Raw genomic sequence first — 132,414 nt, forward strand, 5'->3', positions numbered from 1 at the left:
CACACTCACACTCACACACTCTCTCACACACACACACTCACTCACACACACTCTCACACACACACACTCACACACACACTCACACTCACACACACACTCACACACACACACACTCACACACACACACACTCACACACACACTCACACTCACACACACACTCACACACACACTCTCACACTCACACACACACTCACTCACACACACTCTCACACACACACACACACTCACACACACACTCACACTCACACACACACTCACACACACACTCTCACACTCACACACACACACTCACACACACACTCACACACACACACTCACACACACACTCACACACACTCTCACACACACACACTCACACACACACACACACACTCACACACACACTCACACACACACACACACTCACACACACACACTCACACACACACACACTCACACACACACACACTCACACACTCACACACACACTCACACACACACACTCACACACACACACTCTCACACTCACACACTCTCTCACACACACTCTCACACACACACACACACTCTCACACTCACTCACACTCACTCCCCCCCCCCGCCCCGCTGCCGCCGGCGGTCCCGCGGTCCCCCGCGCGGGGGCGCCCTCCGCCCGCTGCCGCCCCGCCCCTTGGCCCCGCCCCTCGGCAACGCCCCCTTGGCCCCGCCCCGCCCCGCCCCGCCCCGCCCGCCCGGCGCGGCCCGGCCCGGCCCGGCCCGGCGCGGGCGCTGCATGCGGGCGGGCGGGCGGTACGCCCCGCTCCGCTCCGCTCCGCTCCGCTCCGCGCTGCTCCGCGCTCGCCGGGGCCCCCGGGGCCGCCGAGGCCGCGCCGCGCCCGGGACATGCGGCCGCCCCCGCCGGCGAGGAGGCGATGAGGCTCCGCAGCGGCACGGCGCTCACGCTGCTGCTCGGCTGCCTGTGCGCCCTGCTCTCGCTCTCCTGGTACGGCGCCTTCGGCGGGCACAAAGGTAAGGGGAGGCGGGGTGGCGGGGGGCTCGGCCCCCTCCGCCGGGGGGGGGGCCCCGGGGTCCGGCCGCGGCCCCGAGGCCGGCGAGGGGGGCGTGCTCCGGGAGCCGGGCCCGCCTGGACCCCGGGGTGGGGGGATCCCGGGGGATCCTGACCGGCAGGATCCTGCAGGAGTCTTTGGGAACCCCTGGCCCCGCCGTACCCCCCCCGCCAGTCCCCGCGGGACCGTGACCCGTGGGAACAACCCTCGGTGCGGGCGTGCCCGTGCCCGTGCCCGGCAGGGCGGGGGGGTGCCAGGGCCGGGGGTCGCTGCTCGTCCCCGGGGTGCGCTGCGGGCAGGGGCGCCCACGGAGGATCGGGGCCGGGGGGGGGGGGGGGGGGGCTGCGGGGTGACGGGTGGGCTGTCGTTCAGGTTGGGGTGCCTTGGGCTTCGCTTCGGTGATGCGCGTCTTTGCGCCCCCACGTTTATGGCGAAAACCTTCGTGGGCGGTGGGAAACCGCAGGGGTTAAATCCTCGTGGTGATGGCAGCAACTGGGGGGAGCCCTCGGATGGTTGGGGGGGGTGTCTCTGGGCAAACTGGAGGTGAGGGGAGATCTGAGCAGCCCTGCCCTCCCCGCGCCACGCACGGCTCTTGCGGCTGGATGTTGAGTCCGGTAACTTAAATGCGTGTGGGACGGGTGCGAGGGCTGCCGGCTTCGGCGCTTAAATATCGGCGCTGGTTTTGCACCGAGTAGGCAGCTGCAAAGCAGGGGTGCAGGGCCCCATCCCGTCGAGGCTGCGGGGGGAATCCCGCAGGGGTATCGCAGGGATGCTCTCGCCGCTGGTTTTTCCTGACAACATAATAGTTGCTTTTCCATGTCCTGTCACTCACTGAAGCAGCACACCGGATTTATCCTGGCCTGGAGGACGATTCCAGGAGTTGCTCCTGAATTGTGTATCTGTCTTGCGTATGGGTGTCCAAGCTCTCACACCCGTGCTAGTCACTCAGCTCTTCCAGTTCCTGCAATTTAAAGGTCATTAAAGGTGGGTGGTCCGGCCGTCCAGCCCTTGGCCCTCTCTTTCCACTCACCATATAAGCGTCTCTCCCCGCTACAGGTGAAAAGCAGCTTTTGCTGAGCGTAAGACGCGACTTGATGGCTTTGCAATCCCATGGCACACCGTGCGCAATCGCAAGGCGCTGCTTGCGCATGGTGCAAGGCTGGCATCGGGACTGGCGCCTCTGGGGACAGGGGAGGTTATTTTGGCTCTGATGGGCGGGATGACACGAGCCCACGTAGGTGCCCAGCGAGCCCGACCCCTTCCCTGGCAGCCGCTGGCATCCGATGGGCAGCTGCTTGGGCTCCTCTGCCTCGTTCGTCAGCTGAAGGGCTCTCCTGTCATGCTGCTAACGTGGTTTAAATCCCACCAGAGCTGCCTCCCCACAGAGGTTTGGGTGACGGGCGTTTGTAATGCAAGGGTACCGCCGGTGGATCGATTAGCTTCTGCTGGGGGGATTTTCAATGGGACAAAATGTTTGCACAACCAGGTGGTGTTGTATGCACATTCCAGCCAGAAATGCCAGACCGTGGTAAGTTGTGCAGGGGCAGAGGAGCGCTCTGAGAACTGCTTTCTTGTGGTTACTGCTGAGAGTTGCTTTGCTTGTGGCTCCCTCCCATAAATGAAGTGAAGTCAGCGTGCAGTGCCGCACGGGTTCCGAGCGGTCACTGCTGGTTTCTGAAGCAGGGTGGCCATCCCTGCTAGGTAGTCTGTGCCGTCTGGACTGTGTCATCCTTTGACTCACTTTTATTTTCTAACAAGTAGCTTTTCCCCATTGCTCATTCAACTGCCAAAATAATAACCTTTGGAACCACTGTCCCTGTCCCTCTTGGTAGGACCCTCCCTGGGATACGCATTTTCCTCTGACAGCAACAGATTGTTGCTTGCAAACAGCGATCCCTACAAGAGGTCACAAATAACATGGGTCAGGCTGTGTCAGCACAGCAGGTTTCCGGCTATTATGGTCATTTACGTATCAGGCCATTATTCAATACAGAGCTGGAGAAGACCTTGAGAGGTCATTCAGTCCATCCCCTGCCCCTACGCAGGATCCGTGATAACCAACCCCTTCCTGACAGATGTTTATCGTGTTCATTCTTAAAAACCTCTGGTGACAGAGATGCCTAAGCTCCCTGGACAATCTGTTTGACATTTAGCAGCCCTGCCATTAGATTTTTCTTACGAGCTGAACAGAAATGTCTTTTCCTTCAGCTGGTTTCATGATTGCTCTTCTTTTTCCATTTATTGGGCACAGGCAGAAAAGTTCCTTCCTTCCTTCTTAGCAGGAGCCTGTTAGATATTTGGATGTTGCTACCGTGTCTCCCCTTAGTCCCTGCTAATATAGATTAAACCGCGCTGGCTCCTTTGACCATTCTTTTCAGGTCATGTATTCTTGGTCTGCTGTTGTTCTTGCTACTCTTTTGTGGACCGTCATCCTTCGTGAAGAGTGATGCTTAACCTGCGATAAAGGACTGAAGTTCTGCCTTATTTTTGCTCAGAAGAATAAGGGATTCCTTCAGGTCTTTTACATACAATGATCCTGTTTATACATCCCAGTGTGTTTGCTTTTTACTTTTGCCACAGATTACTTGTGTTTAATTTTTTTTTATCTCATTGACCTTTCAGCCATTCTTCTCCAGAACTTTTCCTGCTTTTCATTCCTCATCTTGTATTTGCCTGGTTAATTATTCTTACCAAATCGCATTACCTCACGCTTGTCCTTGTTGAACTGTGTCCTTTTTTTTTCAGACTGCTTCTTCTAAAGTGTCAGCATTGTTTTGAATTCTGATCTTGTCCTCCCGCGAGCTTGCAGTCCCTCTCAGCTTGGTGTAGCCTTCAAAGGCAATCAGCATGTTTTCTCTGCCATCAGCCACGTCGTGGATGAAAACACCAAGTGGTATCAGAACTCGGATGGGTTCCCCTGGAACCCACTTCAGTAAGGTCCTCCCAGTCTGTGCTCAAAGACCAACGACCAGTTCACCGGTGGTCTTCCCAGCAGTGGTGCACGCACCTTCAGGTGGCTCAGTCCAGCCCCTCTGTCCCTAGCTGTGTTATGGAGATGTCCCGTGAGACACTATCAGAGGTGTCTCTGAAATCTTTCTTTCTTCTCCCCTTCCTACAAGTCCTGGTACCCTGTTGCAGAAAGCAATAGGATAGATTTGATGTGATTTGTTCTTGATTAAACAGAGGTTAGCTCTTGCTCAAGTCCTCCTCGTCTTCTAAGTACTTCAACTGAAGTTAAGCTGATTATTCCATAATTTCCTGGATCCTCTTTATCCCCATCCCCTTATTTTTCAAAGACAGGCTTTGTGCTCGCCAGTCCTCTGTAACATCAGCCATCCCCTGTGAGTAGCTGGAGACAATTCCCAGTGATCCTGAGCTCCTCATATCATGGCATTCTGGGGAAGACACCTGGCAAGGTGTCCACGTCGCCTCCGATAGGGAATAAAATGATATTAAAACACACGTAAAGCATTCCAGAGCCTGCCTGTCTTTCCGCTCTGTGTTGGGAGGACAAAACACTTAGTTGAAAGAAAATAAACCAGGTCAAACCAGCTCTAGAGCTGCTTTTCTGTGACCGATGCAAGGTTTGTTTACCCGCTAAGGGTGTTTTGCCATGCTGTGGTTATTAGTAAAGTTTTGACCTTGTGGTCTGCAAAAACAGATGCTGCCTCTTTCCAATTATAAACGAGGTTTGAAATAGTCTGCTGGAGTAGGAAGAGAAGGGCAGCCTCAAATAGCACAACCAGTCAGCCAGGCAGCTGATGTCCAGCATCACGGGGTGGTTCGGAGCTGGACTGCGTGCTGTGCATCATGGTGGTGGGTGTCTTGGCCAAAGTTTAATATTCTCTTTTTGCTGATTTTAGGTTTAAGTACAGTTTAACTTTCAAAAACCAACAGCTGCCTTGGAAGAAGCTCTTCTGTAACCTGCTGTCACGAGGTGGACCTGTAGGGTTTAACTGTGGAGGGTGACGTGCAGTCAGAGGATCAAGATTTCGGGAAGGCACGGGCAGGCTCGGGCATTAGCGTGCCCAATGTGGGGATTACAAGGGGTGTTTTACCGAGGATTCAGTAAAAACAAGAAGCTTTCATGACTTTGGATAAGTCACAGGTGCAGATGGGATGAAGGCAAACAATTTAACCTACCTGCAATTAAATTGTTGTGGTTTTTTTCTTTCCAATGATGAAAACTGTTCAGTTCTTATCCATCATCTTTATTCTCGAGTGACCGACCAGCCATGTACTGTCTTTCCAGCCCTTCTCTTTGCCCCTTGCAGCCCCCCCCCAGAGCCATAAATGCTGCACAATATTTGGTTTTGAAGTGTTTGGGTTTTTTTTATTTTATTGAATAGGAAATTCTAAACCTTGTGTGAACCTTTTAGGAGACTCCCGACATGTTGCCCCTTGGAAATGCTGCGTTTTGAGGTTGGGATTGCACCTCCAGGGTACAGCTGCATAGCTCAGGGTGGGCTCTGTACCCACCCTGCCTGTGCAGGCTTCCCCCGGCAGGTTTTTTCCCCCTCAAATTTTAATGATTTATAGCTACCCAGTACCAGCCAGCTCCAGGTTTCCGTTGCAAAACCACAACTGCAGGCACCTCCGAACCTGTAGATTTGCTTGCGATGTGGGTGATCGCTCTTTGCATGGTGGCTTCACACCTCTAAGATCAGTTTTGATTGTGCAGCATTTTGGATGCTCACCCCGTGGGAACTGTTCTTCCCGTGGGCGTTGTGAAAGCGCTTCGGAATAGATGTGCACGGCTTCGGGAGGGACTCGCCACTCGCATCCCGGGTGGGTATCTCGATGCACGTCTGAGCGCGGGGTCTCTCCCTTGACTTGCGAACGTGGTGGGGAGCGGGATGCTGGCGTGTTGGTGATGGCGGGGCACCGGCTGCAGCGTGGACGTTGCTCCGGTGCCCGTTGCAGCGGGGCAGGCTCAGGCAGCATCTCTGTAAAGGAATATTGCCTGTTCAGTGCTGTGCACGGCGGGATGCTCTGCTCGCTTGGGGTGTTCTTCGTGGGAAGCAGACTTTGTCCCGGAGGGATGTTCCTCTGAGCGTGTTTACAAAGTCGTCTTATATAATGCATAAAAGCCGTGAACGCTAATCCGCTCTGGAAGCAGGAGAGTCAAAGCTCGTGATACTGCTAAATACGAACCGTATCTTGCGGCATGCGGGGGTTCCCGCTGCTTTTTCATTTCTGTTACCTGCACCGGCTTCGCTTCAGGTTTTTGTAGTTTCTTTGAGGTCACAGGCTGCAGCTGGACCGGTGCGAATGAAAGCTCTGGTCTGAGCTGGGCTCGTTTCACTGCAACCCTTGGAAACATTTGCCGGGAGGAGAGACGCCGGCAGCAGACCCGGCGTGTGCTTCTCATGGCTGAGGAGGTGCAGGCGGGGACCTGGCTGAGGAACCGTAGAGTTTAGCAGTCTATCGTTAAAATGCATGGCAAATAAAAAGAGAATTTCTGAGAGCCTTTACTCGGCCTGCGTGGTGCTCGGCAGATGTTGTGTGGAATTGGTGGCCGGAATGCAGCAGCATTTGTCAAATTATCCTGCATGTGATTTGACCAAATTCATCCCAAGTGCAAGGGACACGGTACAATCTGTTGATATGCATTCATCAGAATAAATCTTCCATTGTCTGGAGTCACCTGTATTTCTGTTTTTATTTCTTTGCTGGTTTTGCTAGGTCTTTAAGCTGGGGTTTTGACTTGTGCTACATGTGTGCTTGTCCGTGTCCCATTGCGGCTCCAGCGATAAGAGTTGCAGTTGTGTGATGGAATTGAAGTGTCTGGAAGCGGAGGCTTGGATTCGGGTCCCTGCCGTGCCGTATCCCTCCCAGTCTTGGGAAAGTCAGTCGGCTGGTTTCGTGCCTCAGTTCCCATCTGCTCTCTGGGGACAGTGACATCTCTTGTCACAGGGGTTTGGAGGACACAGCCGCGCTTCTGTGGCAGCGGGGTCTGTGTCAGTGCGTAGGAGAGGAGCAGGCAGAGCAGGTTAACACCCACCCACCCAATTACATCAAGTACTTCTCTTGGTTTACTTCTGTTACAGAACAAAACCCTGTCTCATTTGTGGTTCCCTTTGATTCATCTAAAACAAATCATTGATTTGTGCTTATATCCTGAATGTTCATTGATTATTCACTTAGTGTTTAATGTAAAACACATCTATAGCTGGCTAGTTTAAGTGAAGCTGCCAGTCATCTCTAGAAAGCTTTGAAGCCTGCTAAGTGATGGAGAAATTGCTTTAGCGATAAATTGGGCAAGCCTGCTAGCAGGCTACTGCAGGTAGGCTTGTGTTATCCGTGGTTCTCCCTGCTCACAAAACCCAAACCAGTCACCGAAGTACCAATCTCTCAGTTCCTGGTATAAAGAAACACCAAAAAATAGCCGTCCTGCTCAGCACGGGCATCCACAGCCACCCGGTGCTTTGCAGGAGACCTTTGCAGAGGTGGGGCTGAGCCACCTGCCTAAAAGTATTTGGAGACGAAGCTTTGTTTCACGTGAAGATTTTCCATGTCATTATCATGCCGATTCTAATGTTGACGTTTTGTTTTTCACGAGACAAAGCCCAAGAGATCGGCGGGGCTCGGTGGGTGGAGAGGGCTGCCGCGGCGGCAGAAGTCACTGGTCAAATTAAAGGATTATGGAAACTATTAAACAAAGGGCTTCAGCAGGGGCTGGGGCTGGGGCTGGCAGGTTAACGCTGTTAGGAGGAGAGGCTTTTCGGGGAGTGCTGATCAAGCGTCTGCTTAACAGCTTCCTGATTCAGGGAGAGGATTGTTGTCTTTGATGGAAGGGAATGCATTTTTTTCTGCCTTTTTTATTTGAATTGAAGTGTAGGGGGCTTTTTAATCAGCACGCCCTTCTTGGGTTTGTTTTTGAGCTCACATGAGGCTTCTCTTGCAAAGCAAGAAAACCTGGGAGGGGCAGATTTCTGTTTTAAATCATCTCTTTCTGCCTTAATTGTGGCACTGGCCGCTTCTCCTTCTGTTTTTGTCCCAGTGTCAAGTCACATTCGAGTCTCCAGGATCCGTGCATTAGCATGGACGCATCTCTGATGCACAGACACAGCTCTGTAACTCCATCTTCCCTCCTGCCTGCCCCTGCCTTGGAGCGACTCCCCTAATATTTAAATATTCCTGCCCTCTTGCACTACATACAGGATAAATACTCACCTAAAGGTTAATCTGTATTTTGAAGTGACTAGACATGTTTGTGCAAGATGTTTTCATTCCTGCTTATATTAAAGTGGACAGCAGTAGCATTAAAATGTAAATCGTTAGGCTTTAAAGAAGCTTCTGTGCAAAAGTTAATCTCCACCTGTCTTTTATTTTCACTATGAGTTTTGTTGCATTGCGCTGTCCATTTACCTGTAGCTGTAATTGTTGCACCGGTGGTTAGGACTTGGTGGTAGCGGGACGGATGCTGAACTGGGGGAAGAGCGCGGTGTTGGCCTGTGTCAGTGCCGCTACCCTGGTCCACACCTATTCCTCAATGAGCTTTTAGACCATCCTGACCACATTTTCAAGACTACCTTAGAGCACATAGGTTTTTCTTCTCTCCCTGTGATGCCGAGAGCTTTCTGGAAATAAGGTTTAACCTGGAGACCCCTTTTTGTCACTTGCTACTTGTACGTACGCTGCAATAAATCCTCTATGTATTGTCACTGCTCCAAGGAATTTCATGGCTTAGATAGGAGGCCTGTGGTAGCAAAAAAGTTGTGTAGCCTTCAGAAGCCCTTGTGACTAATCAAAGAAACACTTCCAATACTGAGATATGAGCTACCTAAGATATGCGTAATAGCACTACATGTTTGTTTAGCCTGTTTTAGTAAAAGCATCGTAGCAAGACTAACCCTGCCCGTACCAAGAGCTTCATACAGAAGAAGCTGGTGAAGTTTTCTGAGTGAGAACTAAATTGCTATATTCCTCCCCAAAAGACGGGCCCTCAGGGAAGCAGAGCTGCTCTGCAGTGTCCCCATGGCGTGTCCCCGTGCTGGATGTGAAAAGCAAGAACAGTATGTGACCATAGGGGTTGCCGGGTGGATGGATGGACCCGGACGGCGTTGGACTCTCTCAGACTCGACTACTGCCACAGACAAGTACCTGTCAAACGAATTATTCAGTTAATCCTGGCGAAAGTGGTGTGGTGGTCTCGCCTCCCTCCTCTCTGTGCCCAGACTGTGATCTTGTGCTTTTATTTGATCTTGCCTTTCGTGTTTTAGCTATTCCTTTTTCGTGCCATCTCTCGTTGCGCTCTCTCCGGAGCTGGCTTTGATATCTCTTCTCTTTGTCTTCCATTTCCCTCGGTTTTCTCCCTTCCGTCTTCCTTTGATGTTGCAGAAAATGACCGGGATGGACATCTTCCCACACGTCTCTCCCTCTCTTAATCTTGTCCAGTTCAAGTTATCCACCGTGTGAGGAACTTTACCAGATGCTCACCTAACAGAGTGGCTTCGTTAACTCCAAGCAATGATTTTGGGGTAGAAGCCGGTAAAGATCGGGCTGCCCGGGGAGGAGGTGATGCTGGTCCTTGCACCGGGTGTCAGGGGTCTCTCTGAGACCCTCTGGGTCCCAGGAGGGATGGCGAGGCAGGGTGCAGCCCCCCCAGGACAAACCGTCCCGGTTCCAGAGTGGGGACGTGCCATGGGGATGCTTGCACGGGCATCGTGCGTGGGCGGCTGGTGGTGCTGGGCGGCGAGAGCTCAGCCCGCACCTCGCGGATGGAGCTTAAACTAAATCGAAGGCGAAGCAAGAATCGTGTTTAAAAGCAGATTAATTTGCTGACTTTGAGGAGCGAGAGGTATTTAGAAAAAAAATTGGAAATGCAAATTCTAGCTGAGCCCAAACTTCGTCATTTGATGGCTGAAATTCTCTGCTTTGTCGTGCCAGGGAAGCTGCGTGAAACATGTATTTTCCCCGAGCTAAAGAGCTGACCTGGGTGGGGGAGGTAAGTACCCAGAATGGTGGATGAGCATAATTAGGACATGGATTGTGGGTTGGCTCCGTATAGATCAGTTTGTGTTTCGTTAATGTCTGGTTCCACCCTGTCTGTCTGTTTTATTAGATTAATTTATTACTTTCTGAAAGTGCTTCTCCAGTGAGCTAAAATATCTATTTACTGGAAGTATTTGGTTACCATGAAAAAGTGTATTTGGCATGTGTTTGGCAAATATTAACTCCTTTCTTCTGGTCTTTTGCAATTTAATTGTCTATTTATCTTGGGTATTGATTGCTGAAGGCCTTGGTAATTATTTGCTGATTTTGGAAATAATGATTTTAAAGGCTCGGATTACTTTTGTAATATTATTCATTACCTTGGTGTGCTTGCCTCAAAGGATGGGATCTCTCCGACGGCTCCATTTGCAATGTGAACATTTACTATCTGAAACTACGCTGCCATTTTAAAATAACAAAATCGTTACTGGCGTTTTGTTCCTGAAACTAAGCAGATATTTGCAGAGAGGCAAACCTGGCAGTCGCAATTAGCTCGCAAATTTGCTGTTCCTGTTGGTGGGTGTGGCCAGATTCTGGAGTCAAATAAAAAGATAATTTTATTTACTTTCTGCTGTTTCACTCTTTCCAAATTAATTTCATGCCGTATTGGTCTCAGCTCTGGTGCAGGGTTGGTGGGGAAATGGGCTGCCCCTCTCCAGTGGCGGCACAGCAGCAATTGCAGCTTTGCTTTGTGGGAGAGAACCAATACTCCGAAAGGGTGTTACACTTGCAAGTAAATGTGCTGCTGTACAGCGGCACATCTTGCTTTGGGGGAAGGTGAGAAATTGGAAAGTCTCTGCCGGGAGCTGAGTAATTGGCACCTGCTATTATTGTGTCCCTCCTCCCCCTTTTAATAACTTGTTTATAAAGATAACTCTCCTACAGATCTCATTACACAGCCGTAAAGCATGTTTTTTTAAAAAATACATGCATTCCTATTCATGTCAGGTCTGAATACTTACTTTCTTATGTTTCTATAAGGAGGAGGGATAGTTTTTGTGTCGTCCGGGCATCTTTACTCACTGCTGGGCAGACTCGCGGATGCCATGGGGAGATGAGCTGTGTCCTCGCCATACCTGGAAGGAGATGTAATTCTTCCATTAATACAAAACCTGGCAGGTGGTTAGAGTGGCTGGGAGGGGAATTTTGTCTTCTTGTTGTTTTAGGCCTTGAAGCAAGGGATTGTGTTGGCTGTTTGAATGATGTTGGCTTTATCTCCATCGGAGCTTGCATAGTGACATATATTAGTAGAGAGCACGAAACGCAACATTTAGCATACGCCCCTGGGATCTCTAGTGCAGTGAATTCCACTTCTTTCTCTTGCATCAAGTGATTTGTTTAATTGGTTTTAACAGTTTTATCCTCGTTCTTTTATTAGTGGATCGTAGCGCAGACGCAAGCTGGGAGCATTTTTGGATCCTGTCCTGGGTAATTTGATGACTAAGTCTCGTTGAGCTTCATCTCTGTGCAGGTGCAGTGGTGCATCTCCTGCAGGGGATGCGGTGGGAGGAGCATCTCCTCCTCCTCCCAAACGCACGCATGGGGAAGGAAGAGGAGGAGAGGGCAAAATCATGTCCGTGACGATTGTTTTCTGATTCTTTTTATCACCTTATAGAATGAAAATGATAAAAGGAGCCTCAGAAAAGAGGGCATTGCAGCAAGCCCTGGCAGGGATGTAATCTCTTTTCTTCGTACCGAGGTATAAAGATAATTCCAATCGGGATTGAAACAGCGGATGGCAAATAATTCTTGAACAATCCGCTTATGGTGTTCCAGGATGCGAATGAAAACCACTAATGGGATAAAGAAGGATCTAGATAATTATCTCGGGTGCATTAAATCTTGTCCTTTCAGGAGAGTACTCTTGTGTGGACACTAATTTCATGTGTATGAAATGCTAGAGCTGACTAGACATTTTCAGAAGTTAGCTGATTCCAAAATAGCCGTCATCGCTTGGTGATCATCTATCTTTTATCTACCTGGTTGGTCCTAATAAATCTGATTTCTGGTCTCTGCTATCCTGTTTCCTTTTTTCCCCCTCCCTGCAGCAGGTTAAAGCTGCGACACACATTCTCTCCAGGGCGGATTTGAAACCTCCTTCATCCTTCTCTTTTTTCATTTGGTCTGCTGTTTTGGGAGACTTCCCGGGTTTTTTTTTTCCCTTTTACAGCTGGTAATGCTGTTGTTTTAAGTCTGATGGAAGAGCTGCTTGCAATATTAAGGTATGCAAGATATTTTTTAATTTGATCCGGTTTTTTCCCCTAGCAAGAGCTCTGCCTTGCAGTGCGGGGGATGGCACTGTGCTCCAAAACAAATCCAGTTGTACAGTCAGTTAATGAGGCTCTTGTTGTAGGCTCTTTGCTGCCTTTGTGTTTGAACCTAATGGATGCCCCCTGGATGAAGTGGAGGATGGCAGGAAGAGAAAGGAACAGTTTTGTATTGACAGCAACCGTGCCATTTGGATGGGGTTGGATCAGTTAACAGCGTTCAAAGATCTGCGTTACAGGACCTCTGTTCTCGATGACCCCGTGTCAGAGGAAATCTGCTGTTCGGAGGTACGGGCGGCAGAAATGCACTTCTAGGAAGGTGGGTGACAGAAAGGCACTTCTAAGGAGCGGCTGGTTCTTCGTTATCCCCCCATCAGCTGCAGGCAGCTGCATTTGCCAGCTGTCAGAGAGTCGTTTCTCTCCGGCCTCACGCTAAGCTTGGTGCATGCCTGAACCGGCTGCGGCATCCTTCAGTGAGCCAGGCTCTGCATCCGACAACGGGAGCCGGGTCTGGGGACTTCAGCTGAGACGGCTGCCCACGAGCCGTCCTCCAGCTGGAAGAGGAGGATGGGAGGTCGGTGTCATCCCTTTGCTCACTGGAGGACAGATGCTGTGCCTGGCTGTCTTGTTGGGGAAAGACTCCATCATTCACCGCGCGGAGAGTGCCCAAATGTAGTTTCTCAGCAGTAGTCCGTCTCAAATCACAAGGTTCCCATCTCTTCTTGCTGGCATGGCAGTATTGTTCAGGTTCAGAAGTCTTTTGGAAGTACGGAAGGGCTTCCTTGCTTTTCAAGAGAAGTCAGACAAGAAATGCTGTCCTGTCCAAGGTGGACTTGGGTTTCCAATCTCCTTCACGTGGCACAGAGAGGTTACAAGGGCCAATCTCGCGCTGAAATCCAAGGAGTTGGTATGTCTATTTTTCCTGTGGACTGGAAGTTGCTCTTGACACCACATTTGCCATTCACACCACCATGAGCTGTCACTTGCCTGTCCCAACCAGAGGATGTCCTTAGAGGCACATGAAGCGCAGCCCTCCCGTACCAGGCTTGGATTTGGGACAGGCAGCCTGCAAGAGGGTCTGATTGATATGCAATTAGGCACATCCACTTGCCTAGTAGGGCCGTGTGTCGAGAAGAGGGTACGTGGGATCCTTGCTACCTCTGGAAGGCTCTTTAAGAAACGAATTACATTTGAGAACTGTGGTCATCTTTCATCTTGGTGACATGCTTCTCAAACAGCAGCTCTTAAACTGAATTCCTCACACAGAAGAGTCAGTGTCAAGGTTTCTTCGCCTCCTGGTCACAGTTACTAACCCTGTGGCTCTAGGAGCAGGGCTGAACTTTAACAGTGGTGCCTGGTGCAGGCTTTTGCCCTAAAACTGCCAACATTCTGCAAGAGGAGTCTTCTGAGGTCTGGCAGTTGAGTCCTAAAAATTGATCGATTGCTGTGTAAGGCAAGATATCCATCTTATCTCTGAGAACACCAGCCCTCCTACATGCTCTTGACTTCCACAGAGATTTTAATGGGGATTTTTACTTGGTTCTTGATATCAGTGCATGCCCTTTGAATGAACCGCTCGCTAAAAAATCTCATTACTTGCTTCTCATTAAAGGTGTCCGGTTAGCTGAGTTGCTAGTTGAAGTTTGCCTTCCTCAACCCTGTGCTGTGATGAAGTGGTACCCAGAGCTGTTGTACCAAGTGTTACCTCCATAGAGCATAATAAATTATCTCCTGCCATCTCCTGCTTGGGTGAGTTGTACCCAGAGAGAAAGGGTGTTTTTCTGGATGTCTGCAGAGCTCTCGGTATGTGCATCGTTCAAGTCACTTGAGAAAGGCAGATATTTCACATCTCTTTGGAAATCTGTCAAGACAGTAGCAGATTGCTTAGCCTGAGTGCTGTTGTCTGGGGTGTGGTTCATAACTTCGAAAATGCAGGTCAAGAAGTATTCCTGCAATAGTTGAAGGTCAGGCAAAATGACAACCTTTAGCCCTTCATAACAGCTGTGGACATCAAAGGAGGTGTTTTACTGCTGGGATTGAAACTTCAAGCACTCACCTGTTGTTCCAGAGTGCTGGTTAATTATTCTTAAAGCCTTCAAACCAAAGGTGGTCATTTCTGCAGCTACCACTGATGGTGACCCCGTGGTGCTCAGAAGCCCCAGTTGGGAACAGGATCCTCTCTGGTGTGCCCTGAATGTGCTGGGTGCGTGGGGAAGCCTTCCACATAGCTTCGCCACGAAAGGCTGGGCTAGGAGAAGTGGGTCTGTGTAGGTGGGGCAGTCATCAATGGCAGAATTGGCCATTTAAAATCCACATCTACTCATCAGCATCATTTGGTGACCAAGATTGCTGCAGTGCCAGGGATGAGCATGGGGGTCGTTTGCATCAGACTTATGGATTCGGCGGAAAGGAGGGAAGGGGAAGATGTTGGCAAGAGAGGGCTCATAGGTGGATAAAATTTGGGTTGCCAAACAGTGCAGAAAAGGTCAAGAACTTCTTTTGCCTGCCAGTGTAGGTGAGAAGGTGTGGATTTATTTGTACGTGCACACTTGTTTAGTTTGGCTTCCAGGAGAAGTCCTTATCTCTTCTCCTGCTGCCAGCTTCCTCTGAGTTGCCTTCTTTCCCTCTGCTCTGCCTCCATTTCTTGCTGTGATTTCAATTATTTATAGTATATCTTTTCCACTTAAACTACTCTGCTGTGTGTGCGCTGTTTAAGCAGCTGTCACTTCCCAAGCCCATTCCGCTGATAGGTGAAGAGACGATCCCTGTGCATACAACTCGTTAAGAGCTTTTCAGGGCTCTTCAGTGTGGGCAACTATGTGAATGTAAAATTGCAATTGTCTCTTATCTTATGGAAGGTTTTGATTGCGGCTGGTGAAATAATGATCTGCTTATTAACGTAGAGCAACAGGAGGAAGCTGCCGAGGGTAACAAAGGGAAAGGAGCAAGAGTTTTGCAGAGGAGCATGCCCCCTTTTTTGGTGAAACTTAAGCAGCCTAAAACAAGAGGCATATTCTCCTCTCAGTTACATCAGTGTGCGTCCGGAAGAACCTTGTTAAAATAATTTAATTTCTTTTTGACACAGGCTGGTGTCACAGAGAGGGGAGTCCTGGGTGACAGGGAAGCGCAGGCTGGTCTGAATTCAGAGCCGAGGCTGGGAGAGGCAAGTTTAGCTGTTCAATTTAGTACTCCCTCATTTTTATGTCTGCAATATTAAGCTTGGAGAATAAGCAGAAAATATTTAAATCCCTTTCTTCATTGCTGCCATGTTCAAACTGAATTAACTGTCATCCAAAGGAAGCCTGCGCTATAGGAAACATCTGCCATGGTCCAAATTGTGTTTGAGGTTGGAATTAAAATGTATGTAACTGTTCAGTGGTGAGCAATGAATACACAAATCCTGCTCTTTGCCAACAGTTGTTTTGCGAGACATGATTTGTACGCTTCCCTTGTACCTGTGCGGGTACACGAATGTGTTATTGGAATACGAACCAGCACAACGCGTCTCAGGAAATAATGATTATAAGGTGAAGCAGCTTGCTAGAATGTCAAGCTCTCAGGGAAAGTACGAACAATTTTTGGAGCTGTTCTAGATGCAGTCCTTACAGATTTTTTGATTGTGTAACTGAAAAGAGCTTTTGAAAAGATAGAACATGTCTCAAGTATAGACTGACCAGGGAGAGGCTGGTGCTTTGCGGTATTTGATGAGCTTTCAGTCTGCTGAATCAAGGAAAGCTAAAGCTTCCATTTTATGGAGTATTGTCTGAGGACCAGGACCCTTGGGGTGTATTTGAGTGCCTAGGCTTCCTTCTGGCTTCTTTTGGGTAAAGACTGTTCAAGTTTGAAAAAAATTGTTCAAGTTCTTTAAATTGTGTCCCGTCTTTCAGAGGGAATTGCAGAGATAATTGCAAAATAAACTGAGGGGCGACTGACAAAAATGAATAAGGCAGAAGTTTGAGCAGGACTCGGTGGTGTGTGCTAATGCCGTATTTCTGGTGCACGGTGGCAAACGTTGGTACCACGTGTGTTTCAGAGGTTAGTTACATGACACTGCCAAATTCCCCACGAATTAATGGGTGGTTTGGGTCACACTGACAGCTCCCGAGGCCCCACAGCAGCAGGGCGAGGGTGGTAGCACCGGACTCCTAGACGTGGAAGTGGATTGACGAAAAGCAAAGCCCTCTATACAGTTGGCTGGGTATCATTCAGCCTATTTCACAGGTGGGAAATCAAGGCATAGGAGAGGTTCCCGACCTGCCAGGTGCATAAATCCCTTTGAAACCCCCCTCTGACCGTCCCTCCTGCAGCCCCTCAAACACAGAAGCCGTGTCTATAGAAGGATGGGTTTGCAATCCTCTGCTGGCACATTTGTTGGCAGAGAAATAATATTTATTGGGTTGCTCTGGGAGGTCTATGCTTGCACTGGGCTGGAAAGTCTATGCGGCTTGGGGCAGGGACCTCAAGCGCCGCGGTAGCTGCTGGGAGGACAGCTGGAGAAAGCATCCACGTACCTGGGGCTGAGATGCTGCAGCATCTCACCCTGCTCAGCTCTATGTTCTTCAGCAAGGCTCCCGGTGCTAGACAAACGTGGGGAGGCAGACGGTGCCAGAGCAGCTCCAGGAAAGTAGCAGTTGGCCATTAATTTGCTCAGAGGTTGGATTGGGTGGATTGATTTTGCTGCTGTGGAAACCCAGGCAGAGGAAGGGGCAGGAGGACGGGGGTGGTAGGTCACACCAGAGTCTGCTGTCGGTGCAGAAGAAAGACGGAGATTTTTATGTTTTGTGGCGCCTCTTTTCATACTTTGGAAACAGCTTCCTTTTTATGTGCCTGTGTAAATGCTTTATAGCCCGAGTGCTGTGACTTTGAGTAGTTCCTTGGAAATTGATGGTGAATTTTGACCACGTACAGCCAGGGTCTTCAAGTTCCTGAGGATTCTGCTCTCGGTTTGTGATGTGGGTTTTTACTGCATTTAAATGAGTGATTTTATATAACTTCTGAGTATTGGCAGGCTTACAATCACTTTCTCCCCTTTTTTTTTCTTCTGTTTAAGCTTGTTTTTTCTAAGGGACTGAAGCTATTTCCTTCTTCCCAACAGGTTTCAAACTCCTAGTCTCACTTTAGCCCAGTAGGGCCATGGTATGGAAATCTCAGAGGCGATCTAAAATCCTCCGGGTACTTTTGAAGGTAGCCAGGAGGGCAGAAGAGAGACAGTCTGTAGGTGGCTCTGCTGGAGAATAGTATGAACTCCTCCGTCAGGCGTGGGTGAATCCATACAGAAGGTGTTATCTTCATAAAGCCCCAGCCACAAGAATGCTTTAATTGAAGCTTTTGGTTGAGTATGGGACGCCCAAATGTTGGGTACCTCCCTGGGGAGGGATGTGGTGGGGTGGCCGTGGCCACCACCATTCTCTGCACCTGGCCAACAGCTCAGCCCGTCCCTCATGAAGTCGTGCAAAGTGCAGAAAATAAACAAGACCAAGGCTGTTTTTTCCTTCTCACACCTGTACCAAGGGTTAGAAGTAACCACAGAAAGAAAATAATCTTTGGGAGGGGGGTTTTTTGGTAATGGCACCATCCATTTCTATATTCCTACCTATGGCTAATGCTTCATTCTCTAATTTTCGTTGCTCCAACTGCTTTGTTTTTCTTCGTTGCAATCAAGATAATGCAGTACAATATTGCACTAAGAATTTCAGCTATTCAATTACCTTTCAGAAGTTGACTTAATTGGCTCTCTAAGTGATAGCTCTCTATTGTGTGCAATCAGCACAACTCAAGGAGGGAGGAGGAGGAGAAGGACTTTGTTTCTAATCAATAAATAAAGGTCTTTGAAATAATACTGCTTGCAATTTGTATTACCGGTTGAATTACGCCGAAGATGATAGTCTGCGCGTCCCTTGCGGAGCACAGCTATAACAGAGTAATAAGCCTTTGCTATCAGCAAGCATGCGGACTATTTTACTCTGTGTTTCCAGCAAATCCAATTCTCCCCTTGGATTTTTTTTTCCCCAAAGTATTAGAGAAAAAGCCAAAACAGAACTGCTGCAGAGCCTGGCACAGATGGTTTGGGAAAGTCTAAAATGTAATGACTAATCATTTATTTTGCACCTCATAAAGTATGCAAATGAATGTGATACCTGATGATAAATAATTCAAAATGGAGATGGAAGGCAAGGGGAGATTATAGACGGAATAAATATACGGTAAACCAACTTGAAAAAAATAAGCAAACCCAAAGCCTAAGCTCTCCTTCAAGCTACAATCCACAGAAACAGCTGCTTCTTGGTGCAGGTTTGCCTCCAGTGGTTGAATCCAAGGGACTTTGGGCCAGCAGGATTTTTAGAGTTTGCAGTCAGGATTTGGCCAAAGCTACACATCTCAAGAGCCACCACCTTTGCACAGCTCTCTTGCACCTCAGGTCATCACTGAGCTTATTCCTGCCTTGATTTAGGCAGCAGGAAACCAAGCAAAGGTTTATTTTAGAATTTTTTTTTTTTCCTACTTATAGTGGGGTGAAAGTGATTGGCTGCTTCATTTTTTTTTTTTAAAGCTAGAATTACTAATCATAATTAATGATTTAGTCCTAATTAAAAATATTTTGAATACAGAAAGGACTTCTTGAGATTGCAAAAGGCACAAGACTGGAAGCCACCCTCAGTCCCCTTAGGTGGGCAGTGCTGCCGCTGCCTGGGACAATTCCAGCTGCTGTCACCACGCTCCCCTCCCCGAATCCATCCTCTCCCAGCCGTCGGGGTAGGTGAGAACTGCAAGTGCAAAACTGAATAGAGCCACGGGTTTTAATGTTTAAGCATCCAGCACACTCCTGGGTACGGTGCGTGTCTCTGCACTCCATTTCCAGCGCCTTCTGTACGCGTAGCGGGGTTGGCTTTGTTTGGGGAACCCACCAAGGGATGTTCTTTGCGAGGATCGGCGAGCTCTGACCGAGCTGGGATTTAATTGATTAAAGACGCTTCCTCCTTTGCTCCCTGCCCCATCCTGGTAAGAGACGGATGATCGCCCTTCGGTGCGATGTCCCGGCTCTTCCTCCGGCTCTCGCTGCGGGAGGGAAGACAACGGTGATCCAGATTTATAATCCTGCACCGAAGGGCAGCTTTAAGACCATTTCACGTGTCGGCTTGTAGTAGTTTTAACAAAACTGTGGAGGTAGATTGAGCTTGCCCTTTTATCAGCTAGAAATGGTGATGCTACGGTGTTCTGGACCTGCTCAGCGTTAAGCACGTCCTTAAATTGCCAGCAATCTTCTGGCAGCCGTGTGCTGGTGTCAGGCGCCTTTGTGCCCAGACACCCCGACAAGGCTGTGTTTGTTAGCGGAGGGTTGGTACGGTCTTGCCTCGGTGGAGAAGTGGAACTGAATGGTCATTTTGTGATGACAGTAATTGCAGCATCCATGTAGTTTAACCATCCTCCAAGTGTTTTACTGCTGATCCCAAATGCTGGGTTGATTCCATATTGACTTTGCAGAGCACGGCGGCACTGGGAAGGTGTGTAGCATCTATTTATAAGATGCAGTAACTGCTGGTTTGCTGGTAATTTTGTCTGTATTGAGTTAAGCTGTATAGGGGAAGAAGGGCAAAAGGAGCAACTTTTTTGTTGTAAATTTACTCTGTGGCTTCTTTTGCTCCTGGGAGGGGCTGTTATGATAAAGTCTGATATATTTTCACATCTGCCTATGAAGAATGTAGGATTTATCTTTCAAATGAAATTTGCTGCGCTGCGCTGCCAGCAGTTTTTTTGAGTAGCTATTTTTGTGAAATATAACCTGAGAATTTGTATTGGCTTAACACTTAAAATGTAGCCAGGGGAAGATGGAATATTCATCTTTACTGTATTTGTTTCTCCTGTAATGAGACATTACTGTTTGTTGTAAAGGAAGCGGTCCCTGAGCCCAGGGAGCATGCCCAGTTATTTTCTGCTTGCTCCATTAGCTCGTGTGCAGACCTCCCCATTTTTTATGTGCGTGTGCTTTTCTACTTGTTTAATCCTGCCAACTGCTCTTCTAGTTGGAAATCCATTTCTATAATGCTGGGTATTACACAAATTTGTTGAAGCTTTTAATGCAGATAACGGGGGGGGTGAGGCTGGTTTGCCCAATCATGCTGTGCCAACTTTCTGCTTTCCATCAGTCACACCGAGAGCTTTACACTGCAGCTCTCTGAGGGCATAAAATGCAGGCAGTAAAGAAAAATAAAGTTTAAGGAACAACTAGAGTGCTGTAAACATCGCTTGGATTTTGATTTACAAAGTCCAAGCACAGCACAAATTGTATGGCTTGCTGTGCCCTGTGGAAATCTCTCTTTGTATTTCTTTTTTGAAAAATTTGCCTAACTAGTAATCATGGGATCATAGCAGAGAGTCCTTCTGTAAACAGCTTTTTGGTCACCACTGCTGTTTACTATTACTCTGTGCAGCACGGTAATCGAAGCTCCTCATTCACGGGACTATTCGTAATGAATTGCAGCACGGATGCAGGCAGTCGAGCTTCGCAGCCCCGGATTTCGGGGGTTTGTTGTGCGCACGATGCTTTGGGGACCAGAGCTGGGGCGGGTGAGAGGCATCTTCGCTCTGCGAGCGCCGCGGGTGATTCGCAGTGTTTGTGTAGCCGTTTCCAGCAGAACTGAGCACATCCCTGCCTGTTGAACTGTTCTGGTTGTTTTAATCTGTTGAATTTATCCGTGGCACTTTGCCTGGTGGAGCGCGGTGGGAATTTTGTCAGCAGTGGCAGAGAAGGATGCCAGGCTGCCTTTTTTTTTTTTATTATTATTTGGAGTGAAGCTATACAACGTCCATCCAGGGCCTTATGGCAAGGGTTTAAGTAGCTCTCAAGCATGCACGTACCCTTTGTTTAAGCGATGGAGTAGGTGACCTGCTCAAAGTTTAGTGTGAGTTTATATACTTGTGTTAACGTCTGACTTAACTATCTGGTTTTATTAAAAATAAAAAGAACGAAATCATTCTGGCACACTTCGATAGCTACAGCATTTGGAAACTCTTCAGCTTCTCTCTCTTCTCTTTCCTGATTTCTTCCCAAGAACAGTTGCAACACTTTTCTTTTTTAGGACTTTGCCCTAATAATTACATCTGTGAAGATCCGCTGGGATGGGTTATCCCACAAGCAGGATTATGCCCTTAAATGGAAAATAAGCTGCCGCAACAGCCAAAGTTTGGGAAAAAATACTATTGTGGGAAAACTAAGTTGCTAGATGTATTATTCCACGTTGTGGAGCTGCACGGTCAGGAAGTGCTTGTTAGTGCGAAGAGGAACCGCTCGTGTCTTCTAAATGCCTGTTGCATTCTTTTTTAATTGTTGTTAAAATAGGAAAACGTACCTCTAATAAAATACCATCTAATACACCCGTTGTAAAAGGGATGGGAGGCGTGAGAAAACATTCAAGGGAGGTGGGGAGGCCACTCTTGCTTTATGAACTGTTTAATTTATTTGCTGGCTCATGCTCCCTCCCTTTGCCCCCCAAAGCCAGTGTGGTGCAGGTCCTCTCCAGGCTGCCTGGCCAGTTCCCCGGCCCCGCTGCCTCTCAGCCAACAATTTGGGCTAAATAATCCAATTAAGCTTTGCAGCTTATATAACTGTCTTGGCTTGAAGCAGCAGCCGGACTGACGGGGATACAAAACACATCTGGAAATAGTGTACTAAACATACTACCGCGGCCGGAGCCAAAACGATTTGGACAAATTTGCTCATACGCACAAGATGTCCTTTGAACAGCAAGATGTGTGTGTATGGTCTCCTTGCTGAAGAAGTCGAAGTTAGAAAATGCTCCTATCCATAAATCATTGCCCTGGCTGGGAAACTTAACTGGCTTTTCTCCTCTTGCTTTGCCTCTGGAAGATCATCTGGCTCGTCCTCCAGCTCCGGAGGATCAGCCAGTCCCCATAGTACGCTGATCGTAAATAACACCTATGTTTATGTATTTCAAAGGTGCAAAGGACCTCCACCGTCATTTAGTCTGACTTCTTACCTGATACCTATCATAGGAGTTGCTTTCTATTTAAACTGAAATGTAACTTGGTGTATAACTGGAATACAGCTCTGAAGAAACAGTCAAGGTTTTTTTCCGAGAATTCATTATAACCCTGGTAATTTATGTTAATGGTTAATCACACTTACTATTAAAACATGATCATTTTACATCAGCTTGAGGGCTGGGAAGAAAGAAGAACTCAGCAATTCTGTATTTCAAGTAGAGTGCCCAGCACAAGCTTAGAAAAAAACCAGTGCACGTTTTAGCACCCTCAGATGTCTGTTCTCCCGTTGATATCCATTACTCTCAGTAGGGAAGTTATGGACATTAGCAGCAGAATGAATTTCCCTTCATGTGCAGTGATATGCTCTTATAGCTTCGTTTTATAGTCTACTGTCTGATGTTAAAGTAAAGAATTTATTTGTCTTTGCAGGTGTGCAAGGCTGGTTTAGCACTCACGTCCTGCCCGTTCCTGGGTGCTTGCATGGCTGCCTGCCCAACACCTTCCAAATCTGTGCAGGGGAGGGGGTGTAGAAATGCCACCCTGCCGAAATCTGATATGCCACACACACACACACACACACACACGCAGCTGCTGGGCTTGTCCTCGGGAAAACACGTACAGGGAATTAGCTAGTCAGCGTGCACTGGCCAGGTTGCAAAAGAGCGATGGCTCTCCGCAGGGGTGCCGGAGGTGGTTTGGCAGAGGGTGCGTTTTGGTCCTGAGAGGGGATGTCGCTGGGGCACAGCGATGCCGAAGCAGCGCTCTGCGGCATCCTGACCCCAGTTTGGCTTTTGAATTGGTTTGGTCCCTTCTGGACGGTGCCCAAGGATAGGCAGCTGGGCAAAACCCACAGTGCCAGAGAGGTGGTGCAGAGCGCTGGGCAGCTCTGCCCCGGTCTGCACCAACATAGGGCTAATAAACACTTGACCCACACTGACAGTGTCCAGGATCCCTTTGGTATCTTTGCACTAGCAGGGCTTACTCTGGTTTGTTGTGGAAAACTTAATATATTTCTTCCAGTGTACTGATTTATAAGGCTGTTAGTATGCCCCCACTCTCACTGGGCTTTGGACATGGTCGTGGGAATCTTCTGTGAGTATCTTCGTAGTCATAAATACCTATATACAGTCATGATCTTATAGTTTATACATTTTGGGTTTTTTCCATGGTCATAAAATGAAATAATGTGTTCCCCAGAAGAGGCTGTGTAACTTGAACCACTCCTCCCAGCCCATGACAGAGTTGGGGCTCACCTGTCTGCATTGCTCCTGTTCAGACATGGGTTTGCTGGAGATGACGACACAGCTCTGCCTCCACTTCTTCCACATTGCTACTGTATTTGACAGACTGACTGCCCTTTCTTGATGTTTTATCCCTAAAGAAGAAGAAAATTGGATTAGCCTTTTCACAGCAACACACAGCGGTGATCCTGGGTAACGAAGCTGATCTGTGCAGGGGAAGCTTTGGGAAGCTGGATGTGAGGGTAAGTTATTAACAGGAGACTCACCCAGGGTAATTTGCTTTATGGATGTCTCATAAAGGCAGTCCAAAGGATGAACTGATCACTAAACATTTCTTCATTTGCTCACATGACAGCTTTTAGTAGTCAAAGAGGTGCTGAGCAGCCTGGGTGGCCGGTGAGAGACCACTTCCAAAGCGATGTTCGGATGCATCGGGGGTACCTAAAGCACCCAAGTACAGAAACGGCCCCCCTGGGCGCTGCAGTCCAACAGTAAACCTCTATGTACAGAGTGAATGGGGGCTCGAATTGAGCTCGAAATACTCATGCTGCAACTTTTAAGGGCAGTTTCCATCGGGGTGAGTCACGCTGCTTGTTTTCCCTGTGCTGTGCTGAGCCTCACTCCCCCGTGATGGGATTCTCCCTGGGTTTTGACCTCCTGGCACCCCTGGGACAGCCGGACTGCGGAGAGAGGGGTCAGGCCCTGCACTCTCTCACTCCCACTGGTGTAGTTTGCTGTGATTTCGTGCAGTTTAACTCCTTCAGTACGAGCTGTGGCTTTGCTCAGCTGTGCTTGGGCTTCCTCTTGTGCAAAAGCCCTCTCCCTCCTGTGTCTTTGCTGAGCAGCCGTGGCCCCTCTGGAGCTCTGGGCTCTCTGTTGTCTTTCCCTCACACCTCCCCAAGTTTAAAAATGTCTGGGCTCTTGGTTTTGAGCATCTCAGCAGATCCTCCTGCCCCAGTATAAATCTGACTGACCAATTGATTTCATCCCAAGGAGCGGCTGGGGACGGCGGGGCTGGATGCTGCAGCACTTTGCACTCTGGACTATTTACTCACGGAAAACTCTCATTGTGGGTTCTGACACTGTTTGCTGGGCGCAGCTCGTAGGTTCCCACAAGGAGACGGGGGTTCTCCTCCTTTCAGCAGGCAGCCTGTCCATCTTGCATTCTCCTTGCAGCACCTAAACATGTCAAATTGAATCTTTCTGTAACAGCTTCCCTCTGGGTGGAAAGTCTGAAAGACTGAGCCACAGCAGCCCACGTAGCAATTAGCATTACCTTATATATGCCACCAGTAAAGGTAACGATGTGTGAAATACTGAAAACCCAAATGCATTTAAATAGACCTGTTCCAAGGAAATGAGAGGCGTGAACTGTGCATCTCCACTCACAGGGAGTGTGAAGTGTCCTCTGCCAGGACTAAACAGCGCTTTAGGAATAGCGGTGAAATTAAGCATAAATACCATGGTCTTGTGGTCCCAGGCTACGGGAAGCATACCTATTTTTGGAGGTGGTAAGCAGCATACTATAAGGCTCAGTGCATTGTCTTTAAGCCATTAGGCAAACCTGACATTGCAAGAAAGCAAAACCTCTAGGGATGTGGTTTCACAAGCCATTTAAACTGCTCTCCATTTGGGCTGTTGTCCAAAAGGGCATCCTAGTTCCCATGTGCTTCCTTTGTACCACTGGCTTGGTCAGCGGGATGATCTGGCTGAAAATTAAGCCCGCGACAAGGATGCTTCATTTTCCAGCTGGATCGGCCCACGGATGCGGTGGACCGCGGGGCTGCGTGGGTGGTGGTGCCATCCAAAGAGGCACAGCGCAGGGAGCACCTTGCCCATTTCGGCACACCTGGCTTGAGATTGCCGAAAACCGCTCGTGACACCCTGCCTGGAGCTCGGGACAAGGGAGTGGGAGACGCCAGTAACGTTTCAGAGCAGCAGCTTGTTGAGAAGCTTTCAGGCATCATTTAATAAACAACCAAAGGTCTTAGCAGTAGGATACCCGTGTAGTCAGCATCCTCCTCCTCCCCCAGCTGTTTATTTTCTACCCTTGAAATGTCCTGCAACCCCCACCTTGTGCTGTGCCATCGCCAGCATCTGCGTTGCCTCGCAGCAGAGCCGATCCGCTGGAATAACGCCGCTGCCGCTGCCGCTGCTGGCACGGGGCTGGCAGGCAGCTCTGCCGCTGAACTCTTGTCGGAGGTGGAACCAAGGCCTCCCAGCTCTGCGTTAGTCCCTGCGTTTTCAAATAGTGAAAAGTTAAATTACTGCAGGTTGCTGTTGCTGCCAAGTCGGGAGCTCCATCTTATTTGTACTTCCAGTGACGTGTTTTCTGCAAGGGGAAGAAATAAGGGGGTTTTTTGCACTCTAAAGCAGGCCGGTGTGGTTTTGTGGGAGGGGGTGTCAGCATTATTTGATAACCCTTCCTCATGTTTTCTTGGCTGCTGAATGAGAAAAGGGAGAAGCAGGTCTTCCTACTCTTTTAACGATATGTTTTTCTTCCCAGGAATTATCCTAGCATATAAAATGAAACGAGCCCTCAGATAGCATCAACACTTATAGTTGGTCTAAGTGTGCTATTTAATGGCAATGTCTTGTTTTTTCTCTGGAGAGAAGAAAATGTACCCCATTAAGTGCTCATGTTACAAGCCTGCACCCTGGGGGATAAATATTTCAAATATTAATGCTGAGTAATTTTTAAAAGGTTCTGTATGCATTTTCTTTTAAGCATTCTGCAAATTATTTAAGGCTACTGAAACAAAATGCAATTCAGATCAGCTTATCCCGTGATCAGTGTGTGGTGATTTAAAAATTTGTTTCTACCCACCAGTACAGTCATGCATCCTGTCAGGCATTGGTACAATAAGGAAATCGTAATCTGTTTGCTGCTGCAGATCTTTAGGTAGACAAGATGTACAATTTACATAGACAGTGGAGCGAAGGGAATGCTCTAAATATCCTTTCACTCTAATACAGTCGCATGCATTGCAAATGAGTTACTCTTTTGGAAAAAGAAGTCAAACCTGACTTGCATTGAAGGTCTCGGCTATTAACATCAGTGGAGCCAGGGACTCCAGCCAGAACTTCTGTGATTTCCTTGATATCCCTCTGAGTTAGTACATCACTCTAACTTTTCCATATGTGTTCTCTGATTTATAACACAGCAATACTTTATTTTGCTGTTGTAAAATTCTTTCATACACTCAGCTGTGCCAAAAGCTTCATATGTTATTGATTAAACAAAGTCCCCTTGTTCCAGGATTTCGGCTCTTCTGAGTCTGGTGGTAACTTTAGTGGAATGATGAGCGCGATGGTCGATCGTACAAGGATGTGGGGAAATATAACGTCCCGGCACTTATTGCTGCTAATCAATAAGCTATCCTTCAATTTGCAAAGTGCAACTGCTTTTTCCACCCTCCACTGCCGTATCTCTCCCGAGATGGGCTGAGCTCGTCCATCAGCTGTGAAGTGCTGGTGGCTCGTGGTCGTTTTGGGGTGGGGGGGATGATGATGATGTTGGATTTTAATGATGTTGGATTTTAGTAATGTTGGGAGGAGGATTAACAAGAATTTCATTTCGACTCCTTCACAGGCAATTAGCGACAGCTGCTGCTAGAGAAAGGGCGTGATGATTAACACAGTGACCTTTGCAAAGATCGGCTTCCCTTCTTGGAGGGATTCCTTTCGGATGGCCTCGCGAGCCATTAGCGTTAGGCACAGGGTAGGATGCGTGGGCGCTTTGGGGTTCTGTGGAACAAGGTCTCTGTTCCACTATTAACATAATTAGGTTGTAATAAAAAGGAGTTTCCTGTTAGACTGTAAGGCATTTGCTCTGCTTCAGGTTTTTCTGCTTCTTTAAAGCTCCAGAGTTGGGCCTTGCCAGCACCCATGGGAATGCGGTCCTGCGCGCTCCAGACATCAGCTGTTTCTTCAGGGTTGTTTCAGTTCATGAGATTTTACTCACTAGCTTTGGTACTCGTTGTGAGAACAAGGCAAGAGGCAAAGAAATCCAGTCTGGAGGTTTGCAAGTGGTGAGAGCCAAGCAAATCCAATTTGAGTTTTTACTGCGTGTGATGGTTTGCAATCCAGCGTGAAGCTGACGGCCACAAGTGACAAGTAAAACAACCCGTGGCACGGCCAGCGCCGAGACTGATGTGCCTGGACCCTGACGATACGCGGACGAGGCTGCTGCAGGCTCCTGCAAGTGCATTTTCAGTACGGGACAGCAACACACTTTCCGCTGTGAGTCTGTTCCCGCTGCCCTTAGGTGCAGCTGAGAGCATTTTCCTTGCCCATGCCATGGAAGGACGGTGCATTAGGCGAATGCATCTTCTTTTAAACCGTGCACAGGTTTGCTCGGTCAGGACTGACCACATGTGCAAGCTCCCAGCCTTTCCCATTCCCCTTTTTTCCCCTTCCTTTCCACCCCTCACCTAGGTTTGCCTGTGTCATGTGTCCCCTTAAAAATCCTGTAGAGCTGCAATTATTTCGAGGTTTAATGACCCATGATTTCTATAATGCTTTATTTCGTTCACATTCAGCACGTTTTTATTCCCCAATCAAATAAAGAGTATTAAAAAACCACCAAGAACAAAGCCTTTGCTTTCCATTTGAGAGAAAAATGCTTCGAAAGCTGTATTTGTGCTACACAGGTAAATAATTAGATTGCTAATGAATTCTTCTCTTTGAAGAAGAAAGCTGCAGTGTTCCTAATTAAGTTGTGAGGAGAGACACAGAAATTTGGGGTCTTTCTCCCAAATAATGGGAAAAAAAGGGACTGCCAACCCAGACGAGGCTGGGGACACTGGCCGGGTGGTGATTTGCCCCATCTTGGTCTCAGCCCCATCTCTTGGTGCCTGTGTGCTTGCAGCACCTTCCAGCTTTTCAACATTGTTTAAATTCCTCGTTTCCATGTTTTTCCATGGGAGTGAATTCAGAGAAATAATTTACTTTCTTTGTGCAACACATTTCCTTTTATCAGTTTCAAATTAATATTTGAATTGAATGGTTACTTACTCCTATATTTTGAGACAAGGCGAATGGAAATCTGTGATATATTTTCATTATATCACTCTATTTTATATGCTTTTCATCATGAGCCCTATTATTATGACCATCCTAAGATGAATAATCTCATATATTTTTTTTCTTTCCTCACAGAGCAGGGGTTTTTTTTCAGGCCTTTGATCATTCTCATCATCCTCTTTTAAAGCCCCTTTTAAGTCTGTAATAATACTCTTTTTCAGATGAGGTGAAAACTATTCTGGGATTAGGCAGCATAATTTTAATAATATTATAATCTTCATACTATTATTCCCCATCCTATTCACTAAGCAGACTAACATCTTGTTCACCTCTCTCCCCATCCCCGTTTTTTTTTTTCCCCTGGATTGCTGCTGCCTGCAGAGCAGCATCAAGACACCCTGATGATCAGGTCTTCTTCCTAGTTAATACTGTTAATTAAGAACCATGTGAAAAAATACCTTGATTCCCTTCTGATTAATTTGCATCAATCAGCTTTGGTGTTAATTTGCCATACTGTTGCCTTTTCTCGTGGTCATTTGCTTCTTTTCTGGCTTTGACGAACTTACCTCTGTGTCAGCTCTGTATTTGGCTACTTCACAAATTCATCTCCTTCTCCAGATCCTCACTAAACCTATTAGACAGTGGGTTTAGTACCAATCCATATGGCTTCCTCTTGATAGTTAACCTTTTGCTATGATGAAAATTCACTATTTAATTCCGTCTTCTTTCGCTTTAGATCAATGGCAGTATTTGCCCTCTTCCCTTCTCCTCCTCAGCTGTTTTGCAGCAAAATGAATTGCCATCTGATTTCTCCGTCTTGTTAAATCCCTTGAACAGGTTGATAAAACCTCAGGAAAAATCAGAAGGACTAGTTTCTTTTGCAGAAGCTGATAGTTGTTTATACCTACCAGGGATTTCCTCACCCAGCAGTGCTTTTGTCTGCACGATAAAACCCAGGGGATTCGCAGTGATCTCGGAGCTCTTTGTATGGTTCAGTGTGATTCACCCATGGAGCTGGGCTGCAGAAAGATCCTAAACCTGCTCTGCAGGTACCCGAGAGCAGTCCGACGGCTTCTGTTGCCTCCTCTGCCCTGATCCAAGACATTTTAGGCATAGGTGACGGGCATCACTGTTTGCTTTCCTAATTTCTGAGTTTCTACATTCTTGCTTTGGAGCCTGGATCTCTCCTGCAGCTCCCTGGGGAGGTTTTTGGGTCTGGGTGCAGGTACCCCTGCAACTTGCTCTTCTCCTTGGAAGGGGAATTGTAATGTTCACCATCCGTGTTGTGGTTCACCATCCCCATAATGGGAAATCTACTCTGCCCCATCCCTGAAAACTTACCACTTAGGGCTTTAAAAGCAAACAAAAAAAAGCTTATTTTTGGAAGGATCTGCGTGAATGTTGTCTGAACTGGATCTCCAATGCAAACAGTTGCTCCTGCTTTGGAATAATAAGGCACAGGGGATATGTATTTTCCTCTCTCCTTCTAAGGACGTATGTGCTGAGACAACATTAAACTCCAGAGAGGAGATGTGCAACAGGAATATGATCAAAACCTACTGCTGCAAAAAGCAGGAATGGTGACTTAAGGGTGCCCATCCTCCCTGGGTAGAGACCGTCAGTGGAGAGATGTATTGCATTTCTATCTCATTATGCAGAGCTGTTGAAGGTTGAAATACTGTTAAATATACCACAGGCTCTTATTAAATGGCTATATTAAAAAAAACAAAAAAAACCCACCACCACCACCCCCAGACTGCAGCCAGTGGAAGCGCTTGCTTTATTTGAGTATCATTTTTTCAGACAGGCTGACTTTTAATAAGCCTCTTGCGCTGGCTGATGTGTTAGCTCAGTGTGACGGTGGTGTAGTGGGATGCTCAAACCCAGCAGCCGACCCGGGGGCAGCGCGAGAGCCTCAGCGGCGCTGGGCTGAGCGGCTGGGTGGGCGCTGGCCGTGAGGGATCGCTCCTGCTGCCATTGCCCACCCGGGCAGCCAGCACCTTTTACTGGGTATGGAGGTTGCGTACCGGTTTTTGTGACATGCCGTAGACCCTGAATGCTGCAGAACAGTGCTGCCTGTGGTCAGGATAGTGCTTGAGCACAGGCTCTAAGTTGAGGCGTAGCGATGGCACCAAGATGTGTATTGGGGTGGTGGTGGCTTTGAAATAACGTTATTCGGCCCCGATTCAGGATAGCACACACCATAAGCAGTGACTGAACTGAAACAAAGTGTAAGTAAAGGGCAGAGGATGGACATAAGGCACTAAACCATAGCTGCTATTTTTTGATGACATTATGCCCCCATCCCTGGCAGTGTTCAAGGCCAGGTTGGATGGGGCTTTGAGCAACCTGGTCTAGTGGAAGGTGTCCCTGCCCATGGCAGGGGGGGTTGGAACTAAATGGTCTTTAAGGTGCCTTCCAACCCAAATCATTCTATGGTTCCATGATTATGGTGATTCCGGGGCTTGCCCTGTCAGTGGCAGCGCCAGCACCATCTAACACAGCCCGATTGCTTTGAGCTTGGAAACCCACGTGCCGCCTCCTTCCTTCCTTGTTCCCTGCCCTGCCTGCTGCTCTCCGCACCTGCAGCTGTTTTCCCAATAATAATGAGCTTTCTAGTGGTACTAAAGACTCTACTTTCCATGTTACTTTCTGTCCTGATGTAAACCACAAATTATAACATAATGTAATAAAGAAACTTGGAAGCAAGTTTCTTTAAAAATTTTTTTCTTTTAAAACCTTTTTTCTTTAAAAAAAGTTTGAAGAAACATAATGAAGAAACATAATAAAGAAACTTGAGGTGTATTTCTATAAGCAGTGGCTAGAAAATGTCTGTTTTGACTGAGCATCCAGGTGGTTAGGGACACAGTGGAGCTGCGAATGTCGCATAATATTTACTGAATAAAGTATCCGTGTTTGCTGTGTGGTGATGGCACTGCTGAAATGCTCTTTCTATGGGGACGAATCAGCCCCCAGCAGGGTAATTGCAACTGCTGGAGCCTTTCGGGAGGTTCACCCTGCCAGATAACATCCACTCCCTGATATCTGGCCTTGACTGTGTTTGATTTGTTGCTTGGTATGTCGGTGCTCAATTCCTTAAGGCAAACCGTAGCTGCATATATCCTAAGCTGCCAAAATATATACGATTTTTAAAGATGAGTCTAAGACTGGGAACAATGGTCCGCAGGCTTATGGAAGGGAAGACGATATATCTCTCATCTTGCTCATCTTACGGGAGCACGGTTAGTGTTTCTTTAGATGTAAAGGAAAAGACTTGCTGAATCTTCATCCTGCCTGGCAAGGGCAGTGACTTTTGGGGGAATTTTGGATGCTGAACCTGGATATCCTCTCTTTTGCTTTCTGCTACTTAGGGCAATATTTTCACTGTCACAACTTACCTGTAGCTCCATGTACCCCAGCAGAGTCGCTTCCCACTTTTGGGGGGATGCTTTGGGGTTTTGTTTATGGTGAGTCTCTAAAGCTGGTCTTTTTTCCTTGTACAGCCAAATAAGCGAAGGGCAATATTTTGCTTCTAATGGTATAAAGTGTTTATTGTGGAGTTACTGCCGATCCCTGTGTACCTGTGTGCAAAGTGTCTAACATCCGTGTACTACACTAGCCATCAGATTTCCGTGTAAAGCAGGACTAACCTTTTTCTCATCTCAGGAACCGAATTTAGTTCACTGATATGGCGCCGTAACTCCTTATATCCATTTTAATGGTCTGGTGAAATTCTGTTAGCAAAATACCTAATGAATGTTGCGATTCAATCAGGGCAATCTAGAGTGTAATGTGTGGAGCGGTGCCAGCATTATATAAATCATTAAACATCAAAACGTAAAAAAAAAAAAAAATCCCTAATCATCACCTAATTCCAAAAGCGCCTGTAAAGGGCTGGGGACGAAGCCAGGCGTGGGCAGCGCAGGCGCCTGGCTGGGACGGGGATGGTGGCGAGCTGGGGTGGGATGGTTCGCCAGCTTGGTTCCCTGTGCTTCACCGGTTGCATTTTTGGATAATGTAGATGCTGTAGCAGAGGCAGGGGGTTGTTTGTGTGCTCTGGAGTCCCCCCAGGCCCTTGCAAGTCCTAGAGGGTGAGCGGTTATTAATTAAAGGGGTGCTTTAAATAAAACAAAGGAGCATAGTCATTGCAGAGAAGTTTTCTGTAGACAGTTCAGTTTTCTGCTCCAACTCCATTTGTGTTGTGAACTGGGGACTACACTTTATTTCAGCTATTTTGGCCCTGGGAACTCTTGAGGCAGACAGGTCAAAAGGTGCAGTTGTGCTTTTTAAGCGAAGATTTTATAAAGATAAACGGTTTAGAGGTTTGGGGTTTGTTTTTAGTTTTTAAACAAAGTCTCTCGAAAGTCTTCCTAATGAGAAGCAAATCCAGCTAGCAAAGACTCTGCATTTGCTTTTGAAAAGATTGAATTGGAGGGAAATCTCTGGCTTTGGCCACGGGTCTGCTCTGCTGGGAGAGGTTATCTGTGGAGAACAAAACCAAAAGTAATTGGTCCTGAAATACAGACATGTTTAAAATGCACTGCAGGCTCCCTGGGAGGTTGGAGTGTGATTTGAAAGACTAATGCAGAATAGAGAATTGTAACATTCCTGACTGTATATATAGAGAGATATATATGGATGACCGTGTGTGGTTTCAGGGTGGGGGTTTTATCAGCACTGGTCTGATTTTGTGCCCGTCTGCTGGATTAGGATCAGGTAGGTATTTTGCTTTCACTCAAAAACTGAAAATGGATAAGCAGGGTGGACGCAGATGTCCCAGCCCTCGCCTCTGCTGGCAAACATGGTTTGCACTTGATAGTCGCTTAAATCAGATCGAAGCCACAGAATTCTCCATCACGGAGAAATACTTTTATTAAACAGATGCTGTCTTGGGTGGATGAAAACCTTTGGGAAGGCTGCAGGAGATCAGCTCTGCGGAGCCCACGTAAGGCTCCTGGGGAGCTGCCCGCGAGCCCCGCCGGCGCGTGCCCATCCACCGCACGCCGCTGCATCCTGGCTGCTGGGAGAGGAGCCCATTCAAGCCATCCCTGCCAGCTGCTTCACCAGCGGTTCCCGTTGTTACTCGGCAAACCCAGCGCAGGGATCCCAGCTGGAGGCCCCCAGCTAAAAAAAAATGAAACTTGGCAGCTGCGGCTGGACGCAGCCGGGGCGAGAGAAGGGAGCAGAGCTGGGAGAGCCGTTGGTCGGTGAATGATGCTCACCCAGATCGACGCTTCCTACGGCCGCTGTCCCTCCGCCGCAGGCTGCTCCCCCCGCCAGGGATAGACCCCCCCCCAGATCTGCTCCGGTGAGCGCCGGGATGGACAGATGGGAGCCGGTGCTCAGCTGTGCCCCGCGCCGCCTTCGCTGGCCTGCAGAGAGCCGGCTTGTATGAAGCCGCTCGATGCACGCTTGGAGCCTCGCAGCCAGCCTGTTTCTAAAGACAGCTTGCGAAAGACCGTTGAGTGCAAATATTAGGCATGGCAAGGTGAGAAATGGGTTATTTGCAGGGTGCTGGGCATGCGCAATCTGTGCTGCAAGCCTGAGAGGTTTTTGGTCTCCCAGCTCTGTCCTGCGGACCGTCCCCTAACACCGACTTTCTTTATTAAACCAGTGTATTTTAAGCCCGAAGCAATGTGTTATCTCTCAAGAAAAAGTATGCTGAGTCTTTTTTTTAGTATAGTTACAGCTAGGAGTTTTTGTCCTGCAATGCTTGAGTCTGGGGATATTTTAAGAGCTCTGCTATCTTGTGCTGGGAGGGAATACAATAAATATGTAGATGGGGAGTGCTGCTGCTTTGGAAGGTAAATGAAGGGTCTGTGCTGAACTGACACTAGCTGAAGAATTTGTTCAGCCTAATTAGCAGCAAATCACTTCTGTGTCCAACCTTGCTTGGAGAGATGAGAGCCAATTTCGTCCCCCTTATCCCCTGCTGCCCTCCGTGGCTTTTCAGAGCCCTCGCTGGCTGAGCAGCTGAGGGTTTTTGTGAGGACGGCAGATCTGCATCCACGTGGCATTGCAGACCAGCGAATGCAAAATGGCATTACTGGAAATTCATGGAAAACTGTACGCCCATCTTGGGCTTTGTCTCAGACTGTTCAAGCTGTCACAGGAACCGGTCACAATCAATCAGCTTTTAAATTTCATGAAATTTTAATTAAAGAATGGAAAGACTACGAAGACATCATAGGACAAGAGCACTGGAAACAAATACAATTTCACTTCCAACCATTAGCCAGAAAAGCAGCAAATGGTTGACTGCACATCACCATTGCAGTCTAATGAAAAGTACAGCTCTTGGCTTCGGCGGGCAGGTCATTAGTGACTGAATAATCAGTGACATTTCCCTTCTAAATCTGACACAAATGAAGTGCAGTGCTCTGGAAAAAGCCATTAAGTGCAAAGCCTTGCCTTTACTCTGCTCCAGGTATTGCAGAACAAGATCTAATGGCAGCCTTTAGCTGTGAGTTGGCTTTGATAGCATCCACGGGACGGTAACCCCCCCGGTATGCCGAGAGCTAAATGCTTCCAGCCTTACACAAGCACGGTTCCTGCCATCGTGTTGTGCAAAAACAGAAAGTAAGACTTGTTCCTTGCTGGTGTTCACAGATGCAGCCAGTAAAAGATACAAGTAGGAGAACCTATAATCTGGAGTACTGGGAAGCTGAAAGGGATATTCTTATGTCTCAGAGGTACCAGCAGGTAAAGGTCTAGCTCATCGTGAAGTCAATTTAAAGCCTGACATCCTCCTGTGAATTCCTGTGGCAGCTCCCAAAGCTGGGTGTTAACCTCTTTTTCTGCAAATTTTTAAATGTTTTCTCAATGGGAGTGGAAAGCGAGCAGCACCGCACAGGAAAAAGGAAGGACTGGTCTTGTTTATAGCTATCCCTCGACTTTCTCTGAATAACGTGTTGTCAGATGGACGTAGTAATCAAATGGGTGTAACTTCCTCTGCTCTCTCCCCATGTGCCAATGGCTTTGAAAATAATGCCGAGAGGTTAATAGGAGCCAGACTGCCTTGAGGGAATCCCTTGTGTTGAAGCAGTGGGTCTTTAAGAAGGTCTTTTTGGGAGGAAGAGGCCCCATGGGGGAAATTTTTCCTGGGCAAAACTGGGAGCGCTTCCTAGGCATTACCTGGAGCTGGACTGGGAAGTGCTGTTGTCTTGGAAACTCTGTGCTTTGGAGCTGGGTATGTCTGATCATCAAAATTCCTTCTTTTTCTTTATGGACCCCAAAATAGAAGTTGTCGATGCAGTCAGTGTATCTTTTTTCAATGGCTCTGATTTATATTTAGCCCCGTGTTGAGAAGTTCCAGTGCAGTATTTTTGGTCACTACCTCTCCTGGTCGTGTTTGGGTTAAAGGTCTACTATTCAGTGCATAAATCTGGTTTGGGTGTAGTCCTGTGAGTTATAGCCTTACTGAAAACACATGAGTGACCACAGATAAAAGTATATTTTTAATGAGTAGTTTCATTAATAATGGAGTAGATAATGGCCGGGGAAAGTTCATTAATGGCTAACTGATTCCACTCCCAGCTATTGTATAGTTAGTTCTGGCTGAAGGCTCTCGGTAGTTTTATTGCTTAAAAAGGGCATGGTGATAAGATGTTGTTTCAAAATAAAAAGCTTTATTACCCTATCAAAAGTTTCTTTTTTATATATTACATTTATCCTTAGGGTGCATATCCAAATACGTGGATTTATATAAGCATCCAGGCAGCTATTGCCATGTGATATTCTTTATCCTGCCGTGTTTCAGAGCGGTTAGATTCCCAAAATCCCTTTTGGCCATTAGAATTTGGGACTGTCTTCTGAAGCTGGAGGAGGTGCTGTCCCTGCCCTTGTCTCACTGCTGAGCAGCATCCCCCCTGCCAGCATCTTGCTTTCTATCACTCAGGGTCATCCGGGAGATGCCCCATGCCATCTGGAGAAGGCCTTCGAGATGCTCTCCAAGGATTCTCCTGGATTACCCACTTGAACGCCCTTTGACATGTGCTCTTAAAACTTTCTTTTGTGTGCCATAAGGAAACCAAAGCAAGGAGCAAGGCAATTAAAAATACTGATATTCCTTGGGTTTGTCGTGGCTTTAACAGGCCATCACCACCAGTGCTCTCAGTTCTTTTTCACTTGACTCCAGTTCTCCGCTGCTCACTCCAGCAGTCGCCAACTCACACACCCAAACTTCTGGAGCTACAGAGAGATGCAGAATGTTGCTTGCAAAATTAATGCCAGCAGCTGACTCCCCTTTTCCAAGTATATAGTGAAGAAGAACTGCCACGCAACTTATTTTTGCTGCATGCTTTGGTCACAGAGAACCGGGTTGTATTTCTATAAGACCCAGAAACCCAAGTTAAAGAGAAAAATGGGAGCAGCTTTTTAATTGTAGATCTGCAACTTAAACTGCCCTCTCTCCAGCCGTCTCACCAATGGGTGCGTGCTGGACTACAGCTCCCTAAATCCATGTTTTAAGGATTGTGGAGGTAGGGGAGGTGTGAATGATGGGCGTTGCTGTTGTGGCTTGAAAGCCTTCAGAGCTCAGAGGAGAAAGTTTCTCTCTCTTTTCCATCCGCAGGTGACGTTGTGGACATCTACCAGCGGGAGTTTCTCGCCCTCCGGGACCGACTGCACGCAGCCGAGCAGGAGAGCCTGAAGCGCTCGAAGGAGCTCAACTTGGTCCTGGAGGAGATCAAGAGAGCGATCTCGGAGAAACAGGCCCTGCGGGATATAAACCGGACCTGGAGCAGCTTATCTGGTGAATAAACAGAGAAGTTGAGGATCTCGGGCTGTTTTGAAGCAGTTACTAATGAGGAGGTAGAGAGGTGTGCGTGAGTGTGCGTGTGTGCAGGGCTGCGGACAGGATGTGCTCTTCTCTCCCCTGGCGCGAGCAAATTGGGGAGTTCAGAGGAACTTGGGAACTCTTAAACTCCTGTTTAATCGGAAGTGCATATGCATCATTAAACATTGAGATTTGCCTCTGCCGAGGATATTTGCCAATTTGCTTGCTTACAAGTTTGGGTTTTTTTTTCTTGCGAGTCATATATGCTGTTTCCTATGGCTGTATTGAATCCATATGGAAAATGGGTATCCAAAGAGAGGGGAGAGGAAGGAGTTAGACTGGCTGAGCACCCCTTGCCAATTTATTTGTTCTTTTTTTTCTTTTTTTAAGTTGCTCAGTTGAAGAAAATTGGATCTCTACAGAAAGATCCGATTTGACCTTCATTTGATCTTCATTCTCCCCGCTCCTTCCCAAATATTTTGGGACTTCTTTAAGGCCCTCATGGCTCCTGCTGAACTTTAATTGGGTTTGTGGTAGCATGTTAAAGGTTGGCCTGATTTTTTATAACCCAGCAGTAGTCTCGGGTGGCCAGGCTGCTCTAAAAAGGCTTTTTGCCTTGCAGTCTCTTCCTACCTACCGTGCCTTGCAATTTATTCCCTTTTCCTTTTTAAGACGAAACCAAGTTAAAACTGTGGAATATCACCAACAAGAATGTGCTGCACCTTCCCACCATCTTCCATCATTTGCCACATTTGCTGTCAAAGGAGAACAGTCTGCAGCCAGCCGTGCATGTGGGACAGGGGCGCACTGGAGGTAAATGGGAATTAGTGCTGCTTCTGGTGCTCTTCCTCACCTTGGTGCCTGTCCCTCCCCTTTCCTCCGGGCCTGGCTGTGGTATGGATATGAGCAGGACTGGAGGAACGGCTGCATGCATCACGCAAGCTTCCGTGGTATCGTGACACGCGGGGTGGGTAAGCCATGTCATGTCTGCGAGTCTACAGGGGAGTGCTGTCTGTGCTCTTGACTGGCACTAAAATGTTCTCGGTGCTTCTGCCAGATGTTTTTTGCTGCTTTCCGTCTCCAGAGTGCTCTAGACTTTGCCTGGAAGGTGGTCAGATGAAAGCATAGTTTGCAGGGCGCTTCATGGAGACTCTAACCCATCTTAGGAGACAAATCCCATCTGGTATAGGACTTCGGTTACTAGACGATTCCTCCCTGCTCCCAAATCCCAACACAAAGCCAAAGAGCTGACTTGCCCCTCCTAAACGGAGGTGTTTCTGGCCATGGGAGGTGTTTGGAGAACAAGAGTGGTCTTGGAGTTGCCGTTCACAGGCTGAAAAGGCCCTTAGGAGGGGGAGGGTTTTGAGGTGTTGCCTTAGACATCAGTCTTTCAGGGAGAAAAGAAAGAGTCTCTCTGACTGCCATGGGTGCCCTGCCAGCCTGGCGCACTGGGGTGCTGCTGGTTGGTACTGGGCTGGGGGACAGGAGTATGGGAACCCTACGTAGCCCAGGAACCCGCCAACCTGCTGATCACGGCTGGTTTTTAATGACGGAGCGTGGCACCGAGCAGGTGAACCATGAGGCGGTCATGGGAGCGGAGCAAAGTGTCTTGTCCCAGCACACCCCCCTCTCTAAAATCTCTCCGTGGCCCTGGGCAGTGTCCGTCGTGATGGGAATCCCCAGCGTGAAGCGGGAGGTGCATTCCTACCTCACCGACACCCTCAACTCCCTCATCTCAGAGCTCACGCAGCAGGAGAAGGAGGACTCCGTCATCGTCGTCCTCATCGCTGAGGTAAGACAGAGCTTTGCCTGTTTACCCCGTTTCCCTGGCCCCCATCCCATCCCGCTGTCTGCCGAACTTGGTGCCGAACAGCACGGCTGCCCACCTGGAGGTCCGCTCTGCCGCTTGCCGGGGCAGATAAGCCCAGCCTTGGGCTGCCGTCCGACCAGGATCATTATAGAATAATTTAGGTTGGAAAAAACCTTTAAGATCATCGAGTCCAACCATAAACCTAACACTGCCAAGGCCACCACTAAACCATGTCCCTAAGTCTTTTAAATACCTCCAGGGATGGTGGCTCAACCACTTCCCTGGGCAGCCTGTTCCAATGCTTGAAAACCCTTTCAGTGAAGAAATTTTTCCTAATATCCAATCTAAACTTCCCCTGGCACAACTTGAGGCCGTTTCTTCTCATCCTATCGCTTGTTACTTGGGAAAAGAGACCAACACCCACCTCATTAGGTGCGTCCTGCCCAAAATCAAACACCAGTTGGGCCAGAGAGGGTCAGGATGCGAGCGGGCAAACATGTCGTGTTAGCAGCTGCCAGTGTGGCACGTGCATTTGTCTTTCTGATCTAAATCGTGATGGCTCTTGCAGGGTGCTTGAGTGGTTATTCCCAAAATGTGCTGGAGCAGCCCCATGGCCATGTCTAGGGGAGCTCTCGGACCTGCTCCTGAAGCAGCTTCGTTTCTCCGTGTATCTGTAAGACAGCACTAAACCCCTCTCGACACCCAAGAGCCTGCTGATTTGGGGCTGAGACTAATATGCCTCTTCATACTGGTGTCTGGAGCCTGGAATCAGTTGCTGAATCCAAGGGCTAAAAAGCCTTGATACATTAATCCGCAAGAGCTGCTTTTATCTATGGGTTTAGATGGTTATTTTTCTCCGTGGCTTTCCCCTCAGGATTATTTTCTTGAGCTTGAACTGCATTTGTCTTAATTTCCAGAAATCCGGTGAGAAAGATAAACCTCAGTAGCATGTTACTGGGAGCGGAACAAAGATAAATGTCTGGGTTTGCTGCCTGTTTACCCATAATTTGACATTTTGAGTAGCATTTGGCTGTCGGGTCTCTGGCTGGTATTTTGTACAAGGGGAAGGTGTGCTCAGATGGGTGTAGCCCAAAGTGCCCGGGAACGAGGTTTGGTCTTGGCTGTCATTTTGCTTTGAGCCAGGACAGGTTTGATGGCTGTTTTCACAGTGGGTGAGTTAAGGCACGAGAGGTTTTAAGCAACTTGACCAAAAATATCTCCTGGTTTAGACTGCAGTAATATTTTCTTCAGTTGACTTGAAAATAGGGTGCATGCTGTGATGGCAGCTCCTGACTTTCCACGTGTACCTGTGATGAGGGAAGTGAACAACAAATATATTAATTCTGATACCGTGAAGTGCAGGAGCACACGCGCCATAGCCCAGTAACAGCGATGGTAGCTGTTGCAGATCACCACCGCTGTCACTGTCCTCTCTTGCCGAGCTTGCTCTTGTAGCTACACGACGTCCTCCTTCCTTGCAAGCGTCAGCCACCGCTGTGCCTGCTCTGCCTCTTCCCAAAGCATTTCTTGATGTACCTGCACTTGGTGTTGCTTGTTAGGGCTCCTCAGGCACGGGATAAACAGCGGAGAGGGTGGTGTGAACCTGGAGCAGACGCTGGGTAACTTGGAGACTCAGGACGACGAGTGGGGCAACTGAATGTCCTTTTTGGGATGGAGACTTCTCACTTCCAAATGCCACCGCTAACCGCTGCGGGTGTCATCCACGGCGGCTGGGCTGTCTGGGAGAGCTGGCGGAGGGGAGCCCCGGGGAGAGCCGGCCGGCGCGGCTGTCGCCAACCCACCGTTTCGGTGGCAGCCGGGCGCTTGGAGTGGAGCTGCACGTTTGCTCCCAAAGCCAGGAGCGTCTGTCTTGCCCTTGTTTTGCCCGTTGCTGTTTTCTTGGCAGCGCTGGGGTAAGAAATCAGTCCAGCACCAGGAGCCTGAGCCCTGTTTGGGAAAGGGACCTTTTTCCTTTTGAGAAAACCCTCCCTTGTCACCGCTCCAGCGTGGAAGTGCTGTCCTCAGCTTGTGACACGCATTCCTGGCGTCTCAATTCTCACCTCTGCCCAGCACCGAGCGCAGCGGCAGCCGGTCCCGGCTTCTGCGATGCTGCATCTGCAGATCCGCCCGGGACACGCAGTCCCGTGATCCGTACGACCGCCCCAAACAATGCCACCACCAGGAAACAGGCACGGTTTTTGCCTCCTGGGTCTCCTGCCCTTTGTTCTTGGATTTTGTTTTCCCGGTCACTGTGCAGATGGTTTCTGTCTGGTGACTGTCCCTGTGTTTGCACTTATCTCGCCCACAGATAGCAGCATGCGGCGCTGCTGACCTTTGCCTCCAACTGTTACGGGTTGCCAGGTTGATTGTGGGAACGAACTGGTTTTTTAGGAAGAAAAGCATCAAAACAAACCTGAAATGAAAAATGCATGCTTATAAATAGACCCCTCTTTCTCACAAAAGGGATGGAGATCCTTTTCTGCCAAGAGTATTCACTTGGATGAAAGCCAGCATGTATAGAGAAAAAAATAAATATCCCAGAAGTTAACACTTTGTGCAAATGCTTGGCACTGGCAGGGGCAGAAGTGCCAGGAGAGCATGTGGGGAAGATGGACAGGGTCTTGAGTCCTTTGGGGTGGATTTTGGTGTGTGATCCCTTTGGTTAACACTGGCCACAAAGGAGGGTTCCTAGGAGTCCGTTAGCGTGGGGAGAGCAGTTAAACTGGATAAAGGAGACATGAAGATGGTACAGAGGTGCTGACAGTACCCCCGGGGTGTGTTCAAGGTGATTTCTGAGCCACAGGGGGCACAGGCTGAATCTGAAGGATCTAACACTGCTTATCTTTTGTTTTCAGACAGATCCGCAGTACACAGCTGGAGTGGCAGAAAATATCAAAAACTTGTAAGCACTTCCAAATGACTACGACGGTACGGTCTGTGCCTGTAGCGAGGCCAGGGAACAGCTTCATTAAGGAGAAAATACACACTTTTCTGCTTCCCTTTTTTTGTATTTTTTTTTGTTGTTTGGGTTCTTTTCTGTTCTTAAACTCTGGGCTGTCTTTGCTATTGCCGCTTCCACTTTCTGCTTGTCCTAAAATCCATCCCGTATGTAGCTTCCAGTAGGCTGCTTTGTGCTCGCAGTATTTAACACACACGGTCATGCCGGTTCATTTTGCTCTTTCTGTCCTGTGGCATTGTGAGAAGATGGGTTATTTAGATTTCCAGTGATCCTGGCAATTTTTTCTGTGTCTAGTGCAGCCCTCTACCTGCTCTGCGGAGTCAGAGCAACTGGGCAGTGTGGTAAGCACGCCCAAATGCTCCTGCCTTCTTTTGCTTTAAAATCCGTGATCCGTTTTTCTTCCCGCTCCAGCCTGTTTGTTTTTCCCTTGTTCTAGGCGCTAGTTACATTTGTCTCTTATGCTAGCTGCTATTTATGTCCCGGAGTCTTAGTGGCTTTTGCAGCTTCATCTGTGGCAGTTTAAGCAGAAGCCAGTGATGGATTATTAACCGTGAGCCGGTCCAGGCGTTAACAGCATCAGAGCTCAGAGGCAAAAGAAAAAGGTGGTGCGAGAAGAGGCTGTGACTCCCGTCCAGCTCCTGCGATTGCATGTTTCCAAAGGATCGCAGTCGCCATAAGAAGGAGATGCGAAAGGGCAGCACGTCCTCCCGGCGCCCCCGTCCCGAGCCAATGGTGGGAGAGGGGCTGGGATGTGCGCGGGGAGGGTTGTGTTCCCGGGCACTTGCAGAAGAGCTGAAACAGAGCCCTCCATCTTGCTGCGCAGGAGCTGGCAGAGCTTTCCTCCTCCTGCCTGCTGGCAGGAGGACGCACTTATCGGGGGATAATGGACTGATTGTCCGATGGATCCTGATGAAATTACTGGGCGCTGCTGCAGAGGGTGCTTCTGCATGGAAGGCCTGAAACTTTAATTGACTTAATGATTTGATTTCTTGCTGTCCCCCTCTCCAGTGCCTCCTGCCCTTCCCTGATTCACTGAAATTATTTGTCTTCCAAATTGAATTGAGGTGGTGTGGGGCCAGGGCAGGCTGAGCTCGTATCGCAGGAGGGAGAAAGCCGTTGCTGCTTTGGTACGGGTTTTATCAGCTCAATGAGAAGCTTCTGTTTCACTGCTGCCTGAGGAAGAGAAGATTTGAAAATGTTAGCTGAAAATCTTGCCAGTCCCAAGGAGGGAATAAGGAAGGGAAAAATAAGTGAGAAGTTTTTGGCAGTCTCGCTGCTTTGTCTCCCTGTGCCCCATCTCCTGTCCTCCAGGCTCTACAAAAACAAAGGAAGTCAGCCTTGCACCAAATGTTCTCAAAAAGGCAGTATAAAAATAACTGGTTTTCCCGCTTATCTCTCACAGTTACAGTAATCTCTGGGTATTGCTTGCAAGGCTGTTGTAGGTACCTATTTTTCAGATGGGTGACATTTTTTTTGAGTTTGACTCTTTAAAGGGTTCTTAACAGCATCATAGGGAAAATAGATGCTGATTTTATCAGCATAAGGGAACTAGGTGGAATTCCTGCTGGCTGTCCTAACTACCGCACAGCAGTGTTTTAAGTAACTTATCAGAAATGCATAACATAATCTCTGCAAAATGGCTTTTAATTACTGATGCATTTAGAAAATCTCTAAATGCCGTTAATACCAGCAAGTCCTTTCTTTGGTGCACCAGTCTGCAGGTCCGTTTAATCCTGTGGAGAGTACATAGTGCTCGCGGCTGGTCCTTAAAGCTGACCCGTGTGTGCGGGAGGGAGGGAGGAGGAATGCTGGGGGGGGAGCACACGAATGTGGGGCTATTAGAGACCACGGGAGGGAGAGAGCAGCTTTCAAACTCCGTGGCAGTCCCTGCTGATGTCCTTCGGTGAGGCCTAGAAGTGTACTAGCTACTGGGGAAGTTTTATCTTAGAGGCTGTATTTTTTGTTTGGTTCTGCGGCTCCGTGTTTACCTAGTGATTTGGTCTACGAAATGATGTGTCAGACATGGAGGTATTTGTTTACTGCTGCTTTTCTCCCTCAGATTCCCAAAGGAAATACACTCAGGTCTCCTGGAGGTAATTTCCCCATCTCCGCATTTCTATCCTGATTTCTCCCACCTGCGGGAATCCTTTGGGGACCCCAAGGAGAGAGTCAGGTAAGAATCAATGAGCTTAAAAGCAACCAAGCCCTGAATTAAGTAGCTGCAGCACTTTCCCACTGACTCCAGCAGAGAAAACTCTTCTGCAGGGCCAGGTGAGGCCCTTAAACTTGCTTTATCCAAAAGCTGGAAAGACCTGGGGGGCGGGGGGTATGAACTGGTGCCAGCTTTGCAGGGCTTGCCTTGTACTGCAGTGTTTCTGTCACCGAGCGAGGGGGTCATTTTAACCCTGGTTATGTTCATTTTGGAAGTCCCTGAGTTTTCCAGTAACTCTTAGCTGACCAGTTGGAGACCAAAAGGGAGAGGTCATATACCATCCCCTCTTCCAAAAACTGTGTCACCTTCCCGGCTTAAACCCAGCCTCGGCTGGCTCCCCCGTGCAGCCCAGTATCCCAGGAGAGATCGGCGCTCCCATCGTGTTTGTCTTTTGCAGGTGGAGGACAAAGCAGAACCTTGACTACTGCTTTTTAATGATGTATGCCCAGTCCAAAGGCATATATTACGTGCAGGTGGGTTTGGTGCTGGGGCTGGAGGGGAGATGGGTGTACCTGTGAGTTCACTGTGGCTCGTACCCAGCTGAGAGTGGGCAAAAAGCACGTCCAGTTGTGTGATGCAGCAGAGTGGGAGCAAGTTTTAACCAGATAGGTTCAAAAGCTAGGTTTCTAAGATGCTTTAGACTTGGAGACCTCCTGCCTAGGGAGGGCAGGAATCCTTGTTTCGTTTACCTGTTAGATTGGGTGAGAAAAATCTGCTTGGAGCATATTCCGAAATAAACTAGGTCTGTGCCAAAGCTTTCCTCCGGTCTACGGCGTGATTGCTCTGCACAGAGAGGCTCTTAGTGGAACCTGGATGGATCATTGGCACTGAGTGTCCTTTCCTCTTGCAGCTGGAGGATGATATTGTGGCCAAACCAAACTATCTCAGCACGATGAAGAACTTTGCCTTGCAGCAGCCCTCCGAGGAGTGGATGATCCTGGAGTTTTCTCAGCTGGGGTTTATTGGTAATGTTCTCCCCCGCTTACCCCAGTCCCGTCAGGCATGGGCACAAGTGCCCGCTGGTTCTTGCAAACACTTATGCTCGTGGTCCGATGAGTTGTCCCCATAAGATGGTAAAATACTCAGACTTGATCCCTCCCTGTTTTTGCAATGACCCCTGTGTTTGCACAGGGGAGAAAGTTCCTCACAGCTGGTACTGCTGATACTCACTTTTAATAAAAATAAACCTGGTCGGTGGCCCAGCCGACAGCCAAACAGCTTAGATGTGACCAGTAGCTTTTAGGCTGGATGGGATCTGGCGTTGCCTAAGAGTGTGAAAAAGGAAGTTTACATCAGCACAGAACTATTTTGGGAACAGCAGTACATGGTTGCAGTAGCAGCTTGATCTGTTGTTTTGGATACTGGTTTGACTGGCTTAAAACTTGTAGTTTTGGGGGCAGGAAATGGTCTGTCCTGCAGCTGGCTGAATGTTTTTCATCCTTATTTCTCCCTACTGAATGGAAGAGTTTTAGACCTTTTGATACTGTTGTGACCTGTGAGACACTAATGCTTTCTAGTTCTGCGATGAATATTAAATCCGGAACTGTATTAGCAATGCCGGCAGTACTGGTACATAAAACAGAGCTGCATGCTATTTCCTTTACGTAGAGGGATGCACACATCCAACCTCCACAGCCCAGTCTCCCAAGTTTTTTTCTTCCCAGCTCTGATTCTTGACCATTTCATACCGTAGCTGCTCTCTCTTCTCTCTTTCTTTGTGCTGTAGGAAAAATGTTCAAGTCTCTGGATCTGAGCTTGATCGTGGAGTTCATCCTGATGTTCTATAAGGACAAACCCATTGACTGGCTGCTGGATCACATCCTTTGGGTGAAAGTCTGCAACCCTGAGAAAGATGCAGTACGTAAACACCTTCTGTTGAAGGGAAACCTTCTGTTTTGTGTGAGCAAATGTACGCTTGGTCTGTGTCTCCAGAGGATCTTTTCTGTGAGCTTTGGTGGTAACTGACTTTTTGCACCGAACCGTGCTCTCCCTGTGGAGTGTGCTGCAGGGTGTCCTTGCTGATTGTGTAAGCAAAGACCTGGGAGTTCAGGCTTTTGTAGTCTGGCAGCTGCCAGAAAAGGCATTATTTCTGCATCTAAGCACTAACAGGGTATTCCTCCTCCAGTCCTTGAGGAGAGTAGCTGTTCCCCATTCTTCTGTGCTGTTTTTTTATTCCGGTGTGCTTCTCTCCCCGAAGCCGTTCCCCTGCTCGCTGACTATAACCCCAGAATAACTCTTTGGCTCTGGGCTCATGTACCGTACCCACCTGGAGCACACACGCAGGCTGCCCAGAGAGCTCACCCCAGATGACCCAAGAGCAAGCCTGCCGTGCATAGTGTGCCAAAATAAAGCCAGAGCCCACAAAGCTCTTGTCGGGGTTTCTAGGGGGGTGCAGAGGGGTGAAATGGGCTCTGTTTTCATTTTGCCGTCTCGTTTGCCTGCACAAAGCCTTGCAGACAGCAGCACAGAAGCCCCCGTGCCCTGCGGAGGTTGCGTTTGAACTCCCGTTGGCGGCAGCAGCAAGGGGCTAAAGCGAGTGGGAAGGGCAGAGGAGGAGCGTGTGTGACAGCAAATGTAAGATGAGCTCACCACCAGATACTCTCCCGTCTCCTCTCTGAACATACTGTATTTACTCAAATGCTCGTTCGCCCTCCTCCCCTGGCAGAGAACGAGCAGCGGAGTCCCTGTGCAGAGCTTGAAGCCAGTCGCTTAGGATGGACCTCGTGGCCACAACTACTTTGTGGAGGCAAATGCCAGAGCAAGTGGTCACTTTGGGGATAAATACTGATTTCTATGTTGGGGGGGACACAGGGCATCCTCAGGGCTCTGCAGAGTCGGGGCAAGGATGTGATTTAATTTGGCCGGATCCCTGGCAGAGGCTGTGATGTCAGCTCCAGTCCCCCGGGTGCAGCAGGACCAGTCTCAGATGATGTCCATCGTGTCCTCCTGGCAGTTCAAACCATGTGCTCAGGTGTGACAGAGCGGTCCCCAGGCCTGTCCGGCAGCCCCCGGGGTCCTCACAGCCGTGGGCGAAGCCGGGGTGGTGGGATGCTGGGATGGAGCTGGGAACCATCCTGCTGCCTGTGCTCCCCCCCTTCAAAATCTTCAGCTTGAGCGCTGATTAAATGCAGATCCTGCTGCGCGGGATCATCTTCTCCTTAGCTCATCTTCGCTCATCTTCTCCTACCTGGCAGAGCCAAGGTTTTCCCAGGGGAAGCTGCAAACCTCTTAAATGTGTTGCCTTTTTAAAAATTAACCTACTTTCTGCGTGGATTTCTGGCTCCTTTCCCCCACTGTTTGCATGATTAACTCTGCACAGCGCCCTTTCAAACATGACTTTCCCTTGTAAATCCCACTGTGCAGAATCAAATTGGTAGTGGGGAGGATTTGTCTTTTTGATTGAAAGTTTGTTTGACCTGAGCTTTTGGTAAGCGCTTTGCCTGCTCTGGATATATTCTGCTCTTTCTTTTTTAACTAATTTTAGATTTACCTGGGGTAGAGCTGTGTGAAAGGATGACCTTCTTACCACCAACTGAGCCATTCCCCCTCCTGGCTCTGGTGAGACAACGCTGCTTTCAGCAAGTGCTTCTTTAGCAGAAGGGGAAAAGGGGAGAAAGAGGAATCAGGAGATGCTGTACCTCCCTCTGTTCCCCTTTCTCCTTCTCTTCCCATCCAGAGTGAGATCAGACCTGATAGGGTTGCATCTGGGTTTGCTGGCAATGAGTAGGGTCTCTCCCATTAGCATGGCTAGTTTTAATTTTCTAATGTAACGTGAGCTGGATTAGGGGATTATGTCCTCTGCAGCTCGCAAGGGTCATGCCTGGAATTTCCCAGCTCCCGGCACGGTGGCAGTGGCCCGTGGGGGCAGCCCATCGCGGGGGCTCAGTGTGGCTGGCTTTCCCCACTGCGCCCTGCCTGGTGCCAGGCAGCCGGTGACGCAGCGCCCGGCAGTGGGATTTCTGCCGGGGTTTCTCTTGGGTGGGAGGCTGCAAGAGCAGATGGTGGTAGGGGTGTGCATGCATTTCTTTTCTTGGAAAAAGCAAAAGTAGGAAAACAAATGCCCTCTCCCTCCAGTTTTTAACCCTGTATTTTTGTTCTGCTCCCCCAAACTGAGAGAAATGAACTATTTTTAAAATGTTGAGTTCTCGTCTCCACACTCTCAGTGGTTTTCCCCTTTGTCCTTTATTCCCTCTCTATCATCTCTCTCCCTCCACCCCATGGAAAATCACTGGCTGGATCGGAGTTGCATCTCCAAGTTTATTTACCTGGTGGGATGGGCGTGAAACAGGCCAACAGCTTTGACAATGGCACGTGCCATACACCTGCTTAACAATACCTGCCAACAAACTGAAAACTCTGCCTGTCTGAAAGGAGCCTACACTTGCTACCTGTTCGCTTAGGCTCTGAATCATCCCAGGACTGACTTACCTTCAGACATCGGTGATCCCGAGCTCTGAGTTGTAGGAAAAAGGCTTTCCCAATAAGCCAAGGACAAAAGAAACTAAATTCCCTGGCTGTCCCTACCTGACAGCACAGAGATTTGCTCAGCTATGCTTGGCAAGGAGAAATTTGGCACTTAAACCCGGGCACTCCGGCTGCCCAGCAGAGCCCGGTGGGTGAGCGGCCGAGAGTCATGGTCAGGTTCCGCCAGAGTGCGGTTAAATTAAAGCCAAATTAAAGCCAAAATAACACAGAAAGGCATAGAGATGGAGAGGCAGGGGTGTTTATCACTCCTTGTGCCCTTGTCCGTTCTTTTTGTGGGTCACAGTTGACCGCAGAGGTTTAAGCATGGGGCTCTGCGGGCTTGTCTCGTTTCAGAAACACTGCGACAGGCAGAAGGCAAACCTGAGGATCCGCTTCAAGCCCTCCCTCTTCCAGCACGTGGGAACCCACTCCTCCTTGGCTGGGAAGATACAGAAGCTGAAGGTGGGTACCGGCTGCCTGTCCAAGCCGCAGATGCCTGCAGGCACCCAGGAACTGGCTGGTTTTGGGGTGGGAACATCAGTGACAGCAGCTGGTGGGACAGTGGCAGCTGGATTTCTGTGCAGCGGTTGCGTTTTGTTCTGAATTACAGGGAGCTCATGGAGCTCCTACTTCTCAGAGTGGCAGTGACGTGTACCAAGAGTCGCTGCAGGCTTTTAAGCCTTGGTACTGGCCCTGGCCGACCTTCCTGAGTGCCAAACCATGGTCTGGGTGTGATTTCAAAGCATCTACTCAAAAACCCTGGTGGGATGACTCCTGGGTTGGTCTGACTTCCTCCGCACCCCTCTCCTTGTTCCTGGGATGTGCTGATTGATAGGCGAACTAGACCTTGCTGTGAAAGAGCTTAAATTGTGTGTGTGTGGTTAAACATCAACAAAATCAAGCTTCCCACAGCTCTATGTGCAAGATCCATAGACACACATCCCTGGGCTGTGCTCAGTCCTGTGTCCGTCTGATCCCCGGGTAAATGGACGTTGTAATCCAGTTTGCATTGCAGTGCAGTGTTTGTGAGGGCATGTAATCCAGTTGTTTTATGCTATCGTCAGCCTCCCAGCCACCTTCTCCTTGGGTGTAAGGACTGTTTGCAGAGCTCCTGGGGCAGGGACACGTGTTCGGGGAGACGTGGACAATGAAAGGCTCTTTGGTGCTGGATCAGAGTGCAGAGCAGTGGTGCTGCTCTGCGCTGCCTCTCCTGGAGTTGTGTCCTCCTGGGATCCTGCCATGCATCGCCCCGTCTGGTGCCTTCCCCAGCTCACTTCCATCCCTCGTCCTTCTACGCTGTGCAAACTGAGAGCTTTTAATTGTTGGTGGGACCCCTGTTCCTCACAGGCGAAAGCAGCTCATGACCCTTTTCTGCCCTTTTGCTTTGTGCTTACCAAGGACAAGGACTTTGGCAAGCAGGCCCTGCGGAAAGAGCACGTCAACCCTCCCGCGGAGGTGAGCACCAGCCTGAAAACCTACCAGCACTTCACCTTGGAGAAGGCTTACCTGCGGGAGGACTTTTTCTGGGCCTTCACTCCCACTGCCGGAGACTTCATCCGATTCAGATTCTTCAAACCGCTCCGCATCGAAAGGCCAGTGCTTGAGGGGATCAGCGGGGCAGGGGACGTGGGGACAGCCTGGAGCATGTGGAGACACTTCCCTTTTGCTCTTCTGGCTCATGTTGAATTTCTTGGCTGTCTTCTGCTTGGCTGCCCAGGAGGAGGGAGCAGTGCTCTTCCAGGAGGAGGATAACCGGACCCTTTTTTGGTGGGGCCATGTTTACTGGAGCCCTTTGCTTTCCTGCGCTTGTGAGCAAGCCATGATGTAGCTAGTCTGGTGCAGGCCTCCTTACAAACCACGTGCATGTGGGCTTTTTGAGAAAGTGCCTGTTAGGTTGAGCTGTTTGATGGTTCAACTGGGGTGAAAGCCATCATGTTGCCCCATGCTCAGTGTGGGTTTCCATGACTTTGGTCTCTGTCACAGGTTCTTCTTCCGCAGCGGGAACATCGAGCACCCAGAAGACAAACTCTTCAATACAACTGTGGAGGTTTTGCCGTTTGACGTAAGTGTTTTATTGAGAATTGAGATGGGGGCGGAGTGGGAAGCAAAAGAGGTTTGAGAGAAGGGAACTGCTTAAAGCCATCAGGAAAAGCTTTACAAGACTCGAGTGCCTTTGAGAGGTGCTGACTGGGAGCCAGGGGGTCACACCTGACGTGGTACCACCTCCGGAGCGGAGATCCTGCGCTGAGCAGTCGCTGTGGGAGCCGTCCCTGCCTGCAGAGGGGATGCTCAGATGGGTGGGACGGCTGCAGAGGAGGGGATGGAGCCAGGGTGGTGCAGGGGAAGCAGCAGCATGAGGGCAGCAAGTGTCCTCTTGTTTTGGGGCATGAGGCTCGGGGTGCCAGGCGGGGAGATGAGGTGCCAAGGGCCGCTGGCGAGAGCGGCTCTAGGGTTGCTGCTGTTAATCGGGGCTTTGGGGTGGCTCTTGCCACCGGCCTTGCACAAAGCTCCTTCCCTTCTCACAGAGCCTGCAGTCGGATAAGGAAGCCTTACAGGAGGGAAGAGGCGCAGTCGTCAAATACCGCAGGATGCCAGATGGCTACATCCAGATAGGTACGGCAGGGTGCGGCGTGGTAAACTGCCCGCTGGGTTTGATAACGCAGCCCATATCCTCACCTTCAAGGGAATCAAGACCCTTAGTGCTGTTTGCTTGGCAAAGAGTAATTCCTGCTTGCCAGGAGCCAGGTTGGAACAGGATTTAATTGTCGCTGTCTCCTCTCCTCCACTGCCCTCCCTCCCCTCTTAGACTAGGCGTCCTCTTCAGGTAGTTTTCAGTTCTACATCTCTGCTCAGAGCTGGGAGCAAATTATTCAGACTACCCGTTTGCCTAACCTGATGTTAAAAACCTCCACCACACGCGATTTCACACTCTCCCTCCGCAGCCTGTCTTGGTATTCACACCACTTGCAGCTTGGACTTTGTCTCCTGCCACCTGAGCTTGTTTTAGTTCTTGTCCTGCCCTTGGACAAGAATGAGTGATTGCAGCCTATGGGGACCTGCTGGTGCGTGGTAAAGGCCTGGTGTCCCTGCCAAGACTTCTTTTTTTTTTAAATAGACAAATAAAAGAAAAATTCCCTGGCACACATAGCTTTTTGCCATTTTAGCATTCCTCTGCATGCTGTCTGGTTTCTCCCAGTTGCATTTTCCAAAAAAAAAAAAAAAAAAAAAAAATCACACCCAAAAATGGGACATAGCAACAGACCGAGACCTTGCTAGAACTATTGATATAAGACTTGCCTCCATGCCATGGGTCCTGAACTGACGTGTCTTTTACAGGATGGTGCTGCCGTCAGGCCACTCTGCTCCCCCCCCCCTTTTGCACAGCAGTGATGCGTAGCCAAATACTCCCCATTTTGTTTTGTTTAGCTGATTTTTTTTGTTCCCCTAAGTGTAGCATTTTGCACTGTATTGACGTCCACGCTGCTGGTTTTCAGCCCATCTTGTGTCGGGGAGCTGCGGGCAGGGGGCTGCCATGGCTGCTCGTGGTCCCCTCGGGGTATGGGGGGGGGGCTAGATGCCGGGGGACCGTCCCCATGTCACCCCTGTGCTCTCCCCGCCAGGCTCCTTCTCCAAGGGTGTCGCAGAGGGCGAGGTGGACCCATCCTTCGGGCCGCTGGAAGCCATCAGGCTGTCCATCCAGACCGACTCCCCGGTGTGGATCATCTTGAGCGAGGTAAGCCGGGCTTCGGCGGCAGCGGGACAGCCCCCCCCCCCCCCCTCGGCCCCGGGGCTCCCCGCCACCTTCCCCCCCGCCACGCTCCTCTCTGATCCCGGCCTTCTCTTCTTTCAGATTTTTATCAAAAAAGCGGAGTGAAACGGGCGCGAGGAAGGGTGGACGGACACACGTGGATCCCCGGTCCTGCTCCCTCCCCTCCCGCTCCCTCCTCCCCGCGGCGCCTCGCCGGTGCTGCGGGGCCAGGACATCGTCTTCTCCAGAAGAAGAGCAACAAGGAAAAAAAACCAATATCCCGCCCAGAGGGCTGGCTTCGCCGCCCCCGGCAAAGCCCGGGCGCTCCCTCGGCCCCTCGTGGGTGCAGGCTGCCGCGCGCGCCGCTCGGGCCACGCCGACACAGGGGACGGTCTGGGGTCAGGATGAGCTATAGCCGGCGTGGGGACGAAAAGCACCTTCTGCCCAGGACAGGGCAATCTCTGGTTGTATTTGGGGACGGAGCGGGGGCTCGGTCACGTTGAGTCCTGCCGGCTGACCCCGCAGGCGCGCCGGGATGGAGACGGCCAGGGACCGAGGTCTGCCTTGCCTTCGCCCAGGCAACAGTCCTGGCCACAGCTGAGGATTAAGTGAGGGTGAAGACTGACCCTCCTTCAGCAGAGGAGGAACGAATCCAAAGGGGTTGGAGCTATGACTATGGCAGGGAAAACAAACAAAAAAAAATACGCCACACTGTGCCTGCCAGCATTGAACACAGCCCCTTAACTCACAGTGAAGTCTCCAGTGTCTTCATGCCTTGAGATTGAGTGCAGAAACCATCTTTTTAAATAACTATTTCAGTTATTGATTGGTGTGAATTTTTTGGGAGGAAAAAAATAGCAGAAGTAGCCCAGTTCCAAAATAGTAGGGATTAGTGTAAATCCCAATGTCTCTTCAGCTATACACTGGAATGCATTATACTACTTTAATGTGCTGTATTTTTTATTATTGGATACATTTGATTTTTCAAGTACATCTCTATATAAATATATAAAATAATGTGCACTGTAATAAAAGCTAAATTTAAACCTTTGGTGTGGCAGTGAGAGTCACTCACAGCAGGGAGGCACTTGCTCTGGCTCTACCCGCCTGTTCCCCTCCCCAGGACGGGTGGGCATCCCTGGGGGCCAGGGACCAGCTGTAGCCCCTACACCCAAAATGGAGTTATTCCTCAGCGCTCACCAATACCAGATATTCCTGAAGCATTGTTCATGCTGGGGAAAGCACTTAGAGCAGCCCAGTGGGAGACTGGTTATTTTTTTGCCCCAGCACCACAGGAACCTGCACCAGTTATTAAAAAAAGAAAGGTTGGTCCCGTCTTTCCTTGGCAGGGAGCAAGGAAGGTGCTTGGGCACCCATACACCTGAGGGTGCAATCATGAAACAGTTGTCTTATAAAATATGTTGCTTTTCTTTATACTCGTGCACAGCTTAGCAAGGAGCTGCCTGCTTGATGCCTGCTTTAGTTACCTGCACACCCCAAGTCTGCAGTGGAGGTTGAAATTCAGAGAGAGGGCAAAGTCCTACTGGTGGGTCAGTGATAAGTGAAGTCGGTGCCGAGTCAAGGTCATTCAAGTCAATGCCAAACACAGCCATTAGCATTTGGACTAGAATCAAGCTTTTTTCCCCCAAATCTGGATACGGTTTTAGACAAGTTTACCCATCCTTTCAAGTCAGTTCTGATCACAGCAGCTTTTCCCATGCAACCCAATCCCCTAAACCTCAGATGTTCTCACACCCAGTCCCCAAGCACCTTTGACAATCGCAGGTGATTTCTACTGAGAAAAGGAATTTATTTTTTGTATATCCATGTTGTGATCCTTCAACATAGATCATTACAGCAGTAAGGAGGAGTGATGACAGCATTTGGGTCAATCCGTGCTCTGTGAAGCAAAGCCAAAGGCAGTAGAGGTTTTAGAGCAGAGAGTGCTACAAAGCCTGGCAGTGAAGCAGGGGCAGAGGCTGGGCAGTGTTTGCTTTCCAGAAGGAAAATTATCTCTGAAGACTGGAGCTTCACGAGCAGAGGAGTGCCAGCATCCACCTCGCTTCGAAGGTAAGCACAGAGCTGGGGAGAGATAGTCAGTCTCCGACCGTGCCACGCGACTCCCTCCCCTCTGCCGAGGGCGAACAGTGGGTTTTGGGAGAGCCGCGGCCCCTCTCACCAGGCGCCGAGCGGCTGGAGGGGCCGCGCCAGCGCTGCCATCCATGCAGAGGAGGGGGACAGCAGGAAATGTGCCAGGAGCCCGACCGCCGCCAGCCCCAGCAGCAGCCAGAGTAGCCAGGCGCTGGCGTACAGCGGCCCCAACCTGCGCGGGGAGAAAACACCATCAGACGCCACCAGCCGACCCCCGGGGCACGAATCGTGCGGGCGGGGGCTCGGTGTGTCCCCCCCTCCTTCGAGACAGAGCCAGGGAAGAGGTGGCGTGGCCACGAGGACGTGGGAGGAGAAGGAGGTGATGCAAATCTGCCTTCAGTTCCACCCGCGGGAGGGAAACCTGCCCCAGGGACCACATCCTGCCCCCAGCCTCCCTGGACTGGTCTGGGGTGCCCAAAACCCCCCGCCAGGTACTAACCGTCCCTGCGCAGCCACGATGTATCCCTGGAAGTACTTGAAGCGGGTGTAGAGGTACAGCAGCCCACACGCAGCAGCCACACCTGCGGGGGAGAGAGGAGCCGAATCCTGACGGGGCCGGCGGTCCCCGGACGCTGCCGGAGCTGCAGCGCGGCGCAGTCACCCATGTCCCTGGCTTCCCCCGGCAGATGGGGCACGGCCACGAGAACCAAACGCAGCGGGACTCTGCTTTAAAACGCTGTGGGAGCTTCAACGGGTTTTCTTCCTTCTCTTTTTCTGAGGGATGAACTTTTCTGCCCCCCAAAGTTGCCCCGGGACTTGGGTTTGCAACGCTCCCTTCCGTGGTCCTTCCTCGCATCTTCCCCGTGGCGGCAGCCAAATCCCCTAAACCCGCTTGGTACGGGATGGACGGTGGATGACTAATTGTTTGGGTTACGGTTTCTCCTTCTGACGTAGCGATTTGGGTATTGTGTTGCAGCTCTGACCTTATCCTTAGATAAGAGAAGCAGCCGGGGGGACAGCCGGGCTCCAGCGGAGGAGCGAGGGCTGCCAATGCCACCAAACCTCCTCCGGGCAGGAGACCAGCTCGGCTGCTGCCAGCGGCTTCGCGCACGCTGGAGTTTGGCCAGATAGACCAAGGGCTGCCCCAAGGGGAACTTCGCTTTCCCCAAGTAACAGCCTCACAGGTACAGAGAGGAGGTGCCCGAGTCGCAATGGGATTTAAACTGGGGGTTTTTTTGGTTTGTGCTTGTGGTTTCGGTTGGGGTTCCCCCCCCCCATTCCACTTACCTTGGTGGAGGAAGATTCCAGCAACCCAGAGGAGCGAGATGAAGATCGGGAAGTACTCTGAGCAATTCACCCTGGTGAGAACCAGAGACGAGAGTTAAAACTGCATCCTCGTACGTCAGAGACCGGTTAACCGAGGCCAGAGAAGTGAGCTGGAAACGCACGTCGGAGCAAACTGAAAGGGCTGATAAGAGGCATTGCTGTCCCGTGGACAAAGGGCCTTTTCTGCGACCAAGGACACCCAATATCTGTATTTTAGAGAAGAAAAGCACCCAAACAATGCACAGCGTTCACCTCACCCGCATTCACGTGGACCCTGCAATGACAAGCCGTGGCCGAGATGGAGATTTGTCTTTGCTGAACCCTCAGCAGGCTCCATCTCAGCCCCACGCACAGCACCTTCACAGGCATCTAGTACAGCTACAGCTTAAAAGCTGCACAGGTAGAGGTTCCTTCCCTATCATTATTAAAGAGCTTTCTCTTCCCCTTGGGTGAGCACAGCCCAAATCTGGGTGTCACACAAGTCGTGCTCCAAGAAAGAGCCTTCTCCCAGATCAAATTCAGCAGAAGGTGATCAGATCTACAGCCACGTTTTCTTCCTTTCTTTTTCTTTTAGTGACAAAAATACAGATTTTCTGCAAGAAAGGACGGGAGCTGTGCTATTAAAGACAATGGTTTTGTTTCTTGATCTCTCCTACATTTTACCATTCCCCAGGCAATTTAATCTTACATTTGGCCAAAAATTTGCCAAGCCTTGAGGAATGGAGCCAGATTAGGAGCTGGAAAAAGTCTGAAGAACCTTACGCTGTAAATGGAGTTTGAGCCTCAGCGAGGGGAGGCTGCCAGATTTCCACGAGTGAGTAGTAAAGCAGTACCTTTTTTCCCCTCTTTTTTTTAATATATCAAAACAAATTATCCATTTGTACCCTTTTCCACAGGGAAAAGAAAAAAGGACAGGGAAAAAAACCACAAGGAAGAAATACCATCTCAAACCTGAGTTCGCTGAGGTCACCTTCTCCGTGGAATACAGCGGAGGGCTTCCCGGCACGCCGCAGCCCACAGCACAACTCGGTTAACACACGGCCCAGTATTTAATTAAAAGCCACATCAGCAGCTACCCAGCTAGCAAAGGCCGATGCCTTCCGTGCAGGCTGGCCTTTCACTGCATCGCAAAAGGACCGAAGCGGGTGTTTTTGTCACTCCACAAACGTTTCCCGCACGCTGGCAAGGAAACGTAGCTGCTTTGTTCAGGATTTAGTGCCGTGCTTGAGCTACCCTTCATACCAGCTCCGGCCAATTCCTTTCAATCACTTAGGAAACAGAACGACTGAGATGAAAGATGGAATCTGGTGCTTGCTGGAAGCCGAAGGGATCTGAGAATGTTTCCAGTTTAGCTCCGGCATTGCTCTCTCCATAGGAACAGAGCAAAAAGAAACAGCCCTCGGCATGGGCCCGCGAGTGCTGACTTTCACAGTACAATGGCTTAAAAAAAAGAAAAAAATTAAAACGTCCTTGTAGCTGGTTCTGCCAGCAAGGCCCTTTGCTTCAGTTCAACAGCAAAAACTACAAGCAAATATTAGGTTATTAATATAGCTTCAGCTACTCTCACAATTTGGAGCCAACATTAATATTAAACTTAATGATTATAACACATTAATGCTCAGCACCTCTTCCATATTAGCCACTAATTCGTAATTTGGCTGCGTCTCACAATGCCAGGAGAATTATCATGGATGGACAGAAACACTCCAGCCAGAGCAAAGCGCTCCAAATCAAAACTCAGACTTCTGCACGCAAAGCATTAAAAAAAAAAAAAATTCTAGTATCTGTAGCAATAAGCAAAAAGGTGACTTGAGGGTGACTTCAGTCTTCGCTGGTAGTGACAGTTGACTCAAGTCATATCTAGATGGAGTGACCACAAAAAAAGTCAAGATCTTACTGAGCTCTGAAGATCCGCTCAAATTCAGGGTGACCTGTTGTCTTGGGAGGGGAGATCTTGTACTTTCGCCGGGCATAGATCACCTGCAGCACAAAATAGGCTAAAAAAAGAACAACACAGGAATAGTAACAGTCCAGCACTGTTTGATGTAGCCAAGCCTTATCTAGTTTGGAATCAAGCAAGTGGTTAAAGAAAAAGAGCCGATACTGTCTCGGTTCATAGTCCAGGGCTGTCACACACAACCTGGAATAAATGTGCCATTTATTCCACACCCGTACTTTAAATTCAGATTTGGTTATCCTGGCAGAGTGCCCCTGCCGCAGAGCCGATGTGCTGGCTGGCGCTTTGCATAGTCTCACGCCCAGCGCGCAGCAGCAGATCCCCAGCAGATCAAACACAGCCTGGTCCTGCAGGAAGGCCAGCAACACACACTAAAATCTTACCGAGTCCACACCTGATCACAGAATTATTTCTCTTTTTTTCATCTTGCGCTCTGTGTTTAGAGTATTAATACACCCTCTGCCAGTCTGATGTATAACACTTTCCGCTATACCTAGCAGGCGCAAAGCTTTTATACAAGGATGGCCCCATGTCACAGAGCAGCATCCAAACTGAAGCACTGGGATGTCATTAAGTCCATTAGAGATGCTCGTAATCATGGCAATAGAAGGAAATGGGGAAGGGGGCAATTAATTCTTCCACTTAATTCCTGCAGGGTAGCCCCAAGGCTCAAGCAGTTCAAGGAGCAGAGACACGCTGCCAATGACTGCTACCAGCCAAGTTTGGGCCAAGGTACTAACTCGGTGTCTGCTACATTGCTCCTTTCTACATTTGTAAGGGACACGGAAAGTCACTTCAAAATGATGAAAACTTGTTAACATGAAGATTTGGACTGTTTCATTATTTGGTGAAAGTTCTTACTCCCACGAGTGATTGCTGATGTTTCAAGTGTTTATACTTAGGTGCACTACTACATTGCTGCCTTTATTGAAAATGAGAATTTTCATATACGAGAAAACTAAATTATAAAACCCAATTACTTTGGTGGCTGTGGCAGCATGCTGCTAAGCAAGTCACTTGGATTAGCAAGGTCCTAACATAGCAACATTTCCAGAGCACTGAACAGAGAGACAAGGAGCCAGGCTGCAAGGACTGCCTTGCAGACTGTCTTACTCTAACAAAAGATAAAAGCAGAACAGCAGGAGAGAGAAAGGAAAGTAGGGACAGATGTTGCAAGATTAAAGACAAGACAGATCTATGCGTGCCTGCAGAAAAGCATGAGAACATATGTAAGAGAAAAGGGAATTAGAAATGTAAATAATCTCATGCTATGTGACCTGTGTATTACACAACATATCATTCATTTAAATAAAGAGACATTCATTTAAGAAAACATTCTCATGTTCTAGTGTCTTCCACAGCGTGTGCAGTGAACCAGCCCTAAATAAGAGGTGCTGGGAGAGAAGTGTGGGCAGGAACAAGTTTGCTTCCCCACCCCCCCTGGCCCCAATTTGTTTGTAGCACGTTGGTTATGGTTGAGGGTGAAGATATCGTCCTGCCCCTGAGATCCAGCACGATGCGACACAGCATCCTCTCTGTGAAACCAGACAGCTTAGGTCTGCAGCAACGCACAACGGGCGATTCAGCAGCGGCTGGCAGAGCTCTGGGAAAAAGATGATGAAGCTGTGACCCATGCTGTCACCTCCTCTTCACATCAGATAAGCACCTCTCTCCTACACAACTGTTTAATGCTCGCAGGGTCTCGTCCCAGCCACCTCTCAAGAAATGGACTGAGCTAAAGTTACTGCATCATGCACAGCTCCAGCTTGTGGCATAAGCCTGACCACGCTGGGCAAAAGTCTTCATCCTGCTTCATGCCATCTGCACCCTTCCTAACGCAGCGTTCTTGTGGCTGATGAGCACCGTAAGAATAATTTCAGACCCAACCTCTCCATCAACTCTGTGCTTAACATCTTGCTTGCGTACAGGGGTAAACATTCAGACAAGTCCTGCAACAGATCCCTCACGCTTAGGGATGGGTAATATATAAAACAACCACCCAAGAGAAGCGAAAGCCTTTTGGAGGATGGCTAGCTGTCTGCCAAACCTGGTGTATGGGTGAAGCATTAAGGATGCAGAATCACCCTCCAAAAGCACTTCTCAGAATGAGCGTTGAAAAAACACTACATTGTACAAACCTTCTCAGCATGGACTTTTAGGGAAAAGAGTTCAATCTACTCTGCAGAACCTTTCAAACTAGTTTCTTGTGATTCATGTCTCGAGGTTAAATGCCTGTGGGGATTCCCACACGGCTCACAAGGTCTGAGCTCTCCCTGGACTTTGCTCCTCAGTGGAACTATGAGCCAGACCTTCATTCTCTATTTGATTATGTCCACAAACTTGTCAAGCATATCATAGCTGATACCTGCCACATTTGAGTGAACCTGGCAACAAGCTCTCTGGGGACTGACAGACAGTGACACTGCATAAGCTTTACTTCCTTTGAAGCCATAAAAAAAAGGGGGGGGCCAGGGTGACACAACAAAACTGAGGTAGCATTGTTCTGCTCTCGGGCACGACGTTCAACACGGGGCAGTGGCACGCATCTACAGAGCGCTAAGCTCAGAGCTTTGCTAAACTGAGCATAACTAAATTAAAAAGGGAAAAGTTACTTGAAAGAATGTAGAAAATGTGGGCTTCCAGAAAACTAAGAAGAAAGCAAAAATCAACCACCGCTGTACTAAGCTCAGCTGTTAAATTATGTCTCCTACATCAGGATGTAATAGAAGAGTATTTGTAGGTATGGCGCACATCCCTGTTTCAGTGCTCTGCCTTTTCAGAATGAATTTCAGATCTGTAATTCACACACAGAATGTCCTTTCAAAAGATGCAAAAAAAGCTACTGCACAGCTCTGAATCAAGGTGACATTAGCACACATATTTCTTACTACTGCAGAGAAAGGAAACCTGTAGTATTTTGCAATTGTTCCTTGGCTTCCCATGCAGAGACCACAAAACAAGGCTACTTTGTCCGATCTAACATAGATAGGAGGGTGCCAGTGCTTGCTATTTATCTGCTGGCTTCACACCTATGTACTGTTTGCATAGCATAATGCAACCTTTAAAAAATACTTCAAGTTCTCATAAAACACATATATGTGACAAAACTGCCATCTAGGGATTGGCTACTGAGGGTTTCCCAATGGAAAGGGCTTAGCAACGTTTCTGTAACTCAATTTCAAGTTTTCATGTCTTCTCTTTGCACACTAAACGTTCCCTCCATCCCCACTTAGTTTAATAACAAATAAATTCCTAAGACTAAAGTACCTTCCATTTGTAGTTGCTGATATTTGTCTGTAAATGGTTTGAGGGAAATTACTGATAACTCAGAAATCTTTAACTGTATTTTTCAAGTAGAGTATTTGTGTTTTAAATAATGCTTTCATTAAGAGATTTATCATCTGATTGCTAAAAATACATCAGGCTGCTCAGAGATTCACATTCATTTGTAAGAAAAGAGATATGATAGCTTTATAGTGAATTAATACAGTAGTACCCCCCCCAGCAAACCTTCCCTCATAGAAATGTGAAGATTTTCATAAAATGGGGGCTCTTCCCTACCCCAGGCAGGGGTGGGAACGTCCCCTTCTGTGACCCTCCTGAAGCCCAAGGGGGAGATGCCTTTGCCCAAAGGACTCACAATTAAACACAAGAGGTAGAGTTTGGCAACACTACCGCTTCTTTCTGAATGGTCTAAACCAAAGGCATCTATTTAAACTAGAAGAAGTCGCTGAGTTTCTTTGCAGATGTCTGCTTCTATTTCTGACCAGAAGGGCTTGCATTAGTTTCCGAATTACTGCGTGCTGTCAACTCACTTGTCACCCGCTCTGTGCAGCTAAGCTATATGAATTGAACACATAACGATACCGGTCACAGAGGAGAAATACATGCGTACATGATGCTCTTTTCCATATACATACAATATCTGTTTGTAGACTGACCTCTTCATCAGCGTATTTGTTAACCTGCATTTATTTTGGTTACCTGCAGCCACTCTAAGTTACAAATTACCTGCTAAAATTCAAGCACAGAAAATGTTTTAAAGACATCTGATTGTTAAAATTAAGTTTCAAAGTAAAACTTAAATTTCATTTCCTTCTAGGATGCTGGCTTTGAGGTTTGCCAATCATTTTAGTCCCTATTAAATAATGAACCTCCTCAGGCACGACACTTCCACTGTGAACAGCCAAACATAATTTTACCATGTTAGAAAACAGCAACTTTCATTCCACCAAGACTCCAAGCAAAACAGAGGAACCAAGTCCCACAAAGTTCAGTATAATTAGCTTAATACTACTTAAGCATTATATAAAGGACATTTACCTTGCTCCAGGACTCCCAAAACCGTGACAGTGGCCAGCAGGTCTATCTGATTTCTCATGTTGCGGACTGCAGACCAAACCCCTGGCCAGGTGGGACGAGAAGAGCTGCTCTCCAATCCTCCCTCCAAGCCTCCCAGGACCACATGCTCAGCCACAGAGCCTTCTCACTGCTCCTGCAGCAACACGTGTTTCCTCCACCACACCTTAACTCTCTCCACACCACACAATTTTCCAAAGCAGCCAGCCATCAGAAAATACCTATTCCAGGCAAGTGCCTTTTGCTGAACTACGTAACAGCGAAAGTTTTGCACGTGCGAACTGTTAAATTCTCGCAATTATATTTAAAGGTTTTGTACCGTGGTTGAATTATATGTTGCCAGCAATTGAAAGATGATGGGATTTTTTTCCAACCCTTTTATCGCTATTTTAATCAGCTCTAAAGCATCTGAATTATGTGCGAGGTTGTAAAAATTATTAACAAGCATTTACAAATTAATGACTTGACCTTCTGCTCATATTCCAAGTAGTGGAGTTGACCACGTTAAAGATTTTCTAGACTTCAGCTGGAATAACTGAATTCTGTTACTGGATTCTGAATTTTTAAAAGACCATTCAGATTTTTTATCCTATTAATTAATACTGTAACTTTACCAAATAAGAGTAGAGTTCCTTCCTAGCACTCAAGTCACTTTTTGTAGTTTCCCAATGTCTTTAAAATTTGCAGTACAAACCTTTTCCTGGCTAACATACAAAATAAAAGTTCTCAGTTCCAAACGGAAGGTAGCAGAGGATATAGAAATACGCAGACCCTCAGAAATGTTACACTGATGTCAGAATTATAATTGTAAAATGTAAAGTTTGAAAAGCAGCAATATTTTAGCCCTGAATAACTTTTCTCCCCATTCCACAAAAGCAAAATATGCATCAGTTCAAAAAGTTATCCTGTGTTTTGGAGCAACTTTATATGGATAAGACTACTCTGATTTTAAAGTTTTTAAAACCAAAAAGGAGGAAAAAAAGGTATAATTCATTATCACCTAAGGTTTTCCCTTAATTTTGGTGCAGAGAGGGCACAGGATATGGTTGAGCCATTGCATTTCTCTCTGTATAGTCACATGCACAAAACCTCAGTACAGAATTTGTGCACAGCACCAACAAGTGACCAGACCTACAGTTTCTCCCAAGTGGGATGCAGCAAGCTTGTTCTTCTGGTTTGGCTCTCCATCGCCTCAAACCACTATCATGACAGCTTATCAAGTTGAAAACTTAAGTTAATTAATTCAAATATACAATTGTACACTTTAAAAAAAAAAAAAAAAAGGCATGTAGAATACCAAAACCACTCCCTCCCTCTGCAAAACACTCCTATGATGTGGCTTTAGACCCTCCAAGCTGCTAGCAAACCCAGACTGAAATAAGAAATAAAACAATTAACCTTAACAGAATCTATTGGTGACCCAAGATTTCATCTGGGGTGTCTAATATAAAAGCCAGAGGGGAAATGTCAGCAGGAATCATCTACTGCTTACACCATTTCAAACAATTCTGGCTTGAGAAAATAATTCCATTACAGATCTACATTAGCCTCAGAAAAGACACTAACACCAAGCAAAAAAGAAAAAAAAAAAAAAAAAAATTGGTTTCTGCACAGAGGTTGGTCACAAGCTGCCACTGACTCCTTAAAATCTTTGGAAAAACACGCACATACACATCACTTCAACAGGGGACAGTTTGGGAAATTTCTGGTTTACTCAACGTTAAATAAATGCAGCCCTTTTAAGGGGACAATAAAGCAAAAGTTAATAAAGTAATAACTTCACAGTTCCCCTCAGGCTAGAAGCAGCTCATCCTGGTACTGTTATTTGTTATTACATTTGGTTCTTTATAAGCTTCTGAAGTTCCAGGTCCCCTCCTCTCCCCAAACACAACAAACTTGTGAAGTAGGAATATACTCAAAATACACTCAGATCAGGATGCACTTTGTGAAGAAATCTGAAGGCTGTGAGCTGGGGCCTTAAACATGATAGCTGTAGAATAAGACGCCAACTTCAATGCTTGGAGAATGATCCTTCAATGTTTGAAGCTGATTAAAGTTCTTATTACATGGGGGGGATGCTTGAAATTACAGTTTAAGATGTAAAATGAATACAGCCTTAGCAAGAAGTGCATGTGTCACACTTTGCAAATTCTTTATCGCTACTGCTAAATCTGTGGTTAGAGAGATTTGAGATGTTAGTTTAGAATGTAAGACTAGATATCATCAGTTAAAAGGCACACTTGACAAACAGGAAGTACGACATAATAACCGAATTCTTGGTTCAGCTGCAAGTAGTATGATTCACTAAGAGAACTGCTTTGAAGTATTCAGAGTAATTCGTCAAGTAATAACTTGTTAACAAGAACATATTAACATCCAAGCACACACCACTAAAGCTCTGGGCACTGATGGAGCCGGATTGTTGCTTTACTTCCCTTCTAACCAACATATGGGTAAGTGTCCATCTTAAGAGGCTCAACAATCCAGCAGGGTCTGAAAGACCTGTTTTGCCATTATTTTCCACAGCCTCTTCAACCCACCAGCTCTACAGAGTGGCTTAGGGACCTTACCAGCCCGAAGCCAAAAATCCTCACACAACTTGCTGCCAGTATTTTGTTCCTTGTTCAGAAACATTAACTCACGCTTGCAGTACATGTTCCTCATTTCTCAGTTTGGTTCTTTTTTGTGTCTGTGTGCCATCTGCCTACATCAAACAAACATAATCTTTGTCTTTCTTCCAGTCTCAAGGAAGCCACTTTGAACCTCTAAGGCCTGTTACTTTGAGGGAATCTGAGCATATTTTTGGAACTCTACAATTTTGCACATGTGAGGTCTCAGTCATTATTAACATCTTCTTCACTAGTAACAACAATCTCTGCAGTTGTATTTCCTAGCTTAAGGCCTACAACTGCATTAAAAAAAAAAAAAAAAAAGTCCATAAGCAGTGGGTATAGCATAATGCCTTGTTTTCAAAGTAAAGTTTTCTAAGGCCTCTTTATCCAGTTCTGGCCTGTTTAAATGGACTTTCTGAAACCGTAAGAATTGGTAAGACACAGCAGAAGAATTTGAGCCTAAGTAACAGGCTGACCAAAATTGTGTGTTGGGATGAAGGGAACCATCTCACTAGGCACAACAACTCTGAACTCTGCTCGGCTCACACAAATGTATAAAGTCACACCATGTATGTTTAATACACTAGCAAAATATTTATTTTATAATGATAAAACAGAAGTGAAGGATTTCTTTTTGGTGTGCACCAGTAATTGTAGTAAAAGAATAAGGGGATTAATGGACTCTTTATACATTTCAATGACAAAAATTCATAAAGGTTAGCATCAAATTCAACTGTTCTCCATTTACAAGCATAAAACTTACCATAATACCCCCCAAACACATATATAAAGAATTATAGTTTTAAAATCTATAAAAAGTAAAAAATATACAGTCAGAAGATCTAACTCTTATTCAAATCTTTAATATAAAATTGTAAACATTTATTTACACAAAGGAAATGTGTATAACAAAATTTTGAGCACCCTTTTCAATTGAATCGTGGTTTTTGGAAGGCAGTGGATGTTGCACAGTGACACTCTCACCTTTCCCACCCAACCAAAACCGCAGTTTATAAATAAAGCCATGGGCGGCTGGCTAGGTACAGTTCAGGGGAGATACATTTTATTGCTCTGAAGCTGCAGCAAATGGAAAGCCCAAGGGCATATATAGACAGCTACACGTTAAAGGGCATAAAGGCAAAGCCCAGCCCTACCCATGCACCTATGTACATCTAAACCGTATTTTCATTTCCATTGAACTGTTTCAACTTTGTTACAGTGATACGATACCGTATTTCCAACAATCTGATTGCATTATGTGGACAGGGACCAAAACCAGAAGCGAGGGCTGTTTTTTCTATCAGGTTAGATGCTGTTTGGATCCTGTTCACATATGAAGACCAATGGGCATTATAAGCCAGTTTGCCTAGAATCACACTTAATTTTACTTCAACAGTACCATGAAAAGGCCCTGTCAACAAATCTACACACCCTCCTGAACAAACCCTCTGGTCAAGCAGGGCAATATCCACCTTAGCTTCCAGAAACAGTGGAGGAAAGAGTACAATCTGCATTTTCCTGGACATTTAGCTGGATTGCCTTTTTGGTAGTAATAATGCAAACAGCAGATGTTCTTTTCCTCCAATTAAGAAATCACAACTGGATGGATTGTATTTTGACTTACTCGGAACAAAGTCCGTGTGCAAAATCTACTGGAAAACGTAGCAGATTTCACCACAACCTAAACAGGGAAGAAAGAAAAGCTGAATCCTACTACCCTGTTATTTCTCTCAAGTGTTTGTAAGGGGCAGAAAAAACTAGTGACATTGAAGGATGTCACTTGAAATTATGAGGTCCCAAGCACCCCCAACAGGAAGGGAAGGCACACTGGTGCAAAGTTAACCCTTAAAAATAAAAATACAGCAAACACTCCTTCCCCTGCCATTGCTAGTTTATATCTATACTCTTCTAATGACACTTACCTTGGACCAGTTTTTGGTTTAACTTAATAGTAAACCAACCTCACTAGCTCTTTTCTTAGATTGCCAGCATAAGAAAAGTTAGCATCAGTTATTTGCATCTCAACTACTTATTCTAGAAAATATCAGAAGTGTCAACAACCAAAGTCACTAACACCTTCATCTTCCCATCCAAAGACAATCTTTATGTTATCTTTTCAAAAGCTCTACGAGGGATTAAGTCTGCTTCAGTGGACTTTTATCCACTATTCAACGGTGGGATCCACTGATCAATGCACATCTTTCACCAACAGTTCAACATGATACAATATCAAATCTGTTCAACAGAGCGTAAGTCATCCACACTAGGTAAGTGTGCTGGACAAACCATGTTCCATGCATATTTGGAAAGGGTAAAAGTATTAGTGTTAAAAAGCAGTTTTTAAAAGTGCAAATTGTCTCATAAAGGAGCTGCAGATACAGTAAAATATTTTCCTTCTTTGAAATCAATGTTATCCTTCACTTCCCTTCACCCACTCTGGAAAAAACCCTCTCTCGCGCATCTCTGCAGTGCAGAAAACTCCTGAAGAAGCCAGTCTGTGTTGAAGGAAATTGCTTTTAAATCACAATGCTGGGTTCGATTAGAAAGTTTAAAGGAGTTTTCCGAAAAAGTGGATTTAAAAGGGAAGAGGTATTTGTGCATTTAAAACAAAAGCTTTCAACTTTATTTTCATTTTAAAATAAAGGTTAAGGCAAGGTGGTTTATTGGTGGATAGGGGATTTTTTTGGTAGAAAGTAAGGACTTTGGAACACCGACTGTTCCCATTGTGGTTTTTGTCCTTTCTGGGACTGACCCCAACATATGGATAAGAGGTCTCCTTGGGCTGAGCTGAAGAATCAGCATCTGCTTCAAGGGATATTAAAGAAGTAAATCCACCAGTCTATAGAAAGATTATCAAACTCGTAACCCAGTATTAAAAAAAAGAAATTAAAAAAAAAAAAAGTATTTAAAGGGGGAGACTTCCATATTGGAGCAACCCTGATACAAGCATTCTCCCAGGCTGCCTGTGCTATTATTGCTGGTAAGGACTTTCCACCTCTCAGCCAAATTCTTTTTTCCTCATTTTTATTCTGAAGTGACAAAGTCTTGTGCTCACTGCATCACTGCTAACTTTGGGGAATGAACTGATCTCAAAAGTTAGTTTTACTTTTTACAACAAAGAAAACTAGATGAGCTGTCATGAAGCAAAGCCTTCATTTAAATACAACTACCTTTGGAAATAAGTTATGAAGAAACAGGTGCAAAGTAAATGGCTTTACAATTCATGTTAAACCTACTATAGTTTAAAAGTTCTCCCGTAAGAAATTCCCCCTTTAAACACAGCAAGGTATAAGCCAAGAACTGTGCCTCTCTACAACAGAGTGCAAACTGCAGCTTAAAAGACTACAATCTATTAAGACGACTACCTAGACTAACTGGCCAGGTTTTAATACTTTCTTTCATCTATTAACCAGCATCTAGAAATATTTACTGTGAAATATCACTTGCTTATTGAAAGTACAGGCACGTGCTTCAGCGATGGGGAAAAGAAACAATGCAAAACATTTTGCAAGCATACTCAGGTGCATACAGCCTCTTCTCAAATAAAAAGTCACAAGTTTGATGGACAGTACTATAATAGCATGTCAAGCTATGAACAAAAAATGATTGCAAGTAATAGCTGCAGGAGACTAAGCCCTAAACAAAATTTGTGCAACTATTTGCTTTTTTTCTGCACTATTTCTGTGGAATTTTGTTTTATTTTAAATAATTAAAAAATTTAATTTTAGAACACTGCAAGTGAGATTTCTGAAAGGCTGGCTAGGACACGCACAATATTTTTTGACCTGTTCGAGTCTGTGACTCTTTAGAGACACCAAGATAAAACGCACTATTCCTGCAGACCTGCTTGGTGCGCCATTACCATGTATCAACACTCATTGAGAAGCAGCTCCAGTCCCTTTCCCAACCATTTACCTCTAATGCCTGCAAGTCTCCTCAATGCCACAGGTTTTTTGGTCCAAGTGTTGTTTATATTTCATGAAATAATTAAAAAAGTAGAACCCCCGCCCCCAGCCCCGTTTTAATGAGTTCCTAACAATTCATCCAAATCATTCATCCACTCCTCTGAAGTCCTGTTTTTCAGCAAAGAGTCTATCAGATCTGTGTCACCAGTTAAGTTCTGAAGTCCATTATTGCCCGACTGGCCGCTGTAGGCAAAAGGCAGCTCTTGACTGGTTGTCCTCACAGGGTACCCTTGACTACAGTGCAGATTACCTCTGTTGGGCATTTGCTGATTTGGATTCTGGTTGAAAGCATTCAGATCTGGAACAGTCTGGTTCATGCCAGGCAAGACTTGCTGTGAGGGTACCTGCTGTTGCGTAGGTGGGTTTGTCCGCTGCTGCGCACCTAAAGATGATGACAACATCTGCCCAGAGACAGCAGCATTCATAGACGTCATGGGTCTGCTGGTGCTTAGGCTTACCTGAGGCATTCCTTGGGCAAACTGTTGGTTGGCCATCTTTAGATGAGTTTGCTGCATGTGGAAAGAGGAGCTGGCAGTAAATGGTCCTAAGCCACTGTTTGCTTGTGTCTGGTTGTTAATATTAGGGATACCTTGGTGTTGCCAAGATGGATTTTGAGCCCCCATAGCAGCTGGTACTCTCGCCATCTGTGGCTTAGATAAGGTTGGATTCAGTGCACCTTTACTGTGCTGCTGAGAAATACTTGAGTTTGCTAAGGTATTCTGCCCATATCCAGCAGGAACGGCAGCACCCTGGCCCAAGCTGCCTTGTCTCTGCATCGGTGGCTGTCCATTGGCACTTTGAGTTGCATGCTGGGGAACCATCTGTGTCATGCCAGACGCCAAGTTGTATAATCCCCCTCGCTGAATGTTTTGCATATTGGTATACTGAGTCACTCCCCGATCCTGCTGACTGGAGCCCGACTGGAGTGCAGGAACAGAACTGTGTCCAGGTCCCATCTGAATCATGTTCTGGGTCTGAGGAAACATCCGTGGACTACTGGAGCTGGACTGTCCTAAATTATTGACCCCAGGCATGGCTGAAGATGACCCTGAAATACAAAGAAATATCTTGTACATTAAATACCTCGGCTCAACCAGAGCTAAGCTAGGCTTGTAGACACTATAATCCAGAACAGAGGTGCAGCTGCATTTGTATAAACTGACCTATGCAACCAACACAAAGACAGCAGCACATAATTAAAGAGTGTCAATTGTTGCTCCAGTTCGCACCTCCACCTTGATCTCAAACCCAGATATGCCAATGTGCTAAAAAATCTGAATACCACTTCTAAGAGTTCAGCATCATCAATTTAAAAAAAATTAGACTTTAAAGGCAGGACTCTGATATTTCTTTGTAAACAAAGGTATACACACATACTTTGAAGTGCATGCACATTTGCTAGGCTCTTAAAAAAAAAAAATACCACTTACTGCACACACACACACACACAGTGTCAGTTATTCCATGAATACGCTGTGTATCTCTTATTGAACAACTGTAGGGTTTCCAGTCCTGTGTTTTCCCAATTCCAGAAATTTCTTCGATTTTATATAACTTTCAAAAATTTTTGGTCAAGTATCTTTTGGATTTCCACAATGAAATTTTCACTATGTTACTATGCAATGCTGATAACCAAGCAAGATGATTTGCAAAAATTAGTCTTCTCAGCAAACCAAAACCAAGTCCTTTGTTCTTGTAAATTCTGAGTAAAAAAAGTTCCTTCCTGTAGAAGAAACAGCCCCCTACTTAAAGCAAAAAAAAAAAAAAAAAAAAGCAAAGCACTGTGAAGTGAAATGCATATAATCCCCCTCCACTTCTTAGTCGATCAAGGGAAACCTACCTACACTAGTACTTTCTCTACTTTCAAACCAAAAAGATGCAGATTTTTTTCATATTTTAAGACACCTGAGGAATATCAGCTGTCCATTATTTTTAATTCAATTTTTATTCAAATATAATTCAAATTATACGAAATTAATTACCAACAAAGCACACCATAAAAACACCAATGTTACTGGGGGGGTGGGGGAAGAACCTTACTGGAACACTACAGTGAAGAGGTAGTACACATACCAGGATTTAAGATGCAAAAAATAGTTACAAATCAGCATAACAAGGAAAAAATAGTTTTAATAATACTGATGTTCATTACAGCAAAACATACTCTGTTTCTAACAGGTGTACTACTGTATTTCTGTAGGAAAGTGGCAGGAGAAAAAAATGTTTCAGTGCAATTTCAGGGATGCTGCTGATCACAATCGTTTTGTATTGGTATCAAGTTTTTTCAGTTAAGTAACAACACCCAGTCACAGCTCTACCAGACACTGCATAGTCATGAATGCTGTCAGAATGAGGGTATCACATTTCTATTTGCATCTTTTCCCTTCAGTATTTATTTCTGTGGGAACATAGAGAGCAAGGAAACAAAAATGAAGGAAATAAGCACTTTTTTGTACTCTAGGTTTACGAAAAAAGACAAGTGGCTTCTTGATGCCCTGTTAAGTAAGGATTTTTCAGGTAAGGAAATGAGTTTTTACTGTTCTCTAGTTCTTCTACATTCCTGAAGCTATTCCAGCTTAACAGTAACATCTTTTATTTATCAGCGATAATAAACTGAAGATATACCAAGCTGCTTCTCCTACAAAAAAACCCATGTAGGACACCAAGATGTAATGAAGAGAATTCAAATTGCATTCCCTTCTAAAGGCAGCAGGTATAAGAATATCAGAGAATTTTAAACTCATCCTAGTAAATGAGGGAAATAATACATCGCTTGTTTTTTCTATAACGAGGGCCTGTGATAGATAAAAGCAGTAGTGATGTTAGGCTTCAGAAAAAAACCTGAATCCTAATATATGAAAGTTAAGGAGAATTTACAACCTGTAAAAGGAAATGGTAGTATAAAAAGGCCTTTAGAACAATGAAGGTACTTAAGAATTTTACACATTTCCAAAGCAATATTAAGAATCAGAAGCTTAAGTTATCCCATTTATCTGGGACAGGGGAAGCTGTTAGTCTGCAGCTGAATCTAAGTATAGGTCTAAAAGTTTTAAGGCATAGTGACATGGGAAGATGTTGCAATTAATTAAAAGCTATCCAATCCAGGAAATTTGAAGACACCTTGTTTTTCACTCCTGATATTTTTTCTGCCATTATTTCAATTGCCACGTTTACTTACCTGTGAACTGTCCAACCTGTTGCTGGTACGGATTCTGCGGTTGATCCTGATATTGGGGAGGTGGTCGAGTCAGATGCCGCTGCAGCTGTTGTTCTTGCTGCTGCCGCTGTTTCTCCTAACAAAGGTCCAATGCAAGACAGTTAGAAAACAAGTCAAGCCTCTTCCAAGGGTGACCATCTTGTATAAAAACAAGCTATCTGCATACTTTTATGCCGAGCTGGTAATTAAAGGGGCTTCTGCAGCCTTAAAAGTCACTTCAGACCTTTGTTCTCAAGGTTCAAACACAGTCAGTTTAATCTGATGAGTGACAAGACTAGGAACTCAAGAGACAACAGGACAACAGCATGCATTACAGGAGTTATTCCAATGCATGTCGGAAGCCTTTAAAACATTGAAAATCTGAGATTTTAGTCTTTTAATCAGTAACATAATCAACAGGCATTTTTAGCAATACTCTAAAGACACTAAACAGGTACAAAAGGAGCAAATGTGAGTGTGTATATATATAAAAAAAAAAAATCACACATTTTTTTGCTCTTTACCCCCAGATCAATATATTCTAGACCTCTCTTTAGAAATTAAACTACAAGTCATAAATATCAACAATGTTACACAGAAAAGTAAAAACTGAACATGTAAATATTTTCTATCCCTTGTTTTCAAAAATGAAAAAAATATACATAAACCTGAATTCTTATATACCACAGGTGTTCCTAAAATATTATGGAAAACTACAGAACTAAGTTTATAACAGAAGCTATACAAGTTTTGTAATCATTGTTCAAACCCATTTTCTTAACAATGCACCAATCAACTGAAACAAACCCTACTAATGATTCAAAATAACCTTGCCTCTTTAAAAGCACATTCAAGCCGTACTTACTTCATGATAAAACCATTTGTAAAATAAAACAAGCAAATTTTCTATTAGAAAACTTTTGGGGAAAATGAAATTTAAAGCCTTGAGGGCAATGTCAAGAGTGTATGTACATGCACTCATAGTACACTCAGAGATCTTAACAGCGTAAACGGCCAACAGGCTGCTTTTACAATATGAAACATATCAGGCATAGTATTTCTGGCTCTTCTTCCACAGATATTTTCAACCAGACTGAAATTCTGAGATAACTGAGTAGTGATACAATGCACAACTACCTACTTATCTGAAAAGTTACACAGAGCACAGAAGGGGACAGAAATTCCCTTCCAAGAGTACTGGGGTAAAGGCACAAGCAATAAGCTTTTAAACAAGAGACTAGTGCAATGTAACAAATAGACAGATACACATTACTACCATCCTTTTGAAATGTCTACAACTAAGAAGCTGTTGAGACATGCAGAGGAATGAAGAGGGCAGGCTGCTTGACAGAAAGGACCTGCTGCTTGCAGGACCAGTCAAACCTGAAAGAGGCTGACCACAGAAGCCAAGAAGAGGTGCCATAGTTCTGAGAGAAACCAAGAGCTGCAGAACCTGGCGGAAAAAAGAAAGGAAAAAAGAAAGGAAAAAAGAAAGGAAAAAAGAAAGGAAAAAAGAAAGGAAAAAAGAAAGGAAAAAAGAAAGGAAAAAAGAAAGGAAAAAAGAAGAAAAGAAAGGAAAAAGAAAGGAAAAAAGAAAGGAAAAAAGAAAGGAAAAAAGAAAGGAAAAAAGAAAGGAAAAAAGAAAGGAAAAAAGAAAGGAAAAAAGAAAGGAAAAAAGAAAGGAAAAAAGAAAGGAAAAAAGAAAGGAAAAAAGAAAGGAAAAAGAAAGAAAAAGAAAGGAAAAAGAAAGGAAAAAAAGAAAGAAAAAGAAAGGAAAAAGAAAGGAAAAAAGAAAGGAAAAAAAGAAAGGAAAAAAGAAGGAAAGAAAGGAAAAAGAAAGGAAAATAGAAAGGAAAAAGAAAGAAAAAAGAAGGAAAAAAGAAAGGAAAAAGAAAGGAAAAGAAAGGAAAAAGAAAGGAAAAAGAAAGGAAAAGAAAGGAAAAAGAAAGGAAAAAAGAAAAGAAGAAAAGAAAGGAAAAAGAAAGGAAAAAGAAAGGAAAAAGAAAGGAAAAAGAAAGGAAAAAGAAAGGAAAAAGAAAGGAAAAAGAAAGGAAAAGAAAGGAAAAGAAAGGAAAAAGAAAGGAAAAGAAAGGAAAAAGAAAGGAAAAAGAAAGGAAAAAGAAAGGAAAAAGAAAGGAAAAAGAAAGGAAAAGAAGGAAAAGAAGGAAAAAGAAAGGAAAAAGAAAGGAAAAAGAAAGGAAAAAGAAAGGAAAAGAAAGGAAAAAGAAAGGAAAAAGAAAGGAAAAAGAAAGGAAAAAGAAAGGAAAAAGAAAGGAAAAAGAAAGGAAAAGAAAGGAAAAAGAAAGGAAAAAGAAAGGAAAAAGAAAGGAAAAAGAAAGGAAAAGAAAGGAAAAAGAAAGGAAAAAGAAAGGAAAAAGAAAGGAAAAAGAAAGGAAAAGAAAGGAAAAGAAAGGAAAAAGAAAGGAAAAAGAAAGGAAAAAGAAAGGAAAAGAAAGAAAAGAAAGGAAAAGAAAGGAAAAGAAAGGAAAAAGAAAAAAAGAAAGGAAAAAGAAAGGAAAAAGAAAGGAAAAAGAAAGGAAAAAGAAAGGAAAAAGAAAGGAAAAAGAAAGGAAAAAGAAAGGAAAAAGAAAGGAAAAAGAAAGGAAAAAGAAAGGAAAAAGAAAGGAAAAAGAAAGGAAAAAGAAAGGAAAAAGAAAGGAAAAAGAAAGGAAAAAGAAAGGAAAAAGAAAGGAAAAAGAAAGGAAAAAGAAGAAAAGAGAAAGAAAAGAGAAAGAAAAAGAAAGGAAAAAGAGAAAGAAAAAAAAAAGATGCAGAATACCAAATGCAAAGACAGCTTTAGAGTGGCAGGGAATGGCACTGAAGCTACCTGAAACTATAATTCTCTTGCAAAATAGAGATCAACTGATTCAGAAATCTTTTTGTAAAACTACATCCAGCATCATGTGTATCAAAAGAAATACATATCAAATTAGAATGCTAACAAGATGTAGCTTGACTGGGCAGCACAAGGCCAAGAAACATTGCAAATGCAGTATCTAAGTCTGTTCAGCTCCAAAGCAAAGCTGCTCCTTATTTGGGACCAGTGTCCCAGTATCACTATACAAAGACACAAGTTGAAGTCATAGTTACCGTAACCAGGACAGGAATAAAATATTTTCATAATACTTGTTTACTACAGCAACACATGCAGGCTAAGCAGAAGCAAATAGGAAGGAAAAAGAAATATTTCAACACTGTGTTTGAGATATGCTACTCATCACCCTGTTAATACACCACCCCACTGTTCAGAGATGTCTGACACCTCTTAGGTCCATTACTCAGCTAAGGAAATCCACTGAGCCACAAGCTTTAAGGGCTCTAATAGAGCTCTACTAATCGTCATTCACCAGCAGTGCAAAAGTACAAGCAGGATGCCAACACCGCCTATTTCCTTTCTCGCCACCTTCTTTCAAAGAGTACCTGTTTGTTAACATCTTGGGAGAGTAACGATTAGGAATTTTTGACATTTGATATTAACATACAAGTCATCAAAACCTGAATGATTTACTAAAAAGTATTATATTGATTTATGTAAGTTTATAGATCACAGAATTCAAATAGAAAATATTATTTTATTGATGATTTGGGCATTCTTTGTCCTTCAGTCTTTGACAGTATATTTCCACCACGATATTCCCTTAGCCCAAATTGTATTTTTAGCCAAATATCAAAAATGTACCTTTACCACCATTCATACAATTTTCTTTAAAACACTGCCCACCACATTCTTATGTTTTATCTACACTGGGTCAAGATCTGAAGGGGCTTTTCTGTCACCTCAGTCTAGTCCTCAATTTTAACAGAAGTCTCCAGGGGATCAAAAAAGCCATTCCATTCACTACGACTTGGCACAGCCACAGCTCCACAATACTCCAGATTCTACTACACCCTTCCCCTCAAAATGGGCTTCCACATGTTTTCAGTTCAGAGGAGACTGTATTATTTCCTTTGTTCTCAAATAAAGGTTCTGATGGACAGTTGCTGCAATAAAAGTTAAGGTGTCCACACACACACACAGACAACCATTACCTGACCTTCTCTCACCACCTCTATTTTCCAAACTACTATTACAGCAAAAATCCTATCTACCAGAATAACAACTCCCAATTTTAAAGTTGAGAACATTCAGATTTATCAGCTTCTAACAGTGCTGAAAATTAAGGAAATTATACATTCCCAACTGTTATTAGTTGAAGGACTCCAGAGCATTTAAGTTTTTATTTTTTTAACATTTTTTTAATTTTCAGGGATAGATGCATTTCACATTTTTTTTCCATTAAACCACTGGCTCTTCCCCGCCCCGTTATCCCCAAAGACAACAGTTCCCGTGGCTCTTCCCCTCCCCCCATCATCTTCAAAGACAAAACTTTTCAGCAGTCCAGATCATTACACTTTTTCCAGAAGATCTGAATACCAGGTTGTCCCTAGTTCTCCCAAAATTTCTTTGAAAATTCACCTTCCCATTCCTCCACACACCAGATATTGATAATTTCTATGTACAGTGCTGATGCCTGGAACATGCCTGCATGGACTTTTAAAAATGCAGAAAAGCACTGCTGACAGGAATAAGGCCCTTTGGGCTGATTCCCAGCTGAAAGACTTGCAAAAGGTTTAAAGCTTAAAAATGTTTACACAAGGAGCCTGTTTCCCTGAGAGGGGCTAAAGCAGCTTTCTGCAGTCTGATGGACAGCAGAGTTGAATTCTTTTGGCAGGATAAGATGCAAGTTGGATACAGATGTCTAATTATTTTCCCCAAATAAACAAGGGAAAGATGTTTTAAAATTTGAAACATGAACTGCTGTGGATCTCACAGGGAAAAAAGGCAGAAAGCACAATGAGCTTAGAGTCCCTTGCTCATTTCTTCCATTTTTAAAGCTCTACAGAACACACCAACAGTATCCCAACCTTATCTTTTCTTTTTGCTCTGATTCCATTTGCCTTCCTTCTTTCACAAAGAATTACACCATCACTGGTATGACACATTCTCTCCATGTAGGTATAGTCTTGTATTTTCACACTACTCAATTCTACCTATTTCATTCTTTTCAGTCACCACAGTGCCTTGTAACAACAGAAAAAGTAAGTCTCAGCAATCAAGTGCTATGTGTTTGGGTTACTTTTACGGAAACATAAAACAGCGATTATACTTATGATACCAAAGCACCTTGCAGTTTACATCCCCTATTTTGTAATGCGGTAACTGTTCAACAAAATCTCCAATGCTGTTTCATCCACCAAAGCAAATCAGTGCAAAGAAAAAAAGACTGCTGGCCCCTCTTACCTGCTCAGCCAGAAGGTGTTGCTGTCTCTGCTCCATTAGGAATTGCTGCTTCTGTTGCTCCATGAGCAAGTGCTTCTGTTGCTGCTCTCTCTGCTTCTGCTGGTCCATCAGCATTTGGTGTTGCTTCATCACTGCTGCTTGCTGCTGATTGCTGAGATAAGGTGGGTTGCTGTGGTTACCTGCCATGGAGACATTGGGAGCCTGGGCACCCACACCAGGGCCCGGGACAGAAACAGGGACGCGAGGAACGTTAGGAGAAGGGTTTTGATCCTGCAAAATATACAAAAAGTGACATGAGTTACAAAAAGAGGTTAGCCCTCCAGAATTTAGAAACTGTATGTAGTTACACAGATGAGGAAAGGCATTTTCATGGTGATGACCACAATTTGTATTATTTTTAATCATTTTACAGGATAAGGAAGAGAGGCTTTATAAGCAAAGTCTACACAGGGAAGGGAATCACAACACAGAACAACAGAAATTGCCAATTATTGCTTATTTGTACATTTACACTATTTAATAAAAATTAGATCAGTTCCTTGTATTTTGCCATCTTTATGCAATAGCTTCTTCACTTGTAAAGCTTCTACCAGAAAAGGCCAAGTGTGATACAGTTTCCAGTTCAGCTAATCAAACACAGCCAAAAACCCATCTATAAAGTGCCAGACACAGAAACGACAGTTCAGAGTTAAGGTCAGAAGCTCCGCAACATTTAGGAACAGAAGCTTTAACTTCAGTCTCGAAGTACTTCCAAAAGTCCAGCTCAAACAGGTGAGTATAGCTCTGTGTGCTTCTACTCAGCCAGAGGAACAGTGCCAGTTACAGCTTCAGTTTACTTTGGTAGCAGCTTTTCAAACACTACATTTTAAATTTTCATTACACAAAGCATTTATTTAAATTTTGCCTCTTCTGTCAACATTTAGTTCAGCAAGTGTTTATGCCTCCCCTCCTAAGGCTGCTTTTTTTTAGTATGAGAGTATTTACTATTTGCAGGTGAAGGGGAAGGCGGCTATCACTGATCAAAATGAGTCTTAACGTATTTTTCCAGCAATCCAACCATCACCATATTCCACAGAGAAAAATACTATTACAGATAAGCCTGTTGTTATTAATTTTTCATAAGTCTGCTTTTTTTAGAGACTGGAACATGGGATAAGCAAAAATAACATGGAAAGTTTATCATTCAAGATCTGATACTGTCCTCTTTGTACCAGCAAATCCATTTGAAATTTGACAATTTTTATCATTTTTAACCACAGTTCAGCCTCATCTCTAATTATGCAAACAAATATTACTTTCAAGTTTAGAATTCAGCTAATGGGTTCGGCTGTTGGTTTTCACTCTCTGCAGTTTCATAAGAAATCATGAGCCAAATATAGGTAATGCTGTGCTAAGTTGTTCTATATGCAAGCTTTTGAGAAGTCCTCCAGAAGCGTTCATCAGTATTTCTGTTAATTCAGTGCAAGCATGGCAGTGTAGATACAAGGTCACCCTCATGTTCTTTAATGCAGGGGAGATGTGACATACACAATTATCTCCACCCTTCCCCTTCTTCCATCAAAATGTCATTAGATTGTTACTTCTGCTAGCTTTTAAAGAGATCTTTTTTTTTTTTGTGCCTTATGAAGCATACATTTATCTCAGATTTGTATTTGTATATCAGTGTGGTCTTTATCATAGACTAATCAGATCTTTTTCACAGTTTTTTTTTTTATTTTGATTTGTTGAGGGAACATATTACTAGAGTTGGGTCTCCAACAGCTTTTGCTAGAGGAGCTTTAATCCTTATAACAAAGACCCTTTTTTCTCAACAAGCCCTCTAGTATGTGCGTTGCAGGCACATGTTACAGAATCCCAATGAGTCCATACCCCATCTACTACATAAAATTTTCACCTGCAGCATACCTGTAGCATCAGTTATATGTAAGGCAAAGAAGCACCATCTGCAATTTTCCTTTACAGGAAAACCTGAAGTATATTGCTTCAAGCAGACAAATATTACTATTACCCATTCTTAAAAATATATTTTTCTCCTATCCCATGTTTTCCCAATACCCCGAGACTTAACCAATAACAAATTCTTAGATTTGAAAAGCCCCAAGGAACACCCAAGAAATCAGGAATGCAGCCCCCACTTCCATCTCTCTTCAAAAAAGAAGCAACTGAAGGCATGTCTTTTAATAGTAAGCCAACTATGACACAAGCAGGGACTAAAAAGAAGGTAAAGAAATCAAAGCTTCTTTGAGAACACTGTTTAACACTACAGTTTTACATGAGTTATTTTAGGCAAAAGTTTACAAAGCATCTATTTATCTTTGTAAGTAGAAGCTTCTATAAAGCGTGACATAATTTGTTGCCCACAAAGTATATTAAGCTGGAAATCACACATTACCCCATGACCTAGAACTGAGTATTAAAAACTGCCTGCAGTGGAAAACAGAGTTCTTGATTCTTGTCTCAGCTTATTGCATATTATCATTTTCTTCTTTGAAATCATGCGGCAACTCTTTTGAAACAATACCAAGTAATCTCTACTCTAGCCTTACCTATCCAACACCTTCATGCAAAACCTTAGATCTGCTACTGAACAAAGGTAACAAAACCCAGAAGATTCACCTGACTGTGCGGTAGCCGGTAGGCAATGTTTCCAGACTTGGGTTTCAACAGGATCATCCCATTTTGGTCATCACTCACGTGAGACAGCGGTGGCTGCTGGCGCTGTTGTATGTATGCCAACATGGGAGTCTTGTTCTGACCAGGTACTGTAACCCCCTGTTCACATTCTGCTTTGTAATGGGAAAGAGGTTTGGTGTTCCCATAGTCTAGCATAGAGCCTTGACTATTCACAGGGTTCTGGTTCAAGCTGTTTTGCTGATGACCCAAAATGTTCACATGGTAATTGCCTCCCGCTCTTGGTGAGCTTTTATTTCCCATGTTAGGCATCATGAGTTTCTGATTGTTGAAGTCCGGCTGGTAAACTGATGGGCTGGTGGGATTCTCCATGGGGTATGGGACAGCCAGTGGACTATGAGAAGGCCCAGACTGTTGCCACGTAGACATCTGATTTGTTTGGTGGACTTGTGAAGCTTGCTGCTGGTTCTGCAACATCTGGTCTCTCTTCTGCTTGGCAGCAATCTGCTGAAGTTGATGAGCAGAAGACATTTCTTTGGCACTTCCTGCACCCTTCCCAGGTAACAACACGTTGGGGAGAGGCCTCTGGACGTTCTGAGAGTGGTTTGATGCCTGCATCATGGGCTGATTAGGATTTTCAGTCATTGACTGACTGGAAGGCTGAAACATAGCCTGAGAACTACCAACCGCTGGAGAAGCGGCACTTACAGGTACAGATGCAGCACCAATAAATGCTGGACCTGATGAAGTGGATCTCACCTGGGGAGATCCCATCTGTTCCTGTTCAAAGGGTGCTGGGGAAAACTCAGTCTTTATGTTAATATCTTGTGGCAAAGGAGTCTGTGCAGCTGAATTTGAAGAATCGGCATCTTTTTTCTCTTCAAAGTCTTCATTGAAGAGATCCTTCATGTCTTCATCGGGCACTGATCTATTAAGCTCCTCAATAAGTTCCTTCCATTCTTGCTCATTAAGATTAAGATCAGGCATCAAGTTATTCTGAGATATAGAACCCCCTGCTCCAGCAATCATACATGGAAGATCATCTACGGGCTCCTGCTTCAGCTCTTTGTTCAAACTCAGAGGAAATGAGTCATCAGCATCACCACCTCCATTCATTTGCAGGCTGGAATCTGGAAGACACTTCTTGCTGATGCCATCTAGCCCCATCGGATGTTTTCCATTAAGTTGTAAGGTATCTCCGCTGCCAGATTTCTTGTCAAGATGATGGAGTGGTGAGACAGGGGGCATTCCATTGGTAGAACCACTCACTCCACCAAGACCATCATCACGACGCAGTTTCTTGGACACAGAAAATACATCACCATAGCCATTCTGCTGGTCTCCATTCTGAGGGGAAGCAGCACTATCAAGCTTTCTTTTCACAGTCTCATGGAGCTGCTGAAAAAAAAAAAGTCAGGCTTTAGTTATTTAGTTTTATGCTTCATAGATTAGGATTTTTATTTCTTACCAGAACATTGTCTACCTCTGAATAAAACATTTTAGGAAAAAAGGTTAAAAAGAATGGTTACACCTTTGCTTTGATAAGATTTGTTTTACAAGTTATTACATGAGATGACCTCCTTACTACAGTCTCTTAGGGTAAACTTTCAAAAACATGTACTGTATCAAACGGAGCCCCCTCCTTCAAACAAAACCAAAAGCTGCCAGGTACTTTAACAACAAAAAGTTGAGAAATGGCTGTGAGCTGGAATATATTATGTTTTTTCCTATTCAAAATGAGAAAATATTGAAGAATGTTAAGATTCAAATTTTAGATGAGAATAAAAACCTGTATTTTATTTGGCCCATGTACACGTGGTATAATTGTTCCGTAAGACTGCTTTATAAAGCAGTCTCACATTTAAATATTTAGAGAAAAAGAGGACCATTTCTCTTGTAATTATAATTTTTGGAGAAGAGCTGTGTATATAAGTTTTGTACACAATCACATTTTTGGCACTAAAGCAAAACCAGCTTGTCACTAAGGGACCACTGTTTCACACTTATATAAAACACAATTCAGAATTCAGTCAATTCTATCACAACAGAGTAAGTTTATTCCTTTCCTCCTTTCTCCTAGAGTATTTGCCAGCTGCTCCTCTCTGCACTATGACCACCAGAGCCCCAACCAGCTCAACAGTTGGCTTCTCGTAGCTAGTGAATGCACATATTCTTTTTCTTGTAGTGCCACCTAGAAGCAACCAGAGGGTACAGCAACAGTTTTACAACCAGAGTTTGAGCGCCTTTGTTCAACTTCTCTTTCCTGGCAGCATTCTTTCAAATAGTTCTTTCCATGGACCTCAAAAACATCTGAAAACAGAACTCCTGCACACATCAAAGATGACTATAAACTTTTCTTTCCCTCAGGTGCTTTCTGTAGAAAAACTTGTGCTTTGTTTGTGCTGGAACACTACACCAACGCAGACAAACCTGTAGGGCAGAGACACTGCTCAAACAGAGCAGTGCGCTTACAGAGGGAGAGCTTCCATCAGCTCCCCTGACCTGTATGAGATGCCTTCGTACATCACAGCAGGACGCATGAGGAGAATCCCCACAAAAAGCCACCCGTCTGAAGCATGGTGTACTGAACAACAGTTCTCTCAGATGGCAGAAAAGCAGCTCATTAAACAAACCTCAAGACAAGTATGCCTTTTTTAATATTACTTGCAGTCTCCACAACGCAGTCCACTAACCCTTGGGGAAAACTGTCTCATCCAAGAACAAACAGGGGAAACCTCAAGATCTCAGTACTCAAGCAAGAGGTTGTATGTAGAGCCAGCATAAATTATCAGAAGAATTTTACAGCACTTGCCTGGGCAACAGCATTCTTTGATTTAAGGACAAAAGAACTGGTTCACAGTTAATTGTTGTAATTTTTTTTAAACAGTCTGATCTTCGGAAAAAACACTATTTGTTTAATGCTTGCATAGGTAGCAGCAAATTCTTATTTGTATCTGAGGGATTGGCTGCAGCTTCCCAGGAGACTATGATCTTCTAGATGGTTCATGGAAATAGCAGCAGAGTAGCAAGATCAGCAGAAGACCTAGTAGGATGAGGTGAGGTGTAAATTTGGAGAGGAGGCTGGAACTTGAATTCTCTTAATTTGAACATTAGGTCTACAGCTTGGAGTAGCAGATCTAGAGTGAATTTTTCAAATACCAACTTGAAAGAATAATGGAAATTTACTTTTTTGTAAAAAGGCAAAACAACAGAAAACAAGGAAGCCTCAACTCAATCACAACATTTGGCTTTCAGCAAGTTTCCCATTGTTTACTTAATACTCCAACTGGGAAAACTGAAGCTTAAGGTGGATGAGTAACTTGCCCAAGGTCATATGATGAGTCAATCACTCAAAGTTTGGGAATGGATGCTCCTTAATTCTAAATCATTAGGGAACAACACACTCCCTGAAAACTGACATACAAGTAGTAACTTAGTTTTGTACACTGAACGTATTCTTCTCACAGTTGAAGCAAATTTCTATATTAAAACAGAATATGTGCCCATTGGGGTCACTGCTGTAATTGTAATTCATATAAACAACTCAAGGCAACTAGGATTTTGGTAGCATTATAGCTACAATTGCACACAGCTTTTCACAGGCTGCAAAACACACCTGGGTTGCTGGACAAATATTCCACAAGCTAATCTGTCCTAAGGTCTTTGCTACTGTACTACACCATTTGCAATATATGCAGCTAACTAGTCTAAGGTTAAATCATCCACGCTTATAAACTACACTTACTGTAGTCTAGAAAAAGATACAGAGTCCTAATATCCATCACAGGCTCTTTCCATCAATAAAAACACATAGGAGCTTTCGTATCTATATGGGTTTTAAGTCATAACACTCAGATTCTTGGTGATATCTTGACTTTAGTTGCTCTACACAAAGTCCTCCTTTCACCTAAAACTATATTCCCTTGTCAAAAAAGTTTAAAGAAAAAATAATAAATTCACTAATGAAGTAAAATTTGGGGGTGACTGCTTCCAGCCTTGTTTCACCCCAGCTAAATCTAAGATTATTTGAAAGATATCCTACCTGTACATGACAGCCAATAGACACGTAGGAATGAAGAAAATCTGCTTATCTTCTATCCCTATCAGAAAAGATTGAGCCCAGTTTGTAACCAGGACACTTAACTTCTGAGTTTTAGAAGCTATTCACCAACTGCACTTGCATCCTAGTTCACTTTTCATGTTAAAAAGAATCAAAAAGGTACTTGGATATTGTGGCAGTAAGTCTACACTGAGATTTATGCTACTGTAGTTAGCCATCTACAATACAGCCAGCTAACCAGCTTAAAACTAACCTAGTAACAGTGTTCCACTTTCTACCTCCTTTCTTCTCAAGAAAAGACAGCGCTATAAAAATTTGTGGGAGCCAAAAGTTACAGGTTCCTCCTCCTCTGCCATTAGAAATATATCCTGATACCTTCCATTTACTCATGTTTAACTTTGAGTAACAGAACCTGAAATTCTCACATGAAATACATTCATATAACTACTCTGCAAATAATGCAACTTTCTCTTGTGAAATTCCTTTCTTATATGCATTTCGTACATACTATCTCAACTCTTGATTTCCTAACAGAAAAAGAAATTAAATTCGGTTCTTCCCCAATTTGTCTGTGTCTATCCAAATAACCTGGTTTTGGGGGAAAAAAATAACAAGGAGCATGTGAGATACAAGTCAGACTGCAAACTATCTACATATCAAGCTGCTCCAACAGAGTCCTCAAGGCAAGAAAAACCTGTTCTCTTCTACCAAAACAAAAAAAAAAAAAAGAAAAAGAAAAGAAAAGAAACACTGACGAAGTAAAGCACAGCTTGCTACTCACTAAGAAAATCCCTTTAGCTTTAATTTTATCGTCCACTATCATTCTGTAAGTCACAGTGGCCCTCTGGTATGCTGTCCATGGTTTCCTTAGCAGAATCAATTAATTTCATCTGTAACATGAGCCAATCCTTTCCATTGTCACAAGAACAGGTACAGAAATGCATTCCCATTTTCTCAGCCTATTCCACTTCCCAGCAAATAATGAACCTCCAAGATCTCTGCTATTTAGCTTTGCCTACAAGTATTACCCCAAAAGCATTTATGCGAAGTATTTAAACCAATATAGGAACAGTGCAAAGAAAGGTATGTAAGCAGGCCTCAATCCTTTGGCCCGAAACAGGACATACAGTTTCTTAAATAGCCACTGAAGGGCCATGGGCTGCACCTCCTCCACATCACATCATCAGAACTGCATTTTATTCACGTGAGCAAAACAGACAGTCCTCAACATGGTCATAAATACACTTACTTGGCAGGAGCACACACGCAAGTCAGGCCATAACTGTGGATTCCTCATGCGAGGAACACAAACTGATAATACCCAGGTGTCATCCATCACAACAAAAGGGGTGTCCAACACAAGCAGCCCCGATCATATAATTCACAGTACATATACGCTATACTTGACTAGGACACAGGACCACAATGCCAGAGATGGATGCACGTCCTGTCAAATGACAAGGCTTCCATCAGCAAATGGACACCACACAAATAATTTTGATGAGCTATATTCAATCTCTGCCTTACACCCACCAGGTTTACCACAATGATGCTCAGCCATATTGTGGTCTTACTGCAGGGGCAGGTTGGAAGACTTCATAAAAGCCATCCACAAACTACCACAGAAGCCCAACAAGAAGAAACTGTAAAAGCTTTAAAACTTCATCTACAGCTTTTCTGTTAGCACTGACAAAGTTCAAAACTTCAGTCCAGTGCAGTGCACTCTTACTGCCTTGGTGGGAAAGGGGCATGAATCACTGATCAAAACAGTGGCACAAAGTTGTTCTGGTTTTTGGTTGTTGTTTTTGTTTGGTTGGTTGTTTTTTTTAAAGAGAAAAAGATTATTCCAGGAATCAAAATATCAGTGTGAAACACTCAATACCTAAAACTAGTTTTAGATAATAATGTGAAACCAGGGACATTAAGGCATTAGAACTTAACAAGCATGACAATTTAGTTCACACTGTTCACTTGAAACCAAGAAATCCTTCATAATGCAGAATTTTTAAACTGAGGACAGTCAACTAAACTACTTTTGTAAAAATCCAGTAATTTGTTATACTTTGAGTCCTGTAACTGAAGAGAGTAAAAATATATATATATATAAAAGAAAAATAGAAACTCCATGCAAGTTTCATTTTTTCTGAAAAAATACCTACTGAACATTGCAGAACCAAAACTTTTAAAAAAAGGGGGTTTTATACTGCGCCTTTTAGGCTCCATATAATGTTCTTGTTTAGGTTTTTAAAGCATCTGTACAGAGATTAAAATATTCTTACAGGATTCAATAGAGCTTCAATTTTTTTGTATTTTATTTGGGATAAGTTTACCATTTCAGTCTCAGAATTAAGTTATGTCTACAAGGATTTGTCCTTAAATACCAGCAAAAGAAACATAATGCTGGTCATTTTCAAAGAAGAAATGCTGCATTACTCTAGAAACATAATAAAAATCTAGTTCTAATATGCCTCTTAGCTAGATACCAGCATTCTCACCTAGAAGGGGAAACCAAAATATGATTTGTCCATTTTTCTGCCATGGAAGTGGTAGTATTGCAGAGCAGATAAGCTCCCATGAACCAGAGCTTACAGTACGTCCTCTACAGACACAGATTCTCCTCTCCTACCTGGCCAAGGACAGGAGCAACAAAGATGACAACCTCTTAAGCTGGAACAATGATGCAAATATCAGAAATTGTGGTGTATGAGTTTTGGATAGAAAACATAACATTTTGACTACACAACGCACTAAGAACTCTCCATTTACTGTGCATCTATCTACAGCTTCCAAAGTTGCACTCCCCAGCAAGGAAAGCATTTTATTACCCAATGTGTTCCTGCATTCCACTGTGTTGTCAGAACCAAACTGCTGGACTAATTTTAATTTTGACTTTTACTTTAATTCCAGAAGACTTTTGTATTTGGGTGACTGCCTGCTGGAGTGAAGAAGGGCTGTGGATATGCACGTCTATAAATATCCCAAGCCTGCATTAGTCACAAGGGGCAGCTTCTGCTACAGGAATTGTTCTGCTCAATCAAAAAAACTGCTGTGCCTTCAGCTGCAATGCCGGATCCTCCACCTCACTTGAACTTAAAACAGCAGCAGCAGATCAGTCACTCCCAGATCCTTACAATTTAGGAAGCATCACTGCATATCTAACTAATCTAGTAAGGGAAATGTTTCAAACGTACAACAATACCTCACATAGAATTAAAAGGAGACAAAGAAAAACCTGTCTGAGTTGTTGGGCAACAAACTATCAGACTTGTCAGCAAAAACAAACAATGGTGGCAAGACTACACTGCACTATAGTTATGTATAAATAACATGGAAATAATTTGCTATTTTTGTGGTAAAACATAATTTCACAATTCAACACCCCTACACCACAGCTTAAAGAAAAATGAGGTCTTCTGAATTGTTAGTGTACCAGCCTGAGCTTCATTAATGCAACACAATTAATGCTTGTCAGTACAATCCAGGCAATCTATTCCCTTTAATTTATTACTTTAGGTCTTTCAACCAAGAAACATTGCATTGCTGTCCTTATACTTAAATTTCTTTTTAAGCTTTTTACTTGGTGCCTTTGATTAAATTAGAACTTACCTATTATTAACGTAAAAACTTTTATCGCTCCCAAATAAATACTGGCCTGCTCTTCAGCTTTAACACAAAGCATTCCCAAAACAAACCACCGACTAGACCTTCTCTGCCCATTCCAGAAATGCTGTTTGTGGTTTTGTGGCAGCCCTAGACAAAGCAGGCCATCTACGCAACAACTGCTCTCAGGTGCAGAAAAAAAACAGTAAGAAACGGGGAGCAGGTCTCCTGCCAAGAGACCACATCACAAAACAAGGAGTGGAGATGAAAATCCAGATCTTGCCATTCTCCTCATTCACATGTCAACGAAACACTTTCTGTTCAGCTCAGTGATACACTACTATAGATTATAGTCTATCAGAGAAATACAAGGAAGCCTACCTTTTTACTGCTGAGAATTGAAACAGCGTTATTAGAATGAACTTCCTCAAATCAGAACCTAGCAAAGAGGAAAAAGTGTTCTAGGAGACAAGACCTGTCTCTTCCCAACTTCCCTGTTCCTCAAAAATATAAGATTAACACAACAGACAATAGGTTATCCAAACATTAAGCATCTTCTACTTTGAACATAGTCTTAACAATGTCATCTTAAACAACAGAAATGTGAAGTAAACTTCAACATCTGAATTTCCCATTAAATATTGGTCTCTTTTTTTTTTTTTTTAAATAGGAAGCTAATAAGTTTTTCATCTTTCTCCTCAAATGCAGGACAGGCCTACATGGTGCACAAATCATCCAAGGTATTTCTGTATCAATACTGCATTCTCTTGGCTTCTGTGGCTCAAATTTTAGAGCCTCTTATTAAGAAAACAAAGGAAGAATCTACCCCTTACCTCTGCTTGTAAGCAAGATCCATCCAACTTCAGGATCTAAAACAGAGGAAAGACTAATGGAAGAAAAAATACCTGATTTCGGCCACATGAAAAATCATACAAGATGGTAAGAAGGAAGTGGCGGTGCTACACTGTTCCCCGTGACCACTCTGAATTTGCAGAAGATGCTGTGAAGTAAGCATCTGGGAGCACACACATAGTCCACTGTCCACACTTGTGGCAGTGCAGCTTCACATCCTTCTACTACAAGCCCTCTGATGCTAGATCATAAATCCTTTACCTTTACATGAGTTGCTTCCTCTTTCAAGGATCGAAATAAACGCTTCATTAACTTTCAACACAAAGTACCAGTTTCCAAGAGAAGACTCATATGCAGCTTCATGGAAAACTCTGGATTGTAACAGCAGTGATAGCTGATATACTGCATGTTTCACTGATCTACCAGCATTCTTTTGAAAGGAATGTGTCCAAGATATTTTAAAACAAGATAATTTTGGTGTTCGTCCAAACTTTATTCAATATTGTAAACCAAACCCACGTCCTTCCCGTACAAAGCACATGCTTGGTCTTGATAACAACTAAATGATTGCTAGAGGTAAAATACCAACCTACAGAGGTACCTTTTACACCAAAGGAATGAAACTAGCAGCAGAGGGTTTTTTGTTGTTGTTTTTCAAAACTTGAATTACTAAGCAAACCAACTTTATACCCTAGTAACGAGGTGATGAATCAGCAACTACAATTAAGCTTACAGTCATGTATCCTAGGAAGGAAACAGCAGGCCAGCACGAGGAAGAGTCATTCATACACTAAAACCCTCTTCTGTTGTGTAAATTGGCCACTGGCAGCAGCTTCCTGTACAAGAAGGGCTTCCCCAGATGTGCAGTGTATTTCAGAACCTCACTACTGTTGAGAGTCCTCATTATAATGGATGCTAATTAGATCAAATCCACATCCAAAGCAATTTAAAAGAAACAACACCAATGAATTAAAGACATCTTTCTTTTAGAAGATCAATATGAAGACGCGTGATGGCAGTTTAAGCAACAGGATTTGACATGCTAAAGAGCTCTGTGTGTAACAAAAATACACATTATTAATGGATAGAGCCCCATGTGCAAAAAGCCTTAGAGCCCAGACAGGAAATAAATAGAAATCCCACCAAGTATTTAGATAATAAAATAGGAGTTTGAGTCATTTTTGTTCTGACACAAGTCTACATTCAAAATCAGCCTACTAAACAACAGCTACCTGGAAAGTTTTACAGAATGACTGTCAGGAACACACAAGGTTTCCTCTCTTCCTCAAGTACCCTTATTTAACAACCACCTGAAGTGCTCTAACTGCGTCACAAGTATCTTCGTCTTCAGAAAAATTCAGTACGTCCTAGATTCTCATGTATATATATTAGCAAAAATAGAAACAATGCAGCTGAACAACATTTTCAGTTCATCTTGTAAATACTACAAACTGTACACATGCTGCCTAGCGCTAGTTACGTTAAAGCTGCCATCACTGCGCCCCACGTTTCACTATTTCACATCGTGTCCAGTCATATGCAAGTATGCAGTAAGTTCTATCATGATTCCATTTTAAAAACTGTAACTAAATGAGGTCCAAGACAGCAGAGAATCACACCACCTTCGCTTCTAAGCTGATCAAGCACACATACCATCTTAAAAATAAGATTTGATCTATATGTTAACCTGGAAATGTCTCAGGTTAATCCCGTGTCCCCTTTTAAAGACATTCAGAACAGTACTGTATCATTTTCACGCAGGCCACCATTTAGAGAAACCTGGTTTTAAGGAAGATGTGTATTAAGACAGGCAACCTTTAAGAGGTTATCCTACTAACCTACATTACTGACACATTAGTACACAGCAGTGTATTTAAAGAGCTCAGAATAAGTTAAGCAGTAGCTATCTTGATATACAAACCGGGCTGCCTGAATATATCCTGACAACCAGAAATGCTAGAGAAGCCAGAGAAACATTAAGATTTTGAGCTAAGCCAGTTTTTAATGGGTGGAGTGGGATTCCCATAGAGTTCACACCCACTAGAGCGAGTGGCAAATAAGCAGCTGCCTTTCCACCAAAATTCTTTCCAATATGTACCAGAATTAACAGACGCATTTTTTGTCTTAAAAATTCCCCCACAGTAACAAGCATATCCTTATCAAGTGACTCCACTAAACCCTGACAGCTTAAATTAAAGATGTAAGCAAACAAACAAAAACTCCAAAGCCACGGCAGTATCAATGCTCCTCTGACAGTTTCTGCAGGAACATTTTAGGTGAATTAGCCAGAAACACGATTCCCAGGACGCTACTCTGAATGACCGTAACCACCGCAGGCAGCCACCCCCTACTCCTACCTCAACAGGCAGCAGTTCCTACGGACTCTTTCAGCGCACAAAGGTGACAAGAGAGACAATCAAGCAGCCCTTACCAGCCGCGAAGTTCTAACAGAGCCGACACCAGCACTCCGCAGAGCAGCACCGACCTCAGCCCTCCCACCACAAGCCATCGCACCAGCCGCGGGAGCTCGTTCTCCTTCCTCCATCCGCTGCCAGCTCCGGAGGAGAGGTCACGGTGCCAGCCGGGCACGACCACGCCGACCGCCGGCTCCCTCCCACGGCCCCCGACCGGGAACGGGCCGGCCCCTTACCGCGATCAACGTGCTGCTGCGGCCGTGCTGCTCGCCGCTCGCCGTCTCGGCGTCCAGGCCGTTGGCTCCGGTCCTGTCGGCGCTTCCCGCGACGGCGGCGGCCGGCGGAGGGGGCGCGGGCGGCGGCGGCGCCGGGGGCGGCTGCCGGTGCTTGCCGGCCCGCTTGGCCTTAGCCTGCAGGCAGCGCTGGTGCAGGGCGAAGGTTTGCTGGCGCTCCAGCTCCAGGCGCTCCGGGGAGACGGCCTGGTAGCGGGACTCGCAGGCGCTGTGGTGCCGCCGGCAGAGCTCGATGCGCCGGCGGAGCCGCTCCATCACCGCGCTGTGCCGCGGCACCACGAACTCCGCCATGGGGCAGGGGGGCAGCACCATGGACCGGAGAGCGAGGGGGGCGGCCGCCGCCGTTCACCGGTTCCTCACACCGGCCCCCACCATGGCGGGGACTCCCCCCGCCTCGGGCCTTCCCCGGCCTCCGCCGCTCCTCCCCCCCCACCCCCCTCCCGCGGGCTTACCTAGGCGCCCCGCCGGGCTCGCCCCCGCCCCGGTTCCTCCCCGGCCCGGCCTGGCGCCCGCTCCGCTCCCCCCCGCCCCACTTCCTCCTTCTCCCCCGAGGCCGGTGCCGCTTCGCTTCCCTCCCCCCCCCACCGCCTCCTACCCTCAGCCCTGCCCGGCGGCGCCTGCCCACCCCCCCGAGGCCCGGCCGGAGCCCGCTCCGCTCCCCCCCCCTGGCGCAGCGCGGCCCAGCGGCCGCCGCTCTCAGGCACGGGCCGGCCCGAACCCCCGACTCCCCATTGTTATCCGCGCCGCCGCCATCTTGAAATTGTTTTTCCCCTCAAGAGCCGAGTTGAGAATAAATAGGCGGAGCTTCCTGGGTGGTGGGCTACGTCACGCCGCGTAGCGCGTCACGAGCCGTGAGGGACATCCCTCCGAGCCAATAGGAAGGCGCGGAAGCGCGAATGAAGCCGCAGAGGCGTGGGCGGGCAGGACGGCTATCTGGAGGCGGCCTCCGGCGCGTTTAAAAGGCTCGGGTGAAGAGGGGGCGGGGCGGGCGGCAGCGCAGCCATTCAGGCGCGCCGGGAGGCGGAGCCAGAGGTGATTGACAGGGAGGGGTGGGCAGCGGCGGGAGCCGGGGCGCTGGAGCAGAGCCCGCCCCGCCCCACCTGCCGGCAGCAAGGCCCGGCGCCGAGCCGGCCCTCAGCCACGGGCCGGCCCCGCAAACCGGGCTCTTTTGGGTCAAAACGCGAGCTTACCTAGCAGCTGGCTGTGGAGTCCTGTAGCAAAGAGAGTTACTGATCACCTCACCGGGTCACCTCTTCTTCGTCGCTGGCTGGAGCTAGTTCCTAGCCCAGACACGCTCCCTTCACTGTGAGTCGACCAGAAGCGATGAAGACTGAGGCAGTTTTGCTAATTAGACAAAGAAAGCCGAACAGATTTAAGTTTCTTTATTGATTAGTTTGTACATTTTTTTTTTCCCCAAGCTGCATCTACAGGTACCTTTCTGATATGGACAGGTCTTTCCTGCAAATGAAATCAGTCCTTGTTCAGCAACACTAAAAAAAAAAAAAAAAAAAAAAAAAAAAAAAAAGCAGAAGACCCCTTCTGAAACCATGAGGCAATAGTGGTAGTAACTGGAGCACAGTTAGGGATGGAGAGAGTGGTCACAAGCCCCACACACGTAACCACAGCTTAAGTGGAGCACTGCTTTTGAGGAAGGAGCAAGGAGAGGGTGAGAACGACCGCAGAGATGCACATCTACCAGCAATTAGCACTTGCAAGAATCCCTCCTGAGGCCCAGGAGTCAATCTTAAAAACAGACCTTCACAATACTGTGGTAATTCGCTCTTAGTCAGACCCAGAAAGGCTACATCACATCCAGTGATGCTTCTGGAACAGGTTAGTTGGTTAGCTGCATCTTTACCAACTCCAGGTGAAAAACTGTTTTTAGCATTTCTACTGCCTTGTGTTTCAGACCATCTGCACCTACTTCCCTAGGGTTTTGTTTTCATTTACCATCTCCATCTAAACCACCTCCCCAATCCTCAGACACAGCATGTTCAGTTCAGCAGAGCATCCTTTTCACAGAAGCTGCCACTCTTGGGTGCACAGACACAAAAGGCCCAAATACGCCTTCAAGTATTTGTAACAGTTCCAAACCTAGTTCACAGGTTACAACCAGGTAGAGCTTCAGTACTTCAAAAACACAGCTACGCTTTAAAAATACTTGGGATAAGCAGGTAGCTAAATTTTTTCTTCTCAGGCTTTAAAAAGTAAGAGTGATTCTGCAGCTGAACTGAGCCACCCAAGTCAGAAAGCAGGATAAAAAGTAACTTTGGAGTTGTCTATCCATTTTGGAAAGTCTTCATTTATTGTAGTGATTATTTAAGAAGCATACACTATGGTATCAAAAAAAGCCGTAACATGCAGACAGGAGACCTTTTCAGGAGACTTAGCAGAAGCAAATGTAGATTTACAATTAGCTTTAATATAATACTATTTAAAAGCTGATAGCAGATCTTAAGTTCACTTTTGATGCTTTGAAAGAACATGTATGCACATGAATTGTTTGGGAAATTAAGGCAATTTGCATATTAAGATAAAAAACATTAGATTAATAGATTTTTATGTTGTGCTCAAAATGTTAGCTGAATTGAAATCATTTACATATACTTCATCTCAAAGGACTGAAAGTCATAAATAGCAGCTGCTCCTTGATAAAAATACAGTCCTGAGAACAAGCTAGTAGCAATGCTTAAGCTATGACATCTTCCATGTCAGAGTATAAGCTATTTTTGCAATAAGGAGCAGTATTTACCAGGTGTTCAACAGGCAAAGGCATTCTAAACATGCAATAGCTCCCAACAGAAGTCTGAAATTACTTCCAGTATCTTGCTTACAATAGTTTATTTACACACTGCAGAAAGATCAAGAAATCCTGCTATGCATTTGTGATCACTAATATTTCAAACACAACAACCAAGGGATACAACATAAGGACAGGCAGCAAAAGGTGTTTTACAAAAAACCCCCAAAAACAAGAGTCTTTTAGTAATTGGTTAGATTGTTTGCAAGGTAATTAGAACACTCTTCCCTCCCCAACCCCTGGGAATTATTCCCCACACTATACCTATGCTATGACCAAACAACACTGGAGTGTTTAAATTCAGTGCAAGAAGAGTAACTTCAGGACATTTAATTTCACTCTAAACAAAGGCAAAAGTTTATCTATATAGACATCCAAACGCCAACATATTTGGTACAGTGTAATGAAGTTACATAGATTTCACCCTCAGAGGTATGCTCTTGTAGTGATCACCTGCATTCCACAAAAAAAGTGTTTGAAACAGTATAATATGGTAGACTCAACGCTTTAAAAAAATTTATTCAGCTGGAATTGGAACTCCCTAACATTCACAATATAATTTAGGATGCATTTGTTACATGAAGAGCAGATAAAAGACTTAAACAGTTTCACATACCAGTTAAGATATTCCACATGCTCCTTCCCCACCTACAATACTGACATCTTGGTTGGTTGTTTTTTTCTTAACAAATACTCAGTTTAACTTGTCTACCTGACTACCTCCCCCATTTCTACAGGAGTAGACATACAGTGATAACAGTGAGAGGATATGGGACACTGTCCTATCCAGTGTTTGGACCCTGGAAAGGAGTAGGCCTAGCTATAAAAATAGAGTTCGACAATGAGCTGAACACAAAGCACTTCAGCAACTGAGGCAAAGCTGCACTCAGAAAAAGCTGTACGGTCACAGAGAAAGGAAAGCGTCAGTGGCTGAACAGAGGGGAAAGGGGGAAGTAGTCTAACCCCCCCCCCCCCCGCCAACAACCCATTAGCTTTACAAGAAGAGTTCAAGAACTAACAAAATCCATTATCTGCAAGGTCCGCAGGATTAAATGCCACATTAAGATGACCCACTCCAAATCCTAGATCATTTCCAACACTTAACAGGGCTTTAGCCATGCACAGTATGCATACTCTACAGATTGACTAACCCCTTCCTTCCACCCCTTCTTCCACTTTCCCCCCCCCCCCCCCAAATGAAGTTGATTGATTAGAAAGTTTCACTACTGGTTTCCCCATACATCCCCCCCCCAGTTTTCTTCTGAGGGCAGAGGGGTTGTCAAATACATTGACAACTTTTCTTTAAACAGTTATCAAATTTTAAGGGATATAAAGACACTGGTGCATTTAGGAATTTACATATTTGTAAAAAAAACTAGTTACAAAACTGCATTTTTATCACCTAGCACTTTCAAGATTCATTGTTATTTTTCACTAATTAATATATTAAATTAAGCCAAGGTTTGAGACCGGAAAAATTCTACCAATCTACTTAAAAACAGAAAAGAATATTTAAAACCAAAAATGAAAAAGGTTAGTTATGTTACATTCCAAAATCCACAGCCCATTATATTAAATGCATTCTTTCTACAGGAATGATGTTCTTTAAAACAGATGATTGCAAATATTTTACTGCTAGACACTCCATTACATTGGATAGTGTGACTGCAACCTGTGGATGGTGAAATCTTGAGGTTTGTCCAAGTTTCAATGTAAGGTGTCCAAGGTCCTCTCCCAGAACCATGTTTGAAGAAAAAAAAAAAAAAAAAAAAAAAATCACAGATCAAGTTCTTAGGACTTTTTTCAATCTTTCCTTGGCTTTCTGTTTCTGGGTGATCTATTCACAGTTTCCTCCTCCTGCAAGACAGTAATTTGTATAATCATCAAGGAAATAAAACTGAAGAATACCCTTAAAAACCATTTTGAGCAAACCTACAAAGAATAATCTACTTTCACTTCTATGTTAGGATTTATGTTTTGAAAGGACCTACTGCTGTTACTACCCTTCCTTTCTATACATGGCAAACACACAAATCCTCTTGTTTTCACAGTGGCTGTACACTATTTGCTGAGAGTACTCAACAGCTGCTGCTGTGAGAATCCCTTTAACTTCAAGCAACACTCCACCCATTTTTAAGTCAGCCATTATGTCATCGTGGAGCACTTAAGAGGTCACATCCTGACTGCATACAAAGCTGAAAAAGCCTTTTGCCTCAAGAAGAGGCATTCCACACAATCCTACTCCTCTCACAATGCAGGGTCTATGGCAGTGCCTTTAGTAAGGTGCCCAGCTCTGCTGAAGTTGGCCACAGCAATTCTGCAAGGTGGTTAAGTATTCCAAAGTTCTGACACTGGGAGGGAGTATCACATGAGCCAGGTTAACTTTTAACACTTCGGTAAGGCTTGTTCTACAGGACTTAAGGTAAAAAAAAACGCACAAGACTTCCCTCAAAGATTAAGCACTCTTACCTCTGATGGGGGTTTCCTGTCCTCTTCCTCCTCCTCTTCCTCTTCCTCTTGACTAGCACTTCCTATATCAGCATCACTTTTCTGCTTCTCTTCTAAGGGAAATAAAAAAAAATAATCTCATTCTCATTTCTGACTTATCTTCAGTTCACCATTGGCAGACATGGAGTAAAACCAATCCTGCTGTGTTAGTCAACCAGAGAGAAAACTCAAACTGTTTCAAGATTATCTAATTTACCTACCTAGCTTTTCCTCATTTGCTTCCTCTTCCTCCTCCTCTTCCTTGTCCCCTTTGTCTTTTTCTTCCTCTTTCTCCTCATCCATCACATCAGGCTGAGGAGCATCAGTCTTTTTGTATTCTGCAGCACTTGGCTGTTTCTAAAAAAATTGTCAGTTATCAAAACCAGGCAGTTATTGTGACGTTAAGGTACGTTTTTCCTGAATCTCTTTTTAAACATTATACTACTTATTATTGGAGGAAATACATACCTTCCCAGAACAGCAGAAAAGGACAACAAGGAACACTGGCAAAGCCACAGTGAGGATGTAGACTACCCAAAGCCAGGGACGCTCTTCAGCAGCTGCCATCATCTGGCCCACAACACCAGGCTGCAAGATAACAAGAACTGTCAAATTTCATCCCATACAGCAAGTTTAAGCTACAGAATTTTCAAATGGGCTTTTTGCAGCTTTGAACATTGTATTTAATACCTCACAAAAATTAAAGCTAACCTGCACAAGTACTTTTTCCATAGTTTACAAATTAAGAATTAGGCTAAAGTTAACAGTCCAATTGTCAGAGCAAAAACCTCACAGAAGAGCAGTGAGTATTCATTGCTACTTATAGCAACCATTACCATATTATAATTAGGAACTAAGGTTCCAGTCCGGTTTAGCATAACCCCTGGCCTTGGTACATAGAGGTATATATTGATAAAGACTGTAGGAGAGAACAGCAGCAATGCTCCTACTGTTCAGTCAGGAGCACACAATTAAACCTTTATTTCTCACCTCTGCAGCACCATCAGCTGCCTTTTTCAGTCCCCATCCATCACTGGCCCAATCATCAGCCACAGCTCTTTCAGTACAGATGATAAAGTTATCAAAAAAGATGTCAGAAGTCATTGACCATAACTCAAGTCCCACAGCACTGAAGGGAGTCATCTTGAAAGGTTCCAAGTCTTCAAAGAAATCTGGGTTTGGGATCTTCCTAGGTTTCCATATACCCTAGGAAAGACAAAAGACATTCAGTCTCACCTGCTATAATAAATTTTTTAATTTTCAGCCCATTTTGAACAGAGATAAAGACAAATCCATTGCACTTAATTACAGTGTCTATAGGCACAACTTGTCAGGTTTTGGGAATCAATTTTCATTTGTGCTACAAAGAAGTGAAGACAAGTAAGAAAACACTTTGAATCTGTCCACCTGAAACACAGTACAATCATGACAGTACTTGTATTCTTAATTATACCTGCTGAATCGAAATCATTCTGCTTTTTGTAAGAGAAATGCTGCGTTGGCCAGCAGTTTAAGCAATGAAAACACCAACCTGATAGTTCACGTTATCAATCATAGGAGGCTTCCATTTGCCTTTGTAGTTTGGATTGTCAATCATAGGTCGCTGCCAGGTACCACAGCCAGGGGCCGTCTCACATTTAGGATTTGCAATCTGAGGTGCCTCCCATTCACCGTCCATATCCTCATCCCTGGAAAGGGAAATTCAGTTTTGAAGTCCGCACCTTGCCTTTATACCGAGTAAGACTTAGACAACATCTGATTTCTGTGAAAATTAAAATTCCTACCATAAAATGGAGATACTGTAACTTTGTATAGCATATGTCTGTAGATAAAGACACCACAGAAGGAATGAGAATTTCAACAAGTAGCTTGGAAGTACTGGAAGCTCAACAAAACCCAGTCCCTCAGCACAGCCTCCCCCACCACCCCTTCCAAGTATGGTACAACTGCAAGTGACCATCCTTGCCCTGTTCAGCTCACAATCACAGAAGAGTTGAAAAGCGCACAGGTGAATGCAAGAGGACAACACTCCTCAGACCAACTCTGCCTTCTACTTCTGAAGCAAGATAGCTTGAATCGACAACTTCATTAGCAAGCAACAATGCAACTAGCTGTTCTTATACTTGTAAAAGCCAATACCAAAGAAATATTTGCTGTCATTTACAATAGGCAGTAAACATACCAATCTTCAGGCTTCTCAGCGTCAGGGTCTGCTACATATTCTGGCTCATCATCCAGCCAGCCCTCTGGTTTCACAGCATTTTCATCTGCTATCTTTGCAGGAGCATCCTCATCCCTTGAGAATAGAATATTATGTATTAACACACACAACACATAAAAGTTCTTAACCCCAAGGCATTATTCTACAGACCCTGAACAAGCCCACTGATCTAGACAACCAGCCAGCTTCACTTCTGATACGGTAAGCATAACACCATGATTTTGTAACAGAATTGCCTTGCAAGCTTTTACCTATACATGTGCCTCCTGGCACAGTCACAGCACAAACTCTAAGGTAATACTACTTACTTTTTAAAACCAACCTAGAAAGGGCATATTACAGAAAATCCTGTATCTTTGTGGTTGCTGCAAACACGCATTTGAGCTTGAAACTGAGTCTATCGTTCACAAAGCATAGGTTCAAAGACAGAAACCCAGTATCAGCTTCTGATTTAGGACGTCAGATATTTCAGTCACTTGTAACTATGCATTACACAAACAACTACAAACATCTTAGTTATACCTTCTGCAGTTTATCTTTTGATTTCATCAAGGAGTAAAGCATCAGCTAGCATAGCTGTTCCAGTAAAACCTTGATCTGTGGCCAGCACAGTAACAGGAGCACTAAACAGTAATTCCCAGAGGACATGGATCCTGTCTGCCTTTGTCTACCAAACTGCTCCTCAGATGCCTAAACTGATTGTGTTTCGATTACAAGGATGAGACTCAAAACCTTCTGTAAGTCATCTGAGAAAGACTTTTTGATCAGGGTCAAGTTATCAGGCCAAGGCCTCCCTCAATTCCACCCCTCCAAGAGCTTACCAGTCATCTGGTTTAACAGCATCTGGGTCTGGGATTTTTGGTCTCTCATCCCAGTCCTCAGGCTTCTGGTCATTTGGGTCCTCAATCTCTCGGGGTGGATTCACAGGAGGAGACATATCATTTAGCAAATTCCCACTGTTGACAACCGTTTGATCAACCAGTATTTCAAAACTATTATCAGGATTCAAGACTGTAATGAAAAAAGTTGATGTAGCCATTACATATATGATACAAAGCATGCATCATAAATTACCACTCATCCCCACTGTACAACTAAAACTTCAGCAATCCAAGCTACCACCTACCCAGCAACTGTTTTAAAGAATTGTTAAGAACCTTTCTCCTTATGCCAAAGTATAACTAGTGATGCTGTATCACATCTCACCTTGTGAGAAAGAAGACTCATTGCAGGAGTCCTACTTTAAATATGCTAAAAGCACGAAGAAGCTTGTAGAGTGATTTACCAGTTACCACAGCAAGTTGACTCTGACACAATAAGTATTGTTTTAATAGTAAGAATGTATATATTCATATTCTACTCAAGAATAAGACTCCCTACTACTGACTCACAAGATTTTAAACTCACTCCTTTATCCATTGCTGTTTCTGTAGTAGGAAGAGCTAGAGAGATCCTCCTAAGTACTCCCTGAAAGACATTAGTCATAGCTAATACACCACACCAGACACTGTACTTCAAGAACAACTGAGTTTGGTACTAAGAAAGCAGCAAGAAAAAAGACTATCCCTCTAAATCTAAAGCCTAGTATACCCCAAATTACTAGGGGGCAGCATTCAAGCAGTTTATAAGTGTTGATAATTGTTTTGGATATACTTAGCATATCAAGTTACTAACGACTGCTCTGAAATTCAGTTCTCCTTTAACTATTAAGTTCAAGGTCTCATGACTTTTCTTACATGAATCAAGACTTCCTGCAAGGAAGAAATAAGCCTTTGTGTAAGATGATCAGGTTTTGCATTCAGAGCTTTCAAGTGGTTTTTAGTTGTATGGTGTGTTGACACAAATATTCAGTTGTTCATCTGGCTCATTTTATGAACTTTTGATTCAGGAAACACAGTAGTAGTTATTAGCATGCAGAGTTAACAGTCACCATACCCAGAGTATAAAGATGGGTCTTCTTATCAGTAAAGTAAGTCTTCAGGTCTGCATCTGGACGCTTTGCATGCTTCTCCTCATATTTGCCAGTCTTTGGGTTTTTGTGCCGGAAGATGAAGTGCAGTTTATAGTCCTCTCCACATTTGTCAGGGCCAAACATGATTGTATATGGAGTTTTGTCATGGAACTGATCCTTTAAAAAGAATGCAAAACTGCGTTCGATTATTTTGAAACACAAGTTAAGTCACTGCCTGGCATAAGAACTCCCAATGCATTAGAAGTTATTCTGCAACCTGGATACCAAGCCAGTGAAGTACCCCCACTAAAGCTTATATGATGAATACAAGCCTCTAGAGAAAACACCAGAATTATCCCAGCTACTTGATTTTGCACCTTTGGTCTCTACTTTCCAGCTGGAAAACAACAGCTATTCAAGTATTATCAAAAAGATAAGTGTAAAGTGACAATCACAATGTTTAAGTGTATCTCTACGTTACAGTAAAGGATTTTAAAAGCTATCAGTATAGAAATATCAGTTACTGGTAATAATGAATGATTAGCTAGTCCAGTGAGTTTCTTTAACCAAACTGATAACCAGCATTAAAAGTGAGGCCAAGTTGTATTTAGTTCACAGATTTGTAAACTGGGACACTGTCTCAATCTAAGAGCTAACTGGATATAATAATCTCACCAATGAACACTGCAAGCAAGTCTATTTGTTCTTGCTAACGTTATCTTAAAATTCAATGCATGTATGAAACTGATTAGACAGTCAAGTAGTCTTTTGGGTGTCTTTTTTTTTTAATAATTTGGAATCTGTATTAATAATACAACTCCAATAAGACTGCATAAGGAAAGGATGGGTAACAAGTCATAAAAGGTACTTCCTATAAAGTCTAGGAAGATGGCTGAAGAAAACCCATAGGCTACATAAGCCTATGCAAGCTGACCCAGCAGTTAAGCTTCGTCTGAACAGGCTAAACCACTTTAGGTTGGTATATCACTGAGAGCAGAGAAAATTATTCTTAATCCTAAGGAGTTGTAGCACAGTCTCTTCCACTGACCACACTTTTAAGACAATGCATTCAAGGGTCATTTATGAAGCAAATGGTTCTATGTATATCTAGTATGTGCAGCTGAACATATAAGGTTATATCCAGTCCAAGCTCTCAAGACATTTTTTTTTTTAAAATATACCCAGTAACTCACAAGTGGGTTCACATGTCAAAGACAAGGCAATAAATGCAAGGTATATTTTTAGTTATTTGCATTAGCCTGTTTTAAAAGATGAAACATGGTATCTTCCTTCTGGGCAACAACTTCCTGAGAAGGTTTCTCCTCATACACCAGCTACTCTCATAAGATACCCCTTCTTTGGTCCTAGAATCTAGGGAAGTCTGAAGTATTGCAGACTTTAGCAAAGGTCTAGGACTGCTCAGCTACTAGGAAACTCCAGATTTTTCACTCAAGAGGCCAGAAACTGCTGAGTGGAAAGTACTTTGGAGATCAGGCCCTAAATATGCCCCACTGCCTTTATTGAAGAGGTTGCTTAAGGAAGAAACAGAGTGAAAAAAAGTTTTCTTTCACAGCTAACACTCAAAGTAGCAGCATTACTCACCAGGTTCAATTCAGGGGTTTTTGAAAGCAATTTCACATAGGCCCCGCCACACTCTATTCCATTTTGGAAATTTACTTCATACCTAATTTTAGTTTTGGACAGACAAGGTGAGAACATGTTATACATGAGAAAAAATTACTTCTGTACAATTACAGTTTTCAAGTACAAATGAAGAGTAAGACTGTTTTGTTCTTGTTTGCTTTAAATCATATGTCCAGTGAATATTAAAAATACATGCTGCACTCTAAGGACTAAGCAAATATTCATAAGGACCTGAGAAACAAGAAAAATTGAGGATTTAGAAGACTTAACCTACAGAAAAGATTAAAGGAATCAAGTGCTGGTCTAGATTATGATCTAGAAGTAGCAAGAAGGAAGAAAAAGCTTTCCAGTATGTAAGGCACTGCAACAGAGATTAAGGCAAGCCAATTATTTTCTCCACAACTACTATGACACATAACTCAGTTTGCAAGACTACCAAAGGGACAACAATTAGATCCTAGGAGAAGCCCCTTTAGGGTTATAAGCATACAACAGTATATTTAGGGATGCCAAGAAGTCTGAAAAAGGCAAAACATCTCTGTCAGGAATAGGCTAAGTATGCTTGATCCTCTCCCAATGCCAGCAGCTGAGTGGATGACCACTGGGATTTATTTTTAGCCTTGTATTTTGAGCCAAAACTAAACAGTCATGCAAAGCAAAGTGACCAATTCAGTACCTCGTGCAGATACAAATTAGCTTACTCTTTGTTTAAAACTGATAAAGTAGTTAATAATCCACAATTCAACTGTTCTCACTGAATGGTTTTTTTTTTTTTCCTTCTTGCTAGTCTAACCTACATGCAAGTAGATTCTTCTACATCAGTCATGGCCAAACACAGCTAGGCAAGCTGTTCATCTTCCATGACAGATCAACCAAGACAAAGGAAGGAGGAAATGAGTGCATCTTTACCATCCTGTCCACACCACCTTGGAAACAGGGGGCAGTTTACTGCATAAGGAAGTGCGCTGACCTACATACAGACCAGCTTTTCTCCAAAAGGACAAGGACTTTCACAATTAGCAGTACAAAAGTCAGTTGCCTGACCTTGTTACTACAATTAAATCAAGTGAATTGAAGTCCCAAGACAGGTTACCAAGTCTAGTTTTCATAGACTTCTTTCCTCTTCAGGCTTCAGAGGGACCCAGGCTGTTCCTAACTTCCCACTTTAGGAATACGGGTTGCTATTTTACTCTTACTTAGAAACAGTATAATAATATATTACAGTATCTAGACTCCCAGTCAACAAAAGCTCAGTTATGGAATTAACCTCAGCCTGCTACCATGTCACCCTTGAAATAATAGAAGACTAAGTTATCCTTTACTTACTGTATAATAAGGGGTTTGGTATCAAATACAAAAGGCTTTGAAAGTTTGGATGAAATTGCATGATGCTTGGCTCGAGTTACCAATACAAGCCCTTTGTCTCCTGGAAGCTTAGTGTCCTTCATGTCTTGGACTTCCCATTTACCTGGAGAGACATTAACCAAACATTATCAAAACTTGTTCAAGACAGTCTTTGTTTAGCCCAATTTTGAACAAGATAGTCAGTATTCTGAAATAACACCCAACAGGGTACCTTATCAAGTTATTAACATATCTTCACTAAAAATTATTTTAAAACCTCCAAGTGGGTATTTTGTCTAAATCGGAACTACAGTTTATATTCTTAGCCAGGTATATAAGCACTCCTTCCATTTTCTTCAGTGAATACAATTTTAACTGGGAAGCAGAAACCAAAGGCTTGCACCTCTTCTTCAGGTATGACAAAAGACATCAGAAATATCTATCATCCAAAACCTGGGTTGGACTCACCATCATATTTGGCAATCTCATCATCCGTATCGTCTTTTTTCGCTCTGGAAAGGATCCATCTAGAAGACAGATATCCAACGGTCAAAACAACATACTTTTTTTTCCCCACTAAAAATCCTGCCCTTAAGATAACTCTTGCTGTCCTATGACTACACCCCAGTGTCTTGATTCCCCAAGGAGTTCTATGCCCAAGCCTGCAAAGTTTTCTGCATTTGCCACTTCCCACCCCACCCCAAAGTAGGATCATGGCCTCAGTGTCTTGCTCTTGTAAAAAAAAAAAAAAAAAAAAAAACAAAAACAAAAAAAAAAAAACACCAAAACCAAAACCAAACAAACAAAACCCCAAAAGTAGTACCTCACCATCCTTACACTACCCGAAGAAAGTTAAAAGTCAGATGAGGGTTAAAACATTACACATGTATGGCTTACCTCCCCCTTGTTACCGTAAGTTAAGGAAATACCAGTTTAGCTCAGCACTTTAACAGCCAGCCTCATATAGTCACTGCTGTAATCCTTGCCAACCACTGCCCTTTGATTCAGTTTTGAATAACACAGGCTCTAGAAAGGATTTCATTACCTTTCACCAAAATTTTTTATTATTTGCTATACTGAATCATCCTTCAGATTATACTCACCCATCCAGAGTTCCTTTATCAAAGGACTCCGCAAAATACACCTCGCCAGTTGGGACTGGGGGCCTGTAGGTAACCTATTGGAGAAGAGGGGCATTTACGCACCTTTCAAGACATATTCTCTACTCTAAAGAAATACAGCTCACATTCCCCCTTCTACACTCAAGTACAGCTTACCGGGAACACCCTTGCAGCATAAATACAGAAGTTACGTAAATATTGCTGCTTGTGCCAAGCCATAGTGCTCTTGTCTGCAACTAAAGTATATATCTAGCTGGAAACATTAGCATTAACTCCTGATAGTCACATCACAGATTTCAAGGGTAGATCTAAGTCTTCAGGAAGAACGTGGGGTACATGAGAAAAGGAACAAAGCAGCTAAGCTTAATTCCAAGCTCTACTCCCAGATAACATCTTTGGTAATATCACAACATATTAAATGTTAGCAAAGTAAAGACAACTCTGATGAGACTCACATCAACCACAACACAAGCAGTAATTCAATTTTTAAAAGAAGTTCCATGCCAAACCTTTGGAGTTGGAGGAGGAGTGCTTGTTTCAGGCTTTGACTCTTCTACCTCGTCAATGCCATCATCCAGGTCATCCTCAATATCAACTACATCATCACCATCATTGTCATCATCCATATCATGTGCCTGGACAGCAAGAGTCCCAAGAGCGAGCAGGGTCACATAGAGTAGCCATTTCAGCTCCATGATCTGAATAAATAAGACAAGGCAAAGAGGTCAAGCCAGCACTGCACACAGAGCAAAGCATTGCTTCTTGGTACAAAACCAAGCATTCAAGACAGCAGGTGAAGTGCCTAGTCATACCACGGAAAGAAAAGTGCAAACTTCTCTTTTCAGCTCTGTTATTTACTGCATCTGGCTGGCTGAGACAGCTCAAAAAGCTGGAGAGGAATACAACATAAAGCTGAAGTATTTAATACAAAACAGACGTTAACTGAGTGGAGGACCACGTGTGCAAGTTCTGCAGATTATGCTGCAGAAGTGTCATAATTTTGCTCTTACACTGCCACAGTCCATGAGCAGAACAGCAGACACATGTACACAACACCACAACCTATGTAACTGCAGAAGTCTAAACAGAAAACCTACTTCTTGCTTAAGAAGGACTTTAAATGTATCATGCAGAAATTGAAATTTCCATTCAGTTCAGGAATTGAAATACAATTAGCTAGCTCTTTCAAGCAGAGAGTAATCAATCCTCTAACTCCTGATCAGTATTTTTCTGTCCTTTCAACTGTAGGACATGAGTTTTCATTCATCAGTCCCCTTGTCCAGGTTTTATTCTGGAATTACTGCCAACAGTCATTGATATTACTGGCAGATGTCTATACGCATTTGAGGCTGCTGAGGCAGACCAGGAGAAAATTTCTTACTGTTTAACAGACAGTTGATTTGATTCCCCTCTTTTGATCTCTAATTTAACAGGATGACCAAAGAAAAAGAATATCTGTTAACAGAGGCTTTACAGAATTAAAATATCACACTTCAACTAATTTATAAGGTGCCGAGCACGTTGTCACACCTAAAATATGGTAGAACTTGGCAAGCCATAGGTCAAAAGATCTTGTAAGTAAAATGGGTTTTGATTTGACTTTCTTGCTAGAAAAAACTACAAGATCACCGCACCTTTAGGTTGATACAGAAGGCAACAGTCCTGGCATGCTTCTCAGTTTTATCTGCCCAAAAACCCCACAAAACCAACCTATCCTTGCTCACCTTTTCTGCTTTGAATCACATTCCAAATTTTTCTTCCAAAACCAGAGTTGTAACTGAGACTAATACTTTTTTGAAAGCAAGTATAAAACCAAACATCCCCTCCTTCCCTTACACTCCTGCCTCAGGCTGTAGCCCTGGAGACTTACAAATGCAACTCAAGCAGAGTTAATAGTGCCTGCAGGAACATAAGATCATGCTAGAAAACAAACTTTCAACTTTCCAAAGCATGTTTAGGCAACTAAAAGAATTTAGTCTTAAAGGCTTATCAGCACTATCCAATACTCCAAAACTACGTTGCATACCAGATTTACCATCCTTAGATTATTCTTTAACTTACTTCTAATGACAGAGGGGACATTTTATAACTACAACATAACTGTATTTTAAAGACTTGTGCTGAGGTCATGTCCCATTTGTCACTACAGCAACATGCAATTGCAGCCAGTTTTCTAACAATAGTGATGGCCTTGAGGATTATGGTCTAAATGCATGCTCACAACCCTCCCCCTCACAGTTCAGGCAACTGCACTGAAGCACCTCTAAGCCAAAAGGATACCATTCACAGCATGAACAGCTGACAAAAACTTTCAAGTGTTGTTACATATGAGCAAAGCTTGTTTGCTTAACACACAGTGTACAGCCAAAATTGAAAAGTTAGACACCTCATAGCAGCTTGTAACTCTTACTACTAACATGGGAACCACGATACAAAACCAAGGAATGAAAACTGTCAAGCAAACGTCCACACCCTTCGAAGTTCAAGTTCCTCTTGCACAGATGCCATGTTCTCTAAGTAAACTCATGCCCACCAGCATACAAACAGTAGAGAACACAACAGCCTGAAACTTCATTCGAAAAAGTGATCTTTATAGCTCTGGATGTGTCCCGTGTGACTGAAGCAGCTACAGACGAGATGGCACAAGGACACGTTTCCAAGGGAAGGGTTGAATTTTGTCTTACCTTACCAACAGGGCCTCACCAAATACATTTTTAACAGAGCTAAATTCAGCAAGATTTTACCCCAAGTTTTATAACTACTTTCAAATTATATTATGCACATACAATGACCACTTCATGATCTGGAAAGCGATACAAGGAAATTAATCTTAAAAATATAGCAAGGTTAAAAATAAGCCAATTCTCTCCTCTCCTTCTGAGAGGAAGGAGTTTCTGCATACCTCTTCCCAAGCCTGTGCAAAGGATATTAATGATTTAGCATGCAAGTAATCTCTTAACTAATCTCAGCACTATCCAACTGGCAATAAAGTTTTGGTGAAAGAATTAAATCACCCCCCCAACTTTCATGCCAGTACTGACTCCATATGCAATAATTACCTACTTCACAATCCCACCCCAACTACAACCCTTCAGAAATATTCAGCAGCAAATGGACTTCAGTAAATGCTAGTACCTAAGTGGCAAAGCCACATAGCTTCATATTGCAGGCAAGGTTGCTCCAGAAATTCTTCTGTCAAAAGCATCCTAGTGAAAACAGACAATTCTACCAGTGACCTGTACAGCAGGGGCAGAACCTATGCCACTCTGCACATCTGTGCTCCTGATACAACCACAGGTATCGACCTTGTAGGTCTACATTTATCAGTTAATGCTGTCTGAATTTGAGGCCTCATTGAACCTCATTTCAAGGTAGAAGTACTATCTGTTCAAGTTCCCAAGCAAGCTTTTTTTTTTTTCCCTCTGAAAAAAAAAAAAAGCTAAAAGCATGAAGAGAAGCTAATCGAGTTTCATGTCCTTGCCTCTTTATTATCATTGGCAAGCAGTATTCTCAAGTTTATACCCCTACGGAAAGCTGTTTAGGACACCTCCTACATATTACATCAGTCCCAAATTCCACATAAGCTACCATTCATACACCTTGAGTACAAACTGGTAGAATCTCCTGCAACTGCCAGTTGTCATGCCAAGCTCCTTATTCTGTTAATCCGTAACAATATAAAAACTAACTAAATTATAAGAAATAAAAGACACTACGTTCTCAGAAGAGCAATTTAAGCGAAGCACACATTTTCAACATTTAAAAAGCTACTTCTACCCATAATGGATGTACTGCTACAGGAGAAAATTTCAACTTCACTTCACACAATCCTTAGGGACAGAACATAAACATGACTATGCCCTAGTAAACTAGGTTATTCCTAAACAGAAGATAAAAAAGGAAGGGAGGAGGGGAGAGAAGAAACTCAAGTTTTATACAAAATAGGCATAAACCAATTTTTCAGTGGAGCTTTAAAGCTGCTAGCAACTACAGGTGTTCAATTAGTCACCTAAAATGTAGTCTAACCTTCAGACACACAGCCACCTACTCTATTATGATCAGATTTCTCCCTTGAAGAAGTGTCCAATTTCCAAGCAATTACCATCATTAGCCATTTTTTACTCTGCCTGCACTTCCCTTCTTTAGGTTTAACTGTGTAATATTTCTGAAGGTTAGTGTATTTCAGATCATGGAACTGCCAAAAGCCTTTAACAAAGGAACCCTTTCATAATAGGCAAGAGCTTCTGACGTCTGCATTCTACTTCAGTGCAACCCTCATTTTCATGGTAACGACGTTTCAAGTCAGACATGACTAAAACTTCATCTACTTTTTTTGGTTTTGGTAAGGTCTTCAGACACTTATTGACATTGCACACCACTTGGATCGAAGGGAAAACTACCGCAGTATACCACCAAAGTACTAACTAGGAAGAGAGTTTGGGACCACCAGGGCTAACAAATCGCTTGTTCTCTGTCTGTGTGTCCATCCACAGCCAGCTTCTACACCAGAAAATTTATAGCTGACATTTAAGCACTGTTCACCTGATTGTCAAAAGGCCAAAGCATTTTCCCCTGGAATTAACAGGAGCTATAGCAAAGCACTGAAAACAGACACCTGGAACAGCCGTACTACACAGACTTTACAAAGTAAAAACTCAACCAAATTGGAATAAGAGTCAGAGACAGGATCAGCTTCTTGCCATAGAAGTGGCACTCTTAAAATGTAGGGCTAAGTGATTGCTAACTTTGGATTTCAAGGCTTTCAAGGAAGTCATGCAGATTCAGAGATTTATTTTTATTTAGAATTCCCCTTTCACTGGGCATAAAGTGGAAAGTTCTTCTTAATTATTGGCATGACACTGGAAACACTTGACCCATACAGCAGACAGTTGTCACCATTCTCTCTAACATAGATGTCCTGGGGAAGGAGAGACAGTGAAAGGGCCCACACAAAGGATGTTTAAGTCCTTTGCTATCATACTTCCAGAATATACTATTTAGAAAGTAACTTCCCTGTCAGGTCAAACAGAGCCTGCAAAACCAGTTTAATCATCTCCTTGGTTACTAATCTATTTGAGTGGTTCATCAAGCCAGTTCTTAACACCGCATATTTCAGAATGCGTAACTACATTTGAATTGCTACTGGCTATCTGGTTTACTACTTACTTTTTTTTAAAAGAATTAACAGTCAGATTAAATGGGTCTTATGAAAAGTCACTTACTATGAACTACACCTCAGCAATTTAACTGGAAGAGCATCAGTGGTTTCTAATTCAGCAGCATCTGAGGTGACAGCTGAATGACGTAAGTATAAGAGGAGCAAAATTTGCTAGCAAAGTCCTGTGTTTCAAATACTGGATTTCAGTATGGTATCTATGGTGGAAGCACACCAGTAAAAACAAGCACAATGCGTACTCATGCAAGGCAAGAATTATGGAAGAAAAATTTAGAGACACAAAAGTAAAGAAAATTCATCACAACACAAAAAAATGCAAGGAGACAAGAACAGAAAGGCTGAGACAGATACACATTTTCCCCTCTCAAATGAGATTTTTACGGTTTCTGAGCAAAGTCTTGGCTACCCTACTTGGTAGTCCACTAGTTTCTTAAAGTCAGAACTACTGAAGAGCAGAGGAAATCTCTTCTACATCTCACAGTCCCTCCACCTTCCACATCCTGGCTCCTCTGCGGTGCCAGGGTAACTGTTTACACAGCCTCATCATGAACTAGCAGCTGGTTTAAGATGGCTCGAAGTCCTTCTGCCATGTTATTTTAACCCTGAATCAATACCCCAGTCCAATCCAGCATGCAAAGGCAAAAAGAGCTGTAGCAGGACAAGTGAGAGCACCATGAGATAAAGTAAGTAGCCAAGGATAAAGGAAATTAAGCTGTTGGCAGCAGAGTCAGCTTAATGCCATAGTTTCAGGTGCAGTTCTGTCATCTGCACTTGTCCAGGACAGATCTGTCTTTGGGCAGGTTTGGGAGATCTACACTCCATGGCAAAGCTGAACAACTGTGTGGCCAAACACTGTAATTTCAGCAACATTACCTCACCACCCCTCTGAGAAGGATATAATAAAATTATGTTCATATATATGCAGCAATTCGTATAATGCAGACAGCTAAACAACTTCCAGCATTGTGAAGATTCTGCCTTTAACGCTGTAACTCGATGAACAGCAGACAAGGCTAAACTAAAACTGCCTTCCTTACAACAGGCAAGAGGCAGGAGCTCTGTGTGGGGTGGTTCCCCCCCACCTTCCTCTTTTTTTTATTTTAAAGGAGGGGGTGGCTAGGATACATTGCTACGCGAGATTGGAGGAAAGTCTCCTGGAAAGGATTAGCCAAACCTCTCCTGAAGAGCTCAACAGCCCTGCAGAGAAAGCTGCCTTCTGCTGGGGTTGTAAGGAGCACAAACCAGGCAAGAGATTAGCTGCGAAAGGTGACAGCAACAAAGCTTGTTTTTAATAAGCATTTCAAATATGCCAGTTTCTAAAAATGATGTACAATGGTGCAGATACAGTAAGGGAGAAAACACCATGTACCATTTGTCAGCAAAGAGATCGTTCCGCAGAACTGGAAGTCCTTGGAGGGCAAAGACAGCACTGCAAAGCTTTTTGACCATAAACCAGATGGGCTGCTAGGGGAAATTACATTAGGCTGGGGGGATCTGGAGGTGCCCTGAGCTCTTTCAGACCACCATGCCTAGAAATCAATTCAAGTTTGCCCTGCTATAGAATTGATTCCAGCAAGAACAGACTGCTATCATTATCACTACTAGAGGCAGAAAAATGAAAGGCCAGAAAAGGAAGTAAAAGGCAGGGCTATGTACAAGTCACAGCGTATTCTCAGTAAAGGATTTATTCATTTACCTAGGGGGAAGTGCTGCAGCACATCAAATGAGAGGGTCATCTAACAGAAGCTGCAGGTTTCCTTACTGTTTTGCATTAGGCTTCCCCTCCTAGGACGGCAGTTGATACCAGGAAGCAGTTTACATCTTATACACAGCTTATGATGTTGTCTGTGAATTGTACAAGTATTCCCTTCGTAGTATTTTTTTTTTAAAAACTAGAAATACTGAGACTTTATATAAATACAAAATTTAACTCAAAGCTTTTCCTAGTTTTGTTAATTGTTTTGGATAAGCCCATGTAATATGACCAAATCAACAGTAAGAAGGTTTTTGAAGTAATTTCAAGTGCATTAGAGTGAACCTAGAGTAACATATTTCAACCTGTTTTTAACCAGTATTTTATCTACATTATCTCATACGTTATTATAGTTCTGCTATCTTCTTGCAATATTTTAGCAACAACCCAAACCACAGTGGGTAAAATGTCCCATAAAACCTGTGTGTTAGCTATACTTATTTGACAATGCTAAGTAAACATACTGCATTTAGAAATACATTACATTCCTAGAGACTAGTTTTCAGACATCTAACATATTCTTAAGTTCCAGAAAGTTTCCCACGATGCTCTGCAGAAACGCTGCTGCATTAATTACGTTAACACTAATAATAATACTACAGTCTGGACCTTTACCATTACTGCTACTACTATTAATACATGTCTGCTTCCCTTCACAACCAAATCACTTGCAGGATTTCTCTTTCTACAGCCTAGAAAGTTCTCAACCACAAAACTGCATGTGAAAGTTCACTCTTTAGAATCAGTACAGACAAGAGAGCAGTAAGCTATGCAAGTTTTAATTCAAAGGTGTGGGGTTTTTTGCTTTAAAAGCACACAACACAATCTTCAACCAAATATGAGAACGAAGGTGTCATTTCTATACTATTTTGAAGACACCCAAAAAAGCGATATTCAGGCGGTAAAAATCAAAGCATGCATTTCAAGCCCCCCAAAATCTCAGGCCTTGCTGCTGCGGAATCTCCTCGTCTGTACTTCACCTTTGGCCTCCCTCGCTGTTTGATTACCACATCTTCCCCACCTGTTGGGCCTCCAGTTCTGCACCTTCAACTCCCCCTTTCCAGAGACTTCTACTTCCCCTCGCAGGGCCCGAACCAGGCCACACGCTATTCTGGGCGCCCGCCTCCTCTTCCAGCTCTGCGGGGCTTCCTACCGACGGCGAGCGTTTTTAGCTAGCTCGAGACTATCTCCACACGTTAGCGGCCGACATTAGAACAAGAAGCCAGAGAAAACCCAAACCGCTCGCCAACCCACATCCACCTCCGACCCCCCGCTTCCCTCCCCCTCAGAAGCCGGTCCCCGTCCCACCCCGTCAAGGGGGGGGACCAACCAAGCCCCCCCATCGGCCCCGCTCCAGCCGCGGCCCTGCCACAAGCCGCTCCCCAGCCCAGAGATCCCAGAACTTACCAGAAGACCCGCCGCTCCCCGCCAGGCCTCCCTCAGAGGCCTACAACGGCCGACCGGGCGCCGGCGGCGCCTGCAGCAGCCCCGCACCCCCCCCCCCCCGCCGGGCCTCCCCGGGCACGGCCACCCCTCCCGCCCCGGGATCCCGGGGGTCCGTCCCGTCCCCCCCACCCCCGGGGAACCCACCGCCCTCCCCGCCGCCTCACCCCGCCAATCCCCCGGCATGCCCCGCGGGCGGGCCCGCTCCCCGCTCCTCCACCTCCCGACGGTGGCGGAGCTGCCCCGGCCGCGGCGCTTGGGGGGGGGGGGGGGGGGCACTCACCCCCCGCAGCGCCGCGCGCCCCCGTCCGCCGCCCCCAGCCGCCCCTCACCTCCGTCACGTGTCCGCGCGCCTAGCGCCGCCGCCCGCCCGCCCGCCTATCTACCGCGCGCCCAGCACCGCCCCCGGCCCACCTCGCTCCGCCTCTCCCATTGGCGGAGAGCGCGCCCGCCCACCCGCTCCGCAGCCGGTCCGGCGCTTTGATTGGCTAACATCGCCGCCGCTCGACGACCGGCCCGCCTCAAAACACGCCCCAACGGCGCTGCCCTTCGTGGAGCGCTGTTATTGGTTGGCGGGGTTGCAGGAAGTGTTGGGGGATTGGCTCGCTGAGGGGAGGCCGTTGAAATGTGGGCGGGCACTCAACGGATCTCCGTCCAGGGGCGCTGCGGTGGCTGACAGGGCGGTGCGGGTCGGCGGGTCGGGGCTGAGGCAGCGCTGGCGCTCGGCCGCCTCACGGCCGCCCCCGCCGCCCCACAGCCGCCCCGCGGTGGGGACGGTGGCGCCCCAAGCGGCCCGGTCGCGGGGAAGGGCGGAGGAGGGCCCTCGTCCCGCCTGTGCAGCTGGAGATGGCGGGGGGGGGGGGGGGCCTCACCCGGGAGGTCTGTCTGGGGAGGCCATTGCCTGTCCCAGTGCAAGAGCACCACGGTAATAAAGAGCAAAGTCACCTTTGCGTGTGTCTGCTCATTCCTTGGCTCCTCAGAAGGGGTTTTCAAGTTTTCCTGCCTATTCGGAAAATTCAGTATGTCTGGTATTTTTTGCTCAGTTACAAGCTGAGCATTTAAGAAAACTGTAAAAAGTGACACAAGCTCCAATGTGTTTAGCACAAGGTAGTGCTGCTCAGTCAGCCTCTTGTTTAAAGGCCTTGTGTTATATCAGAAGCTTTAAGCCATGCTGTCTTTCCAAAATTAACATAATGTGTTTCTGTAGAGGTGAAATACGGTGTAAATGCTCAACATTTATACATCCGAACAAGTACAGAAGCACAGGGAAATGCAGCAATAACCGTCCCTGCTGTACTGACTGGGAAGGAGAGGCCGAAGGAGGTAATGGGTTTGCATGGGACCACACCAGTAACTGTCAGAGCAAGATTAAACTGCGGGAGTCCCCATCTCCTGCTGCGTACATACAGCAGTGTGGGATGGCAATGAACAAGCCCCCACGGTGAGGAAAGCGGACTCCTGTTACTCTATCAGTAATACCACTTTTAAGTTGTATCTGAGCTGCTCCAGCTGAGAACAGTTAAATGGAAAGCTGTATCTGAACTACCCAGTTTAAAGCCAGCTCCTGTGTGGTCTGTGGGCTGCAGCCTGTTGCAGCAGATAGGAGGTATTCTGTAGGAATATCAAATTCAATATTGCTGGGAGGGGTGGGAAGAAAGAAGAGGGGGTTTTTTTGTAAACATAAATCTGTTTTGAGTTGATGCAATGAGTCAGCAACATAAGTCTCCCCACAGAGAAAATTCCACTGCGTTAGGACAATGCAAGCAGGGCCCCGGCATTCAGAAATAAGGCTCAGCATAAATGAAATCAGCAAATCCCTGTTTACACTGAAGTTTGGAATCAAACGCTCACATATTTCCAGAAAGCTACCAAGCTGGCTCCTAAAGTTCCCTGTTGACTGAGCTACACCCAGAGACTGAACAGAAGATGCAGACAGACAGGCAAGGAAACAGCCATGAACGACAGGCAGCACAGGAGATACCAAGTGCTTTAAATAAGAAACTAAAAACACCACGGAGGAATACTTTAAAGGGTAAGAAAGCAGGATAATTTAGCAGGCTCCCTCCTCAATCTAGGCAAATTCCATTTTTCCACCAAATATCTTTCAAGCCCCTCTTTTGAAACAGGTTATTAACTCTAACATAACTCGCAGGACAGCATAATACTACCGCTGCAATCACACAAGCACCAGGAAGTCAAATATACACACACATGCTTCCCCTTTCTCTCCCACCCTTTCCCAAAAAAGAAGACATTCCTTCCTTTTACAACCTGCTGAATCATGGCACAGGCAGGCAGCCCTGAAGCACGCTCCTGCCTGTGCTGCTTTGTCATCGAGGGGAACAGAAAAGCCTAAGTTAAAAAACAATACAAGCCGCTAAAAGCATATCCTAAGCTGTGATTTTCAAGATGTTTGAACTTAGATAAAAGGAATACAAAATCAACACAAGAGAGACAGATAATCCAGAAAGAGGGGGGAGGGAGATAAAGGGAACAGAAGAAACATGCACAGAGATTTAACTGCTGTGGCAGCTGAGAAGGTGATATTTTTAGATCAGACTATGGAGTGCCAGGGCAGTGGGCGATGAAAGAAAGAGGGATGGCAGATACCACACAGCAAACATGACATTGTCAAGGAAAACCATTTAGGTGTGTGCAGGCTTTGCCGCAGGAGATTTGCCTCGTTTCACTGATAAACAATTGGGGAGCATGTTGTTCTCTGATTTTGGCAGTAAATTCGGAAAGGCAGAAAACAGGCAGTGTGGCAAGGCTGGCAGAGCCTGAACACGCAGAACTCAGAAGTGAGAGGCAATCCTCAGCGTATAAGTGAACCACAGTTTTGAATAATTTTATTTTTGGGAACTTTTCTTGCCCTGACTGTTACCAGACAGAGACACCTCCTGCACTTTCAGCCGGTACTTTCCATTCCTAATTCCCTCTAACCTCGATCTCTGAAGAATTCCTCCTTCCTTAATCCCTGCAGGGCATTGCCCCATCGCTAGCGCTCTCCTTGCATTTCAAGCATTAGTAGTAGATCTTTTCAGACTCATTCTCCTCTGGAAAACTGGCAAGAAGTGAGTGGAAAATCAAGCAGGTCAGAGTTGCGGGACATTAGTGACACCACACTGACAGATAGCAGGCAGTCAAGGCAGATGACCAGCAGGAGAACGCTGACTTTTGCTCTTTCAAACTTTGAACTGCAGGAGGGAAGACAAGCTCACATCTCTGTAAGGGGCAATGTCCGTGTGCCCTGGTACGCTTTTCATGGAAAACACATTTCTTTACAATGACACCTCTGGGGAGCATGCCTGAGAAAAGGATGGGAAAAGATACACTGACATTATCAAAACCAGGGGGGGGCTAAGTGTCTAAAGGAAATAATAAAGTCCTGTTGTTTTCAAAGCTAATAAACACAAATGTAAGTGTTATAAAATAATTGTAATAAGAGGAGGCAGATAAGTGGAAAAAGCAACAGAGAATCAGAAGAACACTAGCAGATGGATTGGAGGAGACGGGGTGACACAGTACTGAGGTGGAAGAAGAGAACACATCCACCTGATACCATTTGCACAAGCTAGGAAGTGCCCTTGGGAACAGGATCTTTACAGAAGACTTCTGGGACACAGAAGCTCAGTTATCCAGGACAAGACAATAGGTGCAAGTTTGGGCTGGACATAAGCTAGGGAAATCCCAATGGTTTCCATGGGTTGTATACAGCTTTCCTGGCTCCCTTAGGCATTGCACCAATTTGCTGGGCACCGTTTGGTTCCCACTTGCGTCCCCTCCACCGGTTCTTTTACAGACCCATTGTAGATTTGCTTGAGAGTAGCCTTCAAATGTCCCCAGAATTGTGTCCTCCCTGAGGGTCTCATATCTGAGGCGCTTTTGTCTGAGCACGGCTGCAACGCATGCAACAGGAGTTGGACATCAGATGCTTTCTGGTATGTTGAGGGTTGTGCTGTTATTCCCTTGCTAGGGAAATGCAGATTACCCTTCAGATGCCAACACAGCATCCCCCAACCAGCTAAAGACTTGCCAGCAAGAGCAACAGGCTACCACCACCTTAGTGGCCTGAGTGCATCAGCAATGCCCAAAACTTTTTGCAAAGGAGAAAACGCTCATTCCACACCGATCAGTGGGAGCCAGGGCACAGAGAGAGGCTGTGAGTGTTATTAGCAACGAGGCCAAAAGAGAGAACGCTGTGCGGAAACAGAAAGTCTTTCCGCTTTAGCTCACGCGTTTCAGATCAGCCAGGGCTGATAGTGACTGACAATAGCTGCTCTCCCCCAGCTGCTCATGGCTCCGTGCTAACTCCTCTATGACCGGTGTCTGTACAGCAACACGCAACTCCCGCTGTGAGTCGGTACCGCCTTGCATGTGGCCAGCCGGCGGGCTGTCTGGCTCAGGGCTTGTTGTTCGTTTGTTTGTTTGGAAGCAGTTGTTTTGCCAAGGAAGTTTTTGTTTGTTTGTTTTGAAGAACATTTTCAATTCTCAATGGTCAAGTTCCCAAACATCTTAAGTTTTGGCAGGCTGATTGGGTGTGATTAATGGCAACTGAAATTCCATTAAAATGTAGAGTATCACAGGGAGAAAGGAAAGAGGTAAATGGGTTTATTTTTTAGGGTAGAGAGGGGCAGGGCAACATCTGGACTGACTCTACAAAGGAAAGAAGGCAGGAAACCTCTTCTCCCACGCCAACATCTGATTGCTCCAGGGCACGGCGAGGTCCTATGGCCAGGATTGCCCAGGAGCCCCCCACCCACCCCCCGCTCACCCCTTGGCTTCAGGGGACATGAACACATCCAGCCCTGCGGAAGAAGCCAGGCATGTGGGGCCAAATGCAACCCTGGGGTAACTGAGCTGCCTTCAGCACAGTGCTCCCCCTCGGCAGCTGCCTGCCTTCCCCACCATGTCCTCTTCTTAAAAAACAGACAAAAATCGTGCTAGAGCAGCTGCATTCCTGACATGCCGTGTGAACAGCACAAGGCGACTTCGCACCCCCGGCCTGTCCTAATCCCAATTTGCTGAAGTTAATAAACAGGGAATTAGCAGCACTTAACTCGGTGACCTCTCCGGATGCGCCACTCTCCCGCTCGCAACCATCAGCTCCTGGAGCTGAAGAGGCTGGATCACAGGAGACAAATCTTTCAGTCATTTTGGTGGGTCTTCATGTCTGACCAAAAAACCCACATCACTCTCTTCTTTTAAGGAAGACAGAAACCCAGATGTGGTTGGTACTCTGCACGCTGGCTTTTGAGCCTTATTTTTTTACACTTCTGTACTGTTTTCACTTAAATCTCGTGTGTGGTTTCACACTGAGCCTGTTTCTCTTTATATTACCAGCATGCCACCCTCTGTGTGGCTTCCTCCTTCGTGCTTGTGTCGCTGTGCCATGGCTGGAGTTGGGCACCTGTCCCGGCTGAAAGTGAATCAGCTAAAAGGCACATGGTTTGATCTCAGATGGATTAGCAGGATTGGCCTTTTTAGGAGTGGCACAACTTGTGAAATTGAATCTCTAACAGCTAGTGTAATTGCTAATGAAGATAGGTTTGTGCTGAAATACTCCACTATCAGTCAGAATGGCCGAGGTGGGACATACGTCCTGTTCAGTTGCCCTTGCTATGGAGCATCATCTTCTGGTGGATGGCCCAGGTGGAAAACTGAGCTTGGCAACCTCTTAAATTGCCATCAAGCGCTGTGTAAGTCAGTAATGTGCAGGAGGGACTTGCTTCTGAGAAACAATCCTCCCAGGGAAAAACTCTTCCTAGAAACAGCTCCTTCCCGCCATGCATGAGATGTGAGGAAGAGCACATACCCACAGGGAGGGTCACAGCACAGCTGCACTGTGGCCATGGTGGCTGCAACCAGCCAACAAGAATTTCACATGCACTCACTGTATCCCTAATAACCACTCGGTCATACATTGGAGCTGCAGGGCAGTGACTTTGAACATTTAGCTCTCCCTCGAAAAACAACAACAGTGCTGGAGAATTGCTGCTCAAGGGGATGGTCCATGCCAGGGGTCGTCCATGCCTGTGCTCACCCCAGGAAGGTTTCAGCAGATGGAGGGGCAAGGTAAATCTGTGTGTGCTGAGGATTGTTGTGGTTTAACCCCAGCCAGCAACTAAGCACCACGCAGCCGCTCACTCACTCCCCCCCCACCCAGGGGGACTGGGGAGAGAATCAGGAAAAAAAAAAGTAAAACTCGTGGGATGAGATAAAGACAGTTTAATAGAAGAGAAAGGAAGAAAATAATAATGATAATAATAACAGTAATAAAATGACAATAATAATAATAATAAAATAATTGGAATATACAAAACAAGTGATGCACAATGCAATTGCTTACCACTCACCAACAGATGCCCAGTTAGTTCCCGAGCAGCGATCCCCCCCAACCCAGGCCAACCCCCCCCAGTTTATATACTGGGCACGATGGTATGGAATACCCTTTTTGCCAGTTTGGGTCAGCTGTCCTGGCTGTGTCCCCTCTCAACTTCTTGTGCCCCTCCAGCCTTCTTGCTGGCTGGGCATGAGAAGCTGAAAAATCCTTGACTTAGTGTAAACACTACTCAGCAACAACTGAATGTATGATTCTCATACTGAATCCGAAACGTAACACTTTACCAGCTATGAGAAAGAAAAGTAACTCTATCCCAGCTGAAACCAGGTTTCAGCTGAAACCTGACAAGGAATTATGTCCATTTCTCAGTTAGAACGTAAATTGGTCATTAATCAGGGGAAAATATTTCCCTATAAATGGAAATGACTTAAGAACTATTTCCTGACACCAGCTTCTAAGCTTACCAACCTACCAAAGTCCCTTCAGAAGCTGCACTCACCAGCAGCTCCGGTTCTTGCACCTCCCCTTGGCCTGGCCAGCGGTGCTCCCTCCCGGGGGCCTTGCCAGGACTGATGCCAAATCCCTGACCCACAGTGGTGTCTGCATTCGCTTCCACTACTTGGGGTATTCCCAGACCTCAGCGTGCCTGGTGGGAAGGTGACCTGTGCGGCCGCAGAGATGTTCTGCCCCAAGGAGCGGCCAGAAGATTTCCAGCACGTTCATCCCAGGCTGGGATCCCTCTCTTTGCAGGCAGGACAGCGCTTGCTGCACCGGGGGGGCTGCAATGCTCCCAGCTAAAGCACCGCAGATGCGTTTGCCGCCCTGTGGATGCTTCTGCATCCCGGCCCCTGGAGACCATCCCCACCTTCCCATTCTGACGGTTTTATTTTCCTGTCTCGTATAGCTATTACTCAGGGAAAAAAAAAGGCTGATGCACATTTATTTTCCGAAGAAAAAGATAACGAGATTCTCTTTGCAAGCTGCAGTCTCCTGTGCTTTCCTAAGGACAGCAAAGGGGGCTGAACGAGAGGACTATAACCAACCACAGCACAGGGAGAGGCTCCTTCTGCCTTTTCTCCCAGGGGAAGGTCCTTTTAAACACCCACTGTTCACATCTGCAGCTCCCCACTGCCTTCTGGTGGCAAAAATGCATTAAAATCTCCCTCCCAGCCCGGGCTTCTCCTCCCAAGCGGGTGCCAAACGCTTGGGCTGGGTGTGTGGTTTGGGTCCTCGTCTCACACCCTTCCTGGCATCCCCTGACCCTGCTCTCCCCGCAGAGTCCTTCTGAAATTCCTCCTCTTTTCTGCAGGAAAAAAGTCGCTATTCTGTGCCAGAAAGCAAGGTGGGGAATAAGCAAACCCTGTATTTCTCAGGGTCCAACTCTTGCCTCCAGGGATGAGACGTGTCTCCAACATTTCTCTGCCTCACAGGGGCTCTCAGCTCCTGGCAGCTCTTTGCCAACATCCCCCCAAAAGTGCAGGCACCTCTGAAGGTCTCTCTTGCTCCGGCTGCCCAGTGTTAGCTGGTCGGGAATGGTGAACGGATCCCCAGTTGCCGCGAGCAAAGCAGCCAGGAGTGAAGGGTTTATAGGATTTGCTGCTGCTCGTATTTGTGATAGTCATCTCCTAGGAAAGGATTAGCTGCTGGGTCCAGAGGTGGTCCTGCGCCTGCTTGGCCTCCGAAGTCCAGCGGGATCAAAGGGTGTGCTAAGGACTTTGTCACTGCCGGAGCGACCGGCTGCCAAGCAGCACTGTAACCAGGGTCGGCACCGAAGTCGGCACAGATGTGGCAGCAGGATGAAGAGGAGGACCGTGGCTAGCCCCTGCTTCCAGCCCATTGCGTGGCATTGTGTGCAGTGAAGGTGACCTTGGCAGGTCTAAGCTGGTGGTCTGCCGGAGTTTTCTGTGGGAATAAGCCACATTTTCTTGCATTGCTGTGGCTGACAAAACCGACATAACGTTACGGTGGTGTATGCATTTCCTCCCTCATTTGAATGGTTACAGAGGAAAATTTCCTTTCATTCGCTTGTTCTTGTGAGCCTGAACTCTTGCCCAAAAGCATCTGGAAGTGGGCAAAAGGTATGCACCATGGAGAGGCACTGGAGGTTTCTTTCATAAGAATATCTATGTTTATATTGTACCTGAGCCAACTGGTCCCAGGAGTTCCCTCAAGTGGAGGGTGAACCTGAGACACAGTCTGTGGTGTCCATATTGTCTTTGCAGACATCTGAAAACCCTTTGCATACGAAGCCAAGGCTGTCCACATCACTGGCAAGTGCCCATGAGAGCTCTGCAGCCCTCCCCAGTGTCAGCCCGAGGGCTCAGCTTTGGAGCTGCTTGTGCATGACAAAGTGGAGACGAGGGACCTGATGACTCTGTTTCTCCTTGTATTAACACCAAACATTTCTGCCCATCTTGACTCAGACCAAGGGGATAGTAGACCCTGTCCTCCAGACTTACCTACCGAGTTTGGGTCTTGCTGCCACTGCTGTTTGATTATGGGGGAATGAAAGGAAGCAATGCTCAGTGTTATTTCAGAAATCAAAGAACCTTTTTAAAAGCAGATCTAGGCAAGAGCATGTCAACCAAAGATGTAAGTGAGAATCTGGGATCCACTGGGTTTTCTTCCAGTTCAGAGTAAGGAGAGTGATTAGAGTGACCCTAAGGACATGATGTTCTTTCTGTTCTTTACTGTCCTGAGCTTAGATTTACCCCAGTTTTCAGTGAAGCCGGCTGAAAAGCTGGAAATTGTTAAAAAACCCTGAAAATGGCGGTTCTAATAACATTTCCAGGGAAAATGGTGAGTCACATTGAAAAGCAGCTCTGTGGCTGTGTGCAAGCGCAACAAGTGGTACAGTATTCTCCATGGAGTTAGAAGATGCAGAAGCTTTCTAATGTAGAAACCCAAGAGACTGTGGATGTAGGGATTTATTTCAGAACTGGCTGGCTATTTAAAAATCAAACAGTAGCTGAGGGATGAGAGGCTTCCTTTGATATATGGGCTGATAGGAAAACAAAGGCAGTGTAGAGTCAGTCACTGAAAATGTCTGCTTGGCATGAGAGTGAAAGGAATGGTTAAGGTTACACAAGTGAAACATGACAACCTTTGCTCTCATTTTCAAGTCAAATAGCTTAGAGTTAGATCTTATCACTCAAGACTTGAATTAATCATGGGGCGAGTATTATAACTGAGAGAAATAGATCAAATTATAAAGGCAAGCTGCTACCAAGCTCAATGGAAACTCGAAAGAATGAGGAGGAATGAAGAGAGAGATCTGATTAAGACTAATAAAAATATCAGCTGTGCCTCAGGGAAAGTTGCTGTTCTCAAACACAAATTCCAGAGTCAAAACCATGGTGCTTTAGTTTTCCATCAAGAAACTGGGCTAGGTAAGAGCTTGGATTCTTTCAGAGTGCGCTAACCCTGCCGAGATGAAGAGGCTTGCAGCTGAGCAGCCCCCTCATTTGCCTTCATAGAAACTGTGGATTATAACTGTCCAGTGCGTATCAGACAAGCTCACTATTTTGGTTTTACAATTCCAGTTCATTCCTTTCATTTATTCTAAATGTTTCCCCCATTAGACTCTCTTTTTTGCAAGTGTCCGTATGTGGAACTGGAATCAGTCAGTGACTTACTTTATAAAAGCATATAATTAGCTTCCTTTGTTATTTTGGGACATTTTAATCTAACACGTTATCCTGTGAACAGGTACATTTTTAATCTGTCCATCAACTCAGTGACAAGGGTCTTTCCTTTTGTTCCTGCTGGACAACCCCCATCCAAGATACAAGTGGACTGAGCTGCAAGCTTTCTGTAATCCTAGATAGACTTTTGTTAGAGGTTGTTTTCTAAGGCAGCAAAAAGAAGCAAAGAGATCCTCTCTTTATGAATATAAAGATGTAGATCTGAGGCAAACTCAGAAAAATTCCCAAATTAAATTTAACATGAAACCTGTTTCTAATTGTTTACTAATTTTTTTAACTGATTACTAAACCAGAGTCTGCTTTATAGCTCTTCACAGATTTTTTTAATATATATACACGTGTGTATATATATTTATAAAAAATCTGTATCTATATGTATAATAAAAATCTATATGTAATAAAAATATACATAATAAAAATCCATATATATATCTGTTTAAGAAACCCTGTATTTAGGGTTAAGAAGATCGCTGGTATAAAAATACTGAAAGGGTTGATCATTAGAGGATTTGGGAAGGAATTTGAACTCATTTTCACTGGAGTAAAAAAAAGCGTTCTGCAGATCGCAGCTGACTTAATCTATTGTAAATATTGAACCTCTGGAAATTATGGGTGGAGATTTTTCTGTTTGCTTTAGTAATAACCTAAACACTGATCCCTGATAAGTCCTGTACCAAAGCCACATCCTTCTTTGACAGAGGTTAAAAATTATAGAAACTGATAGTGTCCTAATAAAACCTCCCCCAAAAACTTGAATGAAGGATAACTCTGTAAGGAGCTTACTGTCTGCTTGACATCCACCCTGCTATTTATCAGACAAAATAAAAGATTTTTCCTTGCAGCATAGTCTGTTGGCATTTCTTTATAGAAAAGGTGAGACTGATCCTTAAAGTTAGTGCACAATAAATGCCCTTATAGCTGAGCATCCACGTTCTCCTCCAGATACACTTTTCCAAATGGAGGTTCAAGCTGACGTCCCAGTTCTCTTGCCCACCTTCCCTGCTACAGATAACTAGCTGAGAAGGGATTTTGCTTGCTTGGTTGGCTGTAGCCAGTCCCAGAAGCTCTCTGGTTGCTTCATAACTATCACTTCTGGTCTTGCCTGCACTAGAAAGTCTGGCAGTTAAAAACAGCAAGAAATTACTGGTTTGATGATGTCAATGAATTAAAATCCTATTTGGCTGCCTTGGCCCAGGCAATACCCTTATAGCATTGGATTATATCAGCAAATGATGAGCAGTCATACAGGTTATTGCTAATTCTCTTTCTGTGGCACGTGGCTTAGTGAAAGATCTTTTAAATAGATTGTGAGACACCAGTGCTCCTCTTTGAGGAGGCTGAGCTCACTTAAATCCCTTTCTTGTATAATCTGCTTTTATTTTTAATTTCTAGTGCTGTTATTCCTGCTGCCAAAAGCTTAGTTGTCACAGAGGTACCAGAGCTCTTTTGGCCACTCAAAGGGCAAGGCAAATTATTCTTCGGTATTTGCAGAACTATAGCAACGGCCAAAAATTTAAGAGGCCTATTCAGGAAGCGAAGACCAAGACAGTGAGTAAAGTGCACCAGCTGTTACATGTAATCACTGAAACTGTGCGGGGCATAGCGTCCGTTTGGGATCTCTGCAGGTGCTAGACAAAAGGACTAAATTGTGATGTAAAACTGAGATGACCAGCACTAATATCAGCGCTTTCAAATGCCAAAGACCATGGTCCTGTGTGGTGTGTTCAACTCTGCTTTGCCACACCAGACCCCGGATAAAAGCCTACTCGGATCAATTTTGCAGAGGTAGGGCATGAATGCTGTCCTGCAGACAGAAGCCTGTATAGCCAGGAGGCATCGAGCACTGACTTGGGCATTGAGAATTTTCTTAATGGAAGTGACTACCATCAAGACGTGCAAAGTTATTAGGCAGCATCCCAGTCCTCTGCGGTGTGGAGCAGAGAGATGGATGCTGGAAAATGGGTTTCCTTAAGTGTGATGCAACAGGCAGCGAGTTCCACATCCCAGTACTGCCCATCTGGCTTATTGCTGTCACAGACACAAATCAAAAAAAGTATGTCTACATGGTTTGCGGACAATGTATTGAAAGCGTGATGGCTTGTGAGGGATTTGTATCACTAAGAAAGCAAATTTTCCTTAAAACAAACATGGAATGCACCTTGCTGGAAGAGAGCAGTGGAATTATGTCAGGAAACTGGAAGTGGTGAAACACTTCTTGTGTAAGGGCTACAAGAAATCCTCAAATTAGAGCAGGCTTTCTCTGCCTTTTTCCCCGGCACAGCTCCAGGGTACCAGTAGTACAGTTCTAACCAGGAGCTCAACAACTGCCCAGTGTCACTCGATGAATACTCTTCTTGTCAGAGCACTTACAGACACCATCCATCCCGCCTTCGGATTTTGGGAGGCAGATAGTTTGCAAAGTAACATCCCTTCAATTGCCGTTCCAGCCTCCCAGTGGTTAAAAGCAAGGGTGTGCAGGCAAGTTTGGTATTTAGCACTGTTTCTGGTCGTTCTATTCTTTTACACAATTGCATCACGAAACCATTTCACACCCTAAAAATAAACCCAGCTGGTTTTAAAGCAATTCCTTTGTCCCATTGTGGGGTTGGTCACCACTCCCTGACTGCTGAGAGGCAGTTTCTTGCCTTTTGCAAAAGCTCCCTGTTCTTGATGAACTCATCAGCTGCTTCTCAGAGACCTCCGGGAAGAGCAAGATTTTCTACCTTAGAGCCTCCGTCTGTCTGTCCTGGCTTCCCACAACGCAGCCCCTAGCTGCCTGCCTCCGTGGGCCAGCACCCCCGTAGCTGGAGAGGCTGAAGTTGCTCAGAAGGTACTGGAAGAAGACCGATGCCAGGATGGGTGCCTGGTCCCAGTGGCACCTCTGGGACTCCTCTTGGCCCAACTTTGCAAGCCAGGAGCGAGGACAGAAAGGGAAAGGCTCAGAAGGAGCCTCCACTTCTGGTACCTTAAATGGTGTCCCCCCCAACTTGAGACGCCGGGGGTAGGAGTCACCTGCCCTTGCTGGTGGACAGCAGAGCTGGGTCAGCCTTCATGCAGCCTCTGGGCTCCACGTGAGGCCGGAGGAGTTGCGCTCCCGTGGCACCTCTCCCCAGGGACCGTCCCCAGCCCTGCTCTCCCCGCGGCTGCCACCACTGTCGAGTGTGCCCAGGTCAGCGCGACCTCGGCCATGCTCCGACACACGAAGGCTACAAGAAGTAACAGCCAGTAACCAGAAACCCGTTCGCTCGCGTCCTGCTCCTGTGACCCGTGGCTGCCGCCGGCTCCCTGGTCCTGTGCCAGCAGGAGACGTGGAGGCCGGCTCTGTTTAACTTCTCCTTCGGAGACGGGAGAAGGGACAGAGCCCGTTCTGTTCCTCTGGGCTCAGCTGTTTACGTGACCCGGGCAGCCTCTTCACACTGCTTATGCTGCACTTGCAGCCTCGCAGCTGCAGCGTAGTGCGTGTACCCCTCGCTGGCAGCATCCTACCCGGTACCCGGGCTCCGTTCCCTGCCCGGCTGCCCCGTCCCCTCGGCCACATCGCTCAGGGCATCTTCTGGGGGGCACGAGACTGAAAGACCTCAAAGAACAACAGTCCAAACAATGACCCACTCTCAACTGCAGCATCTGCCTTTGGTTCCTTCCAAAGATGTATTTCAAAAGCTTTTAACACCACTGACATCAGAGGAGCTTTACAGAAACATCTCTCTGTCTCCTAACGCATCCAGCTGTCCCCAGCACCTTCTGCCCTTGCATGAGCTCCTCTGCCAGCCTCGTCCCTTGTCCCATGCCGATGGCTGGAGACCCTGTGGTCTCACCCTCCGGGTTTGTCCAGCTCAGCTGCAGCCCAGGGCGATGGACGGGGTGACACGGGGCAGGACCCTCGGCAGGACGCGGGTGCCATCGGGCGCAGTCCCAGCACCAAGCAAGGAGAGCAGAGCAGCTCCGGTGAGTGCGACTGGGACAGACAGAGCCCAGAGATGGCCACGCCAGCCCATCGCAATGAGTGACATCCGAGGAAGCCAAGCTCAGGGTCAAGGCATACGACTGGACGCAGGTGGCTGTGGAAAAATACAAGTGGAAGGGTTTGAGGTTAAATGCAGCTCCCGACGGAAACCAAGGAGCCCCCCCCGAAGTTTTTTGCAGGTCACACATCTTCGCAGCAGTGTGGTCCCCGCTTACAGAGCTGGCCTTGAGCGCGGGCAGCCCAGCCTGGATCTCTGTCCACATCACATCCCACCTACTGTAGATCTCCCCCCAGACCACCTCCTTTGTCTCCCTGAAACTCCTCTTTTCCCCTAACCCCGCGTGGGAGAGGACTTTGGTGTGAAAAGTCACCGTAACGGCAGAGGGACCACTGCCCTCCTGACTGCCCCATCCCTGCAGATATGACCCTACAACAGCAACACCTCCCCAGTTCTGGCAAATTCCCCCCACTCTTTCCCCGTGCCTGGCAAGCCAAGGGTCTCTCCTTCACAGGAGAGCTATCAGGAATGCCAATCTCCCCGGCTAGAAAATGTCTCCTTAGAGCTGCCCTCACTCAGCCCCTCACCGATGCCCTGCCCAGCTCTATCTCATAACCAGGTAGGGCTGGCTGGCATCCAGCTTTCTGGTCCAAACAAGATAGAAAAGCTAAATAGCTCTATTTCTTCACCCCTATAATTTAGGGAAAGGGAAGCTGCACTCCATGACCGCTCTTCAGCCTTTGATGTATTTTGATGTGCCCTGTAGCCTTGCAATTTTTTTCCCCACATCATTATAGGGTAATACTAAATGTGTGTTAACATAAGAGCTGCCAAAGATGTTTGAAAGGTTTGTTTGTCCCTCCACAAAGGGAAATCCTCCCCCTCCCTGCCATATGCACTTATGGCTCCAGAGAGTCATTCTTTGAGCTAGCCAGAAGTGCAGTTGCCTTTTTGGTGGTGGTGGTTTTTGTTTATTTGCTATTTCTGACATTCTGCTGAAAAGGGAGTAGGAAAATTGGCAAAACACATGGAAAGGAGTTTCCCATGTGACAATAACACAAGACAAGGCAGGACAAGAGAGGGATTTAATTTGCCTCTTTCAATATTTTTAACAGATGTTGACTGTAAAAGAAGGGGTATTATTCATTTGCATGTATCAGTGCCTTTTGATGATGGGTCAAGGGGACAATTTTGGCATTGCTTTTATACTCATGTGCCGTCTAGTTAGATCTAATATGCATACAGATAAAGCTCACCAAACTCCTTTAGAAGAAAGCTTTAAAAAAAATTCTCCAAATTATCCCTAACTAAATGAGTATCATATACTCAATCATATACTCATTTATGTAGTTTCCCAAAGCTTCAGCTTTCCATCTTGCTTTTTAGAAAATGGCTTTGAATGTTTTCCCCATCTTATCTTTAAAGTGAAGCCCTTCACCTTTACCGAGATGAGAAGCACTGTCAATAGCAGCGCTTGGCTGTGATCTTGCTCCACACAGTGGCATTCAAGCAGAGGGTTAAAGCAGCCTAAAGAAGATTGGTTTGGCCCTTAGAAATTTTGCTGTAACTAATCATTTGAGAACGTTTACGTGACCTCTTTGACATGCCACAGATATGGAAATCTCAGGAATATCCATCCGAAATCTGTCTAGATGAACAGTCTAACGCACATCTCCAATATATACTGTTTGTACTCCAAGGGGTTCTTTGCATAATGCCAGCCTGGATGTTGCTGGCAAAACCAACCGCCTGCTGTTTTACTGTCTGAAAGAAGGAGCCTCTGTATAGACGCACATTTTAGGAAGAAAAGGTAATTCTCTTCATGCAAAGTTTTTATGGTTATTGCAAAATGCAGAACCCCGGACACATTTCAAAATGCTCAGGAGATCTGAGCCATCTTGAGCCTTGCTGGGAGCCCTGCTGGGAACTGCAGAGCAGAAATTGTCTGCAGCCGTCCCCACTTCCTAGGAACAGCCACATGTGGCCAACTGCATCTTTGTAAGGGATGAAATCATGAACTGGCCTTTTCCCGCCCTGTTTTTAGCCCGTCCTTCCTCTTACAGCTGCAAAATCCAAGAATTCCAGGAAAATCTCAACACATGTTGGTCTGAGTTAAGAGAAGGCTCCGCATGCATGGGAGGTCAGGAAGGCGTGTCGCCGGCCCCTCCGTCCCGGCCGGAGGGAGCTGTTAGTTGAACAGATTGAGGTGCTCGGCGCTGAGCTCTCTTTCATTCTCTTGAACTAGAAAAACTCTTTTCTCTGCGGGGCTTTTAATTCTTCTCAGCGAAACTCTCTTTTTTCCTCTGTGACTGTTAGAAAGACACTAACTGTTCTTGCAAGCAGTTCCACGATCACGGGTTTGGATGTGCTCAGTGCCTGCAAAAGAATTCGAAGGGAAAGGAAGCACAAGCGCCGACTAGATTAGAAAATACTTCCATATTTTTACAATACGGTTGGAAGGACGAAGTGCGTCCCTGCTTCACGGCTGACGGGTAAGTTGCTCAGCTGCAAAATGTTCCCTCTTCCACTAACAGAAAGCTCTTGGCCCATTGTACTCTCATGAAATACATTTCTAGGGGGATGGTATTGCACGTAATGGTGCTGGACTCAGTGCTGCTGGCTTCTTCTTGCCCCACTGCTCCTGGGGAATAATAGGTACTGCAAACTCTGCAGATGCTTAAAACTCCTCCAAGCCTTTTGTGTTGCTTATTTTTCTTCCCAAGATTTTTTTTTAAGCCTGCTTGGTGTTGCTATCTGGCTCACAGTGCAGCCCTACAGTGGTAATTAGGAGGCAGAAAGGATTAATGGCTGCAGGAAGAGGTGGCAGAAGCAACCGTGGGCACAGAGAAATATCTCTAGCGATGACTCAGTGGGAGGTGCCAGGAGTTTGGACTGTGCCACGTCCAGCCATCCCGAGACGCAGGAGCACGTTCCCACGGTGTAACCTGGAGAGCAATGGAGTGGGCAACAGCGTTTCGTTAGCTCCCTCTCAGCAAATCCATCCCGAGGCGAGCCTGGGACCGCAGAACTTGTCTTTCCTTAGGAGGAAATTAGGCCATGTCAGCCTCGGAGGGGGAGGTTTTGCAATATATGCTTATTCCAGTGTCATTGCAGGCAGATGATGAAAGCGGTGATGCCCTGTCCCCGCGTCCCCACCCCAGCTGCCCCTCGTGCCCCTCTCCCCCAGCGGAGCCCAGGGATGCAGTGGCCGTGCAGCCAGCTCCAAGCAGGTCTCCCTTTGCTTGCGGACCGGAGAGTTTTCTCTCCGATCAACGGCGTGATCCGAGTCACCGCGCAGTTGTGTAGTCGTTAGGTTGGACGCAAACGGCAGGAAGGTGTCGGAGGCTGGGGCAGCGATGGGGACCGCGTCTGCTGGCCGGAGCCTGCCGTGCCATCCCCTGCACAGGGATGCTGGTGGCCACCGTGGTCCGCAGGATGCTGAGGCTGTCCACTGGTGACAGTCCCATCATCGAAGGGCATTTGGTGCTGGGAGGAGGGTACTTGTGTCTGCTCCTTGCAACACCAAGTAAGAATGGAAAATAAGGCAAGTTCTGACGGTGACAAACAGGGACAAGAAGAACGTTGTGCTGTTGTCCCAAAACAGGGTTCTTCACCCGGTGGGTGAAGAGCCAGTAACACCCAGAGCCGAGAGATTTGTTTCTCTCGTGCCTGCGCAGAGATGGGTGCCAGGTGGTGACCCCACTAAGCCAGCACCCCTCAGTTAGCACGCGGACAACATTTATACATCCCGAGCAACAGCGATCAGTACTTTCACAGCTTCGCTCCATCACCCTTTGCTCCTTTTGGTTCTCGCCAGCCTCGGCTCCACTGAAAACCACAGCATCCTCCTTTTTACTGCACATGTGCCCTGAGGAAGGGGCTGCTGGTGGTAGGGGGCTTTCCCTGTCCGAGGGCAGGGTTTGTAACATGTTAATTAGGCTAGTTCACTCAAAATTCAAGTAGCTCTTTGACTTTACCAGTAGTAGAGTTCCCCGTGTACCAATATCTTGGTATTCCCTTGTTCGACTGATTTACAGTGTAATTTTGTTCTTTCGCTCAGGGTCACGCCTCGTTAACTCTTTACAGAGGTTAAGTAACATCCTTTTTTTTATTTCTAGCATATCTCCAACAAATACCCCCTTTGAGACTTAGATAAGTAATTCATATTTCAAATAAGTCTCACTTAGGTCTTTTCATTCTAAAATTGCCATCCTTGGGAGGCTTCAGGATTTTCCAGAACGGCTCGTTGGTTCCTTCCCATTGTCATATGTTTTGTTGGAATTTTATTCTATCCTTTATAGGGACGCTTTCAGGTTTGAGGAATTTATCTCCCTCTGTCGTGAGCATGCATACCCTGGGTGACTGCATTAGAGCTATTTGCTTCATCATGAGACAAACCTTAAAGTGTAATATGATTATAAGCAGTAAACATAAACATGTTGGTGATAATAAAATCACAACAGGATGTAGCATGAGATTAAGAATGCCTGTTGCTCTGGGTGACCATCCGAGGAGGGCTTCCCACCATCTATGTTCTCCATCTTTCTTCACCTGCTCCAAAATATAATGTATCTCTTCTGTGTCACGGTGAACAGTGATTAAAGTCATTTGTCCATCATCTCGGGCACATTTCAGCAACAGGCATAGATCATTATGTTGTAAAAGTTTTTTTACCAGCATGAGATTCATCCCAATGGGAGCAGGCAATAGATCTTTAACTAAAGTATAATTGGACTCTAATAGCTGGTAAGACGTAACAGGAGCTGAATCATTGAAATCACATCCTATAATGTTAGTAAAGTTACAAACACAAGTATTCGAATGATTATTTGTCCCAACAGCGATATTATCTACGACTATAAAATTACAAAGTGTTCTTATACATAGACATCCCTTCCCAACATATGTAAGTACAGTTCTAGAGATCTCTTCCAAATGTCTTGAGCTTTGATGATATTACTTTTGCAAATACATCCCTGTTGTTCCCGTACCACACGTGCATCAACTTCAACAGTCTGCCACCTGGTACTGTTTTGTTGTGTCCATACTCTATGCTCTAATGGACAGAGTACAGTCGCATTGTGATTTTAGTTTGAAAACATCAGTGTAACTATGAACCAATATTATAACTATAGACAGTTCATTAGCCCGTAGAGTTTTTAGAAAGTCTTGGCTTTAGTGTTCTCATTGGTACAGACATCCACTGTTCCTCTGGGGGAGCTCCCTTCACTCTCGTATAGTGGATCCAGGAGCTGATCCCTTCTACTTTCACTGCAGTGTATGTGGTCAAGAGCACGAGGT

General features: G+C 45.4%; 4 protein-coding genes across 10 annotated transcripts; 1 reads left to right on the forward strand and 3 right to left on the reverse strand.

The window, feature by feature from the left end:
- Positions 1–771: 771 nt before the first annotated feature.
- On the forward strand, positions 772–53,573 carry MGAT4B (alpha-1,3-mannosyl-glycoprotein 4-beta-N-acetylglucosaminyltransferase B). The gene is made up of 15 exons (XM_029997932.1): positions 772–988; positions 37,131–37,310; positions 38,007–38,147; positions 38,993–39,126; positions 42,000–42,046; positions 44,163–44,276; positions 44,713–44,788; positions 45,166–45,280; positions 46,042–46,172; positions 49,134–49,241; positions 50,178–50,371; positions 50,763–50,841; positions 51,305–51,392; positions 52,400–52,512; positions 52,630–53,573. The coding sequence occupies exons 1-15, from the start codon at positions 892–894 to the stop codon at positions 52,651–52,653; spliced, it is 1,641 nt and encodes a 546-aa protein (XP_029853792.1). The 5' UTR covers positions 772–891; the 3' UTR covers positions 52,654–53,573.
- Positions 53,574–54,313: 740 nt separating this feature from the next.
- LOC115334117 (leukotriene C4 synthase-like) lies at positions 54,314–62,675 on the reverse strand. 2 transcript variants are annotated; one of them, XM_029997933.2, is made up of 5 exons: positions 62,225–62,675; positions 57,842–57,941; positions 55,906–55,976; positions 55,118–55,199; positions 54,314–54,850 (listed from the first exon to the last, which is right to left on the reverse strand). In XM_029997933.2, exons 1-5 carry the CDS (start codon positions 62,280–62,282, stop codon positions 54,703–54,705), a joined length of 459 nt encoding a protein of 152 aa, XP_029853793.1. In that variant the 5' UTR covers positions 62,283–62,675; the 3' UTR covers positions 54,314–54,702. The 2 variants fall into 2 exon arrangements, with proteins under 2 accessions (XP_029853793.1, XP_029853794.1); XM_029997934.2 differs by lacking the exons at positions 57,842–57,941; positions 62,225–62,675 and adding an exon at positions 56,202–56,876.
- A 2,771-nt stretch (positions 62,676–65,446) lies between these two features.
- Positions 65,447–91,636, reverse strand: MAML1 (mastermind like transcriptional coactivator 1). 4 transcript variants are annotated; one of them, XM_029998096.2, is made up of 5 exons: positions 91,108–91,636; positions 79,931–81,340; positions 77,315–77,584; positions 72,016–72,130; positions 65,447–69,885 (listed from the first exon to the last, which is right to left on the reverse strand). In XM_029998096.2, the coding sequence occupies exons 1-5, from the start codon at positions 91,474–91,476 to the stop codon at positions 68,894–68,896; spliced, it is 3,156 nt and encodes a 1,051-aa protein (XP_029853956.1). In that variant the 5' UTR covers positions 91,477–91,636; the 3' UTR covers positions 65,447–68,893. The 4 variants fall into 4 exon arrangements, with proteins under 4 accessions (XP_029853956.1, XP_029853955.1, XP_029853957.1 ...); XM_029998095.2 differs by having other exon boundaries at positions 79,931–81,343; positions 91,108–91,635; XM_029998097.2 differs by lacking the exon at positions 91,108–91,636 and adding an exon at positions 90,889–91,069 and having other exon boundaries at positions 79,931–81,343.
- Positions 91,637–93,988: 2,352 nt separating this feature from the next.
- CANX (calnexin) lies at positions 93,989–113,512 on the reverse strand. 3 transcript variants are annotated; one of them, XM_029997967.2, is made up of 15 exons: positions 113,437–113,512; positions 105,242–105,430; positions 104,715–104,788; positions 104,080–104,138; positions 103,594–103,735; positions 102,226–102,307; positions 100,608–100,800; positions 99,494–99,683; positions 98,634–98,747; positions 97,983–98,139; positions 97,442–97,657; positions 96,920–97,039; positions 96,673–96,808; positions 96,434–96,525; positions 93,989–95,821 (listed from the first exon to the last, which is right to left on the reverse strand). In XM_029997967.2, exons 2-15 carry the CDS (start codon positions 105,425–105,427, stop codon positions 95,768–95,770), a joined length of 1,815 nt encoding a protein of 604 aa, XP_029853827.1. In that variant the 5' UTR covers positions 105,428–105,430; positions 113,437–113,512; the 3' UTR covers positions 93,989–95,767. The 3 variants fall into 3 exon arrangements, with proteins under 3 accessions (XP_029853827.1, XP_029853828.1, XP_029853829.1); XM_029997968.2 differs by having other exon boundaries at positions 113,388–113,453; XM_029997969.2 differs by lacking the exon at positions 113,437–113,512 and adding an exon at positions 113,272–113,296.
- Positions 113,513–132,414: the final 18,902 nt, after the last annotated feature.

Source organism: Aquila chrysaetos, chromosome 22 (assembly GCF_900496995.4).
Source record: "Aquila chrysaetos chrysaetos chromosome 22, bAquChr1.4, whole genome shotgun sequence".
NCBI classification, from domain to species: Eukaryota; Metazoa; Chordata; class Aves; order Accipitriformes; family Accipitridae; genus Aquila; species Aquila chrysaetos.

Bases quoted from the DNA above. Each gene is read 5' to 3' on its own strand.
- MGAT4B (XM_029997932.1), top strand. From the start codon at position 892: ATGAGGCTCCGCAGCGGCACGGCGCTCACGCTGCTGCTCGGCTGCCTG. The intron at 42,047-44,162 runs GTAAGCACTTCC...TTTCTCCCTCAG, and splicing joins GCAGAAAATATCAAAAACTT to ATTCCCAAAGGAAATACACT. The intron at 50,842-51,304 runs GTAAGTGTTTTA...CCCTTCTCACAG, and splicing joins TGGAGGTTTTGCCGTTTGAC to AGCCTGCAGTCGGATAAGGA.
- LOC115334117 (XM_029997933.2), bottom strand. From the start codon at position 62,282: ATGAGAAATCAGATAGACCTGCTGGCCACTGTCACGGTTTTGGGAGTC. The intron at 57,942-62,224 runs GTAAATGTCCTT...TTCTTTTTTTAG, and splicing joins TTTGGGAGTCCTGGAGCAAG to CCTATTTTGTGCTGCAGGTG. The intron at 55,200-55,905 runs GTAAGTGGAATG...TCTCCCCCGCAG, and splicing joins TGGAATCTTCCTCCACCAAG to GTGTGGCTGCTGCGTGTGGG.
- MAML1 (XM_029998095.2), bottom strand. From the start codon at position 91,476: ATGGTGCTGCCCCCCTGCCCCATGGCGGAGTTCGTGGTGCCGCGGCAC. The intron at 81,344-91,107 runs GTAAGGGGCCGG...TTTTTTTTTCAG, and splicing joins GCAGCAGCACGTTGATCGCG to CAGCTCCATGAGACTGTGAA. The intron at 77,585-79,930 runs GTGAATCTTCTG...TATATTTTGCAG, and splicing joins ACCGGCTACCGCACAGTCAG to GATCAAAACCCTTCTCCTAA.
- CANX (XM_029997967.2), bottom strand. From the start codon at position 105,427: ATGGAGCTGAAATGGCTACTCTATGTGACCCTGCTCGCTCTTGGGACT. The intron at 97,040-97,441 runs GTGAGAAATAAA...GTTATCTTGCAG, and splicing joins CAGCTGATGGTGCTGCAGAG to CCTGGTGTTGTGGGCCAGAT. The intron at 95,822-96,433 runs GTAAGAGTGCTT...ACTGTCTTGCAG, and splicing joins ACAGGAAACCCCCATCAGAG to GAGGAGGAAACTGTGAATAG.